General features: G+C 44.6%; 2 protein-coding genes across 2 annotated transcripts; both read left to right on the top strand.

Annotated features, from left to right (window-relative positions):
* The first annotated feature begins 58546 nt into the window (after positions 1-58546).
* LAPTM5 (lysosomal protein transmembrane 5) lies at positions 58547-84291 on the top strand. Its single transcript, XM_076357439.1, has 8 exons — positions 58547-58709; positions 67990-68083; positions 76952-77028; positions 77734-77862; positions 78392-78517; positions 79068-79163; positions 82436-82528; positions 83503-84291. Exons 1-8 carry the CDS (start codon positions 58623-58625, stop codon positions 83575-83577), a joined length of 777 nt encoding a protein of 258 aa, XP_076213554.1. The 5' UTR covers positions 58547-58622; the 3' UTR covers positions 83578-84291.
* Positions 84292-94538: 10247 nt separating this feature from the next.
* On the top strand, positions 94539-115937 carry MATN1 (matrilin 1). The gene is made up of 8 exons (XM_076357280.1): positions 94539-94626; positions 97738-98084; positions 105966-106188; positions 108746-108871; positions 109170-109583; positions 111503-111655; positions 114217-114297; positions 115888-115937. The coding sequence occupies exons 1-8, from the start codon at positions 94539-94541 to the stop codon at positions 115935-115937; spliced, it is 1482 nt and encodes a 493-aa protein (XP_076213395.1).
* The last annotated feature ends 28242 nt before the right edge of the window (positions 115938-144179 follow it).

Below are 144179 nucleotides of genomic sequence, written 5' to 3'. Positions count from 1 at the left end.
TCTCCATTACCCCACTCCAAGAGCCTAAGGTTATGTGATATTCATGGGAAAACCTGCTTAGAACACTAACAAGCCAGTTAGTTATCTGCTACAGCATTAGATACAACGAAAGGGGGGGAAGTGTGGAGAGGGCTCAGCAGGGGATGTATGAAATCCTGATTTTCATCTTTTTTTTTTTTAAATAAGGCTTTTGCCTTTGGAGCATGTGTAACAAACACCCCAGGTTCCTTGCAGAAATATTTGGTTTGTGGGGTTGAAGTTTGCCCAAACCAGGGAGGACAACAATTTGGCTTTCCCGTATGGCAGATGCAGTCCATACCGTGCACGAGCACCTTCAAAAGAGTTTGGAGAACTGGTTTGGGACTCAAGAAATCTGTGATGAACTCCTATACTGCCATGGTGGTTTGCTCAACTGTGTGGGGAAGTGGCTGTGGCTCTGCACAGCACCTGGCTCAGTAGGACCCTGATTTTGGTTATGACCTGCAGACTGTGCTGCGATGGAAATAATAATCACATCATTACAGCCTGAAAATGCAACAGTACTTGGAAGACTGAGAGCTTCAGGCAGCTCCTGCTGCGTATATTTGCCCTCAAAGGCAGGGCAAAGTTAACAAGGGTTAAAAAAAAAAAAAAGGGCTGTGACTAATCCAGTTATTTGCACACACACAAAATAGCAATTCATTTGCTGCGTGGGTTGATGAGCCCTTGGGGCTTGACCAAGCAAAGGGTAGACACCTATATCACAGGGGCTTTATGGCTAAGTGAGGGGTGTGGGAAGCCCCTCTCCTGTCAATCAAATCTGTTAGTTTATATAATTTCTAGTCATCACCTTGGGGCAGTGTCAAGTGCAGTGTAATTACTGCTGTGATTGGTGTTGCTGACTTTGGTTGTTAAACGTTAATGCAACATATTAAGATATGTTTGCCTATAGGCAAAGTCCTGCCTACGTGATATCTCCTTGACTTTGCTCTCCGGGATTGTTTTTGGAACTATTTAGTGACTTGGAGCTCTGAAAGATTTGGAAATGGTATCAGATGTGCTGGGGAACTGCAACTAAATGGCTGGAGACTAGAATCAGGGTGGTAACGGCTCTCACCTCCTCCCAAATCCCAGCCAAAGAAGCATGGATGCTATGCAGGAGGGACTGGGTACTTTTGCAGGGATTGGGCACTTCTGCAGGGACAGTGCACTTTTCCTCCATCCCTTGTTTCACTGAATTCCTGCTGCAATGCCCTCTGGGATGAAAGCAAATGCTCCTTTTAATTAACTTCCCCGCTCCCTTTCTTTAGAATTCATAACCCTTTTTGTACAGCAGGTTGAGAACCAGTCAAGAGCCATTTAATTCTTCCAGTTTGTGTTCAAGTGGGTAAAACACCACCCAGAGGGGCCAGGAGGCCACCAGACTATTGCATGAGCACACAGTGTCTCTACCTGCTCATTGCCAGACTGCAGACTTCCAGGGGATGAGTTCATGCCTACGCCATAGCACAGAGATGCTCAGATCTCACGGAGGGGCTCTGAGTGCAATTATAACAGTTCAGAAATCCAGGTTTTCCACCCGAAGTAAAATTTTTCAGAGCTGCTGGGAGCTCTAAGCCCTCATAACCACTCCCCACAGCTGGTTCAATGGGCCCAGCTAGGGCGCCTGGTCCAGCACCCCTATCCCCTCCTGGTTTTCTAGGGCTGCTCAGGTCACTGCTGTGATCTGTGAGCAGAGCAAGGGATGTCCTGAGCAATCCCTGGTGGAAATATGCTCAAAAGCCTGGCCGGAATGATCTTGGCCACGGCAGCGTGGCCAAGGGACATCAGCAGACTGTCATTTCCAGGACATGGAGAGTTCTTGCTGCTTTTCTTGTTTTGCAGGTGAATGCATAGCAGTGTGCCCTGCGTTTTTCCTGGCACTACATTTGTTTAATTTTTAACCTTTTCTGAATTTGTATTGCATACTTGGAGCTGAGAAAGCTTTTTTTGCTGGAGGACTCCTGTGCTTGACTGTGCAACAGCAAACACCACGGGAGCAATTTTCCCTTCTAGTTTCTGAATATATTGAAAGCAGAAAGGCAAAGGGTGTGAATTTAAAAGAAGGGAAGGAAAATTAACCCACCAGTCACTACAGAATCTGCCTGGTTCTCGGTTTCTCATCCATCCTGAGCTGACTGACCAACAGGTGCCCAATTTTTAAAATTGCCTAGTCTTTCTCCAGCAGACACAACACAGCTAAATAAATACAGCAGTGGGATGATGATAGTTCTTCTGCAGCTTAGCAGTGCTCTAATGCTATTTTAGAGGCTGGCATGTACGGCTTGAACATAGTTTCGATGGGAGGAGGAGGAGGAAAAATCCATTATACAGTGCCTTGTATATATTCCTCAGATTGGAAAGACCTTGATTGCAAAGGCAGCAAGGCTCTGCTCCTGCAGAGAATGACATGCAGGAAAATTTGTGCCTTCATCGGCAGCTCTGAATGTTATCTGTACGGGTTGGATGACCTATCTAGATAAACTATCAATTTTCTTCTATAGCTTCAGCATTGTAGCATATGAACATCCATTAACAATGACAATAATAATTTAATTTTAAATTCCAACAGACCTACAGTTATGTCAGAGATTGGTGTTTCCAGCACTATACAAAGATGGCTAGATAGGCAGATAGGTTGATGGATATTCAATTATGATCAAATAAAGCTGATATGTAATATTTATTTCTCACAGAGCAATTCTATAAAGAGTTGATTGAAAAAGGAGGGAGAGTTTTGCCACCTAGAAAACCCATCACCTTTCCTTGAAATGCAGAAATAACTTCTCTCTCTCCCTCCTAAAAAAACCCCAAATCTCATGGCTTTTGAAAGTTCAGTGTAGCTAAGTTTGAAAATTGCTCTGAATCTTTAGGGAAATAGTGTATTATCTGAAGATAGGAATCTTCCGCTCTAACTTTAGCCGTGTAAAAATTAAACATCTAATCAAAGCTGGGTGTTGCTAGAGAAGGAAAAACCACATCCTCAGGATAGATGTGCCCCATACCCCACCTAAGCCCCATATCCTTCTCATCCTCAGGACAGACTGAACCTCTTTCTGTGGATGCCAGTCTCTCCATGGGTTAGAAGAGAAGCCCAGAGAGACAGTTTGAATAGATTTTTGAAAAACTCATTAACGTAAAAGCCCATTTAAAATCTGACTAATAGAAAAGCTCTGAGCTCTGTGTGATGGATCTCAGGCATGACTTTCTCCCACCTGTGACAAACACAGTTGCCGCAGTGCAGGGAGGTTTGCAGAAGGGCTCAGGGGCTGCTGCCCTCGTGGTCCCATGCTGTCCTGCAAAGGGTTCATAGCCCCGTGATAGCTGCATCCCGCCCTCCATCCAGAACACCTTGTCCTCTGATCCACCTCCTCTCGCTGCCTCCTGGGCACCAGGAAAGCTCTGCTGAAATTGCACAGAGATGTGTTTTTGGGTGAGGTTCGAAGGGCTTCTCTGCTTTTACACCATGACATGTAGGATCTCTCCTTTAGGTGACTCCTTCCCTTTTCTCTGCTGCTCCTTCCCCCTCTGCTGGTGACTGGGCTGCGGGACAAAACCTCACCATACAGGCAGGAACATTTTCCCTGGAAAGGTGGAAAAGTGCATTTAGCTGAGGCCAAACTTTTCGGGGAGGGACCCTACCCAAATGAAACCCTCTGCAATGGAAATCACAGTCCTCAGGTTTTGGTCAAAATGAAAGCAAGCACAGTGAAATAACCTGGTGCTTGCTGGAGCCAGGCAGCAGAGAGAAACTGAGGAAACTAGTATTTTAAGTACGTGGTTGGTACTTTTGTCAGTTAATTAACCATTGCCTTTAACAGGCTTGTTGTGTCACTGCTTGACTTACACAAATTGTTTCATTGACATTACCGAGACTGACTATACAGTGTACTGTTCCTTGTGCAGATTTGGCCTTGTCAAAGGTGGCTCCAGGCTGTAATTCTTCTTCTTCCTTACAAATACAGGTCCCTGCAGTATTGCCAAGGCTCATTAGGGCATGTGGATAATGGGATATTTTTATCCATGATAATTAAGTAATTATTACATGCAATATAGAGAGGGGTCATTTGTACCCAGCCTGCTTCCATTTACATCATAGTGAGGAAAAGAATACTTCTGTGTATTTTCTTTTCTTTTCTGAGATACAGGTCCATTTAAATCTCATTTATTATTTATTGGTCTCTTTGTCGCTTTAGTGCAAAATTAACCTTATTAATATCAAGGTCTCAGGGAAAAAAAAAAAATCTTAAGTGCAATTTTATTCCCAGGTGGAGGTGAACACTCTCCCGTCATCAGGAGTGGGGAATCCATCTTTAACCTTCATCAGAGCCTGCGAGCGAGTCCTGTTGCTCTCACGTCCGCCGGGACCGGGATGATGCCCGGCGCTGGGGTGCTGCGGGGTGCCGGAGGGCGGCTTCAGCTGGGGGGTCCCGGCTCCCATCCAAACCTCAGGAGCCTCCGGGGTGCTTTCGGTAGCTTCGATCTCCCTCTTGTGGCTGAACATCGCGGACACGGGGTGCGCAGTCCGGACTTCGACCGCAAAGTCTTCGGGGGGCGTGGGCTGGGAGCTGTACGGACTCTCCCTACATGCACCCTAAGCCCCTGGAGAAAGGGTCTTTTAAGCTTAATTATTTGTTTTTCCTAATGAAATGAGGCTTATACAAACCCTTTCTCTCTCTGTCATCTTCCCGTGGTGAATTCTGAACCCAGTAGCCACTTGCAACCAAGTATGACGGGTAGCAGGAAGGGTGCGATGTTTTCATGTACTTCATGGATTTTGGAAATTCCTGCCTCGAAAGGGTCTTGTGGCCCGGGTTGGCCCTGGCTGGGGCTGCTGCTGCTCAGACTGGGTGCTGCATCCCCTCATACTGGTGCTTAAGAGACCCAGACGGGATGGGGATACTCAGAGGAGGGGTGAGGGGCTGCTGGCAGGAGCCTGAAGGTGCTGTGGCTGCAAGGGCTGGAGCTGTGCAAGACAGAAGGGGAAGGAAGGTCCTTCTGGCACTGGTTCACAAAAAAACCCACATTTCTCTAGCTTCACTACTCATGTAGTAAGTGAGTGTTGTTACTGGTGTGTGTAACCACCAGACTGACCCCAGTTTGGGAGCACAATAAGCAAATGCAATTAAAGCTGGAGGATCAGCACTGACAAGGGATGCTGGGGGTGAGGGAAAGATGGGTTCATTGCTTGATGAAGCAGCATGTGCTTTTCCCTGTTGATGTCTCTGTAGACGGCAGAATAATTGTCTCTCTGGGGTTATTGCTAGGTATTAGTATGAACCCTGAGATGTAGCAGGTCTGTGAGCAAGCTTGGGGTTGAAGTCCCCAAAGGGTCACTGTACTTTCCCCAGATAACCTTGCAGCATGGGTGCACACACCAGGAGGACACCTGGACATGTTCAGTAAGTCAGACACATCATTGTACAGCATCTACACACACATTTCTGTCTATAAATCTCCCAACTCTGTGAAAGGACTTCTGGTATGGGGGTTGTGTTGCACAATTGTTGGGAAAAGGGGCTTTCTGTAGGCTCCAACACGTGGAGAGATGTCTCAGGTGAGAGTCTCAACAGAGCTCCTTGTCTTGACCCCTCTCCTTGACAGGTCTTACTGTCTAGTGCCTCTTTGCATTGAACAGGCTGAAATTTAGGGCTGGAGATTTCAGGGGTTCCTAAAAGTTCAGTGCTGCAAAGCCCAAATGCCTTAGGAAATACCGTCTTTCCCTCCTTGCTCCCCAGGAGCCATCTTCGTGCTGTCTCTTTGCATGGGCTGCTCTCCAGTGGCTCTGGGGAAGGTTTCTGTCCCACTGGGTACAGCACTTCGCACAAAGTGTCCGGGGTCCCAAATGGGTCCTTTTTTGCATCACTGTGATACAAACGGCCATTTAGCACTCCATTTCCATAGTCATTCTCTGCAGAATAAAGGCCTGTTGGGGATCATCAAACAGCAGAGCTGTGAGGGAACATTTTCACTGAATAGAGATCAAGGATATAGCCAAGAGAAAGAAAAAAAAAAAAAAAAAGAAAAAAGGCAGCAAACAAACCCAAGAAATGGAAAAGAGCTATTAAGTTTGAAGTATTAAAACATCAATCCATTTCCATGAAGAAGGATTGGATAAATGCCTGAAGACATCTGCAGCAGCCCTATTACACATACCACGTTTGAAATATTTTTCCAAAGAATATGCTTTTTACAAAGAAGTGGCCTATGTGGATTTTGTTTGTAGAGAAGATATAAAGTTCGTGGAATATAACTGAAGTTTTCCAGGAAAATCTTTTTATATCTAGGTATTTATATAAGTGTGTGAGTATCTGTATCCGTACCTCTGTAGGCTCTTGCTTTGGCTGACAAAAAAAAAGAAACTATAAATTGAATGTGAGATCAGTGACAAATCTTCCTCCCTTCCTCGAATTCTGTCACCCATTCAATTATTTATGGTTGTGCCTTGCCTTTTCGCACTACTCGGGCTGACCTGCCCAACTTGTTTCATAAAGCACACCGTAGTTTGATTAAATGGCATTTCTGGGAAGGGAAAGTATATTTATTTAGCTGATCTATATGAGCCAGACTAAATCTCTAATAGTCTTCAGTAACAAGGTAAGAATACATAACTTATAAATTCCTTCACCCCACTGAGCACTCATGGAAAAATATTTCACTGGGAGTTGTGAATTTGAAGCCCCACTCCATTGCAGGCTGTTTATATTTATGCATGAAAGGTTTCAGACGTGCTATAAAAAGTAAGTAACTTCCCTGGCATTGTGTTCTGTTCCATAGACACAAAGAGAAAAATACATGTTTGCAAAACATCTATTTACAGCCTAGGAGGCCTTTTATTTCAGTTTCAGGAAACACACACAAATGAAATCTCCATGGAGGGAGAGCAAGTCTGTACACCAGTGAGCCTGAGAGAGAACATGCATGGCGGGGGACTTGGGGTATAACATTCCCACCTGAAGGGGAAGATTTTAAATGCCTAACTTAGGAAAGAGAAATTTCAGTATCTAAATCATCTGAGCTGGTCTCCCTCAACTCCTTGAATAGGGAGCAGAGAGGAACAGTGAGTGACACATCACATCCTAAGACAGGTGTCAAAAATGGGGTAGACGAATTGTGCTCTCGCAGCACTTTTTTCTTGCATATTGACAACGAGACAACATGGGGAGCCATGTAAGATGCCCAGATTAGGGTGGATGAATCCTATGGGTGGCAGAGGCAGAGGCTTTTAGTGCAAATAAAATAGCCACCAGGCACATTCGGGGATGCAGGATACAAAAATGAGGGTGGCAGTCTCAGTTTTCCATTCAGCGCATTCACTGCTCTTATGTTTGCTGAATATTAAGTGACTGAGATATTTCTTTCTTCTAGCTTTTTCCAACAGTTGCAGACCCCGGCACATTGTCCAGCAGAATAGGAGTCTATTATGATGAACTTATGCCTTCTGCTAATAGGCTTTTTATCTCCTCATTGCAGAGCACTCTGTCATTTTTAACGGTAGAGCGAAGTGCCAAACCCACCACCAAGCAAAAGCCAATATACAATTGCTCCCATGCAATTCTTTCCCCACAAATGAAACAAAGAGATTGCAATAGGCACTAGCCCTAGCAAGTGAGCTTTTTCCACACTCCACATTATTTGGATCCTCATGACTACTGGCAAGCCACAGGTTAAAGCACAAAACGGTTTGCTGCAGATGTGTGCACGGTCATATAAGAGCTGGTTTGTCTTTTAGCTGCAAAGTTACGTCCTCAGCTCAGCCAGATTGTTCCTGCCTCAAGGGGTCTTTAGAAGCTCTGTTCTGCTAGGTCCTCTGCAAATATTCAGGGAGAGACAGCTCTTGCCCCAAAGAGCTTACATTTGACGTGGAAACCAGGAGATGAAGCGTTTTTATTGAGTTCACAGCATGAGCTTATACCAGGGTGGGCACCAGCCCCCCGTGAGTGCTGCCTGGGGGACAACAGCATGGGATCACCCCACATTTCTGTCTTTCCATCTGGCATAGGAATCAACTCCTCTCATCAACAACCCGCAGCACATAACCCCACAAAGCCCACTGCATCCTTGCGAAGCCTTTTGGCCTCTTCCCTGGCAGGGCTGGGAGGCCCCCCTGATCCCCCCACCCCCATGGCTGCTTTCCATCTCTCTCTGTTGGCATGCAGAGCCTGGTGCTTGCTGGTATCCTGTGTGTCATTACAGCACTTGGTTTCTTCTTGCTATGTTCTGAGAAGCTGGAGCTGCCCTGCAATTAATTAATACTCTGCCTTACACCGAAGGTGCTCCCTCCCGACAATGCACAGCTGCTGCTCCGCTCATCAGCAGTGCTGCCTGCAGAGGCATTCAAGGCATTAGCAGCAACACAATTCCCTCAGTTTGGGCTCTCAAAGTTCTCTCCAAGCACAGAGTAAACTTCACAGCTCCTGGGAGAGAGTAAACAAGTGCTAGATTATAAAAGCGAGAGCTAGTTATCTAAGATACAGATAAGCTGAATCTTGCTGAGATTGCATGTAGCTGGCTTGGAAGCATAGAAGAAGCCCAGGAAGGGCCAAGGATTCTTGCTGTAACCTCTCCTGCCAGGTACAGGCTCCCTGGCTTACCTGCAACAGGACCATGTTCAGTGGTGGTGTAAAGGTCTCACTGGTGCAACTCGGGGAGCTGTGCCTGCCTCCGCAAGAGCTGAATTTGTCCCACAGGCAGCAATTTCATGCAATGAGTGTCTCAGTGTTTTCATTTCCTCAGTGCCCCCTGCTGACCTCTCTCTCTCCAGGATTTCGTTGTGCAGAGACACAGGTATAATCATAATTCTGTCATCTCCCTCAATAATAGCCTTGAACAGGTCTAGCGCTGGTTCATCTCTGCCTGGCTGGTGGCATTTCCATGAGTCTTGAGTGTATCTAAGCTGTAAATACGACCTCCCTCGCACACGTTCATAAGCTCTTGCTGAGTTTTGCCGGCTAGCTATGCTGCACATACCTGAAATGATCCAATCCATTATAAAACCTTTAAACTGTTGTAATGGAGATATAGCAGTCAAAAGATCTTGCTGTGTTCCTGGAGTGCATGCATAGGCTTATTATGAGTCACTCCTTGCTCTGAGCATCAGGCTAAACAAGGAGGAAAGAGATTAGGAGAGTAAACGAAAAGCCAGAGGGATGCATTATCTCATGAGGAGACCACAGTGTCTACCCATCACCTACCCCTCCTTGACAGTCAGCTGAGAGGATTGGACGCCTCCAGAGGGCAATTCCTCATCTAAGAGAGGTCTGAAGTTTGGTCATATGAATTCTAATGCAGGAGGCATTGGAGAGCGTGTGGGAAGTGATCTGTCTCTGGAGAAGAGATTTCAGAGGAAAGGTGGGCGGACAATCCCGCATAGGCAGTTAGGACAAGTGTCGTATGGCTTCTTTCTCAACCATGTGGAGCTCAGAGTGAGCAGAGCACCCCATGCCGTGCTCAAGGGCTGTGCCTTGCTCCCAAGGCCATGCTGCCACACAAGTGGGGGCTGTGGTACATGATAGAATTAAAGAAAGGTATTTCTCTTTCCTTTTTTTCCACAGTTTATTTGAATCCCTAAGGTAGGGGGGAAAGAGAGAGACAGGTCAGAAAAAGGCAAATTCTTCAAGGTGACCTCTCATGAGTAAACTTCAGCAGATGAAGAGGGATAAAGCTAATTGAGTGACTGTTTAAGAAGCTTCTGTTGCCCCTCATGCTTGTAAAGAAATTGCATTAAATTGGTAAAGCATCTTTGCCACACAAGATGCTATTAGGTTGCATTTTGCTCTGCTACCTAATCTGCTGCAGAGGCACATGAATGCCAATGGGCCCTGCAGCTGCACTCCTGGGGGGATATAAAGGTGCCAGTGTCAAAGTCCTATCAAGGCTTAGGGGAGAGGGCTCTGAAATGAATCCCACGTGACATTCAAATGCTCTGTGTGCTTATGATGCTGTCAGGGCTTGCACTTGCCCCCGTGCACAACAGCATGCTTGTGCCAAACTGACTCTTATTCCTCTGGGTCCTGTGCTGCAGTGATCCTGGGTTTCTTCTTTTTAAATTATTATTTTAAGCATCATGATCCTATGGGTTCAAAGCTACGTATTTCCTTGTAAGGGATGCACAGTTCTTACAGATACACAGTGACCAGACAGTCTGGACTCAAATAATTGGTCTCTTTTGATGGACTTGATAAGAAATGCTGCCTCCTGCTTAATGATGGAAATCTCATCAGCTAGCTCAGATGAAGACGGTGGTGCTGTGGACAGCCCTGCCTGGCAAGATGATGCCCAGTTGCCATCTCTTGGCTCGCGCTCTGTATGTACTCTCTGACAGCAGTGGGTCTTTGCTGCGTCCCAGCTACAAGGAATATCTCCAGATTTCTCCCTTTCTGATTTCCAGGCAGGGGCATGTGCTAGTCCATTTTAATTTCTACATTTAATTTGCACCTCAAGGGTTTCCATCATAGTTGTTTCCAGACGATGCTTTTATTATTTCAGTCACGTGCAAGTTATTAGTTTTGAACAGGTCAGAAATCTGACAGAAATGAAAATGCCTTTATTTGTGAGCGTGGTACACACTTTATGACACAAACCCTTCCTTTGATTACATTCCCATAGCTTTTGCGGGGCTGCTTGGGAGCTCGGAGGATTAGAAGATGGCATCAGAGCTCATTCAGATATAAATGACTTTAATATGCTTTGACACGCATCTCGGTAAATAAGCCTGGTGTGTTGCCAAGGTGATGCTCCTTTGTTGCTATGACTATATCAAATAGCCATGGTTACTTCTTACCGGTTCCACTTGGAGAGACCTATTTTTGAAATGTCCTTTTAATAACTTGTGACACTAATAGAGTGATAGGAATTCTGGACATGAATAGGATTTGTGTGATACACACTGTGAGCTATTGCCATTAACATATGCTGAAGGCGCTTCTGTAGGAGAAACTATTCCGGACCCAGCATTGCTCTGCTTGTTACCTCTGCCGACTGCTCTCAAGTCCCACCAGCGATGGATTTGGCCCGTATCATCTACTGCTTCCTTTCAACCATATCCAGACTAGGTGTATCTTGGCTATTCTTTTACCTAATTTTAAATCTAGTTGTGCAATGAGAGGGGTGTTGGTTTTTTATTTCCAAGAGTTGTAAGCATTCAGAGAAATAACTCAGAGCAATTATTTTGCATTTAAAGACACTTCTTTTCTTACATTAGCAGACAGAGGTAGTAATTGGTATAATATCCTCAGGAGCTGGGAGTTGATAAAGCCTTGTTTTTATCTCAGGTTGTTTTGCCTGAACTTTGCAATTCTGGTGAAATGTGTGGTCGGAAAGCAGTTGACATGATTTGTTTCTTTGCAGTTGTGCCTAACACATCATTGCAGCTTAATTATCTTCAATTTAGCCCAGACTTTTATATTCTAATACTGATGGAGTATTTATATGGTACACCAAAACATATAACATGGACATCACAATGAGAAGATGTTCCACGTGACTGCAATAAGCTGACAGTTCTGAGCTGAAATGCTTGGGAATGGCATTTTCCCAGAAAATCCTGACGCTGCAGCTCTGGATTGCACTCGGAGTGGGAGTTAGTTTAGAAATCTTGGAATTCTCTGGAGTAAATTCCACTTTTTTATAACTAGCCTCTCTAATCAGTGAACAGATCAGAGATCAGGACTTCTGTTCCCAACCCTCCTGTTGATTTGCTGTGTGAAGAGCAGTTCATCATCTGGGCACATTACTTTCCCATCTGTGAAACAGGTAATGAGTTGATGCCATCCAGTAATGTCCCCAGACATAGTTAATTGACGATAATAAAGATATTTGTGACTGTGGATGCAAAATGGTGAAGAAAAGCCAGTTGTTTTTCTTGTCTGGGTTGGACCCACAAAAAGAGTTTCCTCCTCAAGACAAGATCTCGCCAGGCTGTTAGTGGGGTGTTCTTGTCTGACTGTGTTTTTGGTGGAAAATGCTCCCTTTTCTTTTCTTTCTTAATAATGAAGATTGTAAGAGTTCACAGACGATTTTCTGCGATGAGATTAATGTCTTTCTTCTTTAGAAATGAATGGCTTTAATGCTTGGTGAAATGTTTTCATGGATGTGCATGAGCATATGGGTAACGTGCATATGTGTACAGGCTCCTTAGAGAATAAGCCCTTCTGGTCAGTCTAGCAGTCCTGCGCATCCGTTCATCACTCTTGAACCTGGGCAGCCCCCCCGCAAATGCGTGGTTTTCCTGAGGAGGTCTGGCCACGGCCTTGCATCTGTACCTTTTTTACTCTCATGCAGTCTATTCCCTGATCCTTCCTGGGATCACACCAGCCTTTCTCGTGGCCATTTCCAAAACAGTATCTCAGAGCCATCTTGTGATTGCTGAGCACGCTCTGGGATTTTTCTCCTTGTTCAGCTCTAGCTTAGGGTAGAAATTCCAGTTCTCAGCCCCCTGAATGCATGGATTTTATGCTATTAAATTTCATCCCACTTCTGTTACTGCATTTTTCAAGGACATCCAATGTATTTCTAATTCCAACAAGCAGCAGTGGGACTCGCTTTCTTGCTGTCTGTGGGTCTGAATTAGATCCATTGAGGGAACCAGTTCTGAAACACAGCTGGATGACATCAGTCGTATTTGGTACTGTCACTGTGATCTCTTTACTGTGTAAATGATGACACACATATGTTGGAATCAGGGCATGTGAATTTGTCTATGCTCCACAAAGTTACGGCATATGGCTATACTGAAATAAGCCAGTTCACGTCTGTAAAAGATTGATTTTAAATTGATTCACTTCTATCACAATACTTTTTTCTTTTTTAAATGTAGAAGAGTCTTTGTGTGTCTAACTGTCCCTGAACTCAAATGGCTAGAGGGTTTGTGTTCAAATCATCCATTAAAAACAATCTCCTGGCAGAGACCAAGCATGAAAAATTCAGTCCAAAAGATGAAAGGTTCAGAAAATGTTAGGAGTTCATGGAAAGAGGGGATTTATAAGGGTTTGCAACCTTTACTAGAGTTGCCATAAGCAATATGCACCCTAACACATATAGGGCCAAAGCTCCCATCAGCTTTAAAGGAAACTGGATTAAAGCTTTAAGCCTCAAGCCTTATGACTAATCGTCCATGCAAGTAACCCAAACTGCCACAGAATCCTTCAAGTGGCTGTTTTACTTCAGAGATGGCTGCTGCTGGAAACTCAGTGGGTTAATTCCTTAGCTCGGGTGGCAGAAATGGGAGTCCTGAATGGGAAAGATCTGATATTCAATCATCTCTGAAAATCCAGGTGGAGGAGCGATGCCTTTCCCCCTTCATGGGAGTGAGCAGTACCATGGAAGATGCTGTATGTGATTTTAAGCTGCGTCCCTACCAGAGGTCCTTCTGGACGGCATGAATAGGAGTGGAGAGCTACTTTCAGAAAGCCCTGTCATCATGAAAGAAAAAGAGGTTACAACAATTAATAAATGTTATTTATAAAGCAATTCCTGCACCAAGAGCCTTTTGGGAGCAGCATGAACCATTAAAATAAAATCCAATTACAAAAACCAATCACAATTAAGTTGTTCATATCCCTCCGCGGGAGCCCTGTCTCAATCAGTCACTCTGTCTCTCTCTTATGGCCATGCTGCAGAGGAGGTTCTACTCATTTGTTTGTGGCATCAACAAGAGAACCCTCATTATCTGCATATTATAAAGCTGTGTGGGCTAAAGTATTGAGATTAATATGAAATAATTAGCTCTGATGAAAGTTATACCTCACTCAGAACAGCTGGGACTTGAATAGGATGCAACTGAGACTTGATTACTGTGTCATTACAGTATTAGTGCTGTGTACAGTCATTGTCATACAACTCCAAAATGCCTTTGATATGATTACATTTTAATTGAACACTAGCCATGCTAGGGTTTGATGGCACTGCAGCACTGGGGGTGGTAACTTTATTGTGTAATGACTTTTGGTTTGGTTTTATGAGTAGAGCAAACTCCTTAGCATTTAAAAAGCAATCCTCAAAGGGGCGTTTTCCTTCTGAGAAAGCTCTAAAATGCATATCGGTGTTGTCTCTGCTCAAGTTTACACCAGAAAATGGCAAAATCAGGTTTGTGATAAATTCATACCCCATGAGGACGTCATGCCTTGTCACTAGGCTGTACGCTGTAGTCACATGGAAAGTCAGGACAGAGAGAAGGTCCTGCTGTGGCTACACCAGAATCTCGAAGGCTTGTCCCAAAGGGGAATCTCCATCAAACCACCGCTGTGCAGTAGGCGGTTCTCCCCCCGTCCCACAGACAGCAGAGGTGTACATACCCCAACCCCTTCTGTGCAATGGGGAGGGGATGCTTTGCTGTTCCACCCATAGGTCAAAATACCTTCAGAGTTATTAATAGAAAAGGAGACCTTAAAGTCATTCAAATCAGATTTCCATTTTATAACAATTAATGTCAGATGGTTTAAAAAATACCTTAATTAGAAATTACCCTTCTTAACATCTGACTAACTGAGGTCTGAAGGTTTAAGGTTAACTCTGAGTTGCATATATTTCATCCCCTAGTGCTGTTTGGAGGACAATGGTTAAGGTTATGTTCTCACTGATGTATGCAACCATGCTGTGATTTGCATATGGAAGTCAAATTTAATTTAACTTTTTTTTTTGGTAGCATTTTCTAGCAGAAGGGAATTATACATACAGCATCTAAGGACTTGGGGAGGGGGAGAAAAAAAAAAGGATTGTACCTAATTTAAAATGGAAACAAGAGAGATGGGCCTACTTCAGCATGTCCTGGGGTTGCAGAATTAACTCTCCAACGTACACAAATCCTGAACTGGGGGCATGTGGATTTACAGGAGTATGTTAAGAAGTGATGAGCTGCCTTCAGAAATTAAGTGCAAATTTGCAGTACCTGCCCTGTTGTTGGACAGAAGCTGGACTGTGCCCACAGCTCTGGAGCCAACCCCTTGGAGCTCGGGGGCTCTTGATTCTGGATCTGAATTTGAATTTGAGAGCTGGCCCTGTGTAATACCTCAGTCTGAACTCCTGTTTCAGACCTCCCATAACAAAAGGTGGGGATGTTCTACACAGTGCTCCGAAGATTTATCCCAACTTGTTCTCTCAGTATAAGTCATAAGAAAGCATAACTGCCACGTAAAATTACGTTGTTTTATTCCTAGTGGACCCAAGAATGAAGCTGTTCCTGTAAGAATGGTTGGTCTTTTCCACATAGGGAACAAAACATGACATTATCAACCCGATTTTATAAATTAAATAATTTAATTTGAGTTCAAATTAATCTTAAACAGGCATAGCTGCTTCTGCCAATGAGCTGAATAATATAATCCAGCCACAACGCTGCTCTCCTGCCTCTTGCTTGCCCAGCACGTGAGACCATGACTCCATATTACATGGCCCATGCCCAGTCCCACAAGAAAGTTGCATACATACATGTGTGCCCCATGACGTACACGTGATGGGAAGACTCACATCATGAGGTTCTGCTGTTAAATTATCTCATTCCCTCGGCTGCAGGAAAGCTGCTCTCAAACCTCATTGCTTTGAGGGCTTTTTTGCTTTCCAGTCTGAATTGTTTTGTGGCTGCTTCATCCCCGCTTCCTCCTGTGCCAGTGCGGTCCTTTCATTTGAGCAGTTCTTCTCCCTCCCTGGAGCGCAGCCTCCATCAGTCTTCATTTTGCCAAGCCAAACAAAGCCCGCGCTCCTCCCCTGTGAGGAGCTCTCTGTCCCCATCGCCACCTTTCCCTGTCCCATTTCGAAGCCACCCCAGGGTGAGCAGGGCTGGATGCTCTGCCTGGAGGTTTAGGGCTTTCTGAGTTTCATTCTGTTGCCAGATACTCACGAGTGGAGTAGCAACGGTATAGCCAGGGCATAATGAGTTTTAAACAAAGTTGTTTGAATCCTTATCACCCATGCAGACAGGTCCCCACCTTCTCTCTTACAGTTATTGACACATGGGGGCAAGCATTGCTTTTCTCCTTAACGTTTGGGTGATGGAGAAATAAATCTTGTAAATCTTACTAAAAACAACAACAACGAATACCCTCCTCCTTCAAAAATCCAAAGCAATTTGCAGATAGTGCTTTATGCCAGAATTCAGCTGGTTTATAACATCCCATTAGTATTTTTGAAATTTGGTCAAAATAAATATATAGAGATAACAACTTGGGAATGAACAATTGGGTCTTCTAGAGGCAAACATGAGTTATGAGTAAAATTTACTGCTTAGCTGGAACACTTCTGAATGATAACAGTGCTACATAGCCAGAGAAGGCAGACCACGTGTGCCAGTTTATTAGCTTAAAAATGAGTATCTAGGTTTTCTGCACTCATCAAACATAGCCCAGAGGAAGATCAAGCTCTTCAGCTTTCTAAACATAACTCAATTGATAGCAGGGTGCAAACCTACAGGACATTTCAGTGCAGAAAAACTTGCCCAAAACTTTATTTAGCTCATTCATCCCTAGATATATTGGCTTCAGTGATTTTACTGCAGACTTAGCAAATGATTCTTTATTGTACCAAAAAAATTATTCTCTGGTGCATCAATAAAGAGTTTCTTGATACAGTCAGCAGAGGGAATACTTTACTCAGCAGTAATAAAGCAGGGAGGCCAGTATGAGAGGGGAATGATGGGCTCATGGAAAGGGAGGGAGAGCGGTGGCAGGCCTGAGTTATCTCAGCTCTTGCAGCTCTGGAGCTTTCCCCTTTGCTCCCCTGCTGCACTGTGGACCATGTGGTTGGGTGCGCTGGAGACCACCAGGCCTGGAGGACGCAGGTTCAAAGGCTGTGAACAATGCTGGCATGGCATTTAATAGATTTCCTGCTCATAAATGGGTCTAGAAATCATCCACGGAGATTTCTCCTCCCTCCTGCATACGCAAAGCGAAGGATGCTCACCCCTGTGGCTAAGCCCGTCTGGCAGAGCTGGGCTGCAGTCTTAAGGAAAAGGACTCGAAGATTTGGGGGATTTTATTTAATTTTTTTCTGTTTCTTTTGGCCTTTTGAAAGTCAGTCCCATTTAATGAACACAAGTTTTGCAAGATCCAGCTTCAAAGGCAGACCACTGGCAAGGGAAGGGGAAAGGAATTGACTAAAGTCAAAAATTGCAAACTCTGAGGTTTTTGCATTGACTGAAAGGTGTTAACCGTTGCCTGGCCAGCAGCAGTCTTTGCAGGGGTGCAAAACAGCCTGGAATAATAGGGTAAGGACTGGATGCATCAAAACTGTTTTCCTGCAGAAAACAGGGATTTTGAAACTTTCATTCCATAGCCACTTTTTAAGGAGTGTTTCCATTTTTGTCAACAAAGGCAAACACACAAAGTGAAAAACATTTTTAACTGTTCAGCTTCACATTGAATGTTTGACAACAAAATTAGAAACCTGAAGCTGTAGCCCTGGAACTGGCTTTTACGTAAGACTTTGGATGGTTTTATTTGGAGTCCAAAAGAGACTATGCAACAAAAATCGGCATTTCCCCCACAAGTAGAAAAGACACTCATTCTCTGCTCAGTTAACACCCTTACTCATTAACCATTTTTGCCATAGCATTTTAGGGAAACATATGCACTACTTCTTTTAGGACACATGTACAGCCATGAGCTATTTAGCCTTGATCTAACTCAACAGATGCAGCCCTGTGCTCTTCTCGCTGTGCAAATTACACCTCAAGAAACATTTTCAAGGTTTCTGTATCTTCAGCTCTGAGATTTCAGTGTGATGCTCATGGAGTGAATTCTCATGAGACCAGATGCTGCAAAATTTATAATTGGAAATGCACAGAGCCGTCATGGCCCTCGAATTGCAGGGGGGGAGCTAAGCCCACAAAAAAGCTGCAAGCCTGTAGAAATGACTGCAGAGTGATGTCTGGAGGCACTCCCTTCCCAAAGGTTTTAGGAAGGGGGAGGCTGGAAACCAGCTCCTCAGCTAGAAAGCTGTCACCATAGTGTCAGAGATTTGAAGTGGACAAAAAATGTCCATCTACACAGAGAGATGAAGAGAATCAGCTTAAGCACATGGGACTCATTTGCTTGGGTAAGATTCATCTGCAGATTAAGGTGATTTAATGTACATGGCTCCATATGTGCTGAGTGCCTATCCTCCCATCAGAGTCAACAGAGATCTTGGGCACAATTCAATTACTTAAGCATTTGTTTAATTTGGAACACCCTGAGGGCACCCAAGACACGTACGGTGGCCTGGAAAATGTGACACAGGATCTCAGGAGAACAGTTCTCTTCTGGAGGGACATTAGGAGGCCATGTGAGATGCCTTAGGGCAATTAAGTTGCACTAGATGTCTATACATGAGCAACCACATTGAGCTTCTCGCTAGTAGCCAGTGGAGAACTGGAGACCTTTCTGCTCACCAAAGTGGGCCCTGAGATTTTGTTTTGCCTGTGTCCTGGACATGTCCTTGTGAGCAGGACACTGGGGCTGAGAGTGGAGATGAGCTTGGAGATGGACTTGGAGACAGACTGGATCAACCATACCTCCCAGCGGTGTCCTGCAGGGCAGCGGCAGCAGTAGAAGGGTTTGTGGATTTGCCAACACCACCACAGACCAGTCCTAATGACTGAGTGTCACTGGGTGGCTCCTGGTCTTTACACAGAGACACACAACCCCTTGCTGCATCTCACAGGGCTTGCCTGGTTGGATGACCTGCAGCATGCAGTGTCCTGGTGAAGGTGCCAGAGCAATTTCTAGTTTAACTTCTTATGAGTTACACTTTCTTTCCCCTCTCTCATATTTTCCACAAAATGAAACCACGATTACGGCACAGCTCCTGAGAGAATAACACGGGAGGGTATTTAAGACCATCTCTCCCTCTCTGCCACCAGACATGTTGCCCCTTAGGGGAATCCCTCCTTTTTCTTGCTTTTGTCATGCTGCTGCCCGCCTTCTGGTTCTCACCATACAGAGAAAAACGCTTCTAACTCAGAGCCCCGGGGAATTCAGACAGACCACTGAATCGCCCACCCACCTCTGGAGTTACACCTGCTGCCTGAGCCAGTTTAATGATGCAAACATCACAAGCAGCAAAATGATCTGTAGCGTTCCAGAGCAGCATCCCTTGTGGCATGTTGCTCTGCCTGTAGATGTTGCTGTGGGCTGCAACTTGCTCCAGACCATGGCCGGTTCCTGGTTAATAAGGTGTACAAAGCTGGAGCTTGAACGCTGTGGAAAACAAACCGTCTGTGTCTTTACAGGGGATGCAGCTGTCTTAAATCAATGCTTGGTTTTTAGGGCTCTTCCTGATTTTAAGCAGCGTAGCAGCCATCCTTCTAGCATTTCTGGAAAGTCTTAGGAGCATCTACCTAGTTATTGGTTGCAATGGGAATTTATTTTTTACCTTTTTGCTCATCCTCATCTGAGGCTCTCTGTGGGAAACGTCCTCCATGGGAAAAATGAATGTACATCAGCTGAGGTGTCAGGGTACTGTTTGGATTTTATAAAGATTTTGAGCTCTTCTCAGTGCAAAAACACAAGAGGATGAATGCCTTATCCCAGACGGGAAGCTCAACAGACACTTGTGACCAGCTGGGGAGGAGCAAGGAGTTATTTATCCAGTGTCAGATAAGGAAACTTTCCCCAGAAAAATGTGGGGATTGAATTCAGACACAAGTCCCTCTGAAGTGACAAACCCGAAGGCCACCCCTCCTGCATCTTCTCAGACCTTTGCACTGTGCCACAGCTTCAAACCTGAGAGGAGTTTGGCTTTTCAGAGACATAATCTAGATGCAGCTGGAACCAAAATCCCCCAGTTTGGGTGCAGTACACGCTGAACAAGAGATGCTTTCTTTCAAGCCAAACGGCTGGATGATCTTTGCATTCATTACCTCGGAGGGATGGTTCATTTAGGACTTTCTTTCCCTGAGATGGAAAGACAAGACCTGCCCCATATCTGTCATACAGCTTCACATTTTCCTCCCATGCTTAATGAAGGGACATTATGAAAGCACACGCTTGGGAAAGGAGGTGGGTGCCCGCCAGTACTCTTCCTCCTGAAGATTTTGCTTCAGTCATGAAAAAAAAATCCCAGAGACAGTTTGTTCTCCTGATCAGAATCCAGGTGCCATATTTACATTTTGTCTGAAATTAATTCAGTGAGATCTTTCAAATGCAAATAGCCGGGAAAGAAATAGCTCTGGATTATTGGGGAAGTATATATATTTTTTTTCCCTTGATGAAATAATGCAGGCAATTGCTTGTGTTAGAGAGCAGCTGTTTGTAAACAATCAAAAGCATTAAATACACAGGTTAGTGAGAGGTAGAAATGTTCTTCCTTCTCCTCTTCAATAAATAGTGAAAACTGACATTGACTGAAGCTACTAATTCTGCTATGAAAAGCAGGTGATTACTCTCATTTCTATCTTTCCTGGTTAGCTTCTCATAAAAAAAAACGCCTAGGACAGAAGCAATCAAGTGTCAGCAGTGCGTTTGCACAACATGACAACAATAGGGCAGAATCTGCTTATTAGTGCTTTATGCTAAGCCCTGTAACAGAGAGTCATCAGTCGCGTGCACTTGGCTCTTTCCACTGAAGCTCACCTGGGATACTTGGAGGCACAACAGAGCGCGTGTTTTCTTTTCACTTGGATGTGGTGTTTCGTAATAGTCATGTATATATTCAGCAGCAGCTCAGAGTGCTTTGGAAAGGAAATTGTCGGCCATTTTCCTATTTTGTGGAAACTGAGGCATAGGAAAGGGAAACGACCTGCTCCCAGCCATCAGGTTAGGAAGCATCACTGCTGGTGGCTTTCCTGCCCTCTGCCTCCTGCTGCCTTTTTAAAGAAGGATCTTTTTTTTTAACCTTCATTCACCTAAAATGTCTAGAAGCACAGCAAGCTGTTTCTGTCTGGATGTGCTTCGCTAAGCAGATGTCTTTTAACCCAATGCACCTGTAATCTTTGGCAACCAAACAAGTCCCATGTTCCTCGGTGTAACTGGATCATTAGTGGGAACAGGTGCCTTGTACCTGGCTGCTCTGGGGACATTTCAGGGCACATAAAGTTCCTTGTACTTGGGAATACGTGGTGCATTTGGCAGAGAAATAAACATGTCCTACCTTGCAATAACAGGGAAACGTGGCAGCAAATAATGTTCTGCTGACTGGAGACGGTATCAGAGGAAAAAGTAATCAGTGGGGTTTTTTTATCAGAGGTAAAAATACAGTGGGTTTGGCTCCTGGATTTCCTTAGGCATTCACAGGGCTGCAAAGCGGGATTCAACAGTCTTGGCATGGTGGCATCATCGGTGCTTAGCTTTGGTCAACCCAGATAGAGAGGGGCTCTCTGGAGGTGTGCTCCTGGGTGCCCGTGCCTGTGGCTGTCCAGCTGCCGTGCTGCGCTTGAGCACCTCATGCTCCTTTGGGTGCCCGTAATGGGCATCTGCTCAGAGTGCAGCCAACCGGCTCACATGCATGGGTGTCCTCCTCGTGGAAATCCAGGTGCCTGGGGGAGGAACAGCGGGGGTCCCTGGGTTGTGTCCTGGAGGAGTCAGGATGTGATGGGAGAAGTGACAACCAGCACGATGCAAGCAGCTGCAATGACACAAAGGCACGTGGGTTTGTTGGCAGTGGTGTCTCACCACGTGTGGTCCAAAAAAAGCCACTAAAAGGGTCAAAGATGATGAGCAACCTTTGGTTTGACTCACCTCAGCCATGCAGACTGCCAGAGCCTGGTCGATGTGAAAATGCCAAGGTGTTTAGGTGGAGAAATGTGTGTGAGGGCTCTACCTGTCCCTGGCTGTGGCATTTGAGTACGTCAGGGCATAGGTACCCTTGGAAGGCCCAGGATTTTATTTATCCAAGTTTGCAAATGCTAGTCCAAATATTTTTATGGCAAAAACAGAGTCCTGGGATCCCCAGAGCAGGGCTGTCCAAATTACTGCTCAGAAAATTAAAAACAAGAGTATGTTCTCTTTGTTAAAAATGAAAACATTTTCTCACCCAACCTCAACTCACCTAAAGTTCTGTTTTGGTCTGACACAACTTTCTTTGTTTTTCCTTTTGAACAAAATATTTTGCCATCTTTGGTGTCTAAGAATTTGAAAATGAAAACCCACCTATTTCACTTCGGAGAGAGCAGGAAAAGATGTTTCATCACATTCTTCTCCCATTTGTTTTTCTGAACTGACCTATTTGATGAATACAGCTCAAGTTGGCAAATGTTTTCTGTCAGCTACTGGTCATTTTCATCGGCAAATAAATTCATCATGTGAGCTAATTTGCCAAATCTGTTTGGGAATTCTGACTTGCCTGTTGCTTCTGCCCTGACAGTTAACAGCAGCCATGTGAATGCGCCTTGACTTTCAGTGAAAAGGCAATAGGATTTTAATATCACCACAGCTTAGGGTGAAACCAATGTATTTCATTTTTCTTGGAACAGGGCTAGAAAGGAAAAGGAAAATATGAGTCCAGCCAGGGACTTCATGATTTCATTCTGTGCCAGCGAGGACCTGAATTCCTCAGAGTGTCACTCACCAGGAAACCCTCATCGTTAATACCCAGTGGCAAATGAGAAGTCCCGGGAGTGCAGGATTATTCTTATAAATTAAGTTGCTGTGGAAGAGGTTGGCAAACCCAGAGCACTGGCTCACTCAGTCCTGCAGGTTCACTGAGGTGCTGGGGGAGTGAGGGAGTGGGGCTGGCCAAATGGATGAACCTTTAAACAAATCACTAAAAGAAAAAAAAATTGAGTCAATTTAGTTGGTAGACAAGAAATAAACATTTTGGTGTGGCCAGAGGCTCAGTGATGTCCCTATCAGATCTGCCCTAGACTGGAAATATGTGATGGGGACATGGACTTCCTCCTCATTTAAATTAGTAGCAATTTGATGCTTGGCTTTATCTTTAGATGATAAACATGACCCTGCTTGCATCCCTCCAAGTGAAGGTTTGTCTCCCCTCTTGCCCAGGAAATCCTCATGATGTCAGTGAGTTTCTCTGGATTAGCAGAGAGAAGAAACTATCCCAAAGCCATTTCCCACATTTTGGAAGGTAGCGGGAGACACACTACAAATATCAGCCTGGTATAAACCAGTGGATTTTGAATAACTTCTAAGATGATAAGAAATGCGCTACAGGACAGACCCATGAGGCCCAGGGGCTGTCTCTGATGGTGGTAGCAGGACACCCCATTCAGGGACAGCAGGAGAGCCTGGCTCCTATCAGAAGACCATTCCCTTGTACCCTCCCTTCACATCCATATCTTCAGTCATGGAAGTTGTCCTTTGTATCTGTCAACTCTGCTCAGATATCTCAGCTATCCCAGAGCTTCTCCAGTGGTACTTGGTGCCTCTCCTGAGGCAATTCAGCTGAGCACTCACTAACATTGATGGGGTCGTGGATGCCGGGGCCAGTTCAGTAGCCCACACAGTGTCTACTGCCGTTAGAGATAGCTTAGGGCCATCCTGCTCCTATGGCACATAGTTGCTCTGCGTCACATTTGCCATGCCCATGCAGATATCTGAGCATCTGGAATGGCCCCAGACACCTCTGGTTAAGCAGAGGTGTTGATCTTTAATGGGAACTCAAACACTGACCTGTGGACACACATTTATGATCCTTTGGAGACAAATTCTACCCATTCAAAGACATGCAAAAGGATGCTGTGAGATCCAGGAAATGCGTTTGTATTTTGGGATCTCACAGTGTTTTCCTGACACACCCAACCAGGCTAACCCTCAGACTGGATGCCACCCTCTGTACTCCCAGCCTGCCTGAGCCATGTTGTCTGCCACTGACTTCCATGACTCTGATTTCAGACATCTCCAGTAACTGGACCTGGGCTTTACATCTTGCTCTTTTCCGTCATCACCTCCCGTATTTATGCTTACAGCCCACGCACACAGAATGAAGACATTCAGCTCAACAGTGGGGCTGGATCACAGGCTGTTGCAATCCAGGTTGCTAAGACACTACCTCAGAAAATTTTCAGGAAGAAGTGAAAGTGAGATCTGTTGATCTATCTCTACCAGGACCTTTTCCATAGAGAGATGAAGAGCAAACCATATGGTCACAAGGCAATTGCGTGCTTTCTGTAAGCACAGGGCAACTCTCTACTGAGCATTGCCTTGCTTTGCAACTCCTTCAAAATACTTTGTGCCGCAGAAGCGGTTCTTACTCCTCCACTCCAAGGACAGAAGTTGCCAAACACTTCAGCTGCTCACAGAGTGAGCTGAGGTGAAGAATGCTTGATCTGAGCTGACCCTGTCATGAATGATTTGACTGACCCAAAGAAATATAACTCAATCCAGCGGTGGGAAGAAAAAAGTGCTGGGAGAGGAGCCAGGAGCTTTGCAACAGGCTTACCACTCTGGCTTCACTGAAAATAGGTTTTCTTCTTGTGCTGTTGTGTGTAACGCCTGCCCTTGGAACCTGAAAACCAGAATGTTTAATAATATTATTTTTTCTGCTGGAAGGAGGACAGGCAGTGCCATTTCTCTTCCAGATCTTTTTGCTGGACTTAGATACATGCCGAAAAGCTGCTAAGTAGCTTGTAAAGTTCACAGGCTATGTTCTCCTTTGTGGTGCTGGTGTAGACGTCTGAAATCAGTGCATTAACATGGGGCTTACAGTGATGTTAATGGGAACAGTAGTTTTTGATGAGTTAGGCCAAAATCTTTTAAAGGAACGTTTGTGTTATGCATGTCCAGGATGTGATACCTGCCTTGGAGCAAGCATCAAACTTTCAGACAGGTTAAATAAGGTGAGATGAGTACTATAACTAATATATCTTAACGGGATCCTTTGGGATCAAGATATGAGTCTTTATGATCTCATTATGACTTTTGCTCCCTTTCCAGTATCATTTCGGTATCTTTGACTTCTGCCAACATTTTGTGCTTATAAAAATCTTTTCATTATTGGATCATTTTACAGATATTAAGAGTGTGTGGCCTCACGCCATGTCTCAACCTTTACATCAGATACACTTCACTGACTTCAAAGCAAAATCAGGCACCCTGCTAATTTCATAATGACTCTGAGATAGCTGAATGCTGTAGGGCCCTTTCTGCTGTCAGGGCTAATTAGGAAGGGATTGGACTGTGTCAGGTCTGAAACTGCAATGAAAAGCCTGAGGTTTCCAAAACCTGACCTATGTTGCAATATTCAGTGTAATCATCTAAATTTAACCACTGCTGAGACTGTTGCAGAGACAGAAGAGGCAGCCTGAAACCTAAAAATGCTAAAATCCAGGAATTTCAAGTGAATCTGATATGGTGCTGATGTAAGTCTGGTTCTTTGGGCGGGGGGGGAAGGAAAAAACCCCACGCTACTTCAAATACTGCTTAACATCTTCAAAATGGATCTTCAGCAGCCTTTCCACATTTGGGTGTGGGTATGAATGTCAAAGATTGTTCTCCCACCAGGGTAGCTGTCTGCACTCTTCAATATGGAGGAAATCTCGGTCTAGATCTGAACTTCACGGCTTAGCCCTGGTAGTCAGCTGTACATAAGTTGCTTGGTTTTTTTCAGCATTCAGTTCGAAACTCTGTGGTGTGAGGAGGAGGGCCAGAGCTGAAGCAGATCAAAACAGGTCCCAAAATATTCATGTAAGCTCATGGGAAAAGAAACCATCAAGTTACTCATGCTTTTGATTACTACTTCTTCTGAGGACAGAACTAAAACACAGCAGAATTCTTAAAATATCTCGCCTGCTCTATGTCATGTTCCTTCTTTCCAGTCAAGTGCATTCAAGGGAAATGCAGCAAAAAAAGCCTCTATCTGAGGATAGTTCAAGAGAACGGCTTCAGCTGTGCATTGGAATTCTCTCTTCTGTGATAAGGCAAATTTCATGTAGGATGAAGGCCTTATGCATAGTCACAAGTTCATCATAGGAATTTCAAGCCCCGTCTTGGATCCAGTCTTTGCACTACAGGAGTTCATCCTTACAGTTCATTAAGTCTCCAAGGACATTTTAACTGGAGAAGGACTTCATCTGGCCAAGAAATGGGAATCTCCAGGGGCACTGAGTAGCTCCACATGAGAGAGTGAAGTGTATGACCTCGCTGTACCTTAGGATATATTGTCATGCAGTTAAGTTATCGCTCATCATGTCATGCTGGCTACCTGCAGGGTTCTTCCATGGTGTTTCCTGCCCCACCACCGCTATCTGAACCTTTTCTGCCCCACCACCACTATCTGCCCCTTTTAGTAGCCATCCGGTGGATGTGTGTCTGGCAAAACAGAGAATCAGCTGTAGGAGAGCAGGTACTGGCTTCTTAGCCCTGGAAACCCAGCAGGTCTTGTGTGGCAGTCCTTTTTCTGCTAAAGAAAAAGCTGAAAACCTCTCAATTGGCCCCAAATTTGACTTTATGTTGTTTGGTTCAGTGAGCCACTGTTTTGGTAGTATGACCTTTGCTGTAGGAAAGCTGTGTAGGAGGTGTTATGCCATGGTCTGCTGGGTGTGAAAGGATCCAACCTCACACGCACGTCTGTGGATGAGAGTGCACAGTGTCACTGTGTTCGGGCTGATACACAGCTTTCTGCTCATGGACTCGTAAGGAGGTTTGTCTCCCTTGCTGCAGCCACACATCAGTCCACTGGATTGTAAGAACAAGTCTGTCTGTCCAGCCATGTCTCTGACGGGACAAAACTAGCTTCCTAGGAAAGAGCACAAGAACAGAACATGGCATTTTCCAATATCCATCCATTTTCAGCTGGGGGACTTTGTTCATCTAATGTAGTTTTTTATGTGTTTAATAACCCTCTATGGATTTCTTTTCTCTGAACTTGTCCATCCTTCCCCTACAAACTCATGGCGTCCTATGGCAGGAGTTTCACAGCTCAATTCTGTGTAAGGATGTTCATCTCTGTGAAGAAACACTTCCTTTTCTCTGCTTTGACTCTGCCTCCTGCTACATTGATCTGATGACCTCTGGCTCTCATTTTGGATTAGGCACTAAATGATCAATTCTTGTATTCCTTCTCCATGCATCTCACTAATCCTTCCTGGGCAGCATGACAGTTGTGCTTGAGCTATCCATGATGTAAAGAGGGCTCTGATATGTGCCAACAATGTGATCATGGCCTCTCCCTGGGCAATGCTAGACAATTCTGTGAGGGTTTAGGGATCATCATAGATTCAGAGAGAATCACGGCTGGAAGAGTCCCCGAGACGTTATATAATGCATGCAGCCATGGACAGACCAGCAAGAATGCGTTCCTCTTGCATGCAGGCAGGTGTGAGAAGGTGTTAATTCTTTCTGTAAACAGGTTTATTATAATAACAAGATGTCCAAAAGCCCCTTCCAAGCATACACAGTGACTGATACAAATTCCCCTTTGTGTGACTGTGGGTTGGTTTTCAAAAACATCTTCCTCATGCACGTAAGGAGACCATATCCCCAAGAGATGTGTGTTCTTGGACCAGAGTTTGCATTTCTAGGACGTTTTTCTATTCCCACAAGTCCCTTAGGGAGCACAGATGTGATCTGTTGGGATCCTCACAACCTAGAGTGTTAGAGGCACCAGTCCTATGAAGGAAAAAACAACAGCCCCTCTCTGAGGTTTCATTCATCCTGCTCCAAACGCCTGTGAATGTGTAAGCAGATTTGAGGGAAGGGCTGTTGTTTTCCTTTGAGTGTGCGCAGAGAGGCTGTTGATAAACATTGGCAGCTACTCCCCAGGTCTGAGCCAGCAAACAGTTTGTACCTATGGTCATGATGCATCAAACCTTTGGGATTTGAAGGTAAAGGCTTACAGGAAAGCACAGCACCATTTCTTAGGTGTTTGAGAAGCCAGGGTGACTTCCAAGCTGTGCTCACTCTGATGAAAAAGGGCAGGAATCCCAGGTCAATGCAACACTTAAATGCCTGGGAGACTGTAGGGTTCAGTTTCTTGTTGCTTTGGGTTTGCATCGCAAAATGTATTTTAATGCAAGGAGTAGACAGGAACAAACATGACGTGCTTAATGACCTCATAGGAGTACAGCGTTACTTAACCCTGGAAGACTACATGTGTGGTCACACAAAATCTATAGAGACGCTGGAGCAGTTTAAGATGCTCCTATCCTGATAGGTATTGGTGACACCTCCTCTCCTGGAGGTCACCACTTCCATAGATGAACTGGTGGAATTGGCTGTGTCACTGCTCTTCAACCATTTTGATGCAAAGTCATCTGTGCTGGCTTTTGAAGATGCTTTAAGCCACACGGGCAGACTTTGCCTTGATGCAGTTAATGAGCCTCCACAAGATCCTTCCAGTGAAATCAGTGGGTTTGATTTCATTTTGATCTCAAAAGGCTTCAGTGCCCAGGACAGCATGGTGTGGGGTCAGGCACACAGAGCCTCTTGGATCTGGCCTGGCCAAATCATCTCAATGTCAGTGGGATAAAGGTCCTGTAAGACAGGAGGAAGCATGTCCCAGAGCAAAGGAGTAGAAATCTTCAACCCTGGTTTGAATATCCTGGGTAGAAAATTATTTTCCCTAATGTTAGATTTTTGACACTGGGCTTCTAATCTCAGTCACCCATTTATTGTTAATGGAGATGCTTCTGGAGGCTGATACATCTCAATATTTATTCAAATCTACCAAACCTGTATTCAGGACACCTAATTTGAGTTACTTTTAGTGCATAACCCAGAAAGTCCCTGAAGAATGAATGATCGTGGGAACTTTGTCTCACCCTGTTCTAATCTACATTTTCTTGACCGTAGGTGATGTGCAACTGCTGTCACTCCCATATATTTGCAGTTTTTGCAGTCTTTCTCCTTAATGAAAGGAGTCTAGACATAAGACTTAGTGTCACTTCATGTCTACTGTATGTTAAAATACAGATATTTCTAAGCCATAAATTTAAACATTAATGCAAAAAGACACAGCTGAGAAAATGTGTTCATTATTACATTGATCTAGATGTTGCTTTTAGGACAACTATCTCATAACTCTGAAAATAATTTATATAAGTTTGGTTGCAATCTTTGATTTCTTACTTCGTCATACCAAATGGCCATATACTTTAAAAGGAAGAGAAAAATGCATTACTAGTGCTCCGCAACAAAATCTCTAAATTCAGTGCTCTCTAAATTCCTGCTCTAAAGCAGGAGGTTATAATTTATTTGTTCACTGGTGTGTATATAGCCTGGAAGAAAGATTCTAAACCTAGAAAACTAAATTCTAAACCTAACAAAAATAATTATTCTAAACCTAAAAACCTATTCAGAAAAATACTGGAGCGAAAAATACTTATTACTGGGGCAAAAGTCTTTATTAGCAATATCCAGGATATGTAAAATAATTGAGAGCCATGTCTTAGCTTACAGGGACATGACATAGTAAAGGGAGGAAGAAGTCTCTAAGGTGTTTCTGGTTGCAAAGCAGGTTAAATAACACTTGAAAAACTGTCTATCGCTTCTAGTGTCTTCCACAGAGAATGCAGATATGTAGTTTTGCCAGATCAAATGTGTCATCCAGCAAACTTTTCTCTCTGCAAGTCAGGTAGTAGAGCTCAGACTGTGCCACGTAACATCTCCCATGCAGGTATTGAATAATCTTCAGAAATGTGCTGTCCGTGGACCTAGCAGACCAAGCTTTGTGCATTGCCAGAAGCATCTGAGTTCAAGCCTTTAGTCTCTTTGGGAATTCACTGAAATGCATGAACATGCCTCCATCTCTTTGAACTGGCACAAAATAAATAAATAATTAAATAGCTGGCAGTAAGGCACAGTCTGCAGGGAAACGAAAGTGGGCAATGGCACTTCTTAAGAGTCACGGTGGTGGAAAACAAGCTCAAGTCCATTTTGCTTTACAGCAGCTAATCCATGTTAATTTGTTTTAAAGAAGCTTAAACCACTGAGCTAACACCTCACCGATAAACAGGTTTACTGACTAAGGTGTTTGGTGAAATGCCCTGGTGCTACTCTTGCTGTGTTGTGCGGTGCAATACATGGGAAGTGGTCAGTTCAGCCTGGCGGAGAGTTGCAGTTCACTAGCCTTTAGGTTGAGACTAGATGCAGAGTTATTTCATGTATGGGTATTCGAGGTGACTTAGGAACATGCCAGCTACAAGGAGCCATGAGCTCATAGGTGACGTGGGTGCTATCCATTGCATGTGCCCAGGGAGACACATCAGGAGCCCGCCTTAAGGACCTTAAGCTTTGGAGATGGTACAGATAGAGACCTAAGAACTCTTCCTATCCTAAAAACTGTTCCTGTTCAGATGAGAGCCAGCTCCAGTCCGTACTTGCCCTCCCTTCTGAAAGTGGGGAATAACAGCATGCAACTTGGGGAACGGTGGGCTGCAGACCACAGCCAGATACTGGAACACCAGACCTGGACGTCCCATTCAGGCAACACACCAGCTTGGAGCCAGTAAAGATGGTATGATTACTTTATCGGTATCATTATAATATCTGACAGTGTCTACTCCAGTATAGGGTGTCATTCTGTCTGGCACCTTAATCTGGCAATCTTAATCAATCTGGCATGCTTAATCAAAAAACTGATATGTTAGAGCTATATCTAATTTACAGCTTGACCACATCTTTCATTTGAGGATGATTCTTGAGTCTTTGACTAATACTTAAAGCTTTTTCTCTAACAACTATGTGCATTTTTGTCTCTCTCTCTATTCCATTCTACTTGTTTACCTTACTATCTAGCTATCTAGTATGTCTATATATCATCCTTTTCTATACTTAATGATCAGCAGAGAAAAGAATAAAAGATAATTCAAAATGGACAGATTTCTTCACACTATTTCCATCCCTATTATATCATAAGACTATATCCTGGAGAGAACACAATTCACAGATTTTTTTTTTAATCTTAGTGGTTTTGAAAACAAAATTATGAGGTGTTATAAGGCAATTCTAGTTTATTCCAAAGGACCAAACAAACTCTGAAGTCTTTCTGAAGTAGAGAGAGGTGCCTTTGTGACCAGAGTTCTTTGTGGGCTCATGAAAAGCATGGAAGAAACACTGACTCAAAATACATCTAGAGCGCATCATATTGAAAACATATCTGAGTCCCCTGTGATGAATTACTGAATCAGAAAATCTCTGCTTTGCATCATAGGAGATGGTAGACCATGTAATAGTAACAGACCATTGCTTGCCAGAAAGTACATGAATCTCCCGTAAGGACTGTTGTAAATTTAGCTGTTAAAGTCAGTGGGATAGCTCCAGCACAAATAAAATCGGAATATTGCTGTGTCAGCCTAACTTTTTGTTTGCAGAGAGTCCTGTTCTGATCAGTGGTGTTGATGTCCGTGGAACAATTCATGATATAAGCCAAAGTGACTGAATGGGAAGTAAAAAGCAAGACAAAAACAAACGCTTGAGTCAGTTCAGGACAATCTGCCGCATTTCTGATCATGTTTAGCCCACAAACAGACTCCTGCAAAATTATTGTTGTTCAGTCAGTGATATATGTCTGCACACAGAGTTAACTCTCATGTTTTCATATCTTTATTGCATTCTGGGAATGCAAGATGAATTTTCAGCTAGAGATGCAGAAGTAATAAAAGCTGTGAGAATTCATGGGAAGGCCAAGAGCTGACTTCAAAACCTCATTACTTCAACTCCTGTCAGTCGTTCAAAACACATCAGGAGAGTCTGCAGCCAGGGTTCTCACCTCACCTACTTGCAAAACATGATTTAAGCATGAAAATTAGATAGTTTTGGTGAAATGTCTAAGTGTGTCTGTAAACCTGCATACTGTACTGTAAATTAAGTGTTTTGCTGCTCTCTCTCTAGTGCATTTATCATAAGTTTTTCCCAGCATGGGAGTGTTGCATGCCCATGGGACACCAAGTCACATGAGCATGGGGGTTGATAGAAGGAAATGTGATGGGGGAGACCCAGAGCAATGGGGAGGTTTCCTCTGCAGGTTGCTTTGAATGTGACCACAGCTTGTCTCCCACCCTGGGACCTCATATGTCAAATGCAGCTGGTTGGTAACCCGAAAACTTGTGCCTGCCATGTCTAGATGTGGAACTGGAGCTGCGTTTGGAAATAGGCCATGGAAAGGGGGACAAAAAGTTTCCCTTGCTGGAGCAGTCCTGTTTTGGGAGCCAGCACCTGAATTGCTGTTTCAGACTCCAGTGAGACACAGATGAAGCAAACAAGTGCTGGGAGGAACAAGGAGGAGATAAACGTAGCAACCCTCCAAAAGACTGTATATAAATTCAAGATTCCTGCAAATGGAAGGAGAGTACAGCCTGGAAATGGATGAGGAAGGAGCCCTCAGATACAGTGTGTATAGATCTTAAATCTCTGCATGAGTAAATGGGGAAAGCTTTTAGCTAGCATCAGAAAATGGAACAAAGGAGAAAAGGTGGCCATAGCTGTTGGCAACAGTACCAAAGATGTTGGGGAGAAGAATGGAGATGACACAGATGCTGAGGTCATTGATCGATAGCCAGGGATAGGTGACGGGGAAAACTGGAGACCTTACCAAAACTGCCTCCATAATATCTTTGCTTCTGTCCACAGGTGGAACAACACTGCAAACATACATCTACCTTTTCTGTATTATTTCCAAGACTAAGAACCTGAGAAAGCCCAGCCAATACCACCTAGACCAGGGAAAAATGGGTACAAAGATCCCATTATTTGTATTGCCTCACAGCCTGGTATGATTTTACATACCTGTATTTTATCAAGATAAATCCTTACTTGGCATGTTGCCCGCTCGAGAGAAAGGTCCAGCATCTTGGACTGTTTTATAAGTAGCTTCAAGAAGTACTACAAACCCATGAAAAAAATGAATCCAAATGTGGGGTGCCTAAATGTTTCCTTCAGGTTCCCAGCTTCCTACAAATCATCATAGCAGGCAATTGTTCTTCATCAGTCCTGTTTCTCATGCCTAGCTCCAGTAACGTGATGACCTTGGAAGTTAGCTTTCACTACATTGCACTCCTACAATTTCATTAATCTCCATGGCTCCCTCTGCCAAAAATCTTCACCTGGCTTGCTATACATGACCTGCCATTGTGAATCCAGGCCTGTTCTCCTTAATTAAATCAAAACTTACCTTTTTTTTTTTTTCTCATCTGTCCCTCATCCTCGTTCCCTAGAATCTTCCTCTTTGGCAATGTCAATCTTTACAGGCCTGTGGTTTTGCTCTGCTGTTCCCTACAGCATTTTCCTTTGACAGGTGTTGTGTACACATCACTTCTGTCCACTGCTGATTTTCCGTTTTCCAAGGAAACTTCTGATACACCATCTTTCTAGTTCTAGCAGCTCCCTTAGCTCCTTTGACACTTTGCTTGGAGTTTGGAGATTTGACCATCTGGTCTTTTTCAATCCTAAATTCTGAACAATCGCTTCTCTTGACCAGCTGTTTGTCACAATCCCTTTCACAGATTTCTACCTTTAGAAAATTATCACAGTTTTCCTTTTTCAGGTCCCTTCTCTTCCGTTCATGGGAAATTTATGTCACTTAAGACCTACAATACCATGGTGTGGGAGATTTGAGAACAGATAGCACTGTGGATCAGGCACAGTCCAGGTTTCCCTTGACCCATTAGACCTAAGCAGTCCTGAGCTAAGCTATCCCCAAGGATAAAATGATGATAATTATACTCATGGACTTGAAAAAATCTTTAATGTTTTGCTGACCTTGATATCACCCTAATAAAAGTTTTAGATGAAATGTAACCATTATCACATGACAAAGGGAAAATGACTAGAGAGATGGGTAGAAGCTGCCCTCCTCAGTTCCCAGAGATATTAGTGGGAAAAGGGTGAAAGATCCGCCTTATTTTTTGTGTCTAGAAGTTAGATGTCTAAGTCTGCCCTGGTCATATTTTCTATAATCAATAGTTAGACATTTATACCACTGCCATCTGTTTTCTCTTAGCCTGAATCAGGCACTTAAGACATGTCAGATGAACTGATCCCTGAAGGTTCCTGCTTATTTCTGTTTCCAGAAGAATCCTTCAGCAATGATCTCAGGCTTAAGGGACTAAAGGTTGGGTGTCCAGTCTTGTGAGAGATGACTCTCAGCCCACAACTCCTCCCTTTGACACCACAAATCAGAAGTAACTTTGGTTCCTGAGTTTACATGGGTGTAAGAGGAATCTGAGATCCCATCAGAGATCTCTCAGAAAGAGATCTGTCAGTGGCTTGTGAGTGAACTTTCAGTCCCCTCCTATTTTTCACATGACCTTGTTTAGGGCATCCCGCCAGATTTTGCTGTGAGCATAGATTTCAAACAGGTCTGGAAAGTAAACCAAACTTCAGCCAAAGCCATGATTTCTGGTCAAAGTCCCCCTCCCTCCTGTTCCAAATGCAGCTCCATGCTAAGCAAAGGGCTCGTGAGGCTCAGAAATGTTTCTAATTGCTCTCATCTCAGGTTTTGTTTTGTAAAGAAACCATTAATTTCTCCAGAAAAGCTTTCATGGATTTACATGTGAGTAATTTCTTGGCACCTCTGAAGCAATCTCCCTGTCATGCACTGTCTTTACTCTCTACATTCACTTGCTTTTAATAAGTTAATTTCATTCTGGGCCTTCTCCAATGATAGCACCTCACAAAATATTTGGTATCCTGTCTTCAGAGAATTAATCTCTACATCTTCTTATTCCTTCATACCATTCTTTATTCTTCTATTTCCAAACCTTCTCAAGAGTATGATCGCTGACTGTGCCACATTTTGTCCAACATCCTTATATCTTACAGAGAGACATGAAAATTCTCAGGTCCAGCCTGGTCAGTGTTACAGATCTAAACGTGTCTCATATCTGCATGTTTTAATGGGTTTGTTCTTGACTCTCAGAATACATTTAATCCTGTACAGTTTGAAAGCTCTGCAGAACATATCTCTGATGAAGTAAAGCAGCAGAACACAACTTGTCCAAAGTTACAAAAGTAGACAATCTGCATTTATAGTTTTTGGTTTTGTTTTTCTTCTATGAAACTTTTGCCAAAGTCATCATAGGTGGCTTTCTTAGAAGAGGGAGCTGGGCAGTATTAAGCATCTATTTTTTGTCCTCGTCTCAACTGGTTGAGCTTCTGAACCCATAAATATGTGAATGAATCCCAAGCCTGTATCATACAGCTGAGATCTGGCTAACCCCATGCTAGCTCAAACATTATTTGTTGGGTTTAATGCATTTCTACTCTCTTCCCTCCACCCTCCTCAACCACAGAAAAACATCGCTAAATAAATATTGACACATACAGAAAGATGTTTAGGGAATATAGAACTGGGACACATGATGAGAGAGATGTTTTCTTACTCTGAAACCTTATTCTTACCAGGCCAAAACTTTGGTGACCTTGAGGTACAGATTTGAAACCTACTCCTTCAACACAGCTGCTGACAAAAGAGCTTTGAAGGTACAGCCCAGGCACAGAAAGCCTTCACATGCAGCTGATGGCCATGCTGGCATTATCAGAGCATCCACCTGTTTCATATTTTAATGGTCTCTACTTCATTTAATAATCTGTACTCCAGAAGGCATATATCGTTAAAAAGCATTTATCTGGAGAAAAGTCTTGTTTCCAAGCACTGTGTTATGCAGTTTGTGATTTGGTATTCAAAGAGGGGACATTTTGCTAGGTGTTTTGCAGATGTAAGATGAGAGATAGCTCTAATCTCCAGGCATGTCTGATTCAGAGGTGGTGAATGATTAGTAGTCACCGAAGGAAATGGGGAGAGAATCCATCCTCTCAATGCTGAGACACAGCCAGCCAGCCCTTGAAACTTGACTCATCTCTTCCTAAATCAGACATTGCCATAGGTGAGATTGCCAGGAGGTATCTGTTCCTCTCCATTGGTGATGAAGAGAGACAACAGTGATCAGCTCAGACTTCTATATTTAACTCACAGCCTTCTCAAGATTTGGCTCCAGATTAAGACACCTAAATATAGGTGTCTGCACATAACCTAGGAATCGAGGGTATTTTATAGTTGGTGAAGATCCAAGACTTCATCCAGTAGCTGACAAATAGTTATTTGCTACAAATTCAGATGCCCTAGAGCATCCAAGGCATCTACATGGGGCTGACAGATACGATTCAGGACCTATGGGAGACACGGCCTTTCTGGAGCAGCAGTTGGAAAACAAATGTGATTTCCTCAGGAATGACATGGAGGCTATGCCACTGGAGAGCTATATGTGAGCAGCTCCATCTACCCCAGCATAGATACAGCCCTTGGAGCCTGGAGGACCAAATGTGGGTGGTCTGATTCATGAACCCAAATGCTGCAGAAACTGTGTGTGTTCATGGTTATCTCCAAGGATCTCAAATCGGCACTGTTATTGGGACCATTGGCACCGTCAATGGATGTGTCTAAGCTGCTTCTGGAGGGTGGGTTTCCACATGGCCAGCTGGCCTTCACATCGCTGGAGCATCCTCTCTCATGAATGCAGGAACCTGTACTGAAGCGTGCCTGGCACAGTAGTGTGTCTGGGGCAGTGCCGCAGAGGGATCTGTGGCGGGCAATGTGAGACATATGGGTACGACGCAGAGAAGCTGGAGCACGTGCTCTGCTTCCAGCTGCTTTCAGCATGGGATAGCTTGGGCTGCCAGAAATACACTCATTTCAGCTACCTGAAAATCAAGGCTTTCAGTTCTTCGGGATCCGTTTCACAGCTTACATGGACATTTAGCCTTGTTTTCCTTCTAGCAATGAGCAGATTTGGGAGTACAGGATTTGTAGGTGGGGATATTTTTTAATCCAACCCACAAAGCCTTTCTTCAAGAGTAGGTTTTTTGCACTCTCTAGTCAGCCATTGCAGCAATAAACATAGCATGAAGGCCTGGACACAGGCAGCATTATGGGGTTGCTATTTATGGAGCAGATGCAGTTTGGGTTTCTGAGCAGACGAAAGCCCTTTTGTGCCCGGCACTGCCCTCGTTGATGGTACAGAGCCCCTAATCCAGAGAGTGATAGCTTCCTTGGATATTTTTAATACTGGTTCATTTAAACAAACACATATCCACATGGAGGGATGTGGAGGTTTAAGTGATTAGAATCTACTTAATAGTCATGAAAGCTATATCCAGACACAGCAGCTCCTCAGAGTGCAGATTGCATGAATATATATGAAGTGACTTATTTAAAAACACTAGCCTTTAATGCACGCAGAAATAGAAGCGGAGTTTTAAGGTGAAAATCTATTCTCTTTTATGCTGCCATAAATCAAGATAGTTAATTAAAAAAAAAGTCAAAGTCAGACCCTCGGGTTGTGAGTCACCTGAATTCTGCTGGAAAGCTTAAAAGGAAGCGTGAGAATCAAAGGGTTTCTTTTGTGAAAAAAGAGTCAGCACCCTAGAATTGAAGAACCAGATTGTTAAAACTGCTCAACGAAAGCAATGAAAACCGAGTGCTCCTTTTCTAGGAGGAGTTGGGCAACATTTTGAAATGAAAACTTGTTTGTGTCCCTTAAAAAATTCTGTACCAATTTCCAAGCAAAGGAAAACACGAAATAGCTGGAAACTGATGTAAAATCTTTTGTTTCAAGATGAATAGTGTGCTTCATTCTGATAAAACCTGAGTGAGATGAGTCATTTTGGATGTGATCATAACCTGACATGCACGACTGGTTTTCACCTTTCAATTAACTGATTTTTTTTTTTCCCCCCAATCTCTTGTCATCCAACTTGCAGGAAAAATGATGTCTTTGGTTATTTCATAAATGAGAGCTCTAGATCCAGCCTCCTTTGGGAATTAGCTTACTTACTGGCTCTGATGGTGCAGGTGATGATTTCTTGCAGAAGAGCCCCATTCTGTTGCAGTCTACGGGTGGAAGTGGCACCAAAGCCGCTTTTTCCTGCAAGGGGGTGATTCACAGGCAGGGACAGGGTGGGTGCGACACGGACCCGCGTGGCAAATCTCCTTCCTGACCTGCCGTCACCCCGTGCATAGATAACTCTATGTGATGGCATTGTGGGATGCACAAACATCTGCCTGGGATCGTGCCGAAACCACCAAACACGTTTTCTAGCGGGAGCTGCAGCAGGGTATGAAATCTGGTCCCCGAGGAGAGAAATGGGAGCATGGACCAATCCTTCTTGCCACAGTTATTTCGAAAATGTTTAATGGGTATTATTTTTTCCAGTAGGGAAATTGCTGTGGTTGCTGTGGGCTGTGGTGGGAATATGTATACATACACACACACAAACACACACGCGTATATATTTATGTATTTATACATATTTAAGTTAACATCTTTAAAGAACATCTTGAATAGGAGTATAATAGGGGTTTGAGAAAGGAGACACAGCAAAGGGAAGAAACACACAGAAATTCTCTCGTCTCTCAACATATATCCAAGGATATGTGGTTGTCTGGTGCAAACATGTAGAGATTACCTGTTCTAGATGGGGAAATCAGGATGGGAGGAAAGCGGAGCTGGGATTTCCCAGGGAAGGCTTCCTTGGGAAAATGCCTGTTAGGTGTGATTCGAGGTCTTTTTGCAGAACGGGGCTGTTTTAATCAGTGTTTTCACCTTTATTTCAAGTATAAAAGTAAAAAAAAAAACCCTCCTGAACCAGGTAGCTTGGACATTTTAAAATAATAAAAATGTCCAGCTTCACCTTGTATTTGGAAGAGGTTTCTGAAAATGTAAAGTAGTTAAATGGAGTATTCTGAAACACAGGTTTGTTTGTGTGTATATATGTATATTTATAAATATAAAGCTTTGCCTGACTTTGCTCATATATTTCTCAAAATTTTGGTTTAGACAAGTTTTGTTGGTTTTAATATCTGCCCTGATCCAGGATTAGAAGTATTCCAATGTCTTGACATCTTCCAACACAAAGAAAAAAAAAATAGTTCTTGCCTAATTCTAGTGACGGACTTCCACTCTCTTTTAGTAGAAATGGAGAAGGAGTCACGTATGAGCGTCCTGGGAGCCCCTTGGTCCAGCAGCATCCCTCTGCACCCTGGCCAGGCATGGTGAGGGATGCTGGGGAAGGGGCACCTCCCAGGAAAAAGAGGTCACAGGGACAGATTTACTGGGATGTTTCCTTTGGCAGCTCTTTCCAGCCTTGAAGTGGTGCGGAGAGCAGATAATTTTTTCCACAGTTTGACCTCTCTAGTCCCACCCGCTCCCCCTCATAGCATGAGGGCAGGGCATGACTGGAGTTGTCTCCTCAGACAGACACCCATGGAAAAGGGCTGTTTCCCTGATCATTGGCCCTAGCAGTAATAGAGTCTGGAATGCTTTTGCACAGAAATTTGGAGTGGAATTATGAAAAAAAAAAAGGTCTCTTCAGCACCTGTTGCCCAGATCCCTTCATCACCTCGTGGAAGTTTCATATCCGGCAAAGACCTCTGCAAAGAGGCCTGAAATTGGGAAACAGAGGCGTAGAGGGAACTAGACACTCCTCACCCATCCAGAGACCTGAGAAATCAATCAGGTTTTGAGGAAAACCATCACGGCCTGGCCCGGGGCAAAAGTCCCCATTGTGCTTCTGGATAAGGGTGATATCTGCTACAGGGGCAGAATCAGAGTAAATCATAATCAGTAGGATTCCCATCCTCAAAACATTTTCCTCCCCTTCCACTGCTAGAGAAGAAACATCCAGTCATTGCTCTAGCAGGGAAGGAAAAAAAAAAAAAAAGAAAAAAAAATGAATGAAAAGCCTCGACAGCCAGCACACAAACATGCCTTATAAGGGTGTCTTTATTTAAGTGGATGGGGTAAGGGAGTTGGAATCACTTTCTGAGGATGAAGAATTCAGCGAGGAGGCTGCCATGAAGTCTCACAACGGTCCCCAGCACAACGCCGGGGTCTATGTTACCCAACCCGCGGGAGCGTCTCGAAAAAAAAATAGCTGTTTTGAAAAAGGTGTGCAGTGGGATTTATGGCATTCCAGCGTTTAGTCTGGTATGAAACAGATCTTGTTTTTTTACAGTTACAGTCAAAGAGGAGGGCTGTAGGCTGAGAGTGACAGACGCACTGCCTTCATGAAGATTGTTGCAAGATACTTTCATTTCTAGAAAAAACCACGAACCAATCATTGAAGTTAACAATTGAGTACCAAAAGCTGGTTTGTTGTTACAGGGATGTACAAGTGCAGACAGCATTCCCAAGGACCCTGCTTCAACCTGTTGGTTGTACATTCAGATGCTACGATACCATTTAAAATTCAGTCAGTTATGCCACAATAAATGTGCATTTAATAGGATTAAAAGCAACAGTGGGAATTAGTCTATTGAAGAGTAGGAGGAGGAGAAGGAGGCGTATTCTGGGAGAAAAAGGATGTAAAATGCCAAGAAAAATTAAAGAAACATTACCCTTTGCATTATCCTGGCTCTTGGCTACAGCTTGTTGCAAATGCTCCATCACAACTGTTTTTGAAAGGAAAGTGGGTTTTCAATTAAATACATTTTTTTTTTCCTAGAGGTCCTCTGCTTTCCTGGGAAAGGCTTGATTTTTTTTCATCCAAACAAAAAGTACCTGGATTCTGCAGCTGAATTTATATGTTCCTTGAATCACCTACATGCAAATCCCAAGATGTATGGCCTTCCACCTTTTAGGAAAAAGAATTGTGAAGCATTGCAGGAATTTTAGTCCAAGAAAATGCCCATTAAAGAGAATGAAAGTATGAGGTATGCAATAGAGTAATGCTGGCATTTTCAAAGCCCAATATTTAGATCTTGCTCCGCCCCCGTCTCTCACAAAAAAAAAAAAAGTCTTATTTGTTTCTGCAAACAATATATTTTCATGGGGTTTCCCCTGTTTTCTTCTAAGTATTCCATTAGGGACAAATAAATAAATAAATCCTGATCAGTTGTCTGGAGACATCCAGGCCAAGCTTCCAACAGTTCTGTACCACAGCTGATAAAGTTCTTGCTCATATATTTATAATTTTGGCTTAGACAGAAATGTGCACACCCCTTCAATCCCCCACTTCATTTACATACAAAACCCCATTATTTAGTTCTACCTGAGACACTTAGATGAATTCCTTCTGCTTTCATCTTGGTTTTTAATTCTCAGTGGCACCCTGTGCTGGCAGCAGACCTACTGAGCTGTTCTCTGCTTTCCTCCCCGGTGACTTCTGAGATTTCGTCCATCCTTTCCAAACACACGTCGGGTGGAGGGAGGCTCTGCAGACCTGTATGAAGGGTTACCAGGACAAGCCCTAGCAGGATGGCTGAAAGCCTTACTGAACTAAACTGATTTTTGAGCATGGTTAGAGATACAAGTAGAGAAAATGAGAAAGCAAGACCATGAGCTGATTTTTTTCAGTTAAATCTTTGATTTCCTCGATCGCGAAAGAAGAGCATCTCTTCTCACTCACACATGGCAGCTTCCTCACCCACACAGTGTCAGGTCCCCAGGGCCTGACTGAGGTATGTGTAACATGGACAGCATCTTGGCAGTGCCTCCGGGCAGGAGGTGAGTTTAGAGTTAATGGAAGTCAGCACCCCAAATACTCTGATTTTCATTTACACTGCAAAGCTTGTTCGCATCACTCTACAAACCACCAGAGTCCCTCCATGGGAATAAATGTGCAAAGTCAGAAGCAACATCTGCTGCTCAGTGCCCCTCCTTCATCGATTGCTGGACGTTTTGGATCAAGCACTGGTACAGTAAGCAGTTTGGTGCAGGGAGTTTCTTTGCAGCACTTACCACTGCATGCTGCTGGCCCATGACCGGGTGCACCATTCCTGCTGCTGCAGCTCCTAATTCCTAAATCCCCCTGTGGTTTCAGGATAGTGCAATTAGCTTGGAAATATTTACTGAATGGGACAATGCACAGATCGGAGGAGTGTTTGTTTTGGCTTGTGCTGCCAGGTTCACAGTGTCCAGTGCATTCGTCGTGAGCGGCACCGTGGCCACTTGTGCTGCAGAACCAAGTTCTGAGCTGAAAATTGGCACCAGCACACAGGAACGACAGAGATTCTCACTGTTTCCTTGTTGGAGACGTGAAAATGAGTAAAAGAGCAGGAGAGATGAAGACAGATTGAGGGATGACAGGGAACAGAAGGTGAGGAAGGAGCCGTCGTGCTGCTGGCTGGCTCATTACTTTCACAGCTAAAGAAACTTTTGAGTTAAAGCTCTGCACCTCTCCTCCGTGGCCTGGATTTTGGGAGGCAGACTCTGCCTGGGGTCGCAGTGGTGCAAATGGGATGTAACTCCATCAAAAACAGGCCTCATACGCGCAGCAGCGTAAGGCTGGACTGAATCTATATGGTTATAATGTAAACACACAGTTTGGTTCCAGACGCTTTCTATCATAGACATATGAAATCTATATTCAGTCTTTCTAAACTTCCCGGTGCCCTGATGTAACTGGTTATGAAAATGAAGTGTGTCTGGCACAGCTGGAGTTGGAGAGCTAAATTATCATCTGGCGCCTTGCAGCAAAAATCCAGTGCCTTGAAAGCAGCCAGGTTTCTGCTACGCTGTAAAACACAGAAAAGAGCCTGTGATTTGCCTGCTTTAGGCTGCCTCCTCCATCTCCCACCTCTCAGCCTCACTATAAAGAAACTCCCTAAATCCCAGCGTAGATCATGCAATCATGGCATTGTCTGTAGAAAGGTATTTGTTTAGATTAACTCTTTTAAAAATAATGGTGACAAAGGAATACACATTAAACAAGGAAAATCTTAATTGACCTAACCAAACCATTTGCTAAATTCCTTAGCAGATGTAGCAGTGTATATAGAACAGAAATAAGTATATTATGTTTACTGTAACATAAGACAATGAATATAGTGGAGTAATGAAAGCAATTAATCGTGTATTATACTAGCTAGTAAATTTAGAGTGTGCGGAGAGGAGATAAAACACTATTTTAGCATCAAGTGTCCTTATGAGACATTAGTGAAGTGAGGCTGTGATGAACCAAGCATTTTGTTATATATTTGTGAATTCTGAAAGTGATGCATTAGGTGGTCTTAATGCTGCTGTCAAGGTCGAAGCGATATGAAAGTAATCTTAACCAGTAGAATGAGGTCTCGCTAAGTGTATCATATGGGATGCAAGACTGCATAGGTAATAAATTAGTATGTAAATTGGGGTAGTTTTAGGAGATAAAAGGGCATATTCGACGGGTGTACTCCGAGAGCTGTTCTCCCAAGATAAGGTCACCGACAACCACCATGGTCCTCTTGCTGTCAAATCAGCCTGTAACAGAAGTTACCAAAGATTTTGCTCTGTTAGAATATTTATGTGCTCCAGAGTATAGCAGGTACTGAACTTATGTCCCGTCTGTCCTTTCTTTATTGCTTTCATTCCAACAGATCTAATAATTTTCATGTGACTATTGAGAAAAAGTGGTATTTGACTGGCCTGTGTTTTCTACCAGCCGACAATGGAATAGGTTACACTCCAGAACTGAACCATGCACTCATATTTAGGGATTTTCAAGAAGTCCCATTTCTTCAGTCAAAAAAGTGCTGTTATTCTTATGAATAACAATAAAACCCCCCACCCTTCTTCCTAAACAAAGGCTTATTGCATCTCCTTTGTTCGGGTCTCCTGCACAATGTGTTGTCTGCAAATGGAAGTCCAAACTAGCTGCAGTGATGAGATTTCCAGTTTTGTGCAATCAAAAGGTACGAATCTCATTTGCAGGCTGTCAGTTACAAAGCCCAAACCTTTTCAAGGCTACACAACAGTGCTAGCAAGTGGAGGTGGGCAAACTAGAAAAGACAGTATTTTCTTGTGGAAAAGGATTCCCAAATACCTGCCTATATAGAGCAACTTGAGCCAAAACTCTCAGGGTAGGGAACCAATTTAGGACGGCTCCCTAAAGCATTTAATCTTGCCTTTGATCGTTTCTGTATCTACCTACAGTTAGAACATAGTACTAATAAAAAAGGCAAGATAAAGTTGAAAATGAATGACTACGGAAAGTTGGAGGTTTTTAATAAGAATTGGTCCTTCCTCATCTGATGTGAGGTCTAACCTATGGCACTTGCCCCATCACTGGTAAAAAATGAGCTCTGTACTGCTGGGACAGATCACCTCCTGGAAATATCTCCATCACTTCTGTGCCTTTCCCCAGAGCTTAGGTGACCGCTAGGACTAACTGCATGATCTTTTTAAGAGCTCGTTAGGACAGGTGAATCCCATTCTCTGAAGGTATAATTAATTCCACCTCTAATGAAGCTGTTTCTGATCTTCTAGAACATCAAAACTTCTCTACACGGTAATCTTATATGCTTTAACTTTTCTTTTTCCCCCAACATGTCTGCTAAGTGAGGAAAGGGAAACAACAGCAATTCTGCAAAATATCAAGGATTTGGTATGGTAAAATTATTCTTTACTGCTTTATTTTGGGATTTCCTTTTTAGAATTCTACCTGCAACCAGGAAGCCTGACTGGAAACAAATCCTGTATCATTTTTCTTTATACAGGCAAATAAGCTATATCTATTTCCCAACTTTTCAACAGGCTAATTTAGTTTTGCAGAAAGTTCAGGTTGTTTCTTTATATTATTCTAAGAAAGACTGCCAGTCTTTAATTTCTTCATTTTAAAAACTAACACTGTATAGCCAATATCATTGTTACCTTGGAGTAGGTTTCTCTGTTATTTCCCACAGCTGAAAAAAACCATTATAGATATGAAATTGTTCTGGGCAGGAGCTGGGAAAGAAAAGCTGGTCAGGAATATAAATGACACTTCCTTTCATTCATATTGAGTTTGCAGTTATTCTGGCATAAAACTAGAGTAAAACCACTCTTAGTAGAGGATTTGCACCATTGACTTAAGTGAGGTTGCTTTGTGTTCACAATCCTGGATTCAGTGGAGAGAGAATAACACCAATAAAAGCACCATAAGGACACCAATAAAAAATAAGCAGAATCTGGCCCTTCAGAAACACCTTTTAGACAAGTTGGAGCCCGAAGTCATGGCTATGTGCAGCAAGCAAGGTAAACCTGAGGCTGGCAAGGAGAGCAAAGGCAGTAGTGTCTTCCTTGCTAGGAGCTATTGCTCATGGGCCTGTGATGGGGGGAAACCACTGCCCTGGGTGAGGCCAAGGCTTCTCTCTGAAAACATATGATGTGGTTTTCTAATCCTCCCTCTGAGGTGTCAGTGGGGCTTTCCAGGAGTGTCCTCTTTTTGGGTTTTGGAGAGCAGCTTCTAGATGGGTGGCCCCTTGAGTATGAAGAGGTCAAGGATTCCCCGCGCTCACACACCGACTCTTTGACATAGCAGAGGTGGAGCTCGCAGAGCAGATGCTCCTCTGACTCATACAGGTGTAAACAAGGATTTCCTCCAAGGAAAGTCGCACGTTACACCTACCCGCCTTGCCAGAGCTGGTGGAGTCGCTGCTGATTCATGCTGGGAAAATCTGGCTCCATGACCCCAACCACTGGACCACACAGTCCACTCCCTTGCCTTCTCCATAATTCGCACACAGTAACACACTTCTAAGGATGATATATGCTTTCAGCAGATGTTCCCCATGCTGGTATGATGAGTACGCATCCAGGGTATTGCACTATGTATCCAGTGCCAACAGAGAAATGGTCTGGTGGGCTCAGATCTCAAAGGGTTGATCCATGCAGGCAAGAAAAGCCCTTGCCCAGGGATCCTGAGGCATTACCCCAAAATAGAGGCAGTCAGACGCATAGATGGCAGCAGGAGAATCATTTTAGGGGGTTTTCTCTGATCTGAAGTCTAGTCCAAATCATGAAAAAAAAAAGATCCCATTTATAAATGACACAGCTGGCTTAGAGGAAAAAAGCTTTTTCCCCACAATAATTTTTATCCAAAATTTAAAAAGAAGTTAGCCAAACTTTTCTTTTCATGTCATTCAGCGTATCCAGCAAGGAAGGGAACAGACATAAAGGCTGGATTGTGATGCTAAGTGTTGGTTAAATCCAGACCCCTCCTCAGGTCCAAAGGGGACATGAAAGAAGACGTATTGCCAGAATGGAATTCTTCTGAGACTCCTGGGCTGAATTTCAAAGACATAAAAGAAAACTTGGAAATAAATGTAACATTTTGGACAGCTACCAGGATCAAAAGAAACTCCCAGCTGATAGGGTTCCTCTATGGCTATTATCAACCATACGTAGCTGCTACCCACGTAGTACTTTTAAAATCCATGGGAACAGCAAATGAATATGTAAAGAATGTATCTTTTTGTGTGTCATAGAAATTTCCCATTGAGACCTATCACTAAGCCATCCAAACTGTATCCATATAAAATAGATTAAGTCGTCAGTGAATTTAATGGGATCTCTGCTCTCTTCTCCTACTGGGCTATATAAAACTCTGCTTAGATCATTTTTCTTGGAGTGTAGAAAGGAGAGGAAGTGGTTGCTTTGTATTTTGTTCTGTTGTTAGTCTGTTGCTTGAGAAGAATGATTCAGTAATTGCTAAATGTTTTCAGCTACTTTCTCCTTTTCCTTCACTGAAATCTTAAAAAATATCCAACCAGCTCTATAGTTCAACAACTACCTTGAGAAGCTATCACAGAAATTTCTTTCATACATTTTAAAGAACTTTTGATCAAAATTTTAAAATTATTATACATTCCACTTATGGTGATGAAACTCCCTGTGATAATTATGGTTGGGGTTTTTAACCCAAGGTTTGTTTCAATGAAGTATTGCTTATATTTCTGTTTCTCCATCTCTTGTCTAGCTGAGATATGTATCTAAGCTGACATGCCCACTTTGCCTGGCTCCAGCTGGAGTTTGTCTGAACAGGACCTGTCCCAAAATTCACCACTAAATTATATTTTCTTCCATATTCACATTCCTATTTTAGGTGAACACACTAAAACGTCATGGATAAAGCTACTGACATGGTGACTGAATGCTCAAGAGCAGTCCCACAGAATTACTGACTCTGCTGAAAAACTTCTTATTGGAGTAAAATTGCTCAGCTGCTGGATCAGATAATTTCACCCAAATTAATAGTTTTGCGGGCAGCAAAGCATCTTGCCTCTTCAAATGAGTGCCAGGGTGGCCTTTATCTTTCTAACTGATGTGGAACCTAGTCAGCAGAGTCAGTGGTCTCCAGCCCAGGGAGGGTGGCACTTTCAGCCATTTCACTAATACTGAGTTTCCTTGCAGGATTTTGCAGTGGGACATTGATGTCAGAGTTACAGGATGACAGATGGGTGCAATTCAAGGTGAGGGTCTTCTGCAAGGAGAACACAGAAGGGCTCTTTATGCAAACCACAGAGCTCCAGCCACTCTATTCAAAAGTAATTCAAAATCCCATTCAAAGACCTCATTAACTCAGTGGGAGCCTGGTCTGACCAAGAATTTTAAGCTCAGACCCTTAATAAGGACAGTCACAAGGGGACAGAGACAGCAGGATATATTCCATTTGTTTTTAGCCAGGATGAAATTAATCTCTATGCAGAAAATCAGCTTAAGGACTCTACCCTACTTAAATTCCTGCAAGGCCTCTGTAGTTCACTTGAGTAATCATTGATTGGATTCTTAAGAGATACAGAGAAGCTCTAGCTAATTACAGTACATCTGTGAATAACTGCATTTTTGGTCCTTAGGCAGTTCTGAAATTTGGAAGAAAAAAAAAAAACAACCTGAAAGGGAAAGTATTCCAAAATGCGGTGTCTTGAAAAATAAGACTGTCAAAATATGGTCAAGTGAAACATTTTGATTTGATTACTACAGGTTTTTTTACCATATATAACACTGAAACATATTTTGAGGTCAAATGTTTTCTCAACCTGAGAAGGTGAAATGTTTCATTTTGAAAATGGCAAAACAAAATGTTCCCGTTTTTATATTATAATTCGTGGGTGGAGGATTTTTTAAAAACTCTGCAAAGTTTTAATACATTTGTGTAGGGTTCCAGCTGATCCTCATCTGAGTTTTGGCATTCAAAAGTTTGGCTCAGGCTTCAACTTTCTGTACCCATGACACAGAGTCCTTATTCTGTGCTAAAGCTACAGATGAAGCACCTGCACAAGAGGGTCTGTCTCTATAGACAGTTACAGTGGACATATAGAGAAAATGGATTGTTCTCATTCTGGCAGAAAAGATGAATATTTGTGTGATCTATGCACACAAACTGCAGCAATATTTTAAGATCAATGGTACTGAGGACAGTCACAAGAAAAGACCATTTGCAACCCTGTAGGATTGATGCTTCCTTTCAGGAATGGGTGAAAAACACTGGAAAGATTTCTCTCTACTGTCTTAAAAATGCTCCCAGCCTGATCCAAAGCCATCTGAGCCGATGAACTGATCAGTTGTATTACGGTGACATCAAGAGGCCACTGCTGTGCTGGACACACAACTGCTCTGTAAAGCTTATGGTCTCCCAGGAGCAAGCAGGAGATTGAGGAGAGCAGTAACTTGCTCAAGAACACCTCTGTGGTCAGGGCACAGGTGAGATATGACCAAGACATGCCAGATCCCAACACTGAACTGCTCAGCACACACTGCTTTGCCTGCATCTGAGGCAGATTTTTGAGGCTACAGAACAAGCTGCAGAGCTGAGATGGATTTTTGCTGAAAAAATCACCCAGAAGCTGAAATGTCCTGGGTTCTCCAGAGAGTGGTTCATGACCTACTGTGGGGGATCCATCCGAGAGCAGCCTGCAAGGCTGGGATTAGTGGGATCTGGAGTCAGGCATGCCCAGACCAGGCAAGGCAGAGCAGAGGTCTTGCAGCCTTGGGGAAATGCCTTCACATGGAGCTTTCTGAGAAAAACAGGAAGGTGTTGCTTCTGCAAACTACACAATAGCCACCAAATTGTTCTTCTTTCTATTTCCTGGGAGATAAGAGTGGTGATAGTGCAAGGAGTGATTGGCAAGGTCTCCTCCTTCTCTGCCCAGCTCCCTGCATAACAAACCCCCACACACCCCACTGTCCCTCTCTGCCATCTCTCCATCTCCCGAAGGTTTTTGCACAGGGGACACTAGCTGCACCATGCAAACATACTCTTTAGTTGTAGTATTGCTAAATCTCTCGAGCTGAAGCATGGTGGCCTCTGCCTTCCTGTGTGCCCTGGGATGCAGGAGAGGGTCTGGCTGTCAGTCCTGCTGATCCCTGCCTGGCACCAGCCAAGACCCTCCTCTGCCACGACATCTGAGCATTTTGACAGGACAACTTTCTCCCACTCACAGGAACGTGCTCCAGGAGGACCAGCTTGGGTTCAGTGCTCAATATGTAGGTCTGAAAGATAGCCTGGTGCCTCTCACCTCCATGTACGCTTGTGGGAAAGGAATGGCTTGCATCACTTTCCTGCCAAGCAAAGGCTTGATCTTATGACTAAATAGTAGAAACAGTACCAAAGGCCAAGAAAGCCACGATTATTTACTGTGAGGTTGCTCATTTGAGAGGTAATTTAATTTTAATCACAGTGTTTATCCAAGAAAATGATCTGAGGACTCAAAATTGGGAAATCCCTTGAAGTGGTGACGTTCCCAAACAGAGCTGGGATTTGCAGTGCATCAGCAATGGCTGTGTGCACCTCCTCCCCATACTGCTTTTTGCAAGGTAGTTTTGGGGACAGGCCACCTGTCTCAAGGACAGCACTAGTACAGCATCCGAGTCCCAGCAACACACCGCTCCTGATCGAGGCTCGTCCCTTCTCTCATGCTGTCTCAAGAGTTTCCCTTCACAGCCTTTCTGTTGATTTTCAAAGGTGCATATTCTGCTATATGCAACAGTCCCTCAAACTGGAAGTATGAGCAGTTAAATTTTACTAAGATGCTCGTGTTTAACACAGCAAATGTTCCTTTCCAATCAAGACAACGGGAGCTTTATGGCCCACATTTGCCCTTCTTCCCTACAACTTCTTCATTAGAGTGACTGACTCCTAGAACCTCTCTGCTTTCCTGGGCTCAGTTTAGACTTCATCTGACTTTCATGGTGCTGAAGAGGCTTCACTCTGCTGTGCAAATCGTCCATGTTTTCCTACATTTCTCGGCTATTGTTGTTGGCCCTGGCTGGTTTGTTAAAAGAACATATTCAGCATTTCTTTATCTGCTGCAAGTGAATTTGGGTGGAAAGCTTGAGAGTGGGTGAAGGAGCAGAAGCAGCCTCCATACAGGCTCCTATGTACGCGTAAATATTTGAAAGGTCATTCAGTTATTCATACAGTATGTTCTGCCAAGCTTTGTGCAGAAAACACTCACCTTTTTTGGTGTCTCCTAATAAATCTTTTCGGGTTTGCAAATGTAGCAGCAGGCAGTCTTGTTCCCTTTTGCAGCTAAATAATCCATTGTTTGCTTGTTTGTTTGTTTCCTGAGCAAATCAGGCCTAGGAACAAAAATATCATTAGTGGGAGGTAATTGCAGATGCTTACAGTGAGCAACAAGGGCAGGTTATGAACAAACCTGGGGATGGAAAACGCAAAAGGGATAAGATTTTTATATGGTGACTAAGTTCCAGAAATATGTTGTTTTCCTGTTGTGGCAAGCAGCAACCCACTAATTGGGCAAATCTCCCGTGGTTTGCAATGGGCAGGGTCCAGGTCTGAACTGTGGAACAGGGCTCTCCTTTGCCCTCAAATAAGGTGAATTTGGCTCTGGATGTGAACTGCTCTTGTGGAGTGTGCCTCTCTCTCCTGGCCTGACCTGATCCCAGGTTGGCCTCTGTGCTGGAAGAGGACCAGCACTTACCAGCACCCTCAGTCCTTTGGAGTCCAAAGGACATTCACAAATACGTGTGCCAATGCTGCAGGAGTCTGGAGACATGTTGTTCCAGTGGCACATTGCTGGTGCTGTGCCTGCACGTAGGTGGATCCCCCATGTCTCAGCCACCTCTCAACCAGAGCCTCCTAAAGCTGCAGAAGCTCTGAGGCAGAGGCGTTGCAGGACACACTTCAAAGTCTTTGTGTACCCTAACTGTTGTTTCCTTTTTGGAGGCAATATGGGTCATGGTTTCCTCAATAATGTGGAGGCACCTCCAGCTGCCATTGCAAAAGGGATTCCTCTTATGAGCAAGGTACCCAGTCCTAGTTGCTCATCCAGGCTCCTACATTCAGGAGAGGAAATCACCCCACATATCTCAGATTGGACACCTAAGGTGGGATTTAGCTCCAGGTTAAGGAGCAGCATTTTTCTGTTAGATGGGGATATCTCTGTGTGCTGTCAGTGGAAGCTGTTAGGAGAAGCAATGGAGATGTGGTCCTCAGAGACAAGGGGGGGATGGAGTTGGTCTCCTGTGCGTGTCTGCTCTAAAGTGACCTAAACAGCTTCCAGCTTCTACTGTTGGGCCAGATCTCCATCAAATCTGTTGGCAATTTAGATACCTGGCACACGTGGAGACACCTACATTTAAGTGTCTTAATGTGGAGTTGAATCCCATATTTAATTTTATAAGGCCAGGTCAAGGGCAGAGGGATGTCTCCATTAATCATTCATATGAATAACAACTAAACAGAAATAGTGGTTTATTAATTTATCCTTGTTGGATGACTATTTAGATGAAACTGCTGCCTTATTTAAAACCAAAGGGGAGTCTTGTTCTTGGCGTAGCTTTGTGAGTAAAAGCTAACACAGCAGCTTCCTCTATACAGATGAATGAAAAAATAGTTTACCTCTGTGAGCACTTAAATATACTCAAGATTATTACTTTTTATGTCTGAGTAAAGCAGAAGGCATGTAAAGTAATGTATAAAATATAGTAAGGTATATCTAGAGGGAGGCGGTATGGACATCAAGCATAGCAAACCTGATATAAAATATAATGAAAGAATAAAGCAGGTAACAGGGCAGATATAAATCCTGGTACAATGAATAAACCATGTCACATAATGGCGATAAAAAAAGTAGCAAATGGCAAAACACACATCAGCATAGACATAAAGCATAATGAACTGATGGATGACAGTCACATTAATGAATAGATTGCTCTTGTCACTCAGAATAAGCAAAATGATCATTCTGTCTTTGGAGCCCTTAGAGAGCTTCCAGCTACACAGGACTATGGGGCGGGGTTTCTAGTTTTCTTACTCAGAAACTAATAGTATCTGACACTTGCAAATACCTTTCGCTGAATATTATCATCAGGTCTAAAAACCTGTCAGGTTGAAAACCTTTGTTGCTGGGCTTAGCAAGGGTTTGCACGAAGCAGGCATGGGCTGGGGACCTAGGAGAAAGACAGGTCAGCACGGCTCACAGATCTCGGGGGAGCAAGGCTGGGAGTATTACGAAATCCAGCTATGCTGCTATTGCAATAATCCCATCCACAGCCACGTCTCCATGGTACTCACTTGTACAAACACTTGTTCCCCAAATATCCCTGATGAAACACAGTCGGCTCAGTAAGATGTAGGTAGAAAAGCATAGATGGGCTAACTTTCTCTGGGGTATTGTTTTTCATCTTTGTTCAAAACATATTTGAAAGTATTTTTTTAAATCATGGTGATGTAATTCACATGTTATACTGTGACTGTTTCTGAATGCAAGGTTTCACCTTTTCACCACTGTTTGGAAATGAGGCTTTATAGAGGGAACAGAGGAACCCAAGTAATTGCCCCCAGAGAGCAGGAAACACCCCCCTGCAAGACCAGAGCTGCATGGGGTTCAGCTGAACAGACTCGGGCAGAGATGTTGATAAAGCACTGGCTTGTAAAACTCACTGATTGTGGAGTGGTTTTGCTTATGAGCACCCTTCCCCTCAATCCAAGGTATGACACAGAGCTCTGGTCACATCCAAGCCCATGACACAGAGCTCTGGTCACAGCTCACAAGCAGGTGGAAATTTTCATGACCCTCTGACTTCTGGAGGAAGCCCTATGTGCTCCCCTGCCCCCTCCAATACTTTCATCTGTGATCTGGCAAGAGGCAGAAGCTATTCAGTGTTTGCTTATCTTCTCGCTCCTGTTGCATCTTTTGCTAGCTGCATTTTTACAAACCTCCTTTTGTAAATAGATTTGAAAGGAAAGTGCATTTAGTTTAATTAGGAGACTCTACAAGCAGAAGCCATTTGTCAGCCACTTAACCAAACTCTCCCTTTTTCCTGGCAGCAGCAGATGCCTGAGCCCAACTGGTTTGCAACAGGAGTTTGCGGTAGCGGACCCAATGCCAGCCTCTGCCAGAGATTTATTGCTCTCCTGGCATGTAGCACTCCTCTCATTAAGGCTCTCATATTGTTGTTTGGCTTCTTCTAAAGTGCAAATACATGAAGCAATGCTTTGGAGGAAGCCAATTAGAAAGGACAGAAGAAACATTTCCTACTGGCTGGGGCCAGGCCCAGGACTATGCAGGATCAGGGCTGCATGGAAATTGGGAGCCTGTTATAAGGAGGGTGTTAGAGGTTTGTATGCAGGAAGCTTAAGTACAAGTCAGCTCTGTTGTAGGCTGGTTGCTTCTCTGGGAAAAGCTTCTTAATTTCCTTGTACTTTGTTTCCTCATCTGTGAAGCCAGCACAGGTTTTTTAGACTAAAAGCTTTGTCTTCCTAACCCGAGCTCTTGCTTTCAGGATTCTCACTTCTTCCACAACTGTCCTTATATAGAACAGTGCGTGCCTGAAACGATGTCTGAATTATGCATAAAGATTTAGACAGGGAACGTACAGCTGTATTAATATGATTCTGAGCAATGCAGGCAATTTGGCAGCTCTGATTTATTCACAGTGGCTGTCCTACACTCCAGTTCGACTCTGCTCTCATCAAGGAGCAGCACACCCAAACCTGGGAAGCTCTTTGCTGCCGCGGGTGCAAAGGATAGCGGCACATGGCTCATTTCAGCCTCTCCTCGTGCTCTCTCTGAAGGAGATGTCTTGATGGGAGATGCTTTCTGATGGCAGCAGGCTGTGAATTGAGCTGAAGGACCGAGACCCCTCAAACAAGAGGTCCCACCTGGGATTGCTTCTAGGAAGGAGTCAGGGGCAAGGCTCTGCAAAGCATATAAAATATATGTCCATAACTCCATGAAAAAAACAGAGCTGTGTTCCTTAGAGCAGACTGACTTCCTACAACGCTGATCTTTCAGCAATGGTCTGGGTGTCTGAAGAGGCTGGTATGCAGACCACTGAAAGGGGCCACTCAGGATAATGCTGTAAGCCAAATATGCAGTGGCATTCAGGACTATTTGAAGCCAATGGCCCAGCCTGGGCCACACTTTCTATTTGTTTTTACACGTTGTGAGCTAAGTTTGGGTATGGTATGCTCAAACACACAAGCAAGCCTCTGTCTGCCTCTAAAAGGACAGGGGGGATTGCAAAGGGAAAGTACACTTTTCAAGCAAAGTCAGGTTCAAATTATGAACCAGCTTTTCATATTAGCAGGAAATACTTGATCCTCCTGCACCTTCGTTCGGCTGGGCCCACAAAATGGCTTTGAGGGGAGGCAACCCCCAAAGAAAATAAATTTCATGTGGAGAAGGTAAAGCAAAGCCTGTATTTGCAACTGATCTGTAAATGAAAGATGCTTAAACAGATCAATTTTTAAAACCAAATCTTATTTTTAACCCTATTTCCCCGAAGATGCTCCAGACGTTCTTGTGGTTTGATGTAGCTCTACCTGCCCCAGGGGTGCTGATAGATACAGGGCTTGACGCTTGCGCTGCCTTCAGTCCTCACCTATGGCTTTGTGCTCTCACTGCGTGTGAAGAGATTTCAATTTCCTGTTGTACTATGGATCCACCAGTGAATCTTTGCAGCTAGATTATGGTTTTTTAATAGTAGTTAGAGGCTATGCTGAAAAACAAGCTCATTCTTAGCCTGAAAAGCACACACCAGAATGGTGACAACCAACAGTGATGTCAGAATTTTACCAGTTATTAGTCGCAAGTGATTTGTTTCAAAAGTGACCTGATTTGTTTCAAAAGTGACCCCAGAGGTGTAGGACTTAGTCTAAACCTAGTCTGAGGTCCATTAAAACTTATAGCAACTGTTCACCATTTATCTCCCATTCCTTCCTCTCTCCCCCTGATGGTTTGATGGAGGCTAGGAAGCAGGAGCTCTGAAACACTGGAGTAAAGTCTATACTCATAATACTGCTTGGAATAAAAAACCCCTGCCTGTAAGTGTGTATTCATAACATTGCTCCACTGTGTCTGGAGGGAAAAAAAAACAAACACTCCTGTCAGAGATAATATTCCCGCAAACCTGCCTCTCCCCATCTCCAGAGCTGCAGTTTCTGCCCCAGAAGAGTTGCTTTGTTCTTCCAAATGTTGCTGATTAGGGAGGCAGAAGTTGTGTTGTCTACAGAGCTCATTTTGCCAGTATAAGCTGCATCTCTAGTAGTGTGGATTTCTTGCTATAACCTCACGGATCAAACTTAAATAAGTGGTACTGTAGGTGTCTGCTGCCTCAGCGCTGAACATCTCTGGAGCCCTGAGGGTCGGTGGCCATCTGGTGCTGTGCAGTGCAGGCTGTCACTGTGGAGACACACAGGGGACAGAGCTGTCTCTCTTGGGGGAAGGCAATTTTTAGGGTTGGGTACTAATATTAGGCATTTGCACTCATTCAGCTGGAGTCGTGACCACAGGAAGGCAAAGTTTTCAGAGAGCTATGAATATCTCAGAGGCTGTGGTCAGGGTGAGGGCTCTAAAGGCAGATGGCAGGGCACCGTCCTGCTCTGCTCTGCTCATAACCCAGGACAGGTAAGGGGGAAAGTGGCAGAAATGTCTCCTGTCCTAGGTAATGGGGAGGTCAGTACACAGTTCAGACTAGACAGCAAGGTCTTGATCCCTGGACAAGCCCTAATCTCGCCTAAAATTGGGGAAATTAAAACAACAGGCAAGACCGATGCTGCACTGAGTTTCTCAAAGTTAATAAATACCCACCAACAGTGCTGAGGTCACGAAGTGTTTCCAGGAGATGTGGCTGTTCTTCCTTTTTTTTAAAACAAAACAAAACAAAACAAAACAAAACAAAACAAAACAACCCCAAACCAAAAACACAATCCTACAGCAATTACTCTTGAAGCAAAGGAAGACGAACCCCCTCAGTGGTTAAAGAGCTTTGAAAATACTTCCCTTCATACTTAAAGAAGGACTGATATAAAGATATGGCTTTAAAACAAATAGGAAATCCCATTTTGGGGGCTTCAGCCCAAACCCTTCAGCACTGTGATAACTTATGACAAAATCTTTACCTCTGTAAATAAGTAAAACCTATCTGGAGAGAGCATTTCCCAGCTGCTGCCATGGATTTGCCTCTGCATGTGAAGGCAGGAAGCCGCAGGAGGTCTCTTGTAACAGGAGACCCATAGCTATACTCCATAGAAGTTACTTTACTTCCCATCCTAAAAAGAGGCGGAATCTGTAAAAACTCATACCAGGAAGGAGTAAGACCAAACATATTTCAAATTTACTCTGCATAAAAAATGTATCCTTGAAATCTGGAGCTGTTCAGAAGCCAGGCAGGTTTTGAGTGGATTGCAGAAATATAACTTACAGTGATGCCATCTTTTGCCAACGCTATAATTTCAGTGTCTATAAATTTCATGTTTTCCTTGCAATGAAGTCTCTCCTTGTAAACTGAGCAGCCTGTGAATCTGCAGGTACCAGTTAGCTTCCCAGCTCTCTTCTGGCCAGCGGTGTGGCCATGAACCGGGGCATTTCTGCCCACTTTTCTCAGTTTCCCATCTGTAGAAAAGGGACAGTGATGCCCGCCCTCCTCTGCAGAGCCCGCTGAGGCCCCCGGATGGAAAGCTGTGTGGGAGGAAAGCAGACCTCTCTAGTCTTGGTGAGCATTAATTACTAGGGCCTCAGCAGTGTGGGCTCAGCTGGGTTTGCAAGGCAATTTTCAACTGGAGTTGAAGCCATGGACTTGGACTGAAATAAAACACACCAAACTGACCATACAGCCCCAGGCTGGAGTAACCCAGAGCTAGCTTAAAACCGACTCAACTTCCACTCTCTCCCAGGATGCTCAGCCTTCTAGTGCCTTTTTTTTTTGCATTCGAGCATTTCTCTCGAACTGGTGGATGGCGGAGAACACAAGTTGTCCACGGCAGTGTGAGCTCTGACTCAGAGCTGCTTTCAGCCTCCTGACAACCACAGGACAGGAGCTGTACTGCTGTCATCAGGTTTTTGAAGAATGCGAGTCCATCTTCTTCCCCAGCTTGCTATAAGATGTGTTAAAATGCAGTGTAATCACCAAACAGTGCAAAAAAAAAGAGAATCCTTTATCTTTTCTTCTTCCGTTCAGCTGTGCTTAGTCCTCATTTGCAAACAGTTTCCCACAAATGCAAGACTGAAAAACACAGAGGCATCCTTAAAGGGAAAAAAAAAAAGAAAGAGAGAACCATGTGACTTCAAAACCTGGGACTTAAGTAATAAACTGTCAGATTTGGTGAGATTCCAAAAAAAACCATGGGAATATGCAACGGGACCCAATTGCACTGACCCTGCCCTGCCCTGAGATGTCTTTGTGCTGCAGAGATCCCTGGCTCTGGAAGGGAACCCTGGACATAAAGGCATGGTCAATCTTTTATGGACCATCTGATTTAAGTTTTAAGTTGACCCTGTCTCAGATGCAGTGTCTCCAGAGTCATTCAGCTACTTATATTTCATACCACCACTGCCCAAAACTCCTGACTTTCTCTAAAAACACATCACTGTGGAACTTCAATGGCATTTGGGAACATCCACTCAGCCAGACGGAAGCTTTCCAGCACACCTCCCATAACATAGCTGGACGTGTAGTGCTCTGTACAGATTTGGAGGGCTACAGAACAGCTATTTCCTGGCATTGAGGTGGAATTTGTGCATTTAGTTTCATAAGAACGATCAAGAAAACCCTCTGCCTAAGCACTGTAGGGCCCTGATAGTCTGCTGGCTAGGAATGCTCCTGGAAGCACAAAACAATACACTCATTGAGTGCGTTTGGGATGCTGAAACTAGGCATGCTGGCACACAAGTCCCCCGAGAGCTTGTTGAGTGCACCCAACTATCTCATTAATTTATCTGCATTTACCTGCTGGAGAGCTGTCACCCTGCTGTGGCATACCAGACCTTTCCCAGGAAGCCAGAAACTCAGGTCAATCTGCTCCACAGAAGGTCTAAAGCATGACTTTTCTGTCCCATAGGGTAGTGAAAGGGGAAAAGGAAAGAAAAAGTGTTTTTTATGAGAATGGTAATAAAAATATGGCAAAGAGCACATTTTAGTAAGTTCAAGCAGGGGTAGACAGTCTGATGTCCTGCACAGTGGCTAAGTCACTGGGCTGAGATCTCTCTGTTGCTTTTCTTTTCCAGGAGCTGACTAACGTAAATCACATCAGCTGTCCCAGGAACCAGGAGCAAATCTGCAGATCTCAGCCAAAAACCCTGATCCTTGGAGTCCCACCACCCTTCTGGTCCCAGAGTCCGGGGCTGCTCAGGCATCAGCTCCCAGGAGCACTTCCAAGGAACGGTGACTTTGCTGGCAAGGAACGAGCCACTTCAAACTGAGGAATTTGGATGCTTCACTGCAAAAACAGCAGGTCAAGTTTAAGGTGAAATTCTTGGCCCCCTGCTTTTGTTTCTGATGATTTTTGTAGGACAAAGCTGCACCCTGCTTCGGAGCCCTCATCTCCCCGTACACCTCACCCACTGGACACCACTTGCCCGAAGCAGCATTTGTGCTTACATTTGCCATCTGGGATGTGCAAACAGTCAAAGATCTGTTAGAAAAGCAACACAATTTTGCTTTCTTTATTACTGAGAAATCAAAGACCTCATGTGACTTTGTAGATGACTTAACACATTTATAGACCAGGAAGGAAGTTGAGCTGCACTGCTTGCTTCGCTTTTCAGTGGGGCGGTTGCTGCAAATTCAACCTCATTAACTCACAGCTGTGCAGAGGGATCAGAAAATGACTGCCCAAACGACCACTGAGCCCCCCAAATGTTGCTTCTTCAACATCAAGACGGCGACAGTTGCTCTAGGGATCTTCCACATGGTAAGTTACAGGACCGAAAAGGGGGACAGGGAGAGGGAGACAAGAAAAGAGAGGCGGAGGTGTAATCTTTGCAGAAGGTGTAATCATTGCAGATCACAAGGTTTCCTGACTGTTGACTTTTCTATGTTCCCAAAAGAGAAAACCCAATGATTTAAGAGGGATGGACAAAAGAGGAGAAGGTGGAGGGGGGAGGGGGGGGGACAGGAAGAAATTTTTTGTACTGGGTGGATTTTTTAACTATTTTTTCCCTGGCTCTGCCAATTGGAGCTCATGGAAACTCACTCTGTTTCCTGTTTTTCCCTTGCAGCTTAATGCAGGAGCTCTTACCCGTGCAGGGGTGTGTAGCTTGGCCAGGGCTCAGCGCGGCTACCTGGACCCGTTGGTTAGAAACTGGGCAGCACATTGGCAATGGAAACTGTGGGAGTGCTGAAATTATGGGTCACCGGAGGGAGGAGGGATTTGGGCAAGCAAAGGGTGGGTGGGCAAAACTGCCTCATTTTTCTCTACGGCCAGTTGGACACTATATGCACCGTTTTGGTTTCCGTTTGGACCTGTGGCTGTGTTCAGCTGCCAGGCAGCTGGCGTAACTGCTATGGGGTGGGCACAGATGGCAGCGAGCAGAGGCAGCAGAGCCTGGAGGGACATTTCTTCCCCTCCACCTGGTTGCACAGAGGTGCTTTCAGGTGGCTTTAAGTCATACTGAGGATGTGGTTTCTCGCACAGCAGAGGCACTTAAAATAATCCCATCTGTTGCACTCAGTGTGCACAGTCACGGGTTGGGAGCCTGCAGGGTGATAACAGTTAACGGGGGCTCTTAACCCGCTCCTTGCACAGGGGAAGTGGAGTGAGGGGAGCTGGAGCCTGCAAATATGTGCTGGGCATGGCAGCTGTGGCAGCCGCGCCACGCACGGGAAGGACATGCCGTGGTCCCCCTGCAGCACCAGTCTGCTTTCCTGGGGCAGCAGGAGCAATCCAAGCTGCCTGAGCAAATCCTCACTGCACCATAGCCCCCTCCTCTCTCACACAAAGCTGAGACAGCGGTCTGATGTGCTGGTTTAACGGTTTTGACTTCCACGATGCCATGCCTGCATACGTTGGTGGAGGATTCAACTCATGAAACAAAAGGCAAAGGATCTGGAGATCAGCTTAGTTGCTTTTTTGGATAGTAAGATAAAGGGAAAATATTCAGTGAGTGATAGGATTTTATAAACACGCCAGGAGTCATCAGTGCTGTGGGTTGCTGGAGGCAGCGAGTGAGGAGGGTGGCTCTGCTTGGGCACAGTGCAGCATCTCTGCATCTCCCTGGTTTGGGGCAGGAGATGGTCCCATGCCAGCCCAGAGCAGGAGAGCAGAGAAACTTGGGTCTACACCGCATCTTCATGCAATGTAACTGCCGACACCTTTCCCCTGGCATTACTTGAAAGTCAGGTGTTGCAGTGGCATTTCCATGCCATATTTTAACCATTTGGGGACCTCAAAAACATTATGAGATTGCTTAAAAGAATCATGCAATCTCATAACCTCTTTTGCCTTCTGCTTTTTGAGCATCTAGATTACACCCTGGGCAGGCTACTTATCTTTTTGCCACAAGCTCAAAGCTTATAATCTCACTGCTTTAAAGAAAAAGAAATTGCTGCATTTCTCGTGCATTCTCATGACCCACAGACACAAAAATTGAAACATACGAAAGCTGAGAATTTGCAGCAGAGCACAAGCAATTTCTGACAACCAATTAAACAGATAGCCATCACTATGAGGGGGTCCATCACTAGAGGGATGGTCATGAACTGTTTAGAAATGGGACCCTCGTAGGAAGTGTAGCCAAGATCTGAAGAGGAGCTGGCAAAATTAAAGGTCTGTGCAAAGGTGGGAAACACAAGACAGGGAACTACGACACATTTTCTCCAGAGGGCTACAAGCACGCCGTGTGACGTGAGCTATCTGTTATCAGAGGTGAAACACAGGTACAGAAAATGAATTATTTTTTCCTAGCTGGGAGGGTGAATCATAAAAAAGCCTCCTTTGTCTTTCTCAGAAGTCAGCAAATGCTTTGAACTGAGGCACATTTTTCTCATAAGTGTTTCACCATGATGCCACTAACAACAATAGAGATTCCCGATCTGCACTAGTGCGTGATGGAAGAGAATGAGACGCCACCTCAGTGCTGGTGGCTAACAGGGAAAACTTAATTACCAGTGACATTATATGAAAGATGTGTTATTTCAAAAACGTTTTGTGGGTCTGTTGAAGACACCAGGTGAGTTTTGAACAGCAAAAGGGAGAGCGCCTTGGAGTGAGCCTTCACAGTGCTCATGGGAAAGAGTTTGCAGAAGAGGTTCAAAAGGTCCACTGAGGGCAGGCAAGAGAAGCTGCTTTTCTTTGCAAAATGGCAAAGGCAGAAGTCGTAAGACAGATGTCCAGAGTCAGCCCCAAAGTCCAGCAGCCTCCCAGCATGTTTCCAACACAGCCAGCAGCGGCTGCTTAGAGAAGAAGGTATTGGAAGCAGGACAGGTACCAAGTGATCCCTTCCCTGTGCATCCTCTGCAGTCAGCACGTCAGAGACTTCTTGAGCTTGAGGTTACATGAAAACTACCGTGTTTACTAGCTGTTGTGTTTAATAATCTCCAGCTCTGTTCTGCTCACATTTCCTTTTCAATCATTTCTTTTCCATGTTTGACAAATTCTAGTGTAACAGGGTTGTCTATGAGCAGAGGCTGTTTCATACACAGTCTTTTTAATTGCTATGAATGTTACCCCTCTCCTGACTGTTAGCAGTGGAGACATGGTTCAAATCAGAAATTATGTGTGATATACTTAGTTGTAGTTTATACCTTATCCTATATAAATAAAAGGATAGGTATCTGCGACAAAACACTTGGATTCTCTGCATTGCTAACTAAGAGAGGATAAAGGACTGATCCTGGGCCCTGAAGTGAAGGGATGCTGCCTGGCTTGGGGTCAGCCCCTTCTGGAGAAGATTGGTCTTGAAGAAAAGTGGTTGGAGTGGTTCAAACCAAAGCCAGGGAGCAAGCTAAGTATGGCAGTATGGGCAATCAGGGGTCTAGTGCTGGAGCTACCCATTGACCCTCTTTTATGTGGGACAAGTCTGCACTGAGTACGAATGTGACTCTGAGACCATTTTTAAAACAGACTTGCCCATCACCCACAGCACATCTGAAGCACATTCACAGGAAAGGACTTAGCAGTAATAACTCTGCTTGATATTTTAATGAGGACCAAACTCTCATATTGCAGTCAAAGCCACCTGCACGTGTCCCCTTTCTGCTCTGCCAGGGCATGATTTGGCTTCACCCTTTACCTGACAGATCACAAGCAACACGAACTCACCGTGGGATCTCACCATGGGTTTGGTGAGGATCCTGCAGAGCCACAGCTGGGTCCTTGCTCTGCTCTCCCTCTGCCCACATTGGTAGTCCCCAGTGTCAGGGCTGCCTGGGTAGGAAACATCCCGTGTCTCTAAATGGCAGCTCTTGTGTAGTTCAACCACCATCACAGTGACCAGCTGGATGTGGCTCGTGGTCAGGAGGGTTTGGGGTCACCCTCTGAAACTTTGTGGTCCATCATTGCAAAACCAGAAGAGTGATTACCATAAGATATGCACAAGCCTGATGTACAAGATCAGTGCAGGGCATGTGGTGCCAGGGAGCATTAGCAACTAACATGCAACTTGGGTTTAGAATAAGGAGCCAGAGATGCTCTTGAAGACCGGGGTTGACCCAGTAAAGGATATGGGGAATGGACAGGGGCAGCTTAACCCTCAACTCTTCAACTCTGCTGGCTCCTGATAGAGTGACCATCACTGCAATACCAGAGCCTCTAACTCCCCAAGTATCAGCGGGTCCCGGTGTGTCTGAACGTACTGTATCATCACAGTGGGTTTCTTTTACACAGAACCCCTTCGGAAACAGTTTGATTTTTGGAGAAGGTTGTCTTGCCTTACTGCTTTAAGAGATAACACAGAATAGCAAATATCTTTTCCCTACCTCTTCTCCACCTTTTTGATCATGTAGCTGCAGCTGGGCAGAGGGAGGGAAAAAGAAAAGGGGATTTATAACTCAGCAGTGATTTGGATGGTTTGCTACATCAATACTGTTGGTTTGTATCAGTATAAATTATGGCTGTGGGTCCTAGTGATGAATCATAGTGATGCTGGGTGATAGTAATGCCATCAAACACAGGCTCTCAGGCTTTGTGGTAATGCCTTGTCCTCCTATAAATTAGATTTGTCTCACTGCTGATCTCTCCATAGTCAGTTGAAATAAATCGTGGGCATTTTCAAACAAATGGGGAAGGAGAAGGAGGGCAACGAGGAGGGGACAAGGTTGTGTGATTAGCAAAGCTTCACTGGTGTTGTGAGGTGACTTGCAGGTGACTTTCAAAGAAAGCATGGAGGAATTTGTCCTTCTGCTCATCGGCTTCTCCCAGGCATGAAGAAGATCAAGCTATTTGACATTAGCTTCAAGAGCAAGGCCGGAAAGTTGCTTCTGTGCATACAGCATGGGCAGAAAACCTGCAATTCATTTGCTCCTAGTCCTTGATTAGAGCCAAAGGAGGTCTTAGAAAGCAGCATGTCTGTAGCTTGGTCTGGCCTCTGTCACAGCCAAGCTCTTCTCTTTGTCAGCTCTTTAACTCAAGGAGCAGAGTCTCATCTCTGGGACCTTCCCCAGGTCCAGTCCTCACCTGTGGATGTGACTATTGTTGGTACAGAGCTGTGATTCATTGCACCTTCACCAGGTTGTGGCTGACCTGAGATGTTCAGCAGACCCTGCGCTGCTCCCTCATCCTCCTGGAGCATCTCTGTTGCACAAACAAGAGGGGGAGAAAGAGGCAGCAGGAAGGAAAAAGATGAAATGTTTTGAAAGGAAATCAAATGGAAGCTAAAAACACTCCTCACTTCATCCTACCCTGCCACAACAACCACTTTTAAATTAAAGGAAGAAAAGGCGAAGCACTGAAAGTACAGCATTTATATGTGGTGCTACTTGCCTTCAAAGTGCTGGGTGTCACCTGCTTGTGTGCATCGCTGCCAGAAACCTTCGCAGCACCCCAGTGCACTGTTGGAGCAGCATGTCACCATCCCCATTGACCCCTGTCCATTATGGCTTCAAGCTCTCTGGGCGTGAAAAAAAAAGGAGCAGCCGTCACACCAAGTCCACGTGCGTAAAGATAAATCATTTGGAGATTAGTCAAGCTGCACATATTTCAGAAAAAAAAGGCACATGACACAACCTCTAACAGCAATTTAACCCTACTGCAGCTGCAGCAAAATTATTCACCAGGGAATGGGGGCTGTGTGCGTCATGCTGTTAAGGTTCTGCCTTGCAAGACACCCCCAATTTAACCGCCTTGGTTTAACGACTGGCTCTACCTCAGTCCTACACTATTTGGCTAAGTCACTTCATTTCCTGGTGTTACAAATCTTTTACCAAGCACTCCTTTTAAACAGAGGCAGCAATAAGGTGAGAGGTGTCCTCCAAAAGTTGCAGCTGTAGGAGATAACATAAGAAGGGCTGGCTGGTGGAGGGGCTGGGAGACTGCAGCACACAAGTGAGCTGCAAATCGAGTGCCAGGAGGTGAAATTCCCTTTTTTAAGCCTGCCTCTCTCCTGTCATGACATAGCAAGAAAAAAGGGAACTGAATGTTTGAGGAGCAGTCCTGTCTGTCTGAAACGGGAACCTTTCTGTTTCTTCTGGAGCTGAAGGGTGAACCTTGGGTGAGAATATATACAGCCTTGCGGAGCAAGGAGTGCCAGGCAGACACCACATCAATCTTTCTCTACCTTCTTCTCAAATTGAGGCGAGCAGCCCACTGTAGAGGTTTCATCACCTTGTACGTACATTCTCTGCAGGAATAAATGAGATTGTCACATGCCAGGCAGCAGCATGTCAAACCCAAAGTCAGGTGATGGAGAGGTATCCTGGTCCTCACACGGCACTTGTGATCAAGAGCTGAGGGAAAGACACGCAGATCATTGCCTGTTTTATCTCGTTGCAGTTCAGTGGCTTGTTCTTTCTATGCAAAAGGCCTTTTAAATGGAAAGTTTAAACCAACTGTCACTTTAAAAGTCTTCTCCTTAACCTTTCAGGTTGGGCTTGGGTTTTCTATCTGATGTGTGCTTATTTTATGTGACTGCAGTTGGTCTGGTTGTGTGGCTTATTTCAACACTTGCAAGGAAACCAGGAACTCTTTTGCTCTACTTTCCCCTCTTTGATAGACATTAGAGATGGTTCTTCGTACTGAAGTTTAGGCTCTGGCTCTGCTCTGGCTGTAAATCCATCTGGGATGGGAGCATTTGGGATTTGATGTCCTGTGTTCACTCACTTGTCTTTCAGGAATGAAACTGATGTTTAGGGCTCAGGTCATCCATTTTGCTCAGGCCTCCATTTAACAGAAACCCGAAAAAGCAATTTCTTCCTGTATTTCCCATGTTGACATTTGAGGGGTTTGACCAACAGTAGCAATAAGGGAAGCAAAATCTCTTTGGGAGCGTGTACATGAAACCTCTCAGAGAAGTTAGGGCACTTGAAGTCAACATGTGATCGCCACGTGTAGTTAGTTAAGAGATCCTTTACGTCCCAGGGGAGACCGTCAAGTGTAAAGAAACTCCAGATTGATGCAATTTCATCCTTGACAAAGTTCAGTGCTTCCATGGGACTTCAAATACTGTTACATTAAACTGAATTAATGTTAACTTTCTTGTGTCCCTATGTAATGAGATCTAGATATTTCTCCTTTTCCTATCAGCCTCATGAACAAATTGCAAAGTTCATTTACTGCATGGCAAAAAAATGAAAAAAAGTAGTGTGTCTCATGTAGCTATTGAACAATCTGATATCAGACAGGCCAGGAGAAAACATGACTCATCTTTTCTTCCAACTCAGACTCTAGACAGTATTTTAAATTCAGAGGGAAGGCTAGTGGTGGAACAGTGTCCCAGTCCCCACTGCAGCAAGAGTGTGGCTTGGCGGACGCTCACTCTAGAAGCAAAGGGCTCCGGGGGATGTGCTACAGCTCTTCCGGAAACTGCACGTGCAGCTTGTGGCACAGAAAGTTGATGAATTTAGTTTTGAAGATAGTTTCTAGTTTCTAGGTCTCCTGCAGCTACCGCAGAGACAGTAGGAGAGTCTGCATTCAGCTCCTGTCGCTGCTGCAGGCCATCCCACCCAGCCTTGCTTCCCCATTTCAGGGCAATGTGAAGTCTTTCTTTCCATGCCTCTTTGTTTTGTTTGCTGGCGGTGTCAGCCCTAGCACATCTGACTATAAGTTACTCCAGCCTGAACTCTGCCTGGATCTTGTATGGCACCTCCAGCCACTGCTCTGCAAAAGACAAAAAATATTTCTTCTGCTCGCTTACAGTTAGCTTTGCCTCGTCTCCCTGCAGTTGCTGGTTTTGTGCTGTTTCCCGTACGTAAAGTTTGCAAACACAAGCGCAGACCACAACAGTTCTGTTCCTCCTTGCCTACATCACTTCTTTAAGTGGTTGTTGAAACAAAAAAGACTGCTACAGCTATTGTGGAAAAGTTGTTTCAGCTATACGGTACCCGAGCTTGTGATGATCTTGGTGGCAGATACAGACTTGCTTCCTGCGTCAGTGTGGGGTTCGGCTGACTCAGAGACAGAGGTTGTGCAATCCAGATAAAATGGCTTCTGTCATTCACCACTTTAGGACAACCGCTTTTTTGTTGATGGTACCTTTGTTGATGGCTCATGTCCATGGAGAATAGTCTGCAGAATGGGTGCTCCCAATGCTGGACCCAGTGTTGGTGGGGTGAAGATGGAGAGTCATGTTTGCACAGGTTTCTCCATTGTTTGCACACCTCAGGATTTCCTCTCCTGCAGACTCAGTTCCCACGTCTCCGAGGAAAAACGCACGGGGCGTGATGGTCCCTGCACTTCTCCTGGTCTGACTCCTGCTCTCTGCTCTCAGGCTGTGCCCTGTTATTGTGGCAAGAGGTCCTCCTGGACAGGGGTAAAGCTCAGGCAGAGAAGAAGCGGCAGCTCTTTGCACAGCAGCAGGGAGGTCAGCGAGCTTGTCCAGACAGTGACACGCAGCTGCAGGGTGACAAGCCTGTGTTTCCTGCATCCTCGGAGAAAGTGGCAGCAGGCTTCCTCCCCAACCACCCACGCTGTTAAGCCAATTTTAAAATAACACAACACACACTATGCTGCTTTTGCAAAGTGCAGCTGTAGGTATAGGACTGGCAGACCATGCTGTGCTCCAGCTTGCTACAGCCGAAAAACGCAGAAGAAATGAAAGACATACCAAGCATGAGGGAGGACAGCAGAGATCGGAGAACGAGGAAGAAAATTATGAACAAGACTGGATGCATGGTGGAGTCAGAAATGTGCCGTCTCACTACACAGTGCTGAAACTGTCAGTAAGGTGATGAAGGAGCAATAAATGGCCTCAGAGTAGTCCTTTACCCCAAGGGGTGTTATTTGTTCTGACAACACTGTGGGCAGTGACTGATGCTCCGTTGTGGCCTTGGACTTCTTGTTCTCATATCCACAACAAGTTTGGTCCCCTTGGCATGTGCTGTCTGTACACACTGGCAGGGTGGGATTGTCCCCAGAAGGGATGTGGTGGGGTGTCTGGCCTTGTGGCTACTCGTTTCCTGCTTTTACTTGCACAGAAATACCCCAGACTATTGGACTGAGACCACAGTCTCTAGACCTCACTCCATCTCACAGTTTGCTCAACTCAGAATGGGATGAACCCTGGAGCCTGGGGTTTGATAGTCCAATTCAGAAACTTGGAGAAAATAATTTTGGTTCAATGTGAAAAAAGCGCATTTGGAGATTTTTCTCAAATAAATAAAAGAAGGAAAATTATATTTTTGTCAGTGAAGTAGTATAGCTAGACTTACAGAGACATCTTCATTCTTTTTTTGTTTCTTTTTACACTTTAAAATACTATTGTTACATTTAGCTCCATTCTGAAGCAAAATGCAATTTCAAAATGAAAAGCCAGGACTTTCTGAATAAAAAATGTTGAAACAAAACTCATTAACTTTGTAATTCCTCCATCCTCCTTCAGAAGCTGGCAGAAAAAGACAGTTAAACACAAACCATTAACAAACTGATAACTTTTGCCTCAGTGTTTCCTTGTAAAGGATTTTAAACCCTTCATGACTGTCTCACTTGGAGACCCATCCTGCATTTAGGACTGTGGGCACTGTATGCTCCCTGGAAACAAATTTGTTGATAGGAAGTTGGCCCAGGGCCCACTGAATTGTGTCTTTTGCTTTTGTTCTCCTAGGTTATGAGCGTTTTGCTGATGATTGAGTACTCCCTGGAGGTGGCTAGCAGGAAAGGCTTTTGCAGAGACCTGGACAAGGATTACTACAGAATTGGTAGGTCACCGGGACGCTGGAAAGCAGCAGAGGTCTGTGGGGTTGAAAGGGAGCCCAAGGTCACACATTGGTCCCTCTTTCTTTTTCATCAAAGAAAATTGGAAACTGGTATTCAGAGCAGATAGGCCAAAAGCTCAGACCCAGAGAAAATTTAGGCTCTAAAGATTTGGATTTTGGTTTAGGCCATGGCTGTATTGGCTTTTGGGAGACCAATGTGGAGCCCAGTGAACTTGCCTTTATTTCAGTGGATCAGGCCCTCAGCCCAAACTCTCCAGTACCCTCATACACCTCCAGCCTTCCCACTCCCTCTGCAATACACTTTGCATTAATCTGACAGTCCTGGTTTCCCCTTCTCTTTCTTTTCACCAACTGTAGATCATTTAAGCCTTACACACACTGTTGGTTATCTTCACATGTTGGGCATTTTCTAGGAAAACACTGAAGTGTCTGACCAACTCCTCGATGGACCTTGTCTGGCCAGTGACCTTGGGGTCCCAGAGTTGGGAGAAATCGCAGCCCCGCACTACATCCCATGGGTGCATGGGCTACCTGACGTTGCCATCAATACCCTGCCCTCTATGGCATGGAGCCGTCCTCTTCTCATCATCCATCACGCCATGCAGGGTTCTCCTACCTCACAGTTGAAGGCACTTCAGAGTGCCACACCAGCCCACCTCCCTTTCCCCCCTGTCCCTTTGGCCCCCATCCGCAGATGTTCCCAACCCCTGGTGTTTTTTGCAAAACATTGGTTGTCTGGAAGAAGCAGCCAGGCTGTTTTATATCCCACAAATAGTCACAAGTATCATATTCACCACAGTTGATTGAATTCCTATGGCTTGAACTAGGAAGGATCTAGCTTGGCTTTCAGAGACCTGGCGGATTTCTCATGTGGGGTGCAATTTAAAAGAAAATAACTCCCCGAACCTCAAATATTACTTAATCGGGATAATTTTGCATGAAGCTGTTTAGAAACAACAAATGCAAGGTGCTTTTTCCTTTTCTTAGTCACTTTTCGGTGTAAAACCACAACTTGAGATAACCCTTCTCTACTGTGTGCAGAAAGACGGAAACCAGACTCCCACACCCGGCATTGTCTCTCCCTGCGGAGAAGGCTCATAGTCAGAGAAAAATGCAACCCACAGCAGCAAGGACTTGCCTGTTCCCTGCTTTTCCAGTGTGTCCTTCCCCAAGCTGCAAGCATGCACAGAGAGGCCCCCTATAAGTGGAGGAAAAAGCAGTCAAGTACAGCAGATTCCTGCACATACCAAACTCACTTGTCCCTGGGGTAGGAGTCAGACACGGTGGAAAGCACCAAAAACAGGCATAGTCACTGTCTGGGTGAAGTCGTTGCTAGCAGATAGGTTCACATTTTTCCAAAGAGTCCAGCTGGGTTTTAGGAGCCACCACTGTGATCCACCAAGGCTGTTTTGAAAGGCATCAAAAGTGAGCAGAAGATGGAAATTTGGGTGAGTCCTGCTAATAGGACACCAAGCAAGGGTCTGCTGGTTCACATCTTTCACGCAGGGCGTTATTTCCAAAGCAGACCAGTCTGGGCGGGTTGGAGGCTACTTTGCTTAGCTGTGGTCCACACAGGCCCCTCTGGAGCTGTGGCTCAACTCAACACCCAATGTAGACTTGCAGGATGACTGCTTTGGAAAATGCTTTCTGCAGAGCTTTCCCATTAGGGCAACATGCAACACACCGAACAGGCTCTAAAACCCGGCTGTTTTCCAGGTGGCTGGGATCAGCACAACATTAGTAGGGGAATGCAGTTTTCCATTTCTGTAATATATGTTTCTGGTTTTAATTTTACAGATACAAACTGAAGAACATAATGCAAGTGGGACCTTAAGGTCTTCCTCCCTTTACTGGGCTTGTGGGTTTTTTGGTTGTTTTTTTGATTGATTGTTTTTGTTTTGATGTACCTGGCTTGGACATGGGCACAGTTGGAAATATTTTTTCCTGATGGTAGAGTATGCACAAGCATTCTGACTCATACAGTGATCTGAACTGCCGAAAACTGAACATGATATTTGCAGATCAGAATACTTTCCCACAGATACAGTTATGTAAAAATGACAATTGTTTTTCATTATTTTTTGCAGAAAGATCATCCAAGGCCAATAATTTTTACTTTTCTTCAAGTATCTAAGTAAAATATTCTTTAAAGAAAAAGAAACAAATCGTTGAGACAGATTTTTCAGATAATTTCCATATGAAACCATTATATGCTTTCTAAGCAAGACGTGCATTTCTGCAAATCTGGAGGGTTTTCTTTAAGAATAGAACCATTCCGAGTGAAATTGGCCCTGTTTTTAACACCACCCCCTCTTCCCACGCAATCAAAATGACAGGTCTTCCCCCTCCCCCTCTTCCACTGCCTCCTACACAAAAAGGAACATTTTATAATGAAATCTCCAGCACTTCCACTTGGCTTCTCTTCCCAAGCATTTCAAAGGGCTCTGCTTGGGAGATTGTGAGTGTTTTCTGATTATAGTTGGAATAAACAAAATGCAACCCTTCTATTTCCAGAAACTAGCAGGGAAGCAATACAGCAAAGCAGTACAAAAAGTTCAATTTGATTTCAAAACCCAGATGGAAGAGTTGGAGAACAATTTGGGGAGAGGTTCTGTTGATGCCCTCAGCATCTGCTGCTCTATTTGTAGATCCTGCCAGATTAAAGCACGTCTCAGAATATATAATGTTAACGCTGTAGTCATGGCCCAAGAACATAAACAAGGCAAGGTTTATGGGAAAATGCTTTTCACAAGATACAGTAGGAAAAAATACATATAGGAGTTCTTTATAAGGAATCAGAGCTCCCTCAAGACTTCTCAGCAGTATGTTTTGCTGCCTTAAAAAGAGGGCCTGGGATGGGCCTCGACTTCCACAGGTATGGTCAGGGAGGGGAAGGAGAATTGGGATTCTTGTAGGTTTTTGTGATTGCCAGGGTAATGGGAAGGGTGACTGGGTCAGCTGCCCTTAGAAGAGGGATGCTCTGTCCCTTGCAGCCTCCTACTCCTTGCTGTCTTGACTTACAAGATGCCACAGGCAGCACAGGATTGAGAGCGCTCCTCTGAAATTTGTTTTTCAATGAAAGTTGACCAAGAAATTAATATAAGAGCTGCTGAAAATGTTGGATTAAAATGGGAAGAAGACCCAGATTCTTCTTTGTCTTTGAGAGCCTTGAAGATGATTTCCCACCCCTAGTGGGGTCAATGCCAGGATGTTGGCTAATCTGAAGTAGGTCTAAATTTACTACCTAACTAATATTTAAGAAATAACACAAGATCAATTTGGCCAGGCAGAGGGAACAGGAGACAAACTTTGTTGCATGGTGATTTGGGGCATTCTTTTGCAATGTGGAAGAACTAGGTTCACATCTCTATGCTCTATCTCACGTACAGCAGAAATTTGGATGTGCATTTCCCATGCAGCCTCCCCTGTTTCCAGTCTATTAGAAAGCTCATCCTGGAGCTGAGAAGCCTTCCTAGCAAAAGTCCTCTTGGCAGTGCTTCATTCCTGAAAGCATATGAGCTTTGGCAGACTAGCTTTTCCTGTTGGAAAAATAAAACCCAAAAGCAATCCCCCCAAAAACATTTCAATTAAAACCTCCTTACCAGTTCTAAGCTGCTACCATGAATGGTTTCTGCCTTGAAAAGGTTACACCCCACTGCTTGCCATAGGTCAGATCTTTAGGATGTCTTCAATTCATGCCTGTGTACAGTCTCAGTGTTAAACACTTTTATTTTTCATTAATGACTATAAAAATTGAGGCTATGGACAAAGTATAACTGGAAAGGTTGTTTCAATTTCTGTCCAGTCAGCCAAGAAAAATAACCTCAGTTATGCCTGAAGACCTGTGTGCACAGCATATACCATATCCTATGCATACCATTTCCTATGCAGAAAATATTCCCTCCTTCTCTGATGAAAAGCGAATCCAGCTAAAGGGACTGGGAGGCGTCTTTCCCTTGCTGGTCTTGCTTATCCTTTGAATGCGGCTGTCCAGAAACAACTCCCTGCAGCTTATCAGCAACACCGAATCAGACACTGCCGTCCTTGACAATCTGTGAATGCAACTGTTAAACCACAGCATTATGAGCCCTGTTTGTATTTCCCGTGCCAGTTTATTGGTCCATAAAATAGAAAGGGGTTTCTCTGCATTCATGGGAAATATTAGGACTCATTCAATGTCCCTCCTGGCTACATTCAGGGCAAAAACCCTGATGAGAAGTTAATAAAAAATAGACATTTGGCAAATAAATGCTCTCTTTTCCTGTTGGATGGGTGAGGTTTTTTGGTACTACTTGCTAGCGTTGCAAATATCTAGTGCAGCTCTGCGGAGGCTCTGTCAATTGCCCCTGTTCTGCTTACACCACCTCCCCAAGGAAAATGGCATTTACTTCACAGCACATATATATTCCTTCTCATTAAATTCCCTGGGATCTCTGGGAGACTCAGGTAGTCTCAGAGAATTTGGGCAAGGAAAAGCATAAGAAAGAGCATGTTTATTTATTTGTTGCTGGCTTTTATTCCTGTATGTTTTTGGAAAAAGGCACACCTCAAAGCGGGCACGCTCTCACCAGACTCTGCCAGCGATAAGGTACCACTGTCAGCGTGGAGGTGGAACTGAAATGTTCTTGTAGGTAGGATATTCTAGGGCTATAGGAGTGAAGCAGGCTTTGTGAGGAGCAACATTTCTTCCCTGCCTGATTTTATAATCATTGAATCAGAGCAAAAGTAAGGTGGATCCCTGGAGGTCTCCAGTCCAAACTCCTGCTTGAAACAGGGCTGACTCCAAAGTTGGGGCAGCTTGCCCAGGGCTTTGTCCAGTTGAGGTTTACAGATTCCCCAAATTAGAATTCCACAACCTCTCTGCATCCCTGTTCAAACTGCATCACTTATTGTAAGAATTTTCTTCCTTTTATCTGGAATTTCCTTTATTGTGACAATTGCCTCTTGTCTTGCAATAACAGCCCTCAAAGAGCCAACGCACCTTCTACAGGGACAAACCCTGTTATTCCCTGAATATTCCGGTACTTTTTAAGGTGCTGTAGAGAAAACAGGTTATTCCTGAGATAGGCACCCAGATGAACATGCGGGAGGAACAGAGGGAAAAACCATGGAATGATGCCCCTGTGTTTGAGATTATACAGGTGCTCAAACTTGGTTCAAGATTCCTAAATTTTGCCCTTTTCTGAGGGTTTTTAAGTACAAAAGAGACAAACATTCATCCTACAAAGGCCAACTAAGCATGAAGGGAAATGCTGAAGAGACTTAAAAATTAACGTCTTATATTTTTGGACAACAGATGCTGGGCACGGAAAGAGCCTGTTAGTCACAGTAATGCAGTCTCTAGGGTCTGCTGTGGCCGCAAGTGCCTCAAACCCCAGGGATCCCCAGGGATCTACTGCTGGTTCTGGAAGGTAACTTGCCACTCTGCCAGTCCTTGCAAAGTATTCCAGGTGGCATTTGGCCTCTCTATAACATGTACCACATTCCCATCTCATGGAGGGTTTGCACAGACAGGGCTAAGAGCCAGCAGCTACCACTAAGGGGATCACTCCTTTAGCCCATCTGCTAAATGTGCTCCCACAAAGGAAGAAGTAATTTTGTTTAAGTAAAAACTTTGATTAGTGAGATTCAAATCCATTGGTACTAAAAAGTCCCTGGAACAGAGAGATCTGCTGCCAGCGGAAAGGATGACTATATTTGCTGTTAACAAATAGGAGGCAGACAGTGTGTGGAAAGTTGTTTTCTCTTGGTTTTCCTTTTCTTTCCATCCCTTTGTGTCTGTAGGGTTGTGGGCTTTTTGTTTCTTTGTTATTTTGTTTAGGGTTTTTTTGATCTAGGTTCTGCTTGGAAAGTTCAGCTGGGTTCTGCCAGCAATTAGCCTGCAGAAGCAACGACCAGTTGCCCAATTAATTAGTGAGCCTGCCGAGAGAGCTGGAGCATAAGACCATGTAGAAAGAGGCAGAAAAACACAGCTGTCTTGAATCCGAGGAAACACCGTGCTAAAGAGATAAATCCTCTCTGGGGCAAACTTCTGATGGTTGGTTCTGGGAGGAAAACCAGAGGAAATGGCTTCAGGCAGTTTGGGGCTTAGTGGGACTGGGACTGTCTCCTTTTATGGCTGTTCCTACAAAGGCTGAGTCTGTCTTCTTTGTTAAGCTCTTTTGGTTTGAGTTTATGCTGTCCCCATGTTAATCTTTGGTTCTTTGTGCACCAGATCACAGCCTTGTCTCTACTGTCCTGCTTCTGAAAGGTGGGTTTGATTTTCTGCCTTGAAGGTTAGGCTCTTCCCACCACCCTTGTGAACTGCAAAGCTGTAAGCAGCCTCTTCTGCAGTAAAGCCCTTTCTCCATTGCCCTCTCTGTTCTCATTTGGGGTTTGCTGGATTTAGGTTTTCTTTCTTTGCTGTTTCCTAAGACTTCTTCCTCTTCTGTGTTTCAGTTCTCATTACTTTGTGGGAAACAGATCCTGCATTTGGGGTTTTTATCAGGTTGTAAGTAAAAGTTATTTTCTTGTTTTGTGCCATCAAAACTCTTTTTTCCTGATGTAGGTTAAGTGTTGGATACTTTTGATCACTCCCTTAGGTCTTGAATGTTTGATGCCTCCATGTGCAGCAACTCACCTAGTGCTGCTCCCTCTCTTGAGATAAGCTATTTTTGCTTCTTTGAGGGATGCAGCCTCCTCAAAGTGTTTTTCTCTTTGACACTGAGAAGGAAGAGGCTTCTCATACCCAGGGAAGGAAGTACTGGTCAGAGCTTCTTTTCGGACTAAAGGTTCCTCATCAGCAAATCTCATTTCTAGACAAGACTCAAGTGTGATGCTAATTCTGTGAGGGAAGTTAAAATATCTTTCGTATCAATGCATTTAAATGAACTAAAGTGCACTCTCTGCTAGCAGAGTAAGGATGTGAGGAGTGTTGCTGTTGGTGCCACCTGCCCTTGCTGCCAGATGTGGCTCAGCCCAGCTATCAGGCAGGTCCTCTACAACCCTGGACGGGCTCTAGAGCTTCTCAGTATCATCTTTGGTCCTTTCTTCAACTGGCATTCGTCCATACCCACATTGCTTAGCAGAGCCTGGATGGAGCACTTGACAGTTTCCATATGCTGCAGCATCTAATGGGTGCCCATCTCCTGCCAGATGTCGTGGGCAGCACGGGGTGGTAGGTCTGCCCTTCTCCAGCATGGCTCTCCCTTTGACGCAGGCTGACTGCATTTGCTCCCTCAAACAGAGTAACTGGCCAAATTATGATACAGCTGTGACTGCTCTGATGCAAATGTTTTGTTGCTGTAAACAGCAGTGTTGGTGTTAGCTGCCTGAAAAAGAGGGGTGGGTTTCTCTGCCTCAACATCATTGTAAATTATTGTATTCTATTGTCAGCAAAGCTAGGAAGTGAGTTAAGGACACTTCAGTATATGCCCAAGCTCTGAAATACTCCCCCACCCACTAAAAATGTAATGTGGTACCAAAGCTATAGGCAAACACTCAAAGCTGGGGGAGATGGAGGGGCATTTTCATGGGGAAAAAATGGGTAAAATGGAGCAGTGAAGGATTTCAGAGCAGCTGGAATATATCAGGGATCCAACAGGCTAAAGCACAATTTCTATATTTCTTTATGAAAGCAAGCAAAAGGGGTAATGGAAAAAATAGAGTTAGGCACTAGATTTATTTAATAGCCATGGAATAAATTGGGCAGTTGGCAGGGGGGAAACCGAAGCAGTAATCAAACATTTCTGATGTTTGAGAAACATACCTATGGAAAGGATCCGTTGCTTTAAAAAAGTCAGAAAAGTTAAAAGTTTGGCTCTTTTCTGATAAAATTAAACCCTTTATTCAAGCACTTGGGAGTTGGAGACCCCAAACAGACTGTTGCTATTTTAAACTCAGGTAAAGCAATAAGAAAGAAATAGGGGAGTGAGTTGGAGGAGGCACTGTGAAAGGCTGTACGTTATGCAGAGGCAGATAAAGAAAGTAGCAGTGTTTTGCCTTTGGAGTGAGCGCCCCCCCACCCCCCCCTTTTTTTTTTTTTTTTAATAAGCAAACCAACTTTACAAAACACCTCACACTGTCTATGAAGACCAAATGTGTATACTGCACAGTGCAAGCAAGGCTTTGGTAGTCATCATCAGGGCAGGGTGCAATACCAAGAGGGAAAATTGCTTCCTGGGAACTGTTCAGTGGGAAGCTACGTGTGTGTAAGAGATCGCCTTCCTGCACCCAAAACAGCTGACAAAGATTGCCTTCAGCCCTGTAGGTAGAGCTGGCTCATGTTGTTCTCCTCGCACATTTATTTTTAATGTGTATGTTGCATCCTACAGCTACCGAGAGTGGAGGTGAGATATCTCACCCTGAAACTCTGTGGTCCATACCAGCAGTGGGTGGTTAAAACTCAGGCTTCTTGTCTGCTTGCCAGTCTTGCAGATCTTTCATCAGATTTCACTGTTGGTTACTTTATCTGTCTTTGAGTCTCAAAATAATTCCCAACTCAGACTTATTAATCATTAGCTAAAAGCACTCTGCCTTTTTTTTTTTTTCCTACTTCATTTTATCTTAATATTGTAGCCTAGGATATTTAAAATTGTAGTCCAGGCAATAAAGGCTTTTGGCTCCCACGTGCCTGAGCTGACAGCCTGCTCAACCCGGTGGCTGAAGAAACAGGAGCTTCAAAGACAGATGAAAAAGTGGGTGTAGAAAGGGAGAAGAGGGTTACCTTCAGGCTGCATGGCATTCATTCCCCCACATATACAATTCTTTCTGCCAGGTTATCACACTTTAACTCTTCCATAGTGGTATGATTGAATTGGGACACTAGGCTCCAGCTTTTAGTAATGTGGTAACTACTTTTATTACTTTTAGCTGATGTCATGACCAGTTTCCTGTTGATCATCATGCTGTTTGTCATCAGTTGCAACCTCCTTCTCGGTGTGGTGACGGTATGTTCTCCGCAAATGATATTTCACTGCTGGCTGAGGCCTCTCTGAGTTAGGAGGTATTAGAGGAGGGGACTAGAGGATGCTCACTGAAAATGCTGAAGCGTGATCAAAAAAGCAGATAAATATCTCTGCTCTTCTACAGGGGGGGACGGCAGCTGGTTTGCAGTCTCAGGCTCATCTGCAGGGCTGCTAACTGCCAGATTTACCAAATCTGGGTGACGTTTCCATCAAGACTATTTTTCGTGTTAAGGAACAGAAATGTTATTATTTGGAAATGTCGCTTTACTGCCTCATTTCCTTGATCTTTTGCAAGTCAGATCCTGGAGGGGAACTGTAACTCCCCTGTTACGCTGGGGATTCCCTTCCCATTTCAGGAGAAGAAATGACCGTGCATTGGTGTGGGAACCCAGCTTTCTCTGTAGTGGTAAACTTTGGGGACAGCTGAATGACAGCTCTGATGGGATCAAGTGTCAATGTCACATAGTGAAAATTCACAGAAACTTTCCAAGGGAGTGAAAAAAATCAGTGTTGATGCCCTTCATTGTTTCTGAATCAATTGTCACTACAGTATGTGGAATTAGATGCAGAAATTCCAGGAAAGTATTTATTCTTGGAGTACCTTAATATATGTCCTTTCAGGTATTGATAGCTGGTCTCATTCTCCCATTCACAATAGAAATAACTGGCATTGTTTTTCTTTCTCAGAAAAGGGAACGTCTCCTGATCCCGTTCCTTGCTCTACAAGTCATGGACTTTCTCCTCAGCCTCCTAACAATGTTCAGTTCCTACATACAAGTCCCAGCAATCATTTCTGTGTCCTCCCTTAGCCACACGGTAGGTAACAGCTCACTTCTGGGGTGGTCTTCTCTGTTCTCTGTGAGATGGAGACCAATGCGTAATGTAGGAATAAAGGATCATTACCTTGGGCCACAGTTCTTCATGGTGAGGTAGTTTCTATACTGGCTGGAGACAGGAGGCAATCCTTGGGGGCTGGAGGGTACGCAAGGAAAACTAGTGACAGCTGGGACATTGTTTAGTTTCCTATGCCTGGGAATCTTCCTGTTGATTTTATTTTCTGTCTCATGGCTTCGGGAAGGTCGTTCTGGGTGTGCCCATGCTAGGAAGGGTTTGCTGGAGATAAGCTAGGAATATCACTGCTCCAGCTAGAGGCCACTTCTGTGGAGCTTATGCAAATCAGCCCAACAAGATGGTTTTCTCATCATTTTGGTTAGTATAAGTGAATTAAATAGCTTAGGCTGTCAATGTGAACAAAGCACAGGCCCTGTGTAAAATGTGGAAAATCTAATGAAGTGACGCAATCTTGTAATCATAACCAAATTCCTGTTTCCTGCCCTTCTTGCAGCAGGGACACTCGAAGATCCCTTTCCTGGCTCTGCAGCTGCTGGACTTCTGCCTGAGTATTCTCACCCTCTGCAGCTCTTACATGGAGGTCCCCACCTATCTCAGCCTCAAGTCTTCAGACAATGGGGTAGGTTATGAGCAAGCTCAGCTGATTTTTCATGCTGTGAACCCCTATGAAGTTTCTTTCAGTGGCTGTTAAGACAGAGTAAACTTTCTCTGATCTCTACGGTATACCCAGAACTGCTCTGATGACAAAAGAGGATTTTCCATATGTTCTCACCAACACGGTGTTCTTGACTGACAGCTTGGTTCTGCATGTATTTCTTAGAAGTACACCTTGTTTTTCTTGTAAGGATGTTATGGATGCAAATTGCAGAGCAAAATGATTTGGATAGAGCCTGCATGCATACATTGAAAATGCATATACTTTTCATCTTTATTAAACAGTCACACTTTTAGTTCTCATTTAAATAGGCTTCTGAAAATCTTTGCCAAAGACGTGTAAACAGTAGGAGGAAAAAAATATCCCTGTACTCTTCCTGATGAGGAAAGAAAGGTGGCCTGTCCCACCTTTCTGAGAGGCAGGCTGAGAAACTTGCTGAGATCTCCACCACTTTGTGTGACCCTCGTAGAGGGAACCGGCATTTATGACTGAGACCCTCTCCCTCTTTTCACAGGGCTTTTTGCCAACCCTGGAGAAGTTACCAACAGAGGAATATGCCAAAGTGATGGTCACCTTCACCATTGCGTTCATTGCTGTCCTCTTCCTGAAGGTAAATGGCTGCAGGGTCTGGTGAGGCTGAAATGAAGCTCTCTTGCCTGGGGGATAGGAGGAATTGGTTTTACTTCTCTCTCAAATCTGCCAGGGCATTGGAAAGCCTTGTTGGTCTCTCTTTGGGCATAATAGGAGCTATGCCTCAATGTAGTGTCTGAGGCAGGTCTAATATTCAAATCACTGGTATTATGCTTCTAAAGATGTGAGTTATAAAGTAAAATCTCTCTTATACCCAGAAACTATTACTGCCCATTCATCTCTAGAAGGATAAGATGTTTGAAAACAAATATAGGAAAGTCTTCTGCTCTTGTGTGCCAAAATAAATTAGATCATTACGCAGCAGGTTAGATCTTCCACTTGGGTAAGTTGCTGTATCCGCACTGATGTAAGCGGAGTTATGCACACTGATACCCTGAAATTTAATTAAAACCCGTGAGCTGCTAAATCCTGCTTACATCTCAGAAAACTCCACTGTGAGATCGTTTTTATTCTTCTTGCTTCAATGGATGAGAAAACAGGTTTTTCACTGAGGGGTTTCAGACCAGCTAAGAAAACCAGATCTTTCGAGGTACTTGAGCAGATTCTGTCACAGTGAAAAATGCTACTTGTTAGCTGGAAAGCATTTTTTATTCAGACTCTTCCCAGGTGGCCAGAGAAGCCAGTGTGGAGTGGAGTGTCTTGTATGATTGCACTGCAGACAGGACTTTAGCATATCTTTTAATATTTGCATAAACTGCGCAATAGCAGTGGAGATAACCCTGAAACCCAGCCGGCAGTGTGTGTCTTCAGCAGAAATCTCACTGACCTGGCAAATCGGTTGATTTGAATTTTCCACAGGGTTAGCTACAAGACTGCTTAACTTGCAATGACTTCTTGTGCTGGAGTTTGTAGGAGCAGGGATGGGGGGAGGATAATTAAAAAGAAAAAAAAACTGGACAGGCATAAGTACTCCTTGGTCTACTAAACTCCCCAAAACAAGTCATTAGAAACCCCATCCTTTAAACTTAGTGATAATCCCTCCCCTCTTCTATGTGTAGCAAAACCATTTTCATGAGAGAGTTCCCTCCAAGTGATAAAGATCTGATGAGGAACGTGGCAACAACATGAAAATTTTAGACCTAAAAAGGCAATTTGGCCAATTTTTAGGGCCTATTGGTTTCAATTCACTGAATGCCCACAGCAAGGTAGCATTTAAATATGTTGGACTAGCCTGGGATCTTTTTGCATAAATTGACTTGCTTAATGACCCATCGCAAGTATTTATTGCTCCTACACTAAAATGTTTTTTCTGTGTATCTGGCACTGTTTGCCTCCTAACTTGCAGCTACTGTCCCCAAATAGTTATCTGCATGCCACACCATAGCATAATTCAGCTAAAAGATGGTCTGTCAGACGGAGAAGAGATGGGGCACTGAACGCCTCTGCCAGTGACCTCATATGAGACCTGCAAGACTTTGCTCACCCTTTTAGCAGGAAAGATTTCTCTGACAATGCTAGGGGGATGGTAATGCTCCTCTCCCTCCTTTCTCTCATATAACACCACCCTTTGCAGGGACCATGTCCTGTTGCAACATGGAAGTCTCTCCATGCAACTTCACAGCTCCTTACCAGTGTGGTGGCTGGTTGTATGTTTACTTGTAGAGCCCCAGTGGTGATATCATCAGTTGTTCAAGTCTAAGTTCCTTGGAGATGTGAAGTATTCAAAGGGCAGAGTGAGTGAAGGGGTGATGCTTACACAGCACCATTGGGGCAGTCTCCCTTGCTGATCTGTGTATCCACAAGTAATCTTTATTTCACCTCAGTATCATAAAGTCATCCCCCTCCACCGCCACGGTGATAAGAATGCAGAAACCAAGGGGAATAAAACATTTCTGATGGGAAATGAAAGAAAGGGTTTAACATAATTACTTCTGAAGTAGCTCGTTTCCTGACCTCTAGGACAAGCTTCCCATCCACTTATAATATCAATGGCTGCCAGAGAAGTTTTCCCTCTTCAATTCAGTGTGGAGACGGATATCCTGCAGTGACTCTTGAGTGTTTTGAGTTAGCCAGTAATGGGATGATCCCAAGGTCCCTGGCTGCCTTTACATGAGCTGTGTGTACTAACGTATTCTGCTCAAACTCACTATTGCTTGCAGCAGTCTTAACTGAAGTCAACTTCATTGAATTCGGTGCAGGTACTGGGTTGGCACTGCAGCAAACTCTTCTAGTATCAAAATCAAAGAAAGGATTTTTTTGTTGTATGTTTTTTAGTTTATTGGGGTTTCTTTCATGGATGAGTGGGGGGTTTTGTACAGTTTATGCGATGGCTTCAGTGTCTTGCACGTTTGCTTTCTGTATGAAGAGGCTTTTGGAAGGGGGAAGGTTTTTGCAGTATTCCCTAAAGGTGGTCGAAGTTTGGATTTACCTCCTCATCGCTGGAAGTTTGTTTGAGAGATGGATTCCTTCAACTCAGATACTTCATTCCTTGTTCTCGTTCTTTGTCTTGGCTTTGTGTCAAGACAAACAGTCCTCATTGTTCTAGGAAATCCTAAGCTACATGGCTTGTTCTCAGGGCATGTAACTCCCTATGTTCCTTTGAAAATGCCAACTGTTTTTAAAGTAGAGTCTTACGCCAATAAAAATAAGAGGCACACGACTTTGCCTCGCTGCACAGAGTAGGGAAAATATTTATTTAATATGGTATGTTTCACAGGCCTTGCTTATTTTCTTGTGCCACAATCCGTCAATCGATCCATTTTTCTCAGAAAAGCTCTATTTACTGCATCTTGTAACTCTGTGAGGTGCAAGGCAGTCTTGTCAGAAAAGTGTAATTATTACAAGTATAGGATTTTGTTGAATGAGCTGACCTTTCAGGTCAGTCCTTGTTGACCAGGGAACCTTGGATCTCTGGGAGGTGGATGTTGTGCCCAAGGTGCTTTTCTGAGACAACCAAACTTTGTAGGCTGCTCAGAAAAATAACATGAAAGACGTGATTTCCTTTCCTACCTGATGACATTGCACTCTCAGAGGTCTTAAGCAGGTGCTTTATATTTGATGGTATTACTAGTCCTATTGACTTCCCACACCAGTGTACTGTTCCAAATAGATGGAGTTGTCACCTTTCTCGTGAAGGATCAAGAGAGACTGATTTAAGCCCCTGGGATACATGGTCCCAAGCTTCTTCCTCCAGAGAAGAGAGTAGGACAATAGCAGGCTGATGACAAAAGTGGAAATGCTCTCGTTGACTTGCAGTGCAATGGCAGACTTCCCTTTCCCTTTCCTTTTCAGGCCTATATGTTCAAATGTGTCCTGAGCTGCTTTAAGTATATTAAAGCCAGCAAGAGAGAGGAGGTGAAATTTGACCCACAAGCAGTTGAAAAGGTGAGTAAAGACTGCTTCAGACTTACACCATGAAAAGGCATGGTTTAGACTGATGAGATTCATGATGATCCTTACTTTTGCTTCTTTGGTGGTCTGAGAGATAGTTCAACCCTTCAAATGTGCATTAACAGGTACTAATAATCAGTTTTCAATTATATTGTATTCCTTTAACTTTACTTTTGTATAAAATCTTTCAAAGTCAATGGTATGTGCAAGGAACCTGAAACTCGGGCTTCAGGCAAAGCGGATAAATGGGAATATATCACTTTTATTCCCTGATCCAGAGATGTGTTTTTAATTTCAGCTGAACTTTGGTTTCTGTGCCTAATAGTGCTACCCTTGTTTAAAATTAAGTTTGTCTTCACCTTTCACTGGATCGATGTCTGAGAGATTGTGTGCGTTGCCCTTCATCTTAACAGTTTGCTAAATAATGAATATCAGTGTCCTTCCTTAGATTACTGATGATCTCTTTAATAATAGCATCCAGCTGCTCTGACACAATGGAAAGATATTGAAGACCTTCCAAAAATAAGAGATACTGTAAAGAAGGATGAGAAGTAAAGAGGAAGAATATGGAATGTGAAGTGTAGGCATTTGTCTTGTTGAAACTTGGCAAATATGATAAGCCTTGTCTTGCCAGCAGCGTGTGCCCCTGCTGTGCATGCATCATGGCCCTCTGCAATGATCTGAGCTTAGCTTCTTTGCTTAAGCAATGAGGCTTATATTCTGGACATTAAAGAGCCTTGGTCCATTTATTGCAACCATGCTTTGGGAAAAGGAGGTGGGACTGGCAGCAAAGTGGTTATAAAGTGCTCCTCACCTCTAACTCTTCTGGATTTTTGCCCTTTACGTCTTACAGCCCATGTAGTTCTTCTACCCTGCTTTGAACTAGGTAGAGAAACACATCCAAGATCAAATCCACTTGAAACCCTTCATGTGATCCCCAGAGCATAACTAATGGTCTTCTCTTCCAGGTTGTGCTGCCATCTTATGAGGAAGCCTTAGAGTTGCCTTCCAAGGAATCCCCACCACCCTATGTAGCAATCTAAGCTCCACTCATGGAGAGAAGATGACATCTATACTGCTGTTGGTGCCTCTTACTCCTTCTGTCAGATAGTCAGCCTTATTGAGAAGTCCTTACTTTACAGCAGTATCATGCTTATTACAATCCAGCTCACTTTATGAGCCTGCAAAGAGTGATGGTGAACCACTGGAGTTGGTGCCTTGTTCTACACTGGCAGTTTTGACTTGGTACTACCAAGCTGCAGTGCTAATTTTAATAAACTTGGCACCAGGCACCACAGAGGTTCCCATCACTGGCCTCTAACATCTGGCTGATGTGAAGTGTAGGCACTGACCTGAATCCCTTGTCAGGCTTGCTTTATGCCGGCAAGATGCTGTTTCTCATCTGTCTCACATCTAACTCAGCAGCTGAGACATTTAGGAAGTGAAATGGGGGGGAAAAAAGGCAAGAACCTTTTTGCTGAGATAGTCCAAACATGAAGCTATGCTAACCGGCATCTTTTAATGAGGAGCCCACGGGAAAGGGATCAGCAAAAGAATGAAGATCTCAAATGAACTATGATGCAGCTCTCATCCTGTCTGCTTATGATGATGATTAATAGTGTGTACTCCAGAATATAGAATTTGCAGGAATTGTCACAGTATTGCTCTGATGTTTTATACCCGAGTGTTTGCATTTTTTTTGCTTTTAGTGTGACTTGAAAGATGAGTTTCAATAAAAAAAGTTAATGGCTTCAATACTTTGCTGTCTGATTCTGAACGATGCTGTCCTAGTATGTCGCAAGGAAGCAAAAGTTTGCTTTCCAAAAAAATTAGTTAGCAAAAATGGTACTTTGGTCTTAGGCTGATGTTATCTCATGTGTGTGCTGCTTGCAAAGGCAAAGATGGTATTTCTAACAGCCAACCTGGCAATTTCATCTAAAAATCTAGCTTGTTCCTTCTTGTACATTATCACCCGTGTTGAAGGTCCTGCCCCAGGCATCCTTCCTGCGGCACATTCACAACTGACTCTGACTGCAGAGGTCAGTCTCTGTAGATGTTAGTGAATAGTGTTGCTGGTGACAGATGAGAGATGTCTGGAATTTAGCATCTGCTCACCTTTTTGGATCGTTGCCTGTTCTTTATAACAACTCAGTATGAAAGTGTAATTTTCTCAGTAATAACTATTCCAGCATCATCCACAATGTGGACCACAGCCTGGGGTCTTTGTTCTGCTCTGAGACAAAACAAAACAAAAAGTTTCAAGGGAAGATTTGCCAAAGTATAAATAAGAAATGTCAGTGCTGCCCCATGCTCTTTTCACTGGATGTGTATTTATGTATGTGGGGATGAAGATAATGATGTTGGTAATATACTTTTGAGCTGGCTTTCTCATCACTGAAGAGGGGGGGTGATTCCTTTTCTCTGTGCTTCATCTCCCTTATTCTGGGGATCAGGTTACTCAACAACAGACCTGAAGTCTGGAAGGGTGTACCACAATGACTTCTTAATGTCTCCAGTGCTTTTAAACATGCTTAAAATCACTCACAAAAATACAAACCCTTCAAATTCTTCAAGCAGAAAAGAATTTCTTTCTGACCCTAAATCTGGCAATTGTTTAACTGTGACCAGAGAGTAAGAGACCAACCCAAAATTCAACCAGAACACCTTGCAGAAGCATGTGAAGAGCCCAGCTTCTTGCATCGAGGTCCAGCCCAGTCTCTTGCTTAATTAGGTGGGGAGATAAAACATTATCTTTGAAAGTATGAATATTCAATAGGCTACAGTACCTCCCAGACATCACCTGTCAGCCCTCTTGGTCATAGTCGTGAAGACCAGGCTGGATGCTGAAACTGGCTGCTTCTCATTTCTCACCAGCTACGTGCTCACCTTGGTTGCAGTCCTCAAAGCCAGGTCCGGAGGAGGCCACCGGAGTGGGCTGCCTGTGTGGAGCTTCTCTCCTTGTTAGTTTAGGGAGGTATTTGAAAGCAGTCCTTCCCTTAAGAATATTCCTCACCAGAGTCTGTAGGTGCCGAGATGGTGTGTGGCAACCATCAAAGCACTGGGACATCTTCACCAGGCTGCCTTCCACTGGCCAGGATTGACCAAAAGCCCATTAACTGGGTCTGCCAAAATATCGTTAGGAGAAATGCTGGCAATTCACTTGGCTTCTAAACCAGAAGAGGGTTCCTCAATGTGATCCAACAAAATTGTGTTAAAAAACCTTTTCCATCTCTTTAAATGGTTCAAATTCTACCTCTAATTAAATTCCCATTAATAATGCTCTTGGCTATTTAGTTACTGCAGCAGGGTTAAACATTCCCTAAGCCTTTTGGTTTAATTGACTTTGATAACACAGCTAAAGCAGCTAAAGTATGTTCAGCACATCGCTTGCAGAGACGGGGTTTGTTTCAATGTGTATGAGGAGTCGAGCCTTTGGGTACACACCTGATCTTCTAAATGAACCTGATGTTTCATGGCTTTTAGCAAGCCAGACGATCCCTCTGCTTCATGCAGTATTTTCTCTCCAGGGCTCAGAACAGTTCCCCGTGAAAGCCTGGCTCAAAAAAACCCCTGAAATCTGATAAAATGTATAGATTTATTGTGAGTTTCCAGCCAGGTCAGGGGCTGAGTTCTAGACAGGAAGTGGTTTTGGTTTTCTGAAATGTTAGATGATTTGGCCAACACAAACTGAACACAAGCTGTTCCAAGCCTGTTAATAAGTCAGACGATGGCGCTATCAATGCTGGTTTTGAGACTGATAAAAGACTCTTTTTAATATGCTACTGTTATACTGTTTTTTCTTCTCTAAACTGATTTACTGATGTAAGTCTCTCCAATACAGGCTGAGAACCAATTCACACAAATATGCTTAATGCTGCTCCACACATTGCTTTTTTTTTCCAATGCAGAGGAGAAATGAGCAGCAACTCTTTGATGTAGAGAGTAGATTGAGCTGATGATCTCAGCACTGGCAGAATAGATATGTGAGAGGGACTTGACCACCTTTAGAAGCAGCAGCATCTCATGGAGGTGGAGATGCTCCAGTACTCCAGAGATGTCTGCTAGATTACCTGACTGACTGTGGCTTTGTCCCCCATCTGACCCGGAGCAAAAGCTCCAGTGGAAAAAGGGCTTTTTGCTTTGAGTGTCTGTGTGTTGTTTTGAGCACTGCTGCTTTGTTTAATTTCTTGTTCTTCTCTAGGCATTCTGGTGCCACTGCCTTCAGTTGGAGTAGACATGCCTCTCCCTCTGGTCTGAAAAAAGAAACAACCAAACATACTTCACTGGTCTCCCTATTCCACAGAAAGGGAAACTGAGGTATGAAGGAAAAGGAAATAACTCATGGAATATCATGGACCCAGTCAGAGGAGGGAGGGAAATTGCAGAATGGGTGAGATTGATCCTGGTCTGCTCTCAAAACCAGGCTCAGTACCTGAGACTGCAAGAAAAGCCTCTAAAGGTCTACGCAAATCCCTAGACACGGCCTGCAGGTAGTCCTTATGGCTGGGGGAGATGGAGCTGTGCTCTGTGCCATTGCAGAAGTGATTTGTTTTGCTGACACTCCTGTTTCTTGAGGCTCCTTCCCTCAGCCTTGGGCTGGTCCCAATGAAACAATGCTGCAAACCCCAGTTTTGTGCTGGAAGTGCTCCCATGCACCATTCACAGCCTTTTAGTCAAACGTTTGATAAACCTGTCCACTGATGGGAAGTGTTTTCTGGTGAAAGTAACCAGCAATCCAGGCATCACCTTTTTGTAAGAGACTCTTTGACATGGAAACTCAGTAAAACTTCTGATTCTACAAATCCTCCTGGATGTTAAACAGTGCCAAAGCTGGCAGAAAATACAGTGTCAGTAAAGCCTGGGGAGGATCGGAAGCATTTTTCTGGTGCCGGCTTCTATCAGACTTTGAAATGTCATCCGGAAACATGATGGAGCTGCTAGCAACTTGGTAAAAATAATGCATAATGCAATAGGAACAACAGTGCTAAAAGCCAGGCAGATCAAGTCATCACATCCACTATAATGGAAAGGTGTCTCCTATCCCAAGGGTATTCTGATGTCCATGAGTGGGTATAAACAGACCTTGAAGAGGGCAAAGACAGAGACTTGGCAACATTCCCTGGCATCTCCTCGAGCTGACGTGAGCCAACACGCTGACTGGCCCTGGAGCGGCAGAGGGAATCCCGGTGATGGATGTGTGGCGTTTCTCCAGGAGCCTGTCACTGCAGACTGTCCTGCACCACAGGGACCATGCTGCCCTTCTTGGTTTTCTTGCTGCCTTGGTTCCTGCTGATTTGAATGACACCTATAAACCTTCCAGGATTCAGACCCTCGAGCCTGGGACAGGTGCCATTATAATTGCATAAATCAAACATCATAAAAAAGATGGGCTTTACTTTAGCTTTCCTGCAGACAGTTCATTAAGATAATTACTCACTTGTATCAGTCAAATGAAGTCACTGCAACTGCTGTCCCCAGTGGTGGGCCCAGAATGACAGAAATTGGCAGCGTGGTCGTGCATCAGCCCAAATCCTTTTGCTGCCGTTTGCTTTCCGTCTGTGCGTTCATCCATCAGGCCAGACGCCCCCATGGACGCCAGCTGAGGATCTCTCTCATCCATGTGTCTGCCCACAGGATTTTTGTAACATTTCTGCTAGTGAAAGTTATTTTATAAAGATGTTCCTCTTCTTGGATGATCCCAGAGCCTTTATTACTACATCTTCCTACCCAGTCCTTTTGTACGGTTTGCCTTGATCCAGCCGGTATGTTGGCTCATTCACCTTAGAGAAAAAGAGCTGCCGCACAGTGACCTTCATCTTTACAAATGATACGTCTTATACTGCTGTTTCATTCAAGCAATTTAGTAGGACAGAGATAACCTTAGGGACTTCTGGGCCAGGCCAGTATTGTTGGTGGCACTGTACAGGTGGAGAAGTCAAGGCACAGAGGGAGGACATGAGCTGCCCAAAGTTTTGCAGGTGGTCAGCAGGAGAGCCAGGAATAGAGCCCAGGAGGCAACTCGTTCCCAGGGGGAAGATGTGGGCAAGGTTAACACGGCAAATAAAAAATGATCACTCTGAAATAAATGTGACCCATAAAATACATAAACATTGACTAGCCATAAAGAGCGTTTACTATTTACAGCATCAGAGCACAAGGATATTTGCCAGCCATTTGCAGCTTAAAGGATAAACAGCCGTTCTTTTGATCCTGAGTTGTCGACAGGGTTCTATTTAAAGCCATTCATTTCTTCCCAGTCTTTCACCCTTTACACCATTTGTTTTATGCTTTGCACTGATCCCACTGCTCTAAATATCACTTTTGCAACACAGTGGCGGTGCAGTAAATGTCCTTTCTGGTAATGAAGCAGGCTGGGAGGGACTCCTCCACTCCCTGTAACAAACTGAAATAGAAACACCATGGGGATAAATTGGAGCTTTGATGGAATGGCAGCTTTTGTCACCATTTCTCTGAGTATTTGGAAAACGGAGGCTGTGAATTCAGCTCAGAAACACTCACCTGGCAACATCAAAGGAAGCCTGAAAAAGACAAAAAAATTACTGAGCATTTTGCTAAACCTTGGAGCTTTCTGGTAGCTGGAGGGCAAGAAAACTGTTTACTACAGCTGACAGGTTTGTTTAGAATGAAATAAAAATCAACAGTAAACTACTCAGGATTTGGCTGCTTGTCCCTTCCCAACCCTCTTCTCGCTCTGCTGCCTCAACTAGAGTGACTTAGCCACATCTCCAGATCCCTTCTAAGAAGTATTTATGGTCCAGGGCTACAAACACTGTGCTTTTTTTTTTTAAAAAGAAGAATCCAATATTTTAAATGCCTTCTGCTTGAACTCTATTGGAAATTTTGAAAGGTCTTGAGATTTCTGAAGTGAAACCTCATAAGGTTTAACAAGGCCAAGTGCAAGGTCCTGCACCTGGGTCGGGGCAACCCCCAGTATCAATACAGGCTGGGGGATGAAGGGGTTGAGAGCAGCCCTGCCGAGAAGGACTTGGGGGTACTGGTGGATGAAAAGCTGGACATGAGCCAGCAATGTGCGCTCGCAGCCCAGAAGGCAAATCGTATCCTGGGCTGCATCCAAAGCAGCGTGGCCAGCAGGTCGAGGGAGGGGATCCTGCCCCTCTGCTCTGCTCTGGTGAGACCCCCCTGGAGCACTGCGTCCAGCTCTGGAGCCCTCAGCATAAGACAGACACAGACCTGTTGGAGCGGGTCCAGAGGAGGGTCACAAAAATGCTCAGGGGGGTGGAACAGCTCTGCTGTGAAGAAAGGCTGAGGGAGTTGGGGCTGTTCAGCCTGGAGAAGAGAAGGCTTCGGGGAGACCTTCTTGCAGCCTGTCAGTACTTACAGGGGGCTGATAAAAAAGATGGCGGCAAACTTTTTAGCAGGGCCTGTTGCGACAGGAGAAGGGGGAATGGCTTTAAACTAAAGGGGGGTAGATTTAGACTAGATATAAGGGAGAAATGTTTTACGCTGAGGGTGGTGAAGCACTGGCCCAGGTTGCCCAGAGAGGTGGTGGATGCCCCATCCCTGGAAACATTCCAGGTCAGGCTGGACGGGGCTCTGAGCAACCTGCTCTAGTTGAAGATGTCCCTGCCCACGGCAGGGGGGTTGGACTAGATGACCTTTAGGGGTCCCTTCCAGCCCAAACTATTCTATGATTCTATGCTTCTAAGTTTGATTTCCTTTTTTCCAACAGAAAACCTTCACATTCTTCTGGGTCATTTACGTGGAAGCACCGTAGGGACTGATTCATTTTGATTTTATCATTTTGGTTTGTTGCAGTGTGAAATTTATACTAAGATATTAAATGTAATAATGGTATGTTTATTGGTAATATGTAAATATAAAACTAAAATACTGTTTTAAAATAAAACTTGAGCAAAACAAATTGGAAAAGTAAAATGCCAAATCAAAACAAAGCATGTCTGCACTGTTGAAACTAAAATGTCATTTTTCTTGGCTTTTCCCATCTGATCTACATTCCTGTGAAATGTTACACATATAGTGATAGAGAAAGAATCCGCATTTATATAGTTTATGCCATCAGACTTCCTTGTTTTATGACAAATGAGAAGTTAGCACCTCTCCCAGCTGTAATACTGCCCGTATTAGTATGTGCTTGCTTTTTAGTACTTTTAGTACTTATTCTTAAACTGGGCTTTGCTCTTTCCTGGCCCATCCCAAGGCTGGCAGATTTGACAATCCAAAGAATGAAGGTAATCCAGCAGAGTGGTATTTTCGCATCGGGATTTACAAACCAGGAAAATGTTGTTAGAAAAACAAGGGAGGATCCGAAGGAGAATGCAGCACAGTGAGCAAACCATGAATAAGTCTGGGGCATCACACAGAGCTTTGAGGCACCAGCCACCAAGGGAAAACCTCTCTCCTGCCTGGGTGCAGAGACGATGCTTCCCCGATTGATCATGTTGGGGAGGACAAGCTGCATCTCCTGACTTCACGCTGGAGTCTTCTGCTGGACCTGACTGCCTTTGGAAAGCCATTTATTTTAAGTCAGTCTCATTCACCTGCAGGCAGAAGCCTTGGCTGTAGTTAGGCTGTGTCGGTTGTTAGGGCAGTACAAAGGCTCTCCAGTCCTGCTAAGCACTTACAATATTATCATTTTCCCGCTGAAGTCTCCCAGCAGTTTAAGCACTCTGACGGTGAGCTTCACGCTGCCGTGTCGTTAAACGTGTTTCATCTGTGCTGTGACATCCAGACGCTGCAGACAAGCTTAGTGCAGCCAAGCTCATCCATCTGAGATGGCCAACAACGGGCATCAGCAACCATGGTCTCACACCAGCGATGACAAGATGGCCCCAGCAGCTCCAGCCCCTCTGCCCATCCACTGGTGGGAGCAGGGAGGCTGCAGCCATTGGCAAAGTGCTTTTACCCATAGTGCTGGTGGAGCAGAGCAGATGATCCCATCATGTATTGGAGAGTTCTCCAAAAAATTATATTTGTCACCTCCATCCTGAGAATAGTCCCGATGGTCATAATCTGAGCAGAGATGTGGAGAGCAAGGGACCGGGGTGGAAACCCAGGTCAGAAAAACCCATATGGGTGCAGGCGTTGTCTTTCATTATCCCCTTCTTTGCCTTGATACAAAGCATCTACATGCCTTTTCGCCTCCATCTGCACTCAGATAATACTACAATGGGACCGTTGTTTGGGGAAAAAACTCCCTGGCTATACACAACAATTTCCCATCAGTCTGAAGCATTTGATTTCAGCAGGAGCAAGGTGGGACCAGGATCTTCTGCTGACCATCAGGCAGCGGAAGGAAAGAGGGGATCTGGTATTTAAAACAAACATTTTTTTCGTAAGGAGACATGGACATGAATGTGTTGGAGGGAGAGGCAGACCTTCCCTGTGCCAGGACACATGAAGCCTACAATAGCAGCTCTGCAGAATGACAGGGCCGCTCTGGGGCCAGCGTGAACCGTTAATGGTTTGTCTGTTTACGTTGCAAGCAGGCTCGGGAAGAGTTTTAAATGCATATTTTCCTCTTGAAATGTTGAGTCCAGTATTTTCATTTTCGGAGGCCTGGGGAAAAATTATGTTTCATATTTTTAAAATAAACACTGCTTTTACAGAGGTATAAATGCAGATCTATAGTATCCAGCACACCTTTGCCTCTTGCCTTATTTTCAAAGCTTTAATGTTGCTTGTGTGCCACAACCTCTGCTAGTGAAAATATTCACCTGAAATGTATTTATCTTTCTTTGCTAATTAACAGCAAAATGACACAGAGAAACTTTATATTTTCCTCAGCAAGAACAGCCATAGAGACTTCATTTATGGAGGGCTCTGAATGATCCCTATTCATGGCAAGCAAGTACTGTCTGCACCAATAGATCCTTGTATGCATGGCAGAGCAACAGGAGAAACCCCATCGTAGACAGGGCTGGAGGTAAAATCTCACGGATTTTATGCTTTTATTTCACTTTTTTCCCTAGTAGTCGTAAATGTATGGGTGTAGCTGTTCTATATATTTGGGGAGCAAACGTACCTGTGTGCATATAAGCACACAAGGATATAAGTGAATGGTATTTATACGTATTACCACTCATCTAAATCCATGCATATCCAAACACATCCATGAAAAGCATGCATGGAGGAGAGCGTCTGCATGTATGTGCACACATACATATTTATATACATAAATACATACATGCAATCATGTTTATATGCATGTATGGTCACGTGTATATATTTATGCATCCATTCGCGGGCATAAGCATTTATACATGAAGTTTTTACACCGGGCTCTTTGTGCATGCACATGTATACGTGAAGGTCTGCATGTGTTTTCTATACTACTCCATGATCGTAATCTGCAATTTTCACATCCTGCATGGTAGCCCTTTTAACCCCAGGGGCTCTGAAATAACAACCAAATAAAGTAAGATGCCACCAAGCTTGGAAAAGGGCCTCAGTGACAGACAGAGGTGAAATGGGAGCAAAAAAAAGCTCATCTGGAACATTTGCTCCTTCTGGTTAAAAATTTCCAGCTAGGTCCAGAGATGGTGGAAAACCTGTGATTGATGATGTGTACCTGGGAAGATAGCAGTGGGACAAATCCATGCTGATTTTGCATGAGAACATAGCCATCTTTTAATATTCTAATTAACACTTTTAATGTTGAAAGATTTAAGAATAGCCTGGCAACTTCACTAAGGACAGGTCCTTTTTTTCCTAATCAAAGAGCCTTTCTCCACAGGAGCTCTCGGTCTCTGTTGAAGCACTTTTGGAGTAAAGAGTGACTCTGGATAAGGGAAGAGAAACTGGACTTTGAATTAAAGGTAGTTTGCCGTGGCAGTGCACTAACACAATGAAGATTAAATGGATGAGTGCTCCAAGGGTGTGCGGCTGGAAAGGTGAGCAAAGGCTAATCCATCAGAGGAGAAGGGCTTTAATCAACTGACAATAGTGTAATGCAGTAGTTAAAAAAAAGAAAATAGAGGCACTGCTTTGTGATGAACCTATCATTAAATTCATCTTACTCTAGTACCAAATCTCCCTGCTGCTCTTACATAAAGAAAACACTGGATTTCTGCTCACTTGCAGCATCATCAGTCTTATTTGTTGATTTAGATTATTGGCTTTTTGTGGCAGGAGCTGTATCTCCCTCATGTGTACAGACCTGAATGCTACGCTGTAAAAAATAAATCAAACTTCTAATCTGTCTGTCTATCCTTTCTTGTCTATTTATCTAGTTTAGGCTACTGACTTCTTTCTTTCCCTCCCTGCTCTCCTGCACAGGGGGCACAGCCTCATAGAGAAGTAACTGTTTCCTGCAGGAAGAAATTTGTTCTGCGTCCTACACTTTTCCCCGTGGCTCCCCAAGCCTTGCTCTCCTCTTCCTCTCCCCTCCTCCTGCAACCAAGCATTCGCCCGCAAATTAAGCCAAGGAAGCGAAGCCCCCTGATCCCACAAGCTGGTTTCCAGCCCTGTGCTTGGCAAACTCAGGGACTGAGAGATGATTTGTGTGACCCTATTCCCGTTCCCCCCCCTCCCACCACCGCCCCCTCCCTGGGCTTTGCTGCAGGAAGGACACAAGCCTGACACACCGCAGACCGTTTGCTTACTGTGGCAAAGCCCAGGCTTTGCAGACGGGAGCTGGTGATTGACAGGTTAACCCCAGTTCCCCAGGGCTGGTTTCACTGGTCCCACTGTTACGGTCCCAGATTCCCCACATACCATGCCGTTGCAGGTCTCTTTATAGCTTCCCATCCCCTTCGCTGAGCAATGAAGCCATTGTGGAGGGGCTGAGGGCCGGCAGGGCTGGACATCCTCCCCCTCCCCACCTTCGTGCAATATTTTCTCCTAGTCCTTCTTGCTTGTCCCTCTCCCCTCGGTGCCCCCCCCCCCGGCACTTCACACGTGTCAGGGGCTGGCCCCATGCCTCCCCGAGGAAGGGCAGGTTAATATCTCTGGGCCAAGGCTCTTGCTTGCCACTCTGCATTCAGCCTCCGGCTCCTCCACAGCCATGGACAGGATTTTCTCTGCCTTGCTGCTCTCTTTGCTGCTTCTCCTCCAGAGCTATGGAGTTTGCGGGGCACCTCCGCAGCCGAGAGGTAAGTGGGGAGCTCAGCAGCGGGATACATGGTGTCAGTCCTCTACCTCATTGCCATCAGCCTGCTTCGGGACTGGGAAGGAGATGAAGGAAAAAGAAATACCCAACATCAGTCAGGGGAACAAAGGAGCTTTCTCAAATATTTTCCCAAGGCAGCAAAACCTGGAGATGTGTTTGCTTCTGCCTGTTGCATTGCTTTAAAGAAATAGTAGGAGGTCTGTACAGAGGCACAGCAAAGGTAGCATCAGGTCAGCCCTAGCCCCCCAGCGTAACATCAGCCTCGGGGCTCACTGCTTTTGGTTGAAGGAGGCCCGGGCAGGAGAAGGGCTCTCCTCTACCTTCTCCTCTCCACAGCTCTGCAGAGGGCTGGTTTTGCTGGGAGCTCAAGGAGGAGCTGGCCAGACACCTCGAGCTCTGGTTAACCTCATCGAGCAGGAAGGTCTGAGTCAGGTTGCTGAGGATGGGCCTTTCCTAGGTTTTACTTCATCCGTTCTTGAGCAAAATCCTGCTCTGTTTGTCTTTCCAAGTGGGGTGTAGAGCAGCCAGATGGGCGATGAGCTGCCTGCTCTTTGAGGTTGCGTGCTCTCTAACTCCTAGTCTGCAATTAGTGTCAGCCAGCACCTGGTAGCGAGGAAGCATCTCTCCTCTGCCAAGGGCAGAATGCTGCTAGGGGCTCCAGCCAACGTGGAGAACTCACCGCAGGAGAGGTGGCCAAGGCAAAAATTACTGCTGGGTTTTAAAAATGCTTGAATGATCTTATGATGATGCATAATGCATAGACCTGGGCAGATTGACAGTTGTAAAATAGTCATGACAGTGACTGCAGTCTTAGCTGTTGCTTATGAAGGGGAGTTTTCTGATATACTGACCAGTTGCTCCTTAGTAATTTGGAAAGGGAGAGTTATCTTTGCTGCAGAACCGCTAAGCGCTACTGAGGTCAGGAAACTAAACAGACCAGTCATTCAACTCAGCCCTACCGTGAGCAATCGCTATTTCTAAAATAAATACCTTTTAATTCTGAGCTACGAGGCAGGTTTCCTGTTCTTTTAATGAATATGGCAAAGATGCTCTAAGAGATATTTTCTGCTAAATCAGTGCGTGAAGTTCAGCTATTCCTGAATAACTTCAAGTGTGGACATTTTTAAAAATAGAGGAGGATTTTATTTCTGGTTTAATTCAACTTTAAAATAAACTGCGCTGAGTCAAGATGCCACTCAGAGCAAGTGTGCCTGACTGTCACCTCCTAGAGATAACCAAGGCCTGTCCTGCAGACCCTGATGCGTGCACAGTGGCTGTGACCAGACAGGCTGAAATCCCAAAGCTCCCACCTGATATCTCCTCTTTTCTCTTCATTTCCCTGAAATATTCTTCACTCTCATAAAAAGAGGTTAAAAATGTTATTTAGGGCAAAATCACAGAGCTTCCATGCATACTTCAAACCTTCTATTGGATCCAACTGTTCCTAGGGGGGAAAAAAAAAAACAACTTTTCTTCCTCGGTTTGTCACTAAAACCAGAGGTGATTCATTAGCTACAGTGGCAAAGGGGAATCTGTGCTTTATTTCTGGAGGAACCGATTGCAAGAATTTGAGCCTTTCTCTATACCTTCATTTCTCACCTGTAAAACGGGCATAACCAACCCCTGTTAAAGGGATTTGCAATACTGTAGATGGACTGCCAACTGAGTTTTTCCTTCCTCTGCAATGAATTATGGCGGTAAAGCGAAAGTCACCCACATGGGAAAAGGTTATATTGCATTTTAGTGGAAACTAGAGCATCTGACAAAGTAACCACTGCCTGCTCCCCTTCTACACACAGTATCTTTCAGAGAGACCTTTCTGGGAGCCAGAAGCAAATTCAGCATTAGTGTCTCTCAGGAAACTAACCTGATTATATTCTTTATGGATATATCGCAGGGTATTTATTTTCATCTGTCTGAAAGACTGAAAACTCCATTAGATTTCACACTGAGGACTAGCTATAATATTTATGTCATAATTTGGAACAAATTTGTTGGCCCAAAAGCTCACATTTAAAAATCTGCCCGCAGAAATCTCCTTTACGATATAACCTATATCGTCCCTCTCTGCGGAAATCAAATATTAACAGAGCGCTTGATGCCCCTACAGAGAGAGGCTAAATGATAGAAAAAAATTAAAAGAACAGAATGCTACAGATCTGGTGGGGAAAATGGGACGATTCATTTAGAATATCATAAAAAATATCAGTCCTTTTTATGTTTTGCCACAGTTGAAAATTAGGATGGAAAACAGCATGCAAATGAGAAATTAAAAAAAAAATCACTCAGCTCTTTGCATTGCTAATGCTTCCTGTTTATACCATTTACTTTTTACAGTGGATATTCATGTCTTACTATGGGGTTGTAGAGATTAACTATCAATTATGTGGTTCTACATCTCTTTATTTTATTCTCCCTCACCAGCTCACAGAAATAAAACAGCGCTGGTCTTTGCTGTGTTACAGTATGTCATTATTAGTGCCACTAGCCGAAAGACACGAGACTGGTTCATGCTATGTTGGTTAGTTAATCTGTGTGTCTTGATTCACAACCGAATCTGAACTGCTGAGTTTCATGCCTGCTTCTGGTCATGCATGACAAAGATAAAAGCTCATTAATTAATATCCATGTGGATTGCTTATCCATGTCCGAAATGTGGTAACTCCTTTTGAGACTTTGTTTGATGCAGAAGTGCACGCACAGGCTTCAGTTCACAGCTTTATTCCTCCCTCCATGCTGACATAAGCGAATTAAGTTTCATGTAGACATTAGCAATGGCCTGGGGTTACAAGTGGGTAACCTGCTCCCACAAGCGCAGCGCTGGTATCTCATCAGCTCGCTCCTTCAGAAGTACATGTTATCAACCAGTAACTGTGCTTTTCTTACAGACACTTTCCTATGAAAGGAAAAAGAACATTTAGAACTATTAGGTTAAAGTGGTCTCACTGGGCCTCTCTGAGACAGGCAGAGAAAGGATTGAAGCTTGCAGGTCCTCTAGCCTCAGCTGCTGCTCTAAGAAGACCATCCTCTCCCTCCTAGTATACTTTTCTCTTCTTCTTCTTTTATTTTTCTCCTCCCTCCTTATCTTTTCCAGGCACCCTGTGTAGAACCAAACCCACCGATTTGGTGTTCGTCATTGACAGCTCTCGAAGCGTGCGCCCACACGAGTTTGAGAAAGTCAAAGTCTTCATGTCCCGGGTGATTGAAGGGCTGGACGTGGGCCCCAACTCCACCCGGGTGGGTGTGATCAATTATGCCAGTGCCGTCAAGAACGAGTTCTCCCTCAAGACCTACCAAAACAAAGCGGGGCTCCTGCAAGCAGTGCAGAGGATAGAGCCGCTCTCCACTGGGACTATGACTGGCCTGGCTATCCAGTTTGCCATTAGCCGGGCTTTTAGTGACTCAGAAGGAGCCAGGGTGAGGTCTCCCAATTTTAATAAGGTAAGGAAATTTTCTGTTTCTTGGATGCTCCTTCTTTCATGTGGCTCATCATGGAGTGATTGGAAAAATCAGAAAAGGAGGAAAGGTGACTTTCTCTGTGCTTTGAGTCTGTGGGGACAAGTGGGGGTTAATTGTCAAAGGTGACAAACCCTTGGGAGGTGGAAACCTCCCAACTCTTCTTGAAAACAAAGCTCAACTTTCTTTTGGGCAGAGCTGGCCAAAAGTGGTCACGGTAAATTTAATCCAGCTTCACTAGCTCTCGCCTCTGCCTCGAGTGTCTGTCCTTTGGGACGTGGCTCCCTGCTTCCAATGTTCCTGCGACACCATACCACCATGAGATGATGATCTCAGCCAGGTTTGCTAGGTGTGAACAATGATCATCTTCCCCAAAATATTGTAATAAAGATGCTTCAGAATCCACCATAGTAAAAAGTGAGGCAACCTTCTGAAAGTTTCCTTTGAAATGGCCCCTTTCAGCTGCAGATATAAAGCAAAGCGCTGTTTCAGAGTCCTCCACTGCTCTTCCAGTTTTTCAGAGGCTGGCTGATGGCTAAGTTTTCCATTCTGGGTATTCTCTCCAGGTATACAGACTTTACTGACCATTTAGCATTTAAGGCTGTGGTATAAGGTCAGCTTAATTCCACACGTGGTTGCAATGGGCATCGCTGCTACTGACCCATATTCCCTGTCCAGGAAGCTCAGTCTTTAAAAAATTATTCCCCAGATACCTCATTCATTCTCTCTGGATTTGACCATGAATGAAACCAAACCTCAGCCCAGTGACCGTCATCAGGAAAACTCTCTTCTGAGCATGTAGAGAATGTATATTCTTGACAATCGTGAACACACTTCCTAGGCCCTTGTGTCCCATGATAGCTCCACTGGCTTTCTGCTATGAGACTGGACCAGAAAAATAAGCAAAGGCATTGCAAGCAGCTAGAGCTTTCCACCAGCTGGACGAAAGCCCAGCTGTTGAAGTGAGGAAGCCTGGAATTTTTCTCCTGTTTACATTATTTTTGGAACATCAGACACTTTCCATTTCTCTCACTGCTAGTAATGCTCTAGGGAAGGCAGAGCAGAACATGGAAAAGATTTCCAGGGATGGCAAGTCAAAAATAATACTGAAAAGTGAAAAATAGGCACTCGTAAAGTTCTGCAACCTAAAGGCTCTGCTAGTCTGGAATTCAAAAGATACCCCTAAAAATGAGGCTGTCACCTACAAGGATGATCTAATTAAATACCTTGTGTACCTCCTCACCATGTTGAACTATAAGCAACTTGTAAATATGAATGAATTCATCCTCATATGGTCTTCTGTTGCGGGATTCACAGCAGGGAAAATTCTATGTATCCTTAGCCTAAATCTAGTTTGACACAATAGGAAGAAAACCAAGGGTAATAACAGGAGAAAAATTACACTCCAAGAAACTTTCACTAAGTCTCATTGGCAATCAGCTCCCGAGAGAGAAGCTCATTTGATGAGCCATCATGATCACATCATTACTCAAGCTTAGGAGTCACCTGGTGCAAAATATAATAGCCCAGTTCTCGCAGGGGAACTCCAAGACCTAACTGCAATGTTTTTTATTCAAAAGGAGTAACATTGGTTTGTTTGTCAAATTCTTTGAGGTTCACTGAAAGAAATCATTGCAAAATTGCAAGGCATTATTAATATTACATTGTTTTGGGTTTTTTTTAGTAAAGAGCTTTAAAATCCTTTAGGTGCAAGACTAATTGTTCTCATTATCTTCACTGAACTACTTCAAAGAGATTAAGTGTGGATTCAGCCTTTAGCTCAAATCTGCTATTTTCTGGAGGTTTAAGCAACTGCCTGTTGCTGCCGAGGTGTGTTTTGCTTTTCCCTGCTTTCCCAGCAGCAGTAAGTCTGCCGCAGGGTGGCAGGAGAGGCAGCAGCGATCCATGCTGCCCGCTCCCACCGCTCTCAAAAGGCTTTGGAAAGGACTCATTTCTCAGAGAGCTCAGGGCTGCCCAGTTTCTCCACGGATGACTTCACTGAAGAGCTGTTTCAGATATTGCACGGGAAAGAGATGTTTCCTCCAGTGAAACCGCTCCAGGGGAGCTGGTGGGAAGGTGACAGGCAGAGCCCTTCTGCCATCTCAGCCTGGACAGAGCACCCTATGGTGGAAAAACATGAGCAGAGTGGGAAGTGCGGGTCTCCTCTAAGCAGGATCATCCATAGCCACACACAAACAGTGCCCTTCTGTCCAGAAGAAAAAAAGTAACGGGAAATGCTTGGGGTTTTTGGGTATTTTTTAGCACAAAACCAGACAGCTGAACTGAAACAAACAAAAAAAAAAGAATTGTCTGGATGATAATATCTATTTCTGCTTTTCATAAATTTTTATTCTGATTGAAGTGCAAAAATTGTTTAATAAGAAAGAAAACACAAAAAAATCCCAACAGTTTGAATGCCAGACCACAGAAACATTTCAGTTGAGTACTGATAGGCAAAAAAAGACATTTACTTCTCACTACTTCCAATACAACCTTGCAAAAAAGCTTATTTCTCATCTCACTCCATTAATTCTTGTTCCAATGTCCAGAATTGCCAGAAGCTCCAAGCAGGAGAGAGGTTCAGATGTGCTTGTCCTGCCTCCTACAGTGTCAGCAGTAGCTGCTCACTGTGTAACAGTAAATGTGGTAGCGATGCAGGAGGGGGTGGATGCTGCTCCTTCCATTGGAGGTGGTCAGCTCTTGCTAGAGGTATGATTATAGCATTTGCTTCTGAGATGTGTCTCGTGATCAGACTTCCATTCAAAGCTGTTAGGCACCTTTAGAGATGGATAAGGGTGCATGAAGGGCACCAGTCAGCGCACAAAGTTCTCTTTCCAAAACCTGGGAGTTGTTGCATGGCTGCACATCAGAAGAAATCACAGACAGTCGTTAATTTGCCATTAAGTGGCCTTTGGGACCTGACAACTCAAGGTAGCTCTTCCCCAGGCTCCATCCCTTCTACTGTCATCAGTCCAGGAGATTTACTTGTAGGGAAAAAGTCAGGGGCACCAAGGTGGCTGAAGCCGTTCTCTTCTCAACATTTGTCCTGTGAGCAAAGGAGGGCGGCAGAGGAACAGCAAAGGGAGTTAAGACTGTTCCATGTATCTGCCATCTTCCACACAAGGAGCTCAGTACTGGAAGAATAATACCAGTGCCCTCCATGGCACCAGTGATCCCACACTGAGCACAACCCTGACACAGCTCCAGCAACACCCACAGAGCCCTCAGACCTCTGAGTTGGGCAGACATCCTCACCCAATAGATGGAGGAAATCAAGAAACAGGAAACCTATGGCCAGTCGTTGCACCTAGAATGGTACCCGGGTTATGAATGAAGGATCCTAAAGGAGGGGTCTGATTTCCAGTCTTGTTGTGTGAAGGCAGCTCCCATTGATTTCACTGGTTTTCTTATTCTTTACCTTTCAAATGGAACAAATAATAGGATCTTTTTAGATCCACTTTCCTCTAGGACCACTACCCAATCCATTCATAACCCTCAGACATCTCACCATATTTCATTATTTTCTCCTGTCTTTATCCAACTCCCCAATATCTATTTTAAGACAAGGTGACCATGTTTAGGTCAGGACTGGGACACAGTCCTGATTTATACAATACTATTATAATACTTTCAGTATTAGTCTCTATTTTTTTCCTTAATACAGCCTGACACCTTACACGCAGCACTGACCATTACTGTAGATTGAAGAGACATTTTCACTGAGCTGCCTATGAAAATGCCTGGATCTTTATCTAACGAATCTCTTCCACGCCATTTAAGCAACCCCTTTCCGTGTGCACTATTTTCCTGCTCTTGTCTACTCTGCAGCTGGGCTGCCAGAAAACTCGCTCAACATGGTCTTGCAATCCTTGCAGTTTCCTGTCATCTCAATACACGTAAGAGCTGCTAATATACCAAACAAGCCTTTAGTTTAAATATCTGAGCACTTCAAAAAAGATCAAATTTATTTAGTGGCAATAGCATGGCTAAAGCATCAATATTTCTGTGGACAACGGTACAAAGAACTCTAAAGTTGCTTTGTCTGCCTGAAACCTTATTTCCTGGACATCTAAAAGAGCAGAACAATAGTAGTGTCTTTTTAATGATTTATCCTAGGCATTAAAAAAGAAAAAAATAAATCACTACAGGCTTTTACCTCTTTCCTTCCTCTTTGGATCTGGTCAAAGAGACAGAATCACAGAAAGGTTGAGGTTGGAAGGAACCTCTGGAGGTCATATTGACCAACCCCTCCCTGCTCAAGTAGGGCCACCTAGAGCTGGTTGCCCAGGACCATGTCCAGATGGCTTTTGAATACCTCCAAGGTGGGAGACTCTACAACCATTTGCATTCCTTGGTTTCCTGGTTATTGTTCTACTTTTTCCCACGATGCCTTGAAGTCCAGCAAACTTTTCCCTTCTGTGACCCTCATGATGCTCAAGGTGACCCCGTCATCTGCTGGGAGGATGAACAGGTCACACGGTAATTTAGGGAGGCGAAGGTTCCAGAAACATTGGACACGGTCCTTGCTCCTTCCCACAGCAGAAATCCAGCAAGACGTTGTGAAAATCTGTGCTATGGTTGTCTACAGTGTGGGACACTGGTCAAAGCATCACAAGATCATTCAGTCTTGCTGTGCTCCGTGCAGCAAATGTCACCCCAGGACAGGGAAAAGCACTATTTGTTTCTGTAGGAGCTCAGAGTAAAGTCTGTTTATACCTTTATAAAAAACTACAGGGGTGCCCAATTACTTTTATCTTTCCTTAGGAGAAACAACAAATAGATTGTCAAATTGCTGAGAAAATCACGGGCTTATTCAACTTTCTGCCCGATTCCCCTTTCAGTGCTGTTACAACATTCACCTTATACACTGCATAATGAGACATAGCTACCTTATTAGCTGCTGGATTGCCTACACATGCCCGTGAATACTCTGCAGTCTTAGTTAACCAAGAATAAATTGTCTCATGAGAACATGGGGATTTTCTATATGACAGAAGTAACGCAAGAAGGATCCAGAAAGTTAAGAATTCACAGGAAAAAGAAATAGGGTGGTTAAAATGAGTAAAAGTTTTGACCTTGAAAAGCAAAAGTTTCTGAGTTTCCTTAGGGCAAAACTGGAGATCCTGTTCAGCTATTTGAGACAGCAAAAGCGTTCACCCTTTCTTAATTCTTCTCACATGGCTACCCGCTGAGTCCAGCACAAGCCCTACGCTGCAGAGCAGTGTCAGCCTCTACAGGATGCAGCGGTTGCTCCTTTCCTCCAACTTGTCTCTTGCTCTTTACCAAACAAGGCACATAGCAGGACTCTCAGCTTTTTAAACGAGACAAGGTCATAACACAGAGAATTACAGAGATCCTGTGACTGCAAATAATTTGGAGGTAAGTTTAAAGCAAAAGGATGGTCTTTTTCACGCTGGAACTCATTGCCTCAGGCTGGCAGGGAGGGCAAAGGTCTAGAGGGGGAATCCTAAGAAAAATCACAATTTCCTAATTATCAAGATAACTACGTATGATAGCAAGATCACTTCATACTTGTTCTATTTCTTACACTCTTTCTGTAAGCACCTGGTCCTGGCCACAGTCACAGACAGGTTCCCTGGCTGGTTGGTGCTTGGTCTGACTACTGTTACGCTCATTTTAGCCATGGGTTCACTGATTAATTCCTGATGCCTGATCCAGACTCCTTGTACCCAGAAGTTTTGTTTTCTTCAACAGCAGGTCAGAAAGCAACATGAATTTTGAGTGCTCTACAGTAATTTTCACACAGATGTATTATTCAGATCTTTCCCATCAGATCCAGACATGGATGCTGCTACCAGACACCTCCTGAGTCATATCTGGGGCTCAGGCCTATGTGAAGATGCCACCCTGGATGTGAAGAACCAAAGGAACTGATTAAACTTGGAGAATCACTTTATTTAGACAGAGAAATGCCAGGAGAACATGCAACACCTCCATCCTGTGACAAACACTGAGAGAAAGATATGCAGCTACTGACAGAAACCTGTTCATAGGGTGGTGTTGTTCGCAGAAGCTACTTGATAATACATCTTGTTTCCTGACAGGTTGGCTTTTGATAAGCTCTAATTGGCAGCCCCCATCTCAGAGCTGCTGCGTGTATGCAGAAGCCAGAGCTGCTTAGCCGGCTGCTGAGCGGCTGAGTCGAGGGCTCTCTCTCCTGGCAGAAAGCACGATTGCATGGCTGGCTCTGCTCCTTGGCTTGGCTGCTGGTCCAGAAACAACCCGATTGCTCCTTTCGGTCCATCTTTGATTTTCATATTCATTCCCCTTTACAACACACACTGACATCTGCCACGGGTGACACTTTTCCTTATTTTGGCCGCAAGCAGAAGAGAAATACTTGAATTTATTTATTTATTTTCCCTTGGAAGCAGCCAGTTACAGAATTGTGATGCTACTAGGAATTTTTAATTTTGTAGCCCTTAGGAAGTGCAGATAAACACCTGAACTTACAGACCTGTGCCAGATTGAAAAGCTCTACATTTTTCCTGGTTCACCCATATTTTGTATAGAAGGAAAGCTCTGAACGGGGCAGCAGATTAGTATTGCAGTATTACTCTGGGGCAGATGACTGCAGCCTTCAGCCATCCCTCGGCTGAAGGGTGGGCAGAGGGGGAAGGAGCCACTTCATCTGCATGGCCAAGGCCCCTTGGGCGCATGAGGCAGGGAACCCCACTCCTGACCTTACCCAAGATGAATTTTCTCCCACCTGAGGATGTAAAACAGCCATCACACTGTCGTAACTGAGCAGCTGGTGGGTCTGATTTTATCTTCAGAAAAATGGAGAGCATATATGGCATGGAGGAGAATAGCAAATACTGCCTTAATGACCAGATGATAGCTCATTCAAACTCACTGTTGCTGCCAGATAGATTTTTTTTTTTGCCTTTTTTGTTTGATGTTTCTTTACTTTCTATATTACTGAGGGTATCTGCCTGTGATGTGGAGGTTTTTTCTGCTTAGCAGCTCACCTGCTCCTGCTGATTATATTTCTCCATACTGCATCATATCCCAATCATTTGCTTTGGAGTTGACAGTGGTGTCACAATAAAACAGTCGTAAGGAAAAGTGGCAGGAGCAGATGAATCAGCAAAGAACAAAAATGAAGGTTTTGTGAAAATGTCACTTGTCAGAAGAAAAATAAAGAGGAAAACGGACAATCTAGCAACAGGAGCAGGACTCTTGGAGGTTTTCGACTGGTTCAGGGCTCCATCTAATCCAGGGTGAAATCCAGTTCCCACTTAAACCAGCTGTCAATTTAATGCTGATGTTAGGAGGGGTAGGATTTCACCTCTGCTATTTATTGTGGAACAAGGAATCAGAAATCATGGCAGACACTGACACACTTTGTGACCTTAGGCAGATCTCTTCCCCTCCCTCTGCTTCAGCTTTTCCATCTATAAAATGGGGAAAAGTCTTCATCTCATGATGTTTTCTTTACATTTCCTGAGATTCTTTAAAGTTCCATACTGAGTCAGAGTTGTCCTTAGTGTCAGCTGGGGGTTCATGAAGATTGAGTTTGGCTTGAGCATTAGTTTGCATATGAAGAACATAACCTTTACTTTGGTTTCCTTAGGGGCGAGATGTACCAGTTGTCCCTTAATTAATCAGTCAGGTCCATGACAGTTTAACCTTTCCAGTGCAGAAAGAAACAAACCCTACATAAAAAGAATGGCTTGTGTGATCTCAGGGGGAATGGGAAGAGGGGGAGGAGGGGGTGGCACTTCCTTGTTCTTTAATTTTAGAAATGTGAAATCTTCTTTACTAACCCAGCCTGTTCCACAAGCAATAGTGATATTAACGCCCATTCAAACATACACCTCGCCTCTGCCCTCCTCTGCATAGGTGGCGATTGTTGTGACCGACGGACGTCCCCAGGATGGAGTGCAGGATGTGTCAGCAAGGGCCAGAGCAGCTGGCATAGAGATCTTTGCCATCGGGGTTGGCCGGGTGGACATGCACACACTGCGGCAAATTGCTAGTGAGCCCCTGGATGATCATGTGGACTATGTGGAGAGCTACAGTGTTATAGAGAAGCTGACCCACAAGTTTCAAGAAGCTTTCTGTGGTAAGTCCTTGCCGCAACCCCGGGTTCCTAGCCAAGAGGTACAAGTGGCTGCCAGTAAGCTTTCCACATGGAAGTTGTATGTGCGATCATCCTTCATCCATCTGCTCCCTTGTTCCAAGGACGTGGGTCTGCAGGAGCACGAAGCAGTATGGAACAGATGCTCTTCGAAGTTGCCTTTCAAGAATTTCAGGTTTTGCTTAGGGAATTTCAGGTTTTAGTTAGAGAAGTCTCCAGACTTCATTGGCATGGAATAGTTTGTAAACATGACCCACGTACTCCTTGAGGCATTGAAAAAGAACCTGGAAAACATGGTCTTTATATAGCTAAAATCATTGTCCTTATGTTTAAGCCTATCTGGGCAGTTCTGAGAATCTGGCTTGTAATTTGCCCCACCAGTATTGCCTTCCAAATTCCCAGCTGAGCAAGGGATGGTTTCACTTCCCTGCTGGAGGCTGAACCACCTTTGCCTGACTATGCTGTTGTTTTTGCAAGCCTTGTGAGGCAGGAAACTATCCTGGCTGGTGCAGTGTCTGATGCCTTTCTGCATAGCATATAAAAAGAGCCTGACTATCCTACAAGCACATATTCACTCCTACATGAACTGGTGAATGGAGTGAGAAAGCTTTATTACTTTCAAAGGTACCCACAAGACTGTAGGAGGTGGTCTATAAATATCCATTTTATGTCTTAGCAAGAGAGGCCTGAGGGTTTCGCACGCCCATCCTGCTGAAGCACAGACGTGTGGCAACACTTTTTAAAAGGTGCAATACACCACAGTGCCTATGGCAAGGTATTGCAAACACATACACGCAGATGGACCTGTAAAACTCTCCAAGACCAATCTCTTCAAAAGGTGTAAAATTTCATGATTCAACTTTCAGGCTGAAAATGATGGGGGTGAGCAGCTTTTCATCAAGGAAAATGTCTTCCTTTGTAGGAAGGAGGAAAATTTTGAATATAAAGTGAGTCATGTATTATAATCAGGTGTCACTGCACCAGAAGCTCATGAAAGAGGGGAACAAATACTACATGCTAAAGGGGGGATAGAGACAAAATTTGAGAAGGTAGAATCCAGGCCATGAATATTTGTGGGAGTTTGTGTTGGCTGCCCTGGAGTCAGGAGTCAGCCAGAGACGGAGAGGCCTGACAATGTGTTTTGAAGTTCTGGCATTGAAGTTTTTGAAGTTGGTGTCATTCAAAAAGACAAAGAGAAAAAAAATCCTTTCTGTGCCTTGCTTTTCAAATTTGTAACATGCAGATGACAAAGTTCTCCCCATGGTAAAATCCCTCGGAGATGCATCCGAGGGAAGCACTGTGCTAGGGATTATTATAGCTAACAGAGAATAGCACCATATTAACTGCCAAGTGGGTTGTTATCGTGCTATGCAAGCAGCTGCACAAAACCGTCCTTGGAGATGTACCCAAACACCACCTGCTATTGCAAAGCACGGTTTGTGGGTACTGACAGCAGGAAGAACTGTGCAGCACTGTCCAAGCTGTTTCCCATAATGCTCAACAAACACATGGGAAAAAGGGAGACCCTTGGCGATCCAGCCACTGGTTAGACTAATAAGATCTCTGTAGGCTTCAGAGGACTCAACCTGAGAGCCCAGTGTTACAGCCATCTGCGTGGTTAGTAATATTCCTAATTATATGAGCTACACATCTACTGGAAAGGTCTACCAGTGCTGGCACAATGTGCATACATGTGAATTGGGAAGGCCAGAAAAAGTACAAAATACATGCAGAGCAGAACACAAATAACTTGAAATAATGAATAGAAGCCCCTTAACTTTGAAAGACTTGGCGCCACCTCCCATCATTATGATAGAACCAGAAACTCTCAGTTTTCTGCACGGATTTCCCTCATATTTGTAAATGAATTCCTTCACCCAGATCTGTTTACTTTTGAGTGTGTTTTCAATCATCATTGCTGTATCTGTGACAGCGTTGTCAGTCACTGGACGCTGCTGGCTCAGACAGCTGCAATGCAGCTTCTGTTTGCTCAGCATCTCAGGGTCAGATCCAGGTTAAGATCAGCAGGCAGAAACGTTTGTAGAGAGCGAATCTGAAAGCTGCACATGTGAGAGTAGCTCTGAAGGGAATTCCAAGTATGTTTGGACATGAATCCCATCCAGGAAAGAAAACTGTATATGGGGCTGAACTCACTAATCATAATTGTACTACATAGCTGGAAAAAATGGGTACTGGCCAGTCCAGGTGGTAGGTTGGAAACCAAATCTCAACCAGTAGCTTTGGAGAGTGAAGTATATTGTGATATGCTCAACAGACAGATGGTTTTTGCCCTCAGTATGGAGATTATTTCTAGTCCTGGCTGTGCGTTAGAGTCAGGAGACTTGTGAAAATTTCTCCTTTCCTCTTGTATCTCAGTCACTATCCAAGAGTAATGACCTCTGCTGCCTTGTCTTGCTGCAGACAGGTTTAGTTATCGCTGAGCATATGGGACAAATATCATGCTTTGTGGATGGGCCATGTAGGCTCTGGGTTGAGAAGCCTTGGCACGGTCTCTGATTTTAATCTGCACCTTTGCTTGCAGTGGTGTCAGACCTGTGTGCCACTGGAGACCATGACTGTGAGCAGATCTGTATCAGCACCCCAGGAGCATACAAGTGTGCTTGTAAAGAGGGTTTCACGCTGAACAACGATGGGAAGACCTGCAGCGGTATGTAATGATTTTCATTTGCACTGAGCTGAGCTGTGATCTGCAGTGGTATGGTGGGGACAGGATTGGGACAGGGCAGACGTGTTCTGTTCAGAAAAGGCAGAAAAGGAAACTATGCACTTATAACCAAGAATTATTTTGAAAACATTCGTTTGAAAACAACTCACTGTTGTTGAGTTTTGATTGATTAAACCTATTTCATTAGCGATAAAATGACACTAGGGTTATATTTTCCTACATAATTAATTGGGGTCTTAGTTGCTATCTTCTTTTCCCCTCTTTTCATATTTTGCTTCAGCTTGCAGTGGTGGGTCAGGATCTGCTCTGGATCTCGTTTTCCTGATTGATGGCTCCAAGAGTGTGCGGCCTGAGAACTTTGAGCTGGTAAAGAAATTCATCAACCAAATTGTGGACTCGCTGGAGGTGTCAGACAAACAGGCCCAAGTTGGCCTGGTTCAGTACTCCAGTTCTGTCAGACAGGAGTTTCCACTGGGGCAGTTCAAGAACAAGAAGGACATCAAAGCAGCAGTCAAGAAAATGGCCTACATGGAGAAAGGAACGATGACAGGCCAGGCTCTGAAGTACCTCATTGACAGTTCCTTTTCCATCATCAATGGAGCTAGGCCTGGGGTCCCCAAGGTGGGCATAGTCTTCACTGATGGACGGTCACAAGATTACATCACTGATGCTGCTAAGAAAGCCAAAGACTTAGGTAGGTCTCCTGAATTCTTAGTGGCTTGTTTCTCCCTTGGACCAGGTACTGCATTTGGTATCAACCTATGTATGAGTCTTTCCCTGGAGATGTCTCTTACTTAGGATAGAAACAGGTTACTATAAAGTGATTTTGTCAAGATATTGCCTGACTATCCTTGCACGATCATAAAGAACTTGGAGCAACTCTGGCTGGGGTTCAGACAAATCTTGGTTTGCCAGTAGCTGGTTTTTGTTCCCACAGCCCCTCTGTGTCCTTAATCTAAGTCTGCTGGAGGTCTTTCTGCTGGGTAGGGTGGAGTTTCACACATTTGGTATGGGATGCATGTTGGTCTAGCATGCTTCACACAAATGTGAAGGAAATCGCAGGGAGAAGCTGAGGATTTGTCTGATGTTGGTAATGAAAGTCAGGTCAGCACCAGTGGCACTCACAGTGAGGCAAAGACGACCATCAGAGAGCGCCTTGGGGAATAACGGGAGTTGTAGGGCCAAGTGTGGCTTGGCTGTATCAGCCTTAAGGCCTGGAAAAGAAAAAGAAGAAACAAAACAATAAACAAAGCAGAAACACAGATTAAGAGAGTTACTGTGGACTCCCTGTCCAAGTCCCAGACACACCCAGACACACTAATAAGTAACTTTCTTCAGCTTCTACTGGAATATTAAAAGTGCACAGTAGCTACATATTGATATATCTATATGTCTGAACACTGTGAAGTATAAATACCTTGAGATCTGCCCCTTTGCTGACCTGCTGAACAAGTTCCCAGTCTCCTGACATCTCTATGTTAAATGGATGCAGCCCATGTGAATACGCTCATGTATTACTAAATCCTTTACTTCCTTTGAACTCGACCACTAGATGGGACTAAGGGCTAGCACATAGTAATAAAGGTCAGGTACCAGCTCATGAAAAGCTGATGTTTACAAAGCAAGTTGACACGTTATGTGGATGTTCAGCTCTTATAAAACAAAAGGTCTTTATAAACAGTATCTATAGAATTTACTCCTCTGTGATGATAAAACTCTATGCCTTGTTTCTTCCTCCTCTCTTGTCCTACGCAGAAATCTCCAACATCTGCTCATAAGTGATTTCAGTGGGATAAATAACAAGATGCTTATAACTAGACTCCAAACATGTTCCTTGAGTTGAACTTTGAAAAAAATTAATATTGGATACATCCAGAGGTAGAAAGACAAGGCAAAAAGGGGAGGAGGGGAAAGCATTACCAGTGTCTAGACATGGACAAGTAGAGACAAATACTTCGCAACAGGGGTTAACTAGTGTCACCATTAAAGTCAATGGGAAAACTGCAGTTCAGTTCAATAGAAACAGGTTTAAGCCAGAGGTGGCAAATCAATCTCTTGGCAGTGAAGCATGGCACCTGGACATGTTCTTAACTCACGCTGTGGGTTGCTCGTGGCAGACTATATGAGTTGCAATTTTAGAAAGAGATTCAGCTACAATTTTGCTGAACCACAGGTCTCCATTGCACAGGGGACTTTGCCACTACATAGGCTGATTTATGGTGGCTGCAGGCTATTTTGAAAACTTCCACTGTTTCCTTTGGCTGTATTATCGCTTCCCTATTAGTTGGATGCATGATCCTGTCAAGGTGTTATGATCATCTGTCCTTTCTTGTATCTCCAAAACATTGTTCTTGTGGTGATAGTGGTCATTGTCTGGATAATTCTAGTAAGTCTTTGCCTGCAAAAAATATTTTGGAACCCTGGTTGACCTGGTTGAAATAAATCTATAATAGTAGAAGGTAAAGGGTTTAATTTCCCAGTTAACATCTGCAGAGCTGTGTGGAGACTGTGGGTCCAGAAGGTGAGCAAGGATGTACAAACTGACAGGGGGCTGGTACCAGAGCAGCAAGATGCTCCGCGGCTATCCAACTGACAGCCTCCCATTGCTCGCAGGCTTTAGGATGTTTGCTGTGGGAGTTGGCAACGCAGTTGAGGATGAGCTGAGGGAAATTGCTTCAGAACCAGTAGCCGAGCACTACTTCTACACGGCTGACTTCAGAACCATCAGCAAGATCGGGAAAAAGCTGCAAATGAAAATCTGCATTGGTAAGAGTGGGGGATTGGGGAGAGGAGGGATTTAGTCACAGAATTTGAAGGCTGGAAGCAGAAGGACAAAAATGCCCCTTCAAATGGTTGTTACAAACAGCTCTCTGTTCTCACTGTATCGAGTTTGAAGGGTACTTGGGAGGATCATGAGACATCAACATTTTGGGTGGTTACCTGAATCACAGCCACCCCTACACCTCATCCATCTCCCCCTCTCACAAACTGCCTTCTCCTTCCCTTGTGCTCCAGCCTTCTCCCCTTCTCTCCCTTCCTCTTCAGTAACGATGAATTCATGCAGTACCAGGTCCTGAGAATAGCCAAAAGTGACATAAGGAAAGAAGAGTTGCTCTTAAAAGAGAAGCTAAGGGTTGATTTATTTGGCTTAATATGAAGATCATCACAAAATTGGACATCTGAGTTGAAGCTCACTAACCACTGGCTGCTCCTACAGTCAAACAGGCACCACAAGGGTGACGCATTTCAAGTTAATTAAGCATCTAGTATCTTCCACATGACTCATAGGTGTCTAAATTTGGGCAACATGAATGCTAAGTTGCCCAGGTTTGGATCACCTAGTGAAGCAAAGGCTGAGAGGACTGACTGGGACACAGGCATGACAAGAGGAGGTAAAGAATAACATAAAAGTTAAAGAATATTGACCTGTAAATAACCTGAGTCTAAAAACTATTTAAAAAAAAAGAACTACCATGGTTATTTTGGATTCTTATTTTGAAGGAATCATATGCCTCCTGTGAAATACTGGCCCTCTGCAGTGCATCTGCTTGATCAGGCAGATCACAGTGAATCCCAAACACTCAGGCTTCATTTAAGACATTGAATACCTTGCAGCACTTCTGAGAGCTACACTGCCAGGCTCATCAGGAACCTGGCACTCTCTTGTCGAGTCCAGGTGCTCAGGCTCCTTTATCCTGCTAGGCAAGGGTTTCCTTCTAGTTCCCAGCAAGATACATTGCACACAGCTCTGATGGGGCTCATTTAGTTCCCAAGAGAGCTCTGCCTAGCTCGGCTCTACTTCCCATGAGTGTGTAGAGCTGTTCTTGAGTGCCCCATAGCCCCACGCAATGCAGAGACCTCCACTGCTCTCCTGGCACGCGGAGACGCTCTACAGCATCAACTGGATGAAATAATACACATTGCCAAATGTCAATCTCATTTTTCCCTCTCTTTGCAATTTCTATCATTGTTATTTGTGCCAAAACCAAGAGATATCCATGTAAATATTAGTGGGTTAGCAGTAGGTGACTCATCTGTTTTTCTCCCTAAGTGTATAATAGAGAGAAAAAGTACTCGGGAAGTTAGAGGCCTTGCCTCAGGAAAATCAGATTTGGTTCCTTGCTTTACTACAGATGTCCTGGGTCATGCTGAGCAAGTGTCCTGTTTACCAGATTCTTAAAGATGGGACCTTCCTTTCCTCCCGGAGAAGTCTGGGAGGGACAACACCCTCCTGTGACTGCAGAGCCTGGTAGCCAGGCTTGCAAGATAGAGACTCACTTTGACATGGCTGCTTTAAAAAGTAGGAGTCGATTCAAGAACAAGTTGATGGGACCCATATGAAAACCCCCAAAATATTGTATTTAAATATCTTTCGAGAAAGCAAATACATTTAGACTTCAGCATTCAAAAAAAAAAAAAAATTTCAGAAAAAGTACTTGTTTCAAAAAAAATCACCTAACAATTGAGTTAAAAAAAAAAAAAGGGAAAGGAAATATTTGTATTTGTTTGATTTCCAGTGCCAGCTTGTATTTATCAACAGATGGCTAGAAATCTTCTCTTAATACCCAGCTTTAGTTTACTCATGACTGGTTTAATCTTGTTGCGGTTTTGTGCAAGTGATGTCCTTTCCCTTAAAAAGTCCTTCTCCTATTTACTCCTTCTGTTTGCCAGGCAGTTGAGCTGACTCAGTGTGGTCTTGTAAACATCTCCTTTCTTTTCCAAGTCATCTCAGTACCCTTTTTTGCTCCTATTCCAGTTTAAGCTAATTTTTCTTGAAGAACATATGTAAATTATTTACATAGATTAGCAAACTGATTAATGCACATTCCTCCGCCTGCTCAAGAAATGGAGTGCTGAAGCAAAGCTCAAACAAGTTTTGACTCTCAGATGGTAAACAGTGCCTCCAAAGTCTTATTTCACAAAAGTTTATGAGCAGCAAAGAGTATGGCCCCCATGGTGATGCTATTGGGAAGAAAAGGGGCAGACAGAGATTGTTTTGAGCACCGTATTTGGTCAGATTCAAATTTTGGGGGCAAACTTTAAGCATCAGTAGTAGAGCTCAGTGGGTTTTCAGGAAACTTGGAAATCCAGGAAAGACATTTTTTGCACAGAGCCTGGCCTATAGAACAAGAATATGTGAAGTTCTCTTGTCATCTGAGGTTAAAGCCAGAAGTGATCAGTCAGATAATTAGGAAGAATGATATTTTGATTTCCTTCATGTTTGTGATAAAGAAAATAAGAATTACTTTGTTTCACTTGTCTCAGTGATTTTGATTTAATCCTTTTTTGTGCCACTTAACCCATCTTCTTGATACTTTGATCCACAGAGGAAGATCCATGTGAATGTAAATCTATTGTGAAGTTTCAGACCAAAGTAGAAGACCTCATAAATTCATTGCAGCGGAAATATATCCTTCGGAAGCTGTCTTTGTTCAGAACTCAGTGGCTTGGGTTGTGCTTTCTGGAGGGGCCAGTGGGGAAAGTCTACACGTGGGGGAAGGAGGCTGGGTAGGTGTTCAGGAAGCTGGGAAACAAGACACTTGGGTTATAAATGTGTATAACAAGAAAAGTCCCTGCACCAGAGTGCACAGCTACTGGTCTGACACAGAATAAGTAGAACAGAAACAACAGAGCCAAAGTAGAATATGTCAAACCATTGCAAGACAGCAATGAGCTGTAGGCACCAAGACCTAGGTCAGTTTTTAGAAAGATGCCTAAATGCTGCCAGCGTGACTACTGTGGAAGCATGGGTCATGCATGGGATGATGCTGCTACTTCTGCAAGCTGCAGGTCCTGTTAAGCAGGCCAGAATGCGAGGGCTGAGAGCAGAGGTGGCTAGCACTGGACTGTGAGCAGACGAAACCACTGGTGCACACATGCAGCTGATTCACTCAGTCTTTAAAGCTCCATGGACAGGATTCTTTTTATCTGACGGTAAATGTCTGCAATGCAAACATCTGAGTTGGCTGCCTGAGTTCCTCCACAACGCTGGAGGGAAAGAGGGTCTTCTCCAGAAAACCACCTCTGACTGTATAGTTGGTGGTCTGCATAAAGTCAGATGGATAGGTCCAATAGTCAGATGGATAGGTCCAATAGTCAGAGGGATAGGTCCAATTTCTCCCAGCTGTCTAAACCTCAGTTGTGAGAGACTGACTCTCGTGTAACTGCTCGCTGCAAACATCTCCAGTGAGGACGGCTGGATCCCATCTGAACTGAGTTTGTGGGACTGCATTCTGCCATGCTGGGTCCTGTCATATTGCACAAAGACCATGAATAAGTGATTGAAAGAGGAACAAGAAAAAGAAAAAAGTTGTGAATAAGATTCAAACGTCTCATGGGGAGAGAATTAGTGAAACCTTGGGGGGGCTCACACAGGGCTAGGGAGATTTTTCATTACTGAGAATAAGGAGAGAATATAATTTTAAAACTAATGTTGTAATTTATTCACACATTTCAGTGCTTTACTATGTCAGTTGCACAGTATATTTTCTACTCTTTAACTCAAATTGAGTGAAATCCAGGACTTAGGTTATGCAAAAGGTCAGAGTAAATCAGTAGTTCTCACCCAGTGGGTTGCCGCTCCCAGGCACATCATGAAAAGCAATTAGTGAAAAGAGCAGAAAATTGCACCACACTGTATAACTCTAAGAAAAGCACTTGCTCCACTCTTCATGCAACCCATACTGTTCAAGGTCAGGAATTCTCTGTCAACCACTCAAAACACACTCCAGTCGTTCTCACATTTTTTACTCTTCCTTTTATAGTAAATTTATAGGTGCATGTGAGTGCGTGTGCATGCATGAACATTTTCTACCTTCAATAAAAGTTCATCAACCTGAACAGTTCTGGAAATGCCAGAGTAGGTGATGACAGCATTCCTCTGCTACCTGCTCCCAGCAAAGTAGCTCCATTCATTATTGGTTCTGCAAGCCAGGGGAGGACTTGAGCGATGAATCACTAATGTGCACTGTCATTTTTTCCCCTTAACTCTTGCTCACTGGAAGCTGTGGCAAAAAGGATCGAAGCCCTGGAGAACAAGATCATCTAGGATCCCAAAACAATATTATTTCCTTCCTTCCTAATATAACAAAACTAGAACTCCTTCACTTATAAAGGAGGGCAGCTCAGCCACAGTGCTATGGCCAGCTTGTATTTTTTTAAAGAGTCTAGTCTACCTGCATTTGTTTAAAAAGGGAAGAAGTATAACAGTAGAGCAGACATTGTATAACGGTCAGAGCACTGTGTGTGACTGAGAGCTAGACCATGCTAATATTTGTTGCATCGTATAGAGTGCATATATTAAAAAAACTGGAAAGATTTGTTTTTGATTTAAAGCTTAATATATATATGTGTGTTAATGAGTACTTGATTACGAGTTCTGTGAATCCTCGCTGTGTTCTTCTGCATCTTTTGTTTCTATGCATGAGATAATTTAATTTAAAAGTCAAAGTGACTTAAAATCAACTCAGATGCTGAGTGTAAAATGTCAAAGCCGCTGATCAGCTTATTATTGTAAGCATGACGCATTTGTCAGTAAGTAGGTGAAATACAGTAATGATCTCTGAGTGTGCGCTGCAGACAAGATAGGATAGGATGCTGCTGCTAGTTGGGTTTATCTATAGCTGCTGTACAATATAAAAAGAAAAAAAGCTCAGCTTTCCTAGCCAGCGAATGCTCTCACAATGTCTCAGTGAACTAGCACCTGAGCTAGACCTGTTCTGGGTAAGTCCTGATAATGTGCAATGAGCCAGTGGCCGTGGCTCTGTATAACGCAAGGCAGTACTGTTAACACCAACCCCAGCAGATGTGCCCCTGTTCCTCAGCTCTCCGGTCTCCACATCCCCAACTGGAGCTACAAAACGTCATTAGCACCTAAAACACAGGGAACTGCTGCTGGAGCTGCTGCCGATGGAAGCGGTGCCTTCATCACTGCAGTGACCGGAGGCTCACTAGCTCCTTCCTTATCCCACATCTTTAAGCACCTTCAAAGCCAGTAAGTTCATCTCAACACCTTTCAGACTCTTCTTCTGTTCCTGGATTCCCGGCACTGGCAAGACAAAAAAGCAATGTGGGCTGGAAGCATCTAATGCTGCCTGTCTCCTACAGCTGTAGTCTGGCTAGGCCATGGAGTGAAGAGGCCATGTTTATTCATGGCACAATGGTGCACCATTGAATGTGAGCACAAGGGGGTGGGTTTGGAGAGGTTTTTATTTTTATTTTTTGTATTAAAATATTTATACTTGAGACTATGTGAAAAGCTTTTCAGAATAACTTGGCCTGTTCAGAAATGTCACCACAGCAGATGTGTTTTAGGTGAATATTAAAAGTTTGCTGAAAATTTTAAAAGCGAATTTAACTTATTTCTTTGTGTAAGCTTTGAAGTAGTTGCCTGACAACACCACCTCTAGTGTTGTTAGTGAGTAGGAAAGCCTCCACCTCATGTCACAACCTTCTATTTCAATGGAAGAGAAGAAACAGTTCCACAGAGAAACTGAGACCCTTCTCTCAAAATAAAAAGCTTCTTTTACAACAAAAATCATTTATTGTACTCTCGGACTTGCAGGAATGAGTCAACATATTTCCAAGCATTAATTAGCTCAAGGACTACAATCAATTCTTGATAGCAAAACCTCATCCTCTCAGTCAAATCTTGTACACTCCAGATCCCACAGTAACCCCTACCAACCCCCGAACTTCTAGGGATAAGATTTCTGTTGTCTAATTTTACACATATAAAATCTAGACCTCTAAGCTTCAGCTTCTCATTTGTTTCTCAATAGAAATAGACACCACAGGGCATTCTTGTCAGGATTATCTAATGTGCACCTCTTAGTGAGACAAAGCAGCACCTGAGCCTATTTCTCTTTATAGATCATAATGACTCCTTCAGACTTATGCAACTAACTTCTAAATACCTCACATGGGGCAACCAAGTCTCCTCTACTGCCATCCAAAGAATCTTTTTTCCTGGCTACATGGAAGCACTGTCCATCTTAAAGAGAATATAATTATAATGGGGAAAGAAAAAGCTCCGCGGTAAAAGAAAACAAGAAGTTTCTGCATGCTCTGGTTCTCAACTTCTCTTTCTATCAAGGACTATCAGCAGCTGAGCTCCTGATACAGTGCAGAATCTCACCTTGCTGTTGAACAACATTGCATATTAGCACAGTGCTACAGCCAATTCCAGGAAAAAGCATTTGCAAGCCAGGATCCTGAATTAATGTAGACAAAAAGCATCATACAAACAAGCTATGGAAAGGCCTGGTGAGGAAGCAAGCGAGTAGCAATCCAGGAGGCAGGTGTGAAAACAAGGAGGAACACACAGGGCTGTAATAGTTCATCTCCATGAGTCAGGAATAATGGATCCACAATGGTTATGGATGAGAAGACCTGGAGATCCAGTAGTTGATCAAACAAGCCTACGTATCATCTTTTCGCTGTTGCTTAATGAGTTGTTGATCCTATTATCTCCCACTGTTTGAAACCAGGGTTCAAGTATAGCCCAGAAAACATCAAAGATGATGGAAATATTTAACAATTCTCACCATGGTCCCTACCAGCTTCACTGGGTAAGGGACTGGCCTCAAAAATCCTTCCAGCACCATATGCCCAGGGATGAGTCAGAGGGGGGTTTTTACCATGACAAAGCCAGGAAAAGAGATAACAGCAATTCCTGGCCAGAGAAAAATCCAGGAAGCAACTGGGCTTTGAGAAATGCAGAGGGATCTGTGCAAACCACAACTCAGGGGCTGGAAGCCTCACTGCTTGTCAGGCTGATCCCACCAGATGAGGTGGGGATGAAGCCATGGGTGTAGCTGGGAGCCTCATTTACTACTCTCTAGCTATGTTGAAATTGCTGTCTTGTGACACAGGGTTTCAAAGAAAGCAGAACTTTTTGGCCAGTAAGATTGCTGTTTCTGTCATGTTCATACAGCCTAGTACTCATCTGGTCCTCAGGAAAGACATGGTTTAATATAACATCCAGGTTCCCTGACATGTTTCTGGACTTCTTACTGTTTACTCTGTTTTTCTCCTTTTCCATTTTTTTCTATGTCTCTTCAATCTAACAGCTGATCAGAGGCAATTCACTTCCATCTGATAAGATGATGACAGTATTCTTTTTCTTTTTTTTTTTTCCCCCCCAGCTATAATCACTTTGCCGATCATGGAAATGAGCTCCTGTAGTTAATTTTCTTACATGCCTATTTATTCTTTAAATGCCTTGAAAGTAAAATTTAATAGTCTCAGGAACTAAAAGACGGATTTGATTTTAATTCCTGTCATGGCACCCATGAAAATGTCCACATGACAAGATATTACTATTGTCATTCTGCAGTTTAAGCCGTCTGGCTGACTTTTTCTGGTAATGGGATAAATTCACGTAAAGTGAGGGCCGGATCTTCACCTCCACAGAAAACTGCACCTATTCAGCCTACCTTGCCCATTGCCAGTTTAATCCAACAACTTCCATAAGACACAACACCGTTCACGTCTTTGGGGAGCAAAACCATCCCCAGCCCTTTCTAGGGAGGCTGATCCAGGTAGGACCATGCCTAGGGGCTAGTAACTCAAATCGGGATGTGAAGGGCAGATATACCAAACATTACTCCTTCAAACCTCTGCAAGCCACCTTGAGGAAGGACCGAGGAGACACTGTGGCTTCCTAAAACACCAAGTTCCTTGTTTCAGAGCAATGCTCCTGGATGCTGCAAAGAAATGCCCCTACATGCAGACACAGCAGCTCTTGTTTTCAGTTTCTATGGAGAGCATACCATTATATCTGTCTTTCCCGAGCTATCTTTCCTAAAGTTTATCTGCCTGTCCATCCATCCATCCGTCCATCCCACCAATCAGCCAAGTAGCAATCTTCATATTTCTCTATACTATGGGCCTTACTCATTGAAAACCTCAATCCAAGCTAACCTTTTGGCATCACCAGACCTACTTCACACAGTAAAGTCCTCCGCAAGGAGCACAACATGGGAGTGGGCCATAAATAATTTGCAGGTGTGAACAGAAAAGGATGCTTTTCCAGTGCTCTGCAATGGCAGGAGGGCCAAGATATATTATCAGGCACAGAACTGCTTCTGTAACTAATACTTTGTTTTGTGTTACAGATAAAGCAGAACTAAACTAATTAACAATTATTTTTCCTCCCTTCTCACTTCTCCTGGCTTAAAACAACAAAAGAGCTCTTGCATCTCTAAAGTCAATTAGTCACTGGGCTAGAACAGAGGCTTTTGACATTGTAATTAGACTTCATTAATGGATCGCCAAGGGCAGCAAGATGGAAACCTACTAGATGAGCCTCTCTTTGCATTTTCTTTCAGCTAATTACATGCTTATCTTGGAAACAAAAGATGCTGCACACAATGAAAAAAAACACTTATATGTCCCAAATTGTGGAGTGATGGGCTTATAGTGAAAGCCTCCTTGCTGGAGGTTGTAAAATGATCCTTCTGCAGTCGTGGAACTTCTTTTCCCTCTCTTTGCTGCTGCAAATTACATCATCCTACATACGACCAGTCCTTCTCTTCACATTGCCACCAAGTCCCAAGTTCCTTAGATCTTTTGGCAAAATAATTTATAAAATGCTGTCCTCTGGGTATGGAAAAAATCCTTGACCACTTATTCCTTACCTCCCTGTGGGTGTCGAGCATGCCCTCAAAAGACTGAAGCCTCCACTGCTCCCAAAGGCAGGAGGAAAGCTCTGTCTTCTAGCAGAGGTCTTTTACCAACAAGATCCCTCTGGGGAAGCAATTTTCTCATGCAGGTCATTGATATTATAACACAGGGCCATTAGTAATCAAATAAAAAAGTGCTTTCAATTAAACTGAGGGCTTCTAGCTTGGTAACATCTTTCAATAGCAATTTGTAACACTAATACAGTGTAATTGCTGCTAATGAAGGGGTGGGTAGCACACCAGTTATTATTAGGATTTTTCTCCGAGCAACATCAGGCAGTGAAACCTGTCTCAGGCTGTATGAATTTACTGTTCCTTGTGAAAAGCAGTAAGCTTCCTCTCCCTTAGTCCTCTGAGGTAGTTCAGTGAACAGACAGTTTAAGGTGCTAGTAAATTTATGTTGTGCAAATTATTATTTGTCATTTTATGTTCAACTCGGGAAAAGGCTTCAACAAGCCAGAGTACACTACCCTGCGTAATTCCTTTAATGATGAACTTGCTCAGGATCAGAGCTCCGGCAATAAATTGTAAGTGGCTTTATACTTCGGATAGTAATTTGGATTTATTTATTTTTTAATCGCCAATCATGGCAGGAACGCTTTTGCGAGTTTTACAATTGTTGTGCTATTTTACTATTTTGTGGCCTATTCCCACTATTATATACTGCGTAGATTAGACTAGAGATACCAATAAATGCTGAACAGTTATCTGTCCTCGGGTAGTGCTATGTTCTTCGGTGGAGATCAGGTTGCTATCCCTCTCCTCTGGATGGAGAAAGTGAACCCTAACACAGACACAGAGCAGGCGGCATTGAGGCATCGTACAAGGCGATGTAGGGATGGGTTGGGAGGGAGAGTCCTTGCTCTCTAGGGCTATCCTAAGGCAGATGAAGGACAAGGCACACAGGTAATTTTACAGCTGAGCAATGAGGTGCGTTACTTCCTACACCTCTGAGCACACTCACACACCTCTGATTCTCCATCCTGGATGATGGAGACCCGTCCACAGTCGACAGACGGCAACTCTTGGCACAGCCTGTCTGTTAATTCACCAGGAGAGCTCCTGGTGAATTAACGTGTACAGGCATCTCTGCAGACAGTGAGGAACACGAATGGGTATCGCGGTGGTTGCACTGGGATCATGTGCCAGGGCTCTCCAGAGTCTCAGGGACTCTGTTGCTAGACCTTTCAGAAAGGCATAAAATTAATAAACCGCCTACATGGGAGAAATCACTTCCTGACCTTTCACGCAGTCAAACTTCAGTGTAATCACCTGACACTTCTGGTTTTTATCGGTGTACCCACAAATTAGCCACAGTGTCTCACCAACTAATAGGAAGAAAGTAATTACTTGCGCTACCGCTAGAGCTGATAGCAAGAGCTACTTTGGGAAATAAAGGATTAATTTCAAATATATATGTAGGAGATCTTGATAGCAGCAGGTGTAAGGGGAAAAGAAAACTTAAGGTAGTCATAAATGTGGGAAGAGAGAGATACAATAGTAGAAGTGGAAGTATATTTGGAACTGAAGTGCAATCTTTTTAGCATGTAGGACAGCAATGGAAACTTCTCAAACCCAGAGGTCATTTTCTTTTAGTAATAACTGAACAAAGTGAGAAAACTCACAGAGAGAAGATAGCGACAGAAAGATGGTCTTTTTCATGTCTCAGGGGCCTGTCCAAAAAATCAGAATTAGGGGGGGGAAAGGTGAGATGAGACTGGCATTAAGCCAACAAAACTCCATCTGCTTAAAATGGACCATCTGAGACGACACGTTGCAGATCCCCAAGTGCTGTGTTGGGGTGCGAGAGCTGGTGGCAATTTGGCCGAAACAGGATCCAGCCTGTGTCTTCCCGGTCGCCAGGGTGTACCAAGGGGACCGGGATGCTTCTCCTCTCACCACGCTGGCCACTCAGAGCAGCTAGGCTCAGAGAGCCAAGTACTCTTCCAGATGGGCAGTGGGGGCTTTGAGGGCAGGTCTGGGTTACACCCTCACACTCTATAGCATCACGCATTTTTTACCAAAACCTCCAGTTTCTCCATACGCCCAGCCTATTCTGGAAAGCTTCAGAACACCAGACGCTCAGAAAATAGGGAGATAGCTGGCTGGGTGTGTAAAAGGGAGTGTAATAGATGTGAGAGGGAAAGGATCCTTGATTTAAAATGCATACAGCTTCCTGGCCTGGATGAGGCTATCTGCCTTAGAGCATGAATAAAAGAAAAAAGCTGTGCTTGTTCTTTTCAGGTGAATTTTCCCGAGCAGAGGACATTTGGGACAACAGCTGCAGCAGAGAGGGGCTAGAGACGCCCCCTCAGCAGAGCAGCTGGTGGGCTCAAAGGCCCCCACGCTGCGTGCATGCGGCCAGGTGGTCGGATGCAGACCCGCCCTGCAGGAAACCTGGCTCCAGGTGAGCACCCACAGCCTTGGCCATGCGCTGAATGAAGAAAGCGCTCCAGATGAGGGAGATGCAGAGCGGGAGTCAGGTTGGCTTTTCTGACAGTGTCTTGGACCATGGGATGTATCCAGAGGTGGAGAGGGACTGGGAGCAGCCATTGCCCAGTGCCACGTGAATTGAACTGGGAGCATTGGGACCCCATCCCTTCTGTTTCCCCATGCTACACCCTGGTGTGTTCAGTGGAGGCTGACACAACACAGACTCCCTGGCACGCGGGGGCATCCCTTGTCACCAAGTACATCCCTGGGCACCCAGAGGAGCCCAACGCTTGTGCCAGGCTCTTCTCATAAGGCACATCTCCTGCCCCACACAGCGCTGGATGAAGCCCGGTAGGGAACCCATGGTGGTGACTTGGCTTTGGGGAGGTGTCCTGGTTTCAGCTGGGATAGAGTTAATTTTCTTCCCAGTAGCTGGTACAGTGCTGTGTTTTGGATTTAGGATGAGAATAATGTTGATAACACACCGATGTTTTAGTTGTTGCTAGGTAATGCTTACACTAGTCAAGGACTTTTCAGCTTCCCATGCTCTGCCGACTGAGCAGGCTGGAGGTGCACAAGAAGCTGGGAGGGGGCACAGCCAAACTGGCCAAAGGGACATTCCATACCATGGGACATCATGCTCAGCATATAAACTGGAGGGAGTTGGTTCGGGGGGTGGTGACCGCTGCTGGGGACTGGCTGGGCATCGGTTGGCCAGTGGTGAGCAATTGCATTGTGCATCACTTATTTTGTATATTCTTTTATCATTATTACTATTTTTCCTTCCTTTTCTGTCCCATTAAACTGTTGTTATCTCAACCCACAAATTTTACTTTTTTTTTTCCCCCCCGTTCTCTCCCCCATCCCACTGGGGCGAGGGGGGAGTGAGCGAACGGCTGTGTGGTGTTCAGCTGCCTGCCGGGTTAAACCACAACAGGAAGCCCTGCACCATGGCAAGATACACAAAACCCCACAGTCCTTTTGGAGGCAGCAGGATTAAGCCAGCATCCACCTCTGAAGGATGCCCCTTTGCAGCAGCAGGTGAAGGGGAGGGGAGGGGAGCAGTATCAGCAATGCAAAAGCTGCTTTCCAAGAGGGCGAGGGAGCTGCAAGCCAGGATTTCCAGCTCTGTTACAGTGCCGGCATGCTCAATCCTTGCAATATGTCACCGTGGTCACTAGATGTCCCCATCCGAATACAAATGACAACCTGCCACCCCCCCCCCCCCCCACCACACACATACTCCCCCTCACCCCAACCCACACACACACAAAACCAGACCTACACCCCCACGCCATTGCCCGATTGTTCTCCTTGACACTGACAGTAATTAAAGATAACACCACTTAGCCTTCTGTCATTTGCACTGAATCAGTAATGTTTGATTTGTTTAACCTTTGCGTCAAAAAAAGTTAAATAAACAAATAAGCGCCTCTGCAGGGTGTGCAGCACTAAACAGGGAATCAGCGGCAGCCGTGGATAACGTGGGGCTACAGGAAGGTTGCACCGAGGCCATGCTTTCTCCTTGGCCCCAGTTTGATGCACCCTGTTCGTATCCCGCATCCTCTGTGCGCCACCGGGCCGATGGGACTCTTCCCCTGTGCTGCCTTCTCAGCCCTGTTCTTGGAGGGAACAGGAAGGAAAAGATGCTGGTTCCTTCCTGAAACGGTGCTGCACTGAGCCAGACCTGGCAATAACGACTGCTCCCATCTTGCTGTTCATGTTGGGAGCATTAATTAACCCTGAGGTTGATCAGAGTTGTCTGATTGCCCACCAGGTAGCTCCAGGTGAGGGAAAGGGAGGCACAGAGGTGATATGAATTCCCCAAGTCCAGGGAGTCATGTTGGAGGTAGGAAACAAGGATGGCCAAACCAAACAGCATGAGCTGGCCACGAGTAAAGGATGGATGTGAGATTTTCAGTGATCAGAGGTTCAGCACGGGGGGATCACGGTAGGGACACTTGAAGTGTTCAGAGATCAACTGGACACAACCTTGAGCAAACTGCTCTGTGTTTGCCCCGCCCTGAGCAAAGTGCAGAACCAGAGACCTCCAGAGGTCCCCTCCCACTCACACAACTCGGTGTCCCAACATCTCTATTCCAGACTCTTTCCCGGCCCCTGTTTGTAGAAGCCTGTAGTCTGGCCGCCACTGTCTGGATCCTGATGTTACCCAGCTGGCTGTCATCACTCTGCAACGCTGCACAGAAGTCCTTGCAAGAAGATTAATGGCATTACAGCATCCTCTGCAACTGTTGTGTCCTGACCTAAAGCCTGGACCAGCAGGCTTTTGGTCCCAAACCAGATTCTCTCCACTCAGACTTCAGGAGGGCTCAGAAAGCTGCGATCGCCCCTCATCTCCCCGTCTGCATCCCTTAATGCAGTGCATGAGCAAGACCTCATGGAAAGGGGTTGGATGCCTTGCTGGACAGACGCTTTTCTTCACAGGGGCAACCTCCATCCCGGATCTCATACTCTGGGGGCAGTCAGAACATTTTTGCCCACGGTGGGCTGGTTCCCAGACAAGGATGGCGACGCAGGAAGCTGGGCTGTTCCTCCGGCAGAAGCCGGCTGTGGACAGCCCTTGTGGCAGCTCTAAGCTATCCCCTGCTGTCCACACTCCTTTTTCCAACTCCTCTGTCTTGTTCTACCTGGCTGCTTATCTCAGACTTAATACTTCCAGGTCATTTAAGCTGCTTTATTTCCTTAAGGAGAGGCAAGCGGAGACTGTAACTGGAGTTGCTAAATCCTTAGACTTTGACCTCAACATTGATCTGCTTAGGCTGATGCTTTCTGTTTCTCCAGGCTGCGTAGAGGAGGAGAAGTAGCTCCATTTCCCTTGGAGACAGGCTCTCGTTTAAAGGCAGAGGGTGACTCCATGGCAGACCTCCCCACCTGCTCTTGCAGAGTGCCCTCCTTGGGGATGCTGATCTTTAGTCTCAGGATTTATTCAGCCTGGGATCACCTACTCCCTCTTCAGCGACCTGATTTTGTCACGCCAGCACGCAACGTCCCAGAGGGACGCTCTTCTTCCTTCTCTTTCAAAAGAGATCAGAGAACTGATTGGGCTGTGTGACAAGGCTGATCCCATAATACGTCCAGGAACTGCAAGACATCATTTCTCACATCACAGGAAGATAGCCCACGGCCATCAAAAAAAAAAAAAGAGAAAGATGCTCTAATAGCAGGCCATTATCTCATGACAATGTCTCTGTTAACACATGCTAACCCTTCCCATGTGCTTAGAAATCTGAGAAATGAAATGAAAGGTATTGTCGCTAAGGAGAGCTTGTATTTAGTGTTTCTGTCCAAGTGGAGAAATGGGAAGTGGAATTTGAGACAGGAGTCCTGCAGGCTTAAGGAAATAGATTGAAAAATGCATTTGGAGTGCGGAAACAGCATAAAACATGTTGCAGTTTGGCTCATTTGGGATTCCAGTCATACGGGCAGCGACACTGTGGAGGATTTAGCTTGCCAATCAACAACTTATTTATTTCCTCTGAACAGGATATCTTTATTCTGTGGCCGTCTCTGCCTCCGACATCTATGGAGATTGCAAAATCAAGCAGCTTGGCTCATTTTTTTTTGCTGTTTTGTTTTTCCAAAGCAGCACGAGAAGTAGGAAAATATCAATACTAAGGAGAGAGCTCCTTGGCACCATGGGATAGATGCAGACTCATTCACCTCCAGGTCACCCAGCTGTGTCTGGCTCAGATGCAGGGATTACATGGTGGTGAGGCTAGAGCTCAGCTTGCCAGGGATCATCCGCTTGGTCTTGGGTAGAAATATCCGCCTTAGACTGGAGTGGATGAGGAGAGGAGCGAAGCTATTTAGAGGAGGACAAAGACAGACTGGAAAAGAAAATCCAGCTTTCCTGACTTGCGTACTCTCACCGCTTGAAGCAGGGTCCCAGATGCGCACAGTTCACGTCTGGTGGTCTGTGTGAAATGAGTAATGGCCCAGAGCTCAGAGAGCGGCTCTCAGCTGGCTGCACCGGAGGCAAAACCCCTGGCGAAAGGCTCGGGCTGTGGACCCAGAGCCTGGGGGGGGGCCCTGTTTAAAGCCCGACCTCTCCCCAGCAAGGAGTGTGGTACCCAAGGGAATGCAGCGGGGCCAGCACCCCCGGGGTTTCCAACCTCTCTGAGCTGGAGCAAGAGTGTCCCTTCGCTCCCCTCCAGGACCTCTCAGATAGCTCCAGCTTCACGGGGCATCCTCATGGTCTTCCCAGATTCCTGGAGCTCCCAAAAGTCAGAGGCAGTCCTGGTATTTTGTAAACATGAGGGCTGCCCGAGTAGCCTGGGCAACCAGAGGCTTGGTATTGTTTCAGGGGGGGAAACAAACCAAACCAAACTATTTCAAACAGAAACAACTGTTTGAGGTTAGCCCTTTTTTGTTTCGGGGTTTTTTTAAGCTTTTCCAGAACTCCCAGGGTGGGAGAAGGCATTCAAATTCTCCTTTTCATTCTGCTCAAGAAAGAAACCTTTTCCTGCAGTTGTTCCCTCGAAAAAGAACCTGATTTTTTCCACTAACCCTCCCTGAATCAAATAAAGGAAAAGGGTGATTTAAATGAAAGCCAGTGCTCAGAAGGTTTAATACATTAAATTAGATGCAGTGATATAAAAACACACTAGACCTGTTTCTTCAATGAAGTATTTCGATAAAAGATCTCCCTATTAAAAATGCATTTTTGACATTGTTTTTCCCTGAAAATATTTGAACTCTACTAAAAAAGAAAAAAACTTTCCAAGAAGAACCATCAGAAAATAACTCTGGATTCAAATTAATGTAGCATTATGTTTTGTTTGGGATTTTAGAACTGGAAAAATAGACTTTTTTGCAGACAAAAATACAGTAAATGCAAGACAGTGGAGAGGAAGGCCACACACCAGAACATTAGCACAGAAAAATGTTTTTTGCTTAAAAAAAATAATAATATCGGGATTCACAGATTAGGTTGAAAAGAAAAAAACAGTATCTTTTCAATGTGTTGAAACATAGCCAGCTGTTTGCATTTTGGGTTTTTTTCATCTTGTGTCCCCCCCCCCAAGTTTCACGTTCCTCCCACTTAAAAAAATGAAATATAGTATAACAAAATAATCTCCCTCACTTGAAACACTTCTAACCAAAGGTTTTCCTACCTCATTTTCTGTGGGAAAGGTGTTAGTTTCCTGAAGAGCTCTGTGATGGCCCAAGCTTCCCCGTGGTCAGCGGACCTCTGCCTTTTACACCTCCTGGCAGCCAGCCTGCTCACAGCTCAGTCGGGGTAAAGGCTTCTTACAGATTCTAAAGGACAGCTGCTTACAAAGATTAGCACCATGAATTTCTACTAAACTAAGGTCTCATGCTGCAGGACCTCCGAAATGCTGACTATCTTCAATTCTCCGCGTTCCTTCAGTTTCAGTTCACCCCATTGCAGCTTCAGACAGCACCATCTCCACTTTCGCACTGTTCTGCAGTAGACCCCAAAACATTTTACACGCCCCACCATTGCAGCATCCCTTTCTCACATCTGGAAGACTGAGAGGCATAAGCGGTCACAAGGCTCAACAGCATCAACAGAGCTGACAACAAAACCCAAGGTCCCAGCTGTGAGTACGAGGTCACCTCTAGCAGGCTGAGCACCTAAATTGGCGCATCAGCCTCTCAGGACCCAACTGAGTTCAGGTGATGATGAACTGGGTGCTGCCCTCTGACAGGACAGAGAGAGATGCTGTGCCCGAAGAACTCACAGCCTCACTGACAAAACACGACTGTGTGGTAAAAGGGCCACACAGCAGAAAGATGACAGACCTGCCACAGGCTTGCCTGGCTAAAAAGGAACGGTCCGCAAAGCTACTGTAACCTTCAGGAGAGCACTGAAACCTCCCCGAGAGAAGTTTCTGAAGGAAAAAAATGCTTTACGCTTCTATTCAGGGGGTGAAAACCAGCACAGGGCATGTCACAGTTAAAAACTAAGGTCTATAGGTGTTGCCTAGCAAAGCTAGTGCCTAGGCTTCAGTGGAACTAGTGTGACCCAGAAGCCTCATTCATCTTTTCTGCATGGGAGTCAGTCCCACCCAGAACGGATATGTTTTCTTTCTTTTCTTTCACTCATTTGTCTCATACTTCTGGAAAAAAACAAGATAAAATATCAGTCCCTTTTTAGCGTGGGGCAGAAGGGAAGGAATCTTATTGATAATAATAAGTGCTGATGAAGAGGAAGCACATCTGCAGAGGATACTTTCCAATAGATTATTGTCTGCTGGGTGTCGCCGGCCCATTTCCTCCCATCTGAATTCTGCTGGTGGAAGCACTCCCGAGAGACACAGCTTCACATCTGTACACAGCACCAGAGCTCAGAAGAAATGTGAATCCTGGCTTTCAAATGCCAGTAATGAGAGGAGAGCGGGGGAGTAAGAATTGCTTCTTTTATTAATCAAATTCCCCCCTCCCATCTGCACCGCCTGCCATCATCCATTCCGGAGAGCATCGTCTAAGCGCGAGGGCATGCCTGCCTAGCTGCTTGTGAAGTCTATTGGTAGAGTAGCCTCAGGTACCATGTACTCAATTTGACAGTGCTACCACTGCCCGGGCTCTGGCAGCTAATGGAGGACTTTGTTTAGCTGCCCGGGGGAGTGATCCATCACACAGAGTTCGGGCCTGACTTCGAATGGAGGAGGCCTGGCTCGTGAGAATGGTAGCAATCAGGGTACCTAGGGAAAGGACAAGGAAAGAGAAGCGTTCGTAGTCATCTGTTTAATCATCAGCGATTCCTAACCCGTCACCTCTCAGCACCAAAGTGCTGAGGTGCCCGAGGGGAGAATGCAGCCTAGGGCAGAAGCAGACTCGCAAAGAAGAAGCTGTCAGGAAATACGAGGGAAGAGCAAATCATCTAGGCAGGGGCAAGGTCAGAAATCAAAGATCTCCTAACGTTCCCTGGCAGAGGAGGAAAACCAGCTTCAGTTTGTTGCAAGGGAAATGGATATAATGAGGATGTCTTTGCAGGGGAAAATTGTAGGAGCTGGGCCTCAGCTGGGTTTCCAGTGATGCTCCTCTTGGTGACTGGTGGCTGACATCAGGGATCAGTCATTCCCGGGAACTCAGACAACCAATACAGCCATTAATTCCTCACGGGGTATAGTTGCCCAGCTGGGACCAGTAAGAAGCAGTTTCAAATTTTCAAATTCTTGTCATAGCCAATGTAATTGATAGGGTATTGGGCTGGGAGTCCAGCATCAGCAGCCTTGGCCCAGGCTTTCACGCACTGCTGGCCCACTGAGTCCTGAGCACAAGCTAAGGGCAGGAGAAGGTGTCCAGGCTCCTGGGCTGTTTTAGCATGATGCCTCTGCTGACAAGCACAAACCAAAACCTTGTCAGCACCAAAGTGGAGGTGAGTTTGCTCCAGATTGCAGCTCAGGCTCTCAGCACAGCCCTTTCGCTGCCATGGGCTGCTCTTACAGCAATCGCCTGAGTCTGCAGATGGTGCTGGCTCCCCAGTGACTGGGATAAGTGACGTCTGGGACACGGGGCAGTGTCCACCTGCAACACCCCTGGTGACCTCAGGCCATCAGCTCATTTCACCGGTGTCAGTGCTGGCCAGCACCAGCTGCTGCTTGCTCCGAGGCTGGCATGCCTCATGTTTCCTAGCCTTTTTTATGTTTTCCTCCTATTTTATTTTTTTGAGATTTCTTTGACAAGCCAGTGGGTTCAGCTGCAAAGCATCAGTTTCTCCCTGGCCTACCAGGGATATAATTTATACCCTCAGAAACGAAGCAGCTGTGAGATGATCCAAGTATCAGCATGGGAATACCTCCACTGCAGCGTGGCAGCAGGAGCAGAATACCCGTGGCTGACACCAGGAGCAACCATGGCCCAGGGATGGGAGAAACAGCAAGAGTGCACTGCCCTGCTGCTGCAGCTTTTTGCTCTCTCTCCAGTGCTCCTCCTCGGGGGCCCACCAACTCCTGGGAAGCGAGTTTAGGGGGCATGTACATCATGGCGCTTTGCAGCCACGTGGTACAGGCCTATGGAAACCCCTGTTGCTGGCTATGTATGCTGGAAAGTTAATCAGGGCATCAGCATGACTGACAGAGCTTCCATTCAGGGCACTGTGCAATAGTGGTGTCAGGCCTGAGAAATTGTACCTGAGCACTAGTCCATGCTGTAAAACTCCAGAGGTCCTGCTTGCTCTTGGAGGGTGGAGATGCTGGGAAGACCCAGATCTGCATTAGGTACGATTCAAATCACTTGCAGGAGCTGACCTCTGTTGCAAAGAGTACAAATGGCTAAGAGGAAAACAGGGTCAGGAAAAAGGGGGTTTGTCCTGCTTCTACAGGTAAAAAAACCCTGCAGTGCAGAGGGTGACTCACCCTAAATCACCACAGGCCTCTTCAGAACAGGATTCTCTCCAATGTACTGCAAGACCCTCTTTAGATGGAGGCACTTTCTGATACATGCACTCCATTATTGTGGACGAAGCCATTTCCAACTTGACGAGGGTAAAAGGATTTGTGTAACTTTCTGTGGCCCTGTTGCCAGCAAGAACGTGTGATTTCTGTTGGCATCAGCAGAAGTGATGAACCTGCACCTGTGAGGGGAAAAAAAAAAAAAGCATGCCCCAAGATAAAAGTGACCCCATGTAAAGGATAATACAGTTGAAGCTTTTAATCAATCCCATTAAGGAGAATTGGTATCTACACTCCTGTAGTCAAAGTCCTACCTGCAACACTGCCAGTCTGGCTTAGACAAGCTTGTTCCTCCTTGCAGCCTTTTTCAGATATAGAGATTGCCTTGTGCTGAGGTGATATTGAATTGATTCAAACCAAATTTTAGGATGTTTCAGGCATTAAAGTTCTTCGGGAAGGTCACTGGTTATATGGTACAAGCGGCTCCTTTTCAATATACCCTTTACTTTCAATTTACAGTTCTGCAGAGAAACAGAGTGCTCTGATTCCTGGTTTTAGAAGAAAATAAAACAAACTCATGTGGTGAGCATGGGCAGAAGTCTCTGAATTTGATTGTAGCAACTCCTCTGTGTCAGTAGTTGGACCTTGGATCTCGTGTCTAAAAGCACATTCTTTGCTGGTATGAGATTAAAGAAAAGTGCAAAACCAAAGAAATGTTGCCGCACCTGGGTCCCCTTGGTGTAGAGACTACAGCCTGCTCACTTCCCTCTGGGCATGTGACAGGCCACCAAGGGACCTTGTGAAATCCAGGGGGGAAGGCGGGGGGGGTATAGAGGGAAAGTTAGAGACTGCAGGTATGGGAGCGGACTCTTGCATGCGCTAGTGTAAAAAAGGTCATACATCTGACTCTTTTCATGGGCTATTGAGGAAAGAAATGTGACAGTGAATGATACACGGTATGAGCCTGCAGAAAGTGGGGGCAGACAGGTCTGCAGATAAGGGCTGTTGGAAGTCTCCTGGAGGCCAATGTGGTGATGCACCTGAATGATGGAAGAGCGTTAATGAGACGGATGTGCAAGAGAGGAAAATGGTAGTGGTGCTTTGACCGTGATGGTCTAAGGATTCCATGGAGACAAGGTTTGCAGGGGGAGGTAATAGCTTCTATTAGAACAATTGGTATCATTGAGGGAAAAAAATGACTAGCTTTTGAGCACCCAGTCATTGCAGAGGTATGAAAAGGAAATTGGGGTGAAGTATTACAAAAAGTACATGGAAAGAGCCTGACATACGCATTTGTATAGCTGGTGGGCTGGTTGGTAGATCTTCTGTTGTCTGACGCTCTTTTGGGGCAGTTGGATTCATGCAGACAGGGTGTAAAATGCTTCTGAATCAGAGTGGAATGACTCACATTTCCCTCGTTCCCATGTTTACTTATGTAAATGATAACAGTAAGCTCAGGACAGATGGAGCTGGATCCTTGTTGCTCTCACACAACGTACATTTTTCCTTCAGCGGACAGACTACTGCTATGCATTATTATGCACTGCAGTCAGAGATACATTGGTGCAGTGAGCCATACAGGAGATGTATAGACAGTATGAATCAAACCAAATATCCTCAGGGTGAAAGCCAGTGTTCTCTATTTATGGGGTAATGGAAAATTCACTTATTTGAAAACAGCAAGCTGGAGGCAATTTTTGTTGCCAGGGGCAGCTACTAGAGGGAGACATTACCACACTCTCCAAGCCAGGGCCACCTAATTCGTGGCAATATGTCCGTAATATCTCTCAAATAATGAGCAAAATGAATGCATTAGTTTCAAATCCAGGTGAAAAGGACCATTGACCTAGCTGAATCACCAGCAGTCCCTTCTATCCTCACATCTGCTTCCATCTGCAGGTCGTCCCCCACTACCTCCTCTGCTCTAGAAGACATGGATTATTCTGGGAAGCCTGAATAACTTGTCATTTTTCCAATGTTGAAAAAACAGTCTTTCTCTTCTGCTGTCTTTGCCCCTTTTTAGGGAAGGTCCCTCTCCATATGATGCATTCCTTTCAGCAGAGGGGACCCTGCGGTTGTTTGTTGGCTTGCCCTGTGATCTCCTTGGTCTTCTGCTTTCCAACTTTTCTAGCTTGTTTGCAAACTGAATCACTTCTTTCATTTCTGAAAAGGGCTAATGACCTCTCCTAGTAGGGCATCTTGGACGTGTCGCTTGTCTCCAGGTTATTTAGCATTTCAATGCCAGCACACAGTGTAAAACAGCACCAGTACTCTTATTCACTAGCAGTCGTTAAGTCAGCTTGATTTGTTTTGAGGGCTTTTTTCCTTTTTTTTTTTTTTAATTTAGATCATATAAAAAGCTAAGACGAGAAATTTTAACTTATTATTTATCTTTTGATAAAGATGGATCAACTAAGATAAAATGTTATATCAAATTTTCACAAAACAACGCCACAATTGCTGAGTGGATTTCCTGCTTTTCTGACCACCTATGGCTGGGTTTAGGTGGTAGCAGAAACTGTTTGTCCTCTCTTCATTAGGACAGAAAGCAAGTGCAAATGTGATGGAAATACTTGAGACTTGAAAGCAGAAACAGACAATTCTGTCTGCCTCACTTGTCTTTAGAGAAAGCAGGAGCCATGAATCAGATGGAAATTGCTTTAATCTTGCTATGTATTAATAATACTCAATTTCATTTATTGTGAGCAAGAGGAACACAGACCTCCCCTGCCTCCTGCTATGTTCATAATTTATCCCCAGCCAATTAACTTCTGCTGCAGAATTAATAAACTATTATATTATTGATGCCAAAAAGTGGGTATGGCATTCTCTGTCTTTCTGACAGTGTTGTGGAAAGATATGTATATCATTGCAACAGCAAGGAGAGTTTTTCTGAATTTCCTTTTGTACCAAGCTGTGGGAATCAGTTCTTAATCCTTAGCCCATTACTAACTCTGTGGCCACCCTCATCGGGCTTCTCTCAAAATGCTGAAACCTGTCTATGTCCCTCAAAGTTTCCAGAGTCAGTGGTATTGCTGAGATCAGTTAATGAGGTCAAATGGTGGATTCTCCATGTTTGCCTCATCACTAAGATACACAGTCACTTTAGATATTAAAAAAATTAAAGGTAGCGCTCCAGTTCAGGATAGGATTCATCTCACTTAGATAGAAGTCAGTGAAATGTTCCGCTACAGCTGAAGTAGACCCCACAGACTCCTTTCAAAGTCAGTGAAGAGAGACAGGCACTGTGAGGAGCAATTCTTCTAACCAGTGTGGACATCTATTTCAAGACAAGATAAAGCGCGCCCCAGGCAGCGCTGACTCTACCAACTGGATCTGCATCAGAGAGGCCTGCACTGCAAATATCTACTTGTAATTGGAGAAAGACCCCTTGCTGTGCAATCTGAATACTTTCAGCAGGTCACCCATGCCACCTTCTCCTGAGGTGGGTGAGGTGTGGAAATGAAGGGAGACTGCGTGACTAGCTTATCCTGGTGCCAACCGTCTAGACAGCAAGGTTTTGGAAAGGCGAGTCTCAGGGCCCAGGTTTGCCAACCCATGGAAGGCTACAGTGATGTGGGGAAGCAGCCTCTGACTATGGTGATGAGGTGCTTACTGATCCCACGATGCCTTTTGTAAAATACCACAGCCATCTGGTCCCAAGCGGCATCTTCAATTCCCTTCCTACCTAATGACCTGCACAATGAACCCACCCATTACCAAGGGACTGCTGGTGGGAGCTGGCTCTCCCTTCTAAGTGCTACAACTGTTTATACCCCTTGTGCAATACAAAAGTATTTTTAGTGCAGTAAATATAAGTTATTTTCACCAAAAAAGCCACTCTGCAGTGTCATGACTACAAGCAGCTTTTATATTGCCTCAGATCCATATACCCCCCGCCCTCATAAGAAGCTCTAAAGCAGTGGATAGTGTTGGACAAAGCCATGGTTCTGCCAAGCAGGTTCTTGTTTGGAAATGTGGGTTTGTTCAAGCCTAAGCTATTTGAGGGAATGCATCTTTTCTGTAAGCAAAAATTTCTTAGACCTACAATACCACTTTCGTTTTGGAGAGAAATAGTAAAACAGGGCCTGACTGCCCCATAATCAAAGACCAGGCTGTTTTCTTTTTGGCTAACTATGACTGAGGTCAAAAGGCTAAGGGGTCCCTAGGACCTCTTCAACGTCTGCACTGGAACCTGTATCTTCTGTGGTCCAGGAAAATGCACTTGCTGCCAGCCTGTCATGTGTCCGGCTCTGGATGTGTGACCTTGCTGATGCATTTCTGTTGGAGCTTTTCCATTTCTGTAACTGAGCCTTGCAGCAGCGACTGTCTCTGCTGAACACCCTAGTGGTTACTGTCTCTTCCCAGATGCAACTCTCAACTTTTCTGGTCTCTCAATGGGAAAAAAATAAAACCCATAAAACAAGTAACTCCCTATCTAGCCAACCAAGCAACTCACCTCACCTCCCAAAATATTGTTGTTTCAGTGCAATATGAAATAGAGAAACAAATGTTGAAATATTTGTTTTTGGTTTCTGCAGTGATAAAATCCTCCCTGCTCTGCAGTGGGCTGAAGGCTCAATTTCTGGCTCATGTAAAGTTTTATTTAAAAACTGAAAAGTCCATGTAAACAAAGTTGAAGTGCTATTGTTTCTAAAGACAGCTCTGGGCTTTTCTCTATGGTAACCTCCCAGAAGGTAATTAGGGAGCCATAGCAACAGCTACACCTCCTAGCACAATGTCTGCTCTCTCAAATACTGTGCAAGCTCCAAAACATACAGGCAGGCATCCTGGGGATGCCGGGCTGGTTTACATTATGTAAGAGGCAACTGATGTTTCCCAGCGTCACTTGGGGCTTTGTTTTTGACAATGTTCTGTTTGTTTGTGCTTCAGTGTGTGAACAGGAGACACTGGCCAAAAGCTGTGATCATGTGTCCTTGCCTTATGTGGGAAGCCAGGCGTGCAGTGCGTCCGTCCAGACCGGGAAGCCTTGCTAGTGGCTTTTTATCACATGCCGTACGTGGATCCATGTCCCGCAGCCATCTCTGCAGTGGGGGTGGTGCTCTATAGCTGGGGAGAAATCACGTCCCCGGTGTTCAGCCCTCCCCAGATTTGAGCTGTGTGCTTTGGAGCTCTTGGGATTTTGCTCCATTGCTGATCTAGGCTGTATGAACTTTGGAGTTAGAATCTAATTTGTACTCTATGTCCTGTTGTTCCCTGGTGAGTATCTACAGCACTGGTACCCACTCCTCCCCAGTGGGGAGGCACTCTGAGAAGCCCAGAAATGCAGTTTGGCAAAAATCCCAAGCAGGGGTGGAAAAGCAGTGAGGCTTTGTGCTAGATGTGACATCCAAACACCCAAAACAATGATTTTCCCCAGCTCTCCACAGGTGTCTTCCTCTTTGTAAAATGGGCCAACAACATTGCTCTGCTTATGAAATTCTTACAAGAGACATTCAAAAGCTCTGACATTCAAAAGCTCTTTTGTTACAAGAGGGCAGAAAAAATACCCTGACAAGGTGACAGTTTCCATCCCCCTCTTACAGAGCAGCTCGATGTAAACTGCGATGGAGGGTGGAATATTGCAAGCAATGCAAGTTTGACCGTATAAATTGGACATTGCCCTCCTCTCACATGCAATGGTACAGGACACAAGGCACAGGTGTCCTAAATAAACCTTAGACCTCAAGTGTTCATGGGGCATACAACCATGCCAGCACTCCTCCCTTTGCTTTGAACAGGTCCGTGGAAAGCATCGTCTTGGCCTGCCAGAATGTAACTTCTGAATTAGGATGGATAGTGGGCCTGGGAGGCCCCAAAAGAGGTGATGGTCTTTAGATGGATGATTCTTCTGAAATAGGACTCTCTTGCAGGAAAACAATACGCTGGTAATAAATGACAGAGGCAGGGATGGCAAAGCCCTTTTAGTTCTTGGACATAGAGTGGGACTCTGGGGCCTGGGTTTCATCACTCATTTTTCCCTAATCTACTGTTCTCAGGTTGACTTCATGTGCCTTTTGCCTCCATTTCCCATGCCTGTAAAAGGGGACATCCTTTGTAACACATACCAAAGCCTAGTGACAGGCACGCCGCTGCCAGAGCTATTACTAGCAGCATGCGCATTCAGCCTTAGAAAGGCAGTGCATCTTCCAGCAGCTGCCCACTGTCTTTCATTCAGTGGCCATCTTCCACCTCTGCAATGAAAATTTTGCTCACCTGGATGAGGACGGACCTCAAGGTGTTTGCTGTTCACTGGTGAATATGCTGCGGTGGTCTAGAGAAAGTCACTTTTTGGTGCTGCCATATGAGGTTCAATGCCCAGGCACTGCAGGACACAGGGGAAGCAAACAGAGCGGAGGAGAGCATGTCCTGTTCACCTTCCACGTACCACTCATGTCTGTCCCCAGACACCCAGGACAGCAGCAGCAATTTCTGCTAAAAACAGGAATGATTTGGAGTGCATTTAAGCCTATCCACCCACTTAAGCCAGGTATTTAGATGCAACAGGTCTCTGGTTTGGAGCTGACAGGCGTTTACTCTATGAAGACACGAAAGCTGTAATTTCCCATAATGAATAGCAACTGCTTATTAGCTGATCTCTCCTTTCCTAATTTTGTTTTATGTGTGATCTTGGCAGAAGTGCAGCTGCTCAGCTGCAGGTGGGAGATAGGAAGTTATCTTAAATACGCAGGAAGAAAGAAAGAGTATATCAGAAAAATGCAGTAAGGGAAATTAAAAACTTTTGCAGAAAGGGATCGGGGAAGGTGGGCTCAGGAAACATTTTCCTCTCTGGATCAGTATTTCAGTCTGACTCACCTGCAGGTGGGAGGTGGTTTCTTGTGTGTTTTGGAGCTTGCACAGTGGTTTTTGGTCTCCTCTCTACAGCAACTTGTATCCGATATTGTTGAATATGGCTGTTCAAGATCAGTACTGGGCGCACCATTTCAATTCCTCTTCCTCAGGAGGCTGTAAAAAAAATACAGAGTTGATTCAGTTCAAGGACCTAAGTGGCACCCAGTGAATCGCTCAGCATTTCTTCCAAGAAGAGGACATTGCAAAGGCTTGTCTGCCTGCCTGTTTTTGCTGTCTGATTTCTATTTGTGATATCTCTGAGCCTCACCTACAGCTCTGTTTCCCTGAATGGTCCCATAAATGAACAAGATTTGAGTGTTTTGTGACCTCTATCTTGTTGGAAGGAATGGGTCTTTTTATCTCCCAAGAGCCTAACAGGTCACAGGATTGTAATTACCTCCACCGAATGATCCAGATAGAGTGAGACAAGTGGGTCTGAAGATAAAGGACAAGCAGCCACACCATAGTCATCACAACCACTAAAGCCTAACTAGGACTCTGGGACTGTCTCTGCTGGAAGGCTGGCTTTGAATGGACTGTGGAGAGAAAATAACATTCTCCTGCCCTCTTGGCAGTCCCATTAGTGTTGTCAAGAGACTGGCAGGGCAAGGCAAGGGGTTGAACTGTCATTGTCTACCTTGCAATCACTCTGCAAGGGGAGTATCATCATCTTCCAGGCTGTCCATCAGGGAATAAAATTCCCCCTCCAAGAAAAGGAGAGTGGAGAAAGGTCTCAATGAGGATTGTTAACACATAAATGCAGTCACCCGGAGTTCTTACTGTGCTGTTTTCCCATCCCAAGAAAGTTCTGTTGATTTTAAACTCTTGGTTTCCCTGGTTGCAAGAAGGAATGATACAACGCAGACTTGGTTCCTGCTATGGTCTTTGGATGGGTTACTGAAGGAGGTGGGTGGGCGGTGTTGATAGTTGGACCCAATCCTTTCCGCTACCAACAGCACACAGACCGATGGTTACACTAGAGTTAAATGCAAACAGGAGTGATCAGCTTTAGAAGGTGTGATTATGTACAGAAACTACTGTCAGACATTACGACCTTAATCATTACCTTCTAATCCGATCTACATGGGCAAACCCAGGAGCCCAAGAATGTTCCCAGTATGTGAACCAAAGGGGCAAACAGGTTAATAGAGTGATAACAGCCAGCTCCCACCCTGTGTACATGAGCTGACAGCCCCGGGAAGACTAAGGGCTGTGTGGGGTGGAGGACAGAGCAACAGCCCAGCACATGCTCCGTGGCAGCACGCTGCAGGCAAAACAGTCTCAACTTGGGGAATTTTTGCTTAATTTAATTTCTTGCCAATTAACACCAACTTCTGATGCCTGATTTGGGTATTGAGGAAAAAAAGAGAAGACAATTAAAAAACACTTAAGAAAACACATTACCTCCCATTCCCCAGAGCTCAGATAAAGCCAAACACTTACCCCTCTCCCCCCCCATCTAAGTCTGTACACAGTGAGGGTTGATGCTGCTCTTGGCTTGTTACTGGTTTTCCTCCACTCAAGTGTTGGTCACCCACGTCCATAGTCCCTCGGGGGTGTTCCTCTCCCACTGTGGGTCACCCATGGCCACAGTCCCTCAGGGGGGTCCCTGCCCTGGTGTGGGTCACACACAGGCTATGGACCTGGCACGACTCAAACCCTGCGATTTATGTCTGATACAGAGCAGAGAGCGGCGATGGAGCCCTGCAAATCCTTGATGGGAGGTTTCAGCATCCCCCGGCAGATCTCTGAAACGGAGGTTACGATGATAATATACATCCTGCTGTCACTTCAATGAAACGACAATGGACTGATTGCATTAAGCACCCTGTCAGCTATTCATTAAACGCCTGATTGAAGACTGTCACCGATGCCTTTTCTCTTTTAATTAAGACAGGTGCTTTTGAAGGCAGGCTGGAAGCCAGCATGCAGGACCAGGCGGCAGGCACGGCTCTGGGCTCCTGCTGCGGGAGCTGGGCAGGGGAGCGCCAGGAGGACCCTTCCCCCTGCTCCCTTTGCTGCCCTCTGAGTCTGACTTTGGAGAGAGTGTTAATTAAAAACTGTTTCAAGGATTCATCTGCTGAGGCTTCTTTCTTAATTAGCACACCCTATTAGCAGTAAAACTGTGTAACACAAACAAGGTTTTACATATCTTCCCATTTTCTTCTCTTACATTTGCTGGAGCGATAACAGAAGATGGATTATCTGTGGGTGTTTCAGCTGATTAGGAGCCAAATTTTTGTTTTCTCTGTCCCTTTCTGCTCCAGTGTTACGAATATCCAGATGCTGGAGATTTCGTCTGTGTGAACAACCCTGGAAAGTGAAGCATGTGCATGCAGAGGGCTCACTAATGAAGTGGTTTGGATGGCAGTTAGCACACGCCGAGCATGTTAAGATGGCGGAGACCAGCTCCCAGAGGTGCCCCAAAAGACCACAACAGCAATAGCAAAGAATAAATACATTCAGTCAGAAAAATGGTTCTGTCGGTGCTGAAATACACAATCTCAAGCCTTTCTGCACGCTTCATTTACAGGGGACAGCATTAACCCTTCTGGAAATCAGGGCACCTCATTCAGGTGTTTCAACGGGGACTGGAGAGAGAAAAGTTGAGTTATGCCCCACTTTGCAAGGCTGTGGCTGGGTTGTGGAGGGAGCAGTGGGAGATGCAGCCGTGCATCCTTCTCTGCTGACTGGTTCCTGCAAGGGGCTTCCCTCTGAAGCAAACAGCACAGCCCAAACCACCGCTTTGGAAACCTTCACCTTGGCTGGCGGCTCTGATTCGTACCAGTGATATTTATACAGAGCCACGTGCCTGTGGCTTGACATGATGGAGGGTGGTAATTTCTGATGAATTCTTCAGAGGAATACAAAGCCCAAATATTATATTCAAGTATAGAGTCTCCAAAAATCCTATTAACAGGCTTCTCTTCATTATTCCTTTGATTTGCATAGTGCTGTCTTAATGCAGACTAAATGTAATTATTTCTCATTGCTGTTTTGCCTGTATTAGTAAAGCTAATGCCACAGGGCCTTGTTCAAAAACTGCCTGTATAAATATTGTTAAAAATAAATGCATAACATTAATTCTCCATCGTTCATGTCACTGTTTATTTAATGCTCTAAAAAGCTAATTACCACTAATTTTATTCTACATCATCTTGAGGTCTTACAGTCTCGGCACTATAAGATAAAAGAATTAATTGTTAATTAGCATACCTTTTTTGGAGAACACTTTTTTCTTTATCAAAGATTACAAGAGGAGGAAGAGGGGGGAAGGGGAAGAAATGAAGCTCTCAATAATTGTGCCAACTGTGGTGCCAAAATGGGCTTTTTCTTAAACAACAACACAAAACTTTTATCTGGCCCTGGGGAGAAGAAGTACAAGCTATGGTGTGTGAAGCCAATAAAAAGCATCAGTATTATTATTAGTTTTCCTTGCACTGGATGTCTGAACACATTGTACCCGACTGTGTCTACAGCCTGATGGATTTGTAAAATGGGCAATGATGCCGCTGGAATTTTAGACATCCACCACCAGAAGCCAGGGTGCCCTTTGCTGCGAAACGACCTGGGAGGCAGCACGAGCATTAACTCCTCTGAACATTAACATGGCTGTATTGCATTTGAAGGAGCATTGGTGGGGGATGCCAAGCATTGCAATGCCCATTCCTAGGCATCCTAATGCCCAGGGGAAGTCAGAGAGACCTCCAAGCCGGGCAACCGGGCATGAGATGTTTCACATTACCACCTCAAAAAGTCTAAATGCAGTCAAAACCATCATACAAGCTTAGATTTACACCACTCACCTGAAGGCCTGTGTTTGTTGCCTCACTTTGACCCCCCCAGCCATAGCTGTGCTTCTCAGCGTCAGACGACATGGGTAGACCTCATGTAGAAGACACTCAGGCAAGAGAGCAGAGGGAGAACTGCAGCGTACACCACCCCGCAGTGCCTGTATGCTAAGGACAGGTTCCTGTACGGAGAGACCATAGGGCAAAGGAGACTTTTCCATCTTTCTACCCTTTTCTGGGGCCCCCTAGTCCAGACCAGATGGGATTTCAAGGAAGGGATAAATCGGGGGTGGTGGGATCCTGTGGGAAGGCAGTGGTCCTTTTTCTGCCCTCATTTCAGGACACCACCCACCGGCCTCCATTCCTTCGCTTCAGTGCAGTTGCCTGTCTCACTCTATGTGTTTTGGGCAGAGATGTTTGCAGTGAGCTTGACCCTGACCGCAGCAGCTTTGCAGGTCACAGGAAAAGGCATTTCATCAACTTTGTCTTGCAGAGCCAGGACCCTGTCAAACATCACCATGCTGATATACTAAACATACTCCTCTCTCCAGCTTAAGCTTCAGATCAGCCAAGAGGGGTAACACTGAGTTTGGTTTCGCCCTAATGGCAGTTTCCTTGCCCTTGTGCCCAAATTTTCAGCCCTCCCCTGCCACAAATTCTCTAATACCTTCCCAGGGCAATGGGCCACCACGCCATTAATCTCCGCTGCAACAAGCACACCTCGGAGCCTCACCGTTCGGTGTCGCGATGGGAGCGTGCTGTTTATGCCAGAGCAGACTTGCCGCTTTGTGATATATTTATAGTTGTGTTGCTTTTCTCTCCAGCTAATTGGAAATGTCAGGGAACTTTTAATTTGTAACAATGAAGTGAAACTCTTCCGCCTCCGTATTTACATAAATCAGGGGGAGTTTGCACACATACATTTCCTGGAAGAAAAGACAAAAAAGAAACAAATTCAGGATGAGTTTCCTACTTGAAATATTCATGAAGCCAAGCATAAAAATACAGTCAACTGACTAGACAGACTTGTCAAAAAAGAAAATTAAGGACAGAGCCATGGGGACAGTTTAAAAACACGTCCTGTCAGGCTTCTTGCCCTTCCCACTCATTTGGTGGTGGACCCCGCCTGCCCTCGGGTTTTGTCACAGGCGGAAGGGGACAGTCCCTCGCACCGCTTCTGATGCTGCCCAGTTAGTAAGCCAGCACATCGGAGATGGGCTATGTCTGTCCAGCCGCTCAGCCCCAGAAAGTGGATGGGCTGGGGAGGTCTGGCGGGTCGGAGCAGGAAATTAAATCAGTCTGGCACGTCAGTCATGCTCAGAGCCCGCAGGCCAGCCTCTGCTCCGGCCCTCCTTAGCACGGGTTGGGATCCCCCCGCACAGAAGTCAATGAGAGCTCTGCTCCAGCCGGCAATCGCGGGGCCGTGCCGGGCTTTGCTTCGGGCCGTTTCTGAAGGGGATTTGTGGGTTGCTATTTTTTTGCTAAAAAGATTGTTTTATTGATTGGCAGCCGCTTTGTAGAGGTTCACGCGGCCTTAATGAGATGCCTTTGTGAGGAACTACGAACCCAGTGCCTCGGCCCTGGACAGGGCTGAAGGAGACGGAGGATTCTGGGGTGGAAAATGAGCATTTATTCAGCAGCAGCAAACATTGGATTCTGTGACTTCTCAGCAGGAAGGGAGAGCCTGAAAAATTCAGTGCTTATGGCTTGTCCTAGATTCATCTAAGCATCTGTCCACATCCATGACCTATTACCTACTCCCAGTAAATATTTAAATCTCAGATAGCTTAGCATTTTTTGGCTATTTTTATTGTACCTGCAGTCAGAGCACAGCGAGGGTCAGTGATTCAGCTGCTAGCATAATTCATACACAGTGTTCTCCAGCATTATCCTATGAATCTACTATTAACCTGCATTATTCCATTAATTCAATATTTATCTCTGGTGCTGTTAATGGAGTATTTGATTTAACAGTACATGAATATTGCATCCTGCAATAAGAAAAAAGGTGAAATTAGAATTTAAAACCAGAACAGGATAATTGCTAATCTAATATACTTGCAAAATTTTTAAACACAAATTCTGCTAGGCTTACCCCAACCGTGGGGCTGACATTTCAATGCAGTTAGCACAGATGGAACATTTTGTA

Source organism: Aptenodytes patagonicus, chromosome 21 (genome assembly GCF_965638725.1).
Source record: "Aptenodytes patagonicus chromosome 21, bAptPat1.pri.cur, whole genome shotgun sequence".
NCBI classification, from domain to species: Eukaryota; Metazoa; Chordata; class Aves; order Sphenisciformes; family Spheniscidae; genus Aptenodytes; species Aptenodytes patagonicus.
This window is presented reverse-complemented; position numbering and strand designations above follow the sequence as displayed.

What these genes read in the sequence shown, in the direction of transcription:
- MATN1 (XM_076357280.1), top strand. Translation starts at nt 94,539, where the DNA reads ATGGACAGGATTTTCTCTGCCTTGCTGCTCTCTTTGCTGCTTCTCCTC. An exon ending in GCAAATGAAAATCTGCATTG is followed by an intron (nt 111,656 to 114,216) that starts GTAAGAGTGGGG and finishes TTTGATCCACAG; the next exon opens with AGGAAGATCCATGTGAATGT. An exon ending in AAATTCATTGCAGCGGAAAT is followed by an intron (nt 114,298 to 115,887) that starts ATATCCTTCGGA and finishes ACTCTTGCTCAC; the next exon opens with TGGAAGCTGTGGCAAAAAGG.
- LAPTM5 (XM_076357439.1), top strand. Translation starts at nt 58,623, where the DNA reads ATGACTGCCCAAACGACCACTGAGCCCCCCAAATGTTGCTTCTTCAAC. An exon ending in TGTCCTCCCTTAGCCACACG is followed by an intron (nt 77,863 to 78,391) that starts GTAGGTAACAGC and finishes CCCTTCTTGCAG; the next exon opens with CAGGGACACTCGAAGATCCC. An exon ending in ACCCACAAGCAGTTGAAAAG is followed by an intron (nt 82,529 to 83,502) that starts GTGAGTAAAGAC and finishes CTTCTCTTCCAG; the next exon opens with GTTGTGCTGCCATCTTATGA.